This window comes from Salmo salar, chromosome ssa21 (assembly GCF_905237065.1).
Source record: "Salmo salar chromosome ssa21, Ssal_v3.1, whole genome shotgun sequence".
NCBI lineage: Eukaryota > Metazoa > Chordata > Actinopteri > Salmoniformes > Salmonidae > Salmo > Salmo salar.
The window spans coordinates 23704757-23848935 of record NC_059462.1 but is presented as its reverse complement, the minus strand read 5'-3'; the positions used below and the strand labels follow the sequence as shown (position 1 = coordinate 23848935).

The 144179-nt window shown below is 45.0% G+C and overlaps 2 protein-coding genes and 1 pseudogene across 3 annotated transcripts; 2 read left to right on the top strand and 1 right to left on the bottom strand.

Moving 5' to 3' along the window:
• Positions 1–4470: 4470 nt before the first annotated feature.
• Positions 4471–21889, bottom strand: LOC106581984 (four and a half LIM domains protein 2). Of its 2 annotated transcripts, none has more exons than XM_014164597.2 (6): positions 21745–21889; positions 10471–10655; positions 10175–10349; positions 9180–9349; positions 8626–8812; positions 4471–5505 (listed from the first exon to the last, which is right to left on the bottom strand). In XM_014164597.2, the coding sequence occupies exons 2-6, from the start codon at positions 10624–10626 to the stop codon at positions 5354–5356; spliced, it is 840 nt and encodes a 279-aa protein (XP_014020072.1). In that variant the 5' UTR covers positions 10627–10655; positions 21745–21889; the 3' UTR covers positions 4471–5353. The 2 variants fall into 2 exon arrangements, with proteins under 2 accessions (XP_014020072.1, XP_014020073.1); XM_014164598.2 differs by lacking the exon at positions 21745–21889 and adding an exon at positions 11584–11873.
• Positions 21890–65707: 43818 nt separating this feature from the next.
• On the top strand, positions 65708–117278 carry LOC106581983 (cytoplasmic protein NCK2-like). Its single transcript, XM_014164596.2, has 4 exons — positions 65708–65958; positions 102749–102993; positions 114686–115518; positions 115825–117278. Exons 2-4 carry the CDS (start codon positions 102765–102767, stop codon positions 116017–116019), a joined length of 1257 nt encoding a protein of 418 aa, XP_014020071.1. The 5' UTR covers positions 65708–65958; positions 102749–102764; the 3' UTR covers positions 116020–117278.
• Positions 117279–136816: 19538 nt separating this feature from the next.
• Positions 136817–142494, top strand: LOC123729589 (augurin-A-like; annotated as a pseudogene).
• The last annotated feature ends 1685 nt before the right edge of the window (positions 142495–144179 follow it).

Below are 144179 nucleotides of genomic sequence, written 5' to 3'. Positions count from 1 at the left end.
CATTAGCAGGAAAGCACCATTCTCAAAAGTGACCACAAATGCAATTATGCATGTAATGCTTTCATTATAAAGGTGCATTTTTATGGTGAAAATGATCTTCCCCAAACTTGAAACTCACACGCTGTGTATGCCAGTTAGGCTCTACACCCCTTGCAAAGCGGATTAATGTGCTTCATTTTAAGAAGCTATTTGGCCACTTTAGTTGTGATATAAACCTTATCAAAATATATAGGCCTATGGACTAGGCTACATGAGGTGTGCAACTAGGCTGGGCGTCATTCACAAGTGATAGGCTAATGCTGTCACCCATCACACTATTCTTGCTTTAGTCCATGGTGCTTGCCTACGGAGCTGTGAGGGGAACGGCACCTCCGTACCTTCAGGCTCTGATCAGGCCCTACACCCAAACAAGGGCACTGCGTTCATCCACCTCTGGCCTGCTCGCCTCCCTACCTCTGAGGAAGCACAGTTCCCGCTCAGCCCAGTCAAAACTGTTCGCTGCTCTGGCACCCCAATGGTGGAACAAGCTCCCTCACGACGCCAGGACAGCGGAGTCAATCACCACCTTCCGGAGACACCTGAAACCCCACCTCTTTAAGGAATACCTAGGATAGGATAAAGTAATCCTTCTAACCCCCCCCCTTAAAAGATTTAGATGCACTATTGTAAGTGGTTGTTCCACTGGATATCATAAGGTGAATCCACCAATTTGTAAGTCGCTCTGGATAAGAGCGTCTGCTAAATGACTTAAATGTAAATGTAATGTAAATGTCTTGTCTTTACATATACTAAATAATATATATGTGAAATTTGTTTTGAATTAGAATGGACCATTATCATGCACCTGTCTCGAAACAGGGGCAGGTGGAAAAAATATGCCATCTATGCACTTAAATAGCGAATGGAGGACGCTTTTCCCTTGATTAATTTTCATGTCAGCCAGGTAGGCTATACTCCTGTTGTAAAGAGAAGCAATGTGGTTAATATTAGAAAATTTGATTAATAAATATAGTAGGCCTAGCTTATAAAAAGCTGATGGGATCCTCCTCTTTTTAATAGAGGCCATCACTCTGTTTTCTCATGCAATTGCATAGCCTATAGAAATGTTGCTGCAACAAGTGCTCATGGGCCCTCATGAAGTGTTTGATTAGATTTTAGATTACATTTGCATTGATGTCAGAGTGATTAGAGGGCCGATGGAGTGCTGAGTACCAGGCAGTTAGCAAGTTTGGTAGGCTACTAATGACCATCAGCAGCATCAGATCTTGGAGAAGCCTAATTACCTTGACTAAATCGTCACCTGGAATTTGATCGCCGTCATGACTCGTGACCGCCGGTGTGGCGGTAATACAGTCACCATAACAGCCCTATTCCAGCCCAACACTAAAACAATTGATTCACACATTCAGTAGCTCTCCAACACCAGGGTTGGTTTACTGTCCTGAATAATTTTTGGGAATGTTGTTGTTATGTCAATCTGATCTGTGAATGTCTTCTGTAAATGTCACTGTCTCCTCCAAGGGGGAACGCAAATCTCCAGAGGTGAAAAAAATAATAATGAATAATGAAAAATATCAAAAAAGCGAAATGGCCCTGATCCTTGATCCTACAGACCCACCAGCCCACTATGGAGAGGAGCAGCCTCACACTGCGGGTGATTCTCTACCAGTCAGGACAGCCACACAACAATACCAACATTGGGGTGGTGACATGTGTCTTCATCTACCTACCTGTCCCCCTGGACCCTAGAACTTCTCTCTGACCCTTTACCTGACCCTTGTGTGTCCCCCAGCACCCTCCCATGGAGCTAGAGCGAACTGTGACTCTATTGACTCCTACTGCAGACATGGCACCACAATATATGTCCAGGATTACTTTCTGGAACAAGTAGGTATTTTGCGAGGAATACGCAGTTTAGCCCTCTGTGCTACTGCATGCATTATACTTCTGTGATGCTGCCACCTACCTGAAATCCTCTTACAGTAGTTGTTTCAGCGTTCAGTCTCCCAGTGCTGGTTATAGAGCTAGAGTTATGGAGGCTGATGGTACTTAAAGCATAATAGGAAAACTTAAGGTCTACAAAGCTAAATGCATATATGCCTTATCATACATCTTCATGCCTCTGTGTGTGGCCGTAGCCGTACTGTACCAAATCAAACTTTATTTGTCACGTGCTGAATACACCAGGTGTAGACCTTACCGTGAAATGCTTACTCACAAGCCCTTAACCAACAATGCAGTTCAAGAAATAGAGTTAAGAAAAGTTTTACTAAATAAACTAAAGTACAAAAAAATGTAAAGGTTACACAATAAAATAACAATAACGAGGCTATATACACAGGGTACCGGTACCCAATCCACATGTATTGCGAACACAGTGGGTCATAACAGGTTAGGGATTTTGAAGGGTTTTGATACTGATTGTTAATGTATTAGTGCTGTGACTGACACTTTAATTTGTAATGAGATGTTTAGCTAGTGTGAATTGCCTTGTGTGAAGCCTTGAGTGTGGCCATTTGAATAAAACTGAAGTCCACCACTAGATGGGGCATCAGTCCTGCATGATTTGCAAGAGCACAAGAAAGAAATTGCCCCTAATCTAGGATCAGATTAGCCAACCTTGAATCATACCCTTAACTATTAGCCCATTAAAGTATATCTGACAGTGGAGGCTCCTCAGAGAAGGAAGGGGAGGACCATCCTGCTCAGTGATTTTCACAAGAAAAAATTTGTAAATAATTTAAATTGTCCTTTTTAGATAAAACTATTATAAATATAATCACATCACCAAATAATTGATTAAAACAAACTATTTTGCAATGAAGGTCTACAGTAGCCTCAATAGCACTCTATAGGGTAGCACAATGGTGTAGCCGGAGGAAAGCTAACTTCCGTCCTCCTCTGGGTACATTCACTTCAATACAAAACCTTGGAGGCTCATGGTTCTCACCCCCTTCCATAGACTTATACAGTAATTATGACACGTAATTATGACAGAGCTCTTGTAGCATGAACTGACATATTGTCCACCCAATCAAAAGACCAGAGAATAAATCTAGTCCTGAAAGCATAAGCTACAGCTACCTAGCACTGCAGTGAATAAAATGTGGTGAGTAGCTGACTCAAAGAGAGAGAAAGACAATAGTTGAACAGGTTTTAACACATTAATTTCTTCCAAAATGAAGGAGAAGCAAGAGAGAGATAGAGATTTTGTCCTTTTTAAGAAAAAGTTCAGTGTCACTTACTTAGCTAACAAAAGCAGCTAGCTAGTTTAGCCTACTCAAACAGATTATGTTAGCTTGCTGGCTATGACTATCCAACACAACACTGGAACTCTTCCAAGTCAAGGTAAGCTTTTGGTTTTACACATTTATTTCCACTGGGCCCGCCGGTGTAACTGCTAAACTGATTACTGACTGTACACTGTAATGTTACGGCATGATTGTAGCAGGTTTACTAACACATTAGTTCTATTAGCTATGTTGACTATAACGCTACTTTAGCTAATATGGTGACAAAAATGTAGGCTGTGTGTAGAGGTTATGATATGGTTTGACTTGGAAAGGTTTTTTTGCCTGGTCACATACAGCTGATGTGTTGTGTATTGACATCCACAAGCGGCGAAGGGAAAAGATGCTAGGAGGAGACCACATAGATGAGAGAAGGAATACAACACGGCAGTTATGAAAGTGAACTGTGTTAACGCATGTTCAGGGGTGTATTCATTCTGACGATTCTGTTGAAAAATGTTTCTTAAACAGAACCTAACGGGGATAAACATACCTGAATTTGTCCAATAGAAACTCTCGTTTGCTACTGTTGGACTAATGATTACACCCTATATCAGCTAGATGCAGGCAAGAGTGTGCATTGAAAGTGTCCATGTGTCACTGTCTGTCACCTCAAATTGTTCTCTCGACCTATGTGCACCTACTTTGTAAACTTTAATTCATAGGCTAGGTTGTAGCAACCTCATGATGGGTATAGGGAAAATTTGAGTATCATGTGGTAGCCTCAACCTATCGCTGTTACATTGAACTGGGTGAAAGGAATTTTATCGGCAATCATCCAATATGCTGTAATAGAAATAAGGCCATGCTCATGAAAAAAATGTATCCTCCTCCCTCATCTTAAATATCACTGCTCCTGAGTGGCTCAGAGGTCTAAGGCACTGCATCTCAGTGCTGGAGGCGTCACTACAGACCCTGGCTGTATCACAACTGGCTGTGATTGGGAGTCCCATACGGCGGCGCACAATTGGCCCTGTGTTGTCTGGGTTGGGGAGGGTTTGGCTGTCATTGTAAAATAAGACTCTGTTCTTAATTGATTTGCCTCGTTAAATAAATAAACGGCTCTGACCCTGGACCTAATTTGGGGCTTCTACCTTCTACCAACTCCTTTAGAAAAGGATGACATTGCTGTTAACTTCTTGTCCTTTCCTTACAGTAATACAAGGTGAACAGCAACGGGTCTTTTTGTAGTTTTTTATTTGGATTTCAAACACAGACTTCTCATCGGCGCCCTTGGAAAATGAGTTATACAAACAGTGCTCTCACGTTTATAGGCACTTAGAGTCAGTGTTACCAGGCATTTCCACCAGCCTCGAATGTATACTTGCTATTTATTTGGGATGATAAATTGAGCTTATCAAACTGTCATTATTTACACTTCTGTTATTAACATTTATTATTTTTCTTTAGTTGTAGCTTTTATGTTTTATTCCCATCTTGAATAACATTAGAAACTTTGCACCAGTGTAAAAGCCCGGTAAATCTGTTCCTTTGTGTTAGTTAACATTTACTTTGGAGCTCATTTACTTAGAAACTGGTGCTCCTTCATACGCACCACAAAATAACCTTTCAAAACGTAAAGGGATAGTCCACCCAAATTACAGAATTACATATTTGTTTCCATAGACTGCAGTAATTGTGTAATTTGGGTGGACTTTCCTTTCTAAATACATAAACTCTGAATATATGAATCTTACCAGCATATAATAGATTAGGACAGCAGACATTCTTGCACAAAACCTCAAACTGATATTGGATATCAAGCCAGGGTATACAGAAAGCAATATTTGCTGTTGCACACCAAAAAAATCTAAGACCAATAACACAAAAACCTATGATTGTCAAATGTATATCTTAGAACTCAAATAGCGTATTGGGTTAGTAGCCTAATAGTATATTGTGCTATTATGATATATATATATTCAGTTGTGCTCTGATGGGTCGTTGTTGGGAATTATTGCTATGGTTCCTCGCTGATTTTTTTACTCTATTATTTTAAAACATTCTTCCTGGTTGTTTCATTGCTATCCAATCAGATTCGTCGGCCACTCGCTGCCTGCCAATCAGATGTCTTTGCCACACTCAGGGCACAGGATGTCGTCACGCTCGGTGAGGAAACCCCGGCCCACCAGAGAGACGGAGCACTTCCTACAGTTGAAGCAGTCATGGTGCCACTGACGCTCTTCAAAGGAGATGTACTTACTGCCACCCAGACCTGAGAGAGACAGAGAGAGATCAAAACATACTGTTATCCAAAGGTGAGAGAGGTCTGTACATCCTAAATCATAAATACATCCTTCATTGAAGTTGTCACAGATCAGAGTGGAGGAAACAGTAGGACAGATATACCTTGCTTTCCCTTATCAAATTACATAGATCCGTGATTGGGGAGGGAGGAAAGGAGACCTTAAGGATTCAAACAGGGCACAGTGTATGGCGTGATGTGAGTGAGTGAATAAGTGACTGACTGACTCATTAGAAGTTAGAACTGATGGAAGTGAGCATCTAATTGACTGACTGACACTCTGTTAGATACACACAGGGTGCTTTCGGGTACACACAATCTCATCGCAGGTCTGCACAGATGGTTGGATTGTGTTAGCATGTTAGTGTAGTTCCAGATACACTAAGCACTATTCCACATGTTGTAAACATCTCAAATAAAATTAAATAAAATACAATTTTATTGGTCACATACACGTGTTTAGCAGATGTTATTGCGGGTGTAGTGAAATGCTTATCTTTCTAGCACCAACAGTGCAGTAATATCTAACAAGTAATATCTAAAACATTCACAACAATGCACACAACACACACAAATCTAAGTAAAGGAATAGAATTAAGAATGTATAAATATATGGATGAGCAATGTCAGAGTGGTATAGACTAAGACACAGTAGAATACAGCATGTACATACGTAATGCAAAATATGTAAACATTATTAAAGTGACTAGTGCTCCATTTATTAAAGTGGCAGTGATTTCAAGTCTATGTATATAGGCAGCAGCCTCTAATGTGCTAGTGATGGCTATTTAACAGTCTGATGGCCTTGAGATAGAAGCTGTTTTTCAGTCTCTCGGTCCCAGCTTTGATGCACCTGTACTGACCTCGCCTTCTGGACGATAGTGGGGTGGCTCGGGTGATTGTTGTCCTTGATGATCTTTTTGGCCTTCCTGTGACATTGGGTGCTGTAGGTGTACTGAAGGGCAGGTAGTTTGCCCCCGGTGATGCGTTGGGCAGACCGCACCACCCTCTGGAGAGCACTGTGGTTGCGGGTGGTGCAGTTGCCGTACCAGGTGGTGATACAGCCCGACAGGATGCTCTCAATTGTGCATCTGTAAAAGTTTGTGATTTCTTCAGCCTCTGTTGCACCTTCTTCACCACACTGCCTGTGGCGGTAAGCAAATTGAAGTGGGTCTAGATTAGGGCTGCCCAACCCTCTTCCTGGAGATCTACCGTCCTGTGAGTTTTCAGTCCAACCCTAATTTAACACACCTGATTCTACTAATTAGCTGCTCAACAAGACCTTAACTAGCTGAATCAGATTTGCTAAATTAAGGTTGGACTGAAAACCTACAGGACAATAGATCTCCAGGAAGAGGGTTGGGCAGCCCTGGTCTAGGGTGTCAGGTCAGGTAAGGTAGAGTTGATATGATCCTTGACCAGTCTCTCAAATCACTTCATGATGGCAGAACTGAGTGCTTCGGGGCGATAGTCATTTAGTTCAGTTACCTTTGCTTTCTTGGGTACAGGAACAATGGTGGCCATCTTGAAGCATGTGGGAACAGCAGACTGGGATAGGTAGAGATTGAATATGTCTGTAAACACACCAGCCAGCTGGTCTGCGCATGCTCTGAGGATGCGGCTAGGGATGCCGCCTGGGCCGGCAGTCTTGCGAGGGTTAACACGCTTAAATGTCTTACTCACGTTGGCTACGGAGAAGGAGAGCCCTCAGTCCTTGGTAGCGGGCCACATCGTTGGCACTGTGTTATCCTCAAAGCGGGTTCACACTTTCAGTTTTGCACAACGCTGCCATCTATCCACAGTTTCTGGTTAGGGTAGGTTTTAATAGTCACAGTGGGTACAACATCTCCTATACACTTCCTGATAAACTCAGTCACTGTATCAGTATATTTGTCAATGTTATTCTCTGAGGCTACCCGGAACATATCCCAGTTTGCGTGACCAAAACAATCTTGAAGTGTGGATTCTGATTGGTTAGACCAGCGTTGAATAGTCCTTAGCATGGGTACTTCCTGTTTGAGTTTCTGCCTACAGGAAGGGAGGAGCAAAGTGGAGTCGTGATCAGATTTGCCAAAGGGAGGGGGAGGGCCTTGTAGGCATCCGGAAGTTGGAGTAACAGTGGTCGTGTTTTAGCAGTGGTCGAGTACCTCAGTCAATGTGTTGGTCGAACTTTGGTAGCATTTTACTCAAATTTGCTTTGTTAAAATCCCCAGCTACAATAAATGCGGCCTCAGGATATGTGGTTTCCAGTTTGCATAAAATCCAGTGAAGATCTTTGAGGGCTGTCGGCTTGAGGTGGAATATACACAGCTGTGACTATAACCGAAGAGAATTCTCTTGGGAGGTAATATGGTCGGCAGTTTATTGTGAGGTATTTTAGTTTGGGTGAACAAAAGGACTTGAGTTCCTGTATGTTGTCACAATCATACCATGAGTAGTTAATCATGAAACATACAACCCCGCCCTTCTTCTTCCCGGAGAGATTTATTCCTGTCTGTGCGATGAACTGAGAACCCAACTGGCTGTACGGACTCAGACAGTATATCCAGAGAGAGCCATGTTTCTGTGAAACAGAGTATGTTACAATCCCTGATGTCTCCCTGGAAGGAAATCCTCGCTCTCAGCTCGTCAACTTTATTATCCAGAGACTGAACATTAGCGAGTAATATACTTGGAAGCGGTGGGTGGTGTGTGCACCTCCTGAGTCGGACTGGAAGTCCACTCCGAGTACATCTTCTTCGCCAGTGATGTTTTGGGTCAGCCTCAGGAATCAGTTCAATTGCCCTGGGGGGTACGAACAAAGGATACGATTCTGGAAAGTTGTATTCCTGATCGTAATGCTGGTAATGCTGGTTTCCGCTGCTCTGATATCCAAAAGTTCTTCCCAGCTGTATGTAGTAACACAAAAAATGTTCTGGCCTAATAATGTAAGAAATAACACATAAAAAAACGAAATACTGCAAAGTTGACTAGGGGCTAGTTGCACCACGGCCCTCTCTATCGGTACCATTTTCTGGCCTCTGATAATCTGTGCATGACCTGAGCAGAAAACATGTATCTGTAACACAACCACATAGATAGATAGTTTACCGCTGATGGGGGTGGTGCAAGAGGCACACTTCTTAGCGTACAGGTTGCAGAAACAGTTGAGGCAGTACGCAAAGTCATCACGGGAGGTGAACCGCTGGCCTGACAGCTGCTGCTTGCAGCCGGTGCACAGGAAGCAGTCCTTATGCCAGGGCTGGTCGTGATAGGTCACCCCACCAGTAGTGATGGGCTATTTAATGGAGAGAGAAAAGGTTAGGCATACAGGCACACATTTGACCATGCACACACAGACGTGTGCACACAAGTACGCACATACACATGCGCACACGCACACACCAAGTACTGCCATCCAGATACCAGATATTCGCAGTTACAGCAATCCATTTAGTAAATTGCCACTTGTATAGATACTGATAGCATTTATATACATATAAAGTGCTAGTCAATGTTCCTATAGTCTTGCCTGCCAGACACAGCCAGACTTTCAGCAGATATCCAAAGAGCCCTGTTTTCTATGTTGTATACGTCACTTTAGAGGTCAGAACATTTTGGGAAAAAACACTACAGTATTTACACTGTCATGACCCTTGACCTACTTTCTTGCAATGCACACACTGCATGGCAAACTGCTTCTCGTAGCAGGGCACACAGAAGTTTTGGTTCTCCTTGGGGATGAAGCTCTTGGTGCCGATGGGCTGCTGGCAACGCTGGCAGGTGAAGCAGGTCTCATGCCAGCTGTTACCCTTATGCTCCATCTTCCTGGAGCCTGCATGAAGGAGATGAAGCAAGAGAGGGAGGGAAGTAAGGAGGGAGGGAGCAGGGGAGAGGGTGAGTGAATAAGAGAGGGATGGAGAGACAGAGGTAATTGGGAAAGGATAAGGGATGGAGAGTGAGAAAAGGGACACACACTACTCAGTCCTTGGGTTACACACACATTCCCTCACTCTCTAAATACTGCGTGGTGGTCTTTGTATAGAAACAGAGTGGGGAACAGAGAGGAGGTCTGGAGGTCATTTCGATCTACGTTCAGTGTTCTGCTCTGCTCTGCGGCACTCCAGACCTCAGAGTATAGTTACACTGACTGTCTGGGAGAAGCACCATTTTTTTTTTGTTATTTTATTTTATTTAATCTTTATTTAACTAGGCAAGGGCTTATGTGAATGAGGACATTCAAAGACATGTAGATTAGTTAGAATCATCCAAAAACGTTTGAGTTTAGTCCTGGCTATTCGCATACTACGACAGTGATTAATGTGTGTGTGCGTGTAATAACGATAATAATGATATTACTAATATGGATGCTGGTTCAAACAAATCAACACATTTCATGGCTGCTCTGATAAAGATGATTTCATTTTGAATATTTTTATGGAGCATTATAACGTTAAATAGATTATTATGTCATAAGGGGCTGTGTGTGTTGGTATTTTGACAGATCTAAATTGTCTGCAACCATTGAAGGTTTGTGTCATCTGTGATAGTGCAAGATTAGTCTGTGTACACGCCTGTTTGTGTGTGCATGCCCACATGTATGCATCAGATTTTGAGTGTGTCTAGTATAGATTCGATGGATCTAGGTGTAGGTTCTCACCAGGCATGATGGTCTTCTTGCACTCGTGGCACTTGGAGGAGTACTCATTGGAGTAGCACTCAGTGCAGAGCAGCTGGTCATCCTTGGTGGAGAAGGGCTTGTCCACCAGAGACCGTTTACACTGGAAGCACTGGAAACACTCCTCATGCCAGTGGCGGTCCTTGTAGGACAGGTCCTACGGTGACAACAGAGGGACAATCTGAATCTAAACATCAGACGGCACACTTTGACAATGTTCTTGGATGGATGCTAGAAAAGGAGACAGTGTTAGTAGTTTGTGCGTGTGTGTATTGTACCCTGGTGTTGCAGCCGATGGGTTTCTTGCAGTCCTCACAGGTGTTGGAGTACAGGCTCTCGTAGCATTTGACACAGTATGGGTTCTCCTCTCTCAGGACGTACTTCTTCCCGAACAGGGATTCCTTACAGTAGTGGCAGTCATAGCGCTCCGTCATCTTGGCACCGGGAATCCCACCCCGCTAACCTGAGGAGAGGGGAGGAGGATGAGTTTGGGAATGACAATTGTCTTACTGTATAAAAAAGGTTTCTTGAAGTTATGGTCAAGAACCCGGACGCATGACCTGCATACATACAGTACATTTGTAAGTAGCCTAGGTTTTTAAGAGTTCGGCTAGATAAACAGAATCCACATTGGAGGAACCAAGTCTGTCTGTTTGCCTTGTCTGTGTGCCAGTGTTTATACAGAGATATCCACTCCCTGACACTGAGTAGTAGCAGAGAGCATACATCATAATCAGTCTGTTATAGGTAATGAGAACTGGATGTAAATGGACTTGCCTGTTACTGCAATGAATAGAATATCCACAAGTGCATTTCACATTTAAGCAGAGTGGAGGGAACACAAGCACAACAACAAGTACAATAGAGAACTCTGATAAGACATTAAGGACATCGCAATAGACACCTGCCTGTCATCTTTTGAGACAGTGTTATATTGCCGACAGTTGTAGTATCAAGTTGTACTTTTGTGTACAGTATGACTCTCTCTAGGGTTTAGTCTTTGGCCTCTGTGTGTCTATCAGCATCCAGTCTTGTCTGTTGGTGTGACAGCCACCTGGTTACAGATGAGAGGGATATTAATAGCTCTATCAGGCGTGCTTCGAGAGGGACAGGGGACCTTCACTCCTGTGCATACCAACACTCACTATATCACCCTGCAGTTAGCAATCCATAACCACACCTCCAGCTGTCAGTATCACGCACCAGACCTCTACACAGCTCAGCATCCCGCAGTGTGTGTGTGTGTGTGTGTGTGTGTGTGTGTGTGTGTGTGTGTGTGTGTGTGTGTGTGTGTGTGTGTGTGTGTGTGTGTGTGTGTGTGTGTGTGTGTGTGTGTGTGTGTGTGTGTGTGTGTGTGTGTATGACGGCACACCAGAATAATGGCTACTCACGCTCTGTAGCTGTTAGCAGTTCAGCCCAGATAAGACTCCTGGTTATGCCTCTCTGTGCCTGGCCTGTCTCGCTTTGCTGACCAGTGGTTTGTGTCCGGCTGCCTCTCGTGGAAGTCCCCAGTGTCCCAAGCACACGACACTGCACACCCCTCTCTTCTACACTTCTCACCTCTTTCCCCTCTCATTCTTTCCCTCTCTCTTACTCTCGGAGTGCCGACCCACTCCCCTCTGCCCATTGATTCCACAGTCATCATTTGACCATATAAGGAGGCAAAAGAAAAGCTGGAAAACTAGAGAATGTCCCCCCTCACTCTCTTAAATTCCTTCTCTCTTCCCATCTTCTTCTCTTTAGCTTTTTCAACAACAAAACTCCTTTATCCAGCTGCCCTCATCTCTCTCTCTCTCGCTCTCCCGTCGCTCCTTCCCTCTCTCCCTGCCCCCACCCACCCACTCTCTGTCTTTCTCTCCGTTTGCTTTCCCTTGTTTTTCCAACCCAATGGGTTGTTTGCATTTCCTCATTCGGTCCCCCTTTCTCTGGACTAAACCCCCTGTAATATAACGGTATGTTCCTGATGTCATTGCATTATGTATGGTCTTTGTGCATAAGCATCTCAGATATACCACTGCTTACTCAATTGTAGGGGGGACAAGAGTGCTTAGTAAAATATCTAGAGAAAGGTCTTGGTGTACTGGTCCAAATTAGATCGAAAAAGCAAGTCAGAGGAATTTTCTGTTCTCTGTCTTTAAGTTGAAAGAGGAATGAATATATTTACTCTCCCTCTCTAACAACCCTTCACAAAGTCTCTCCATCACTCTAACTCACCTAGCTTAAAATCAGGATTCATCTTGTTCCTAAAATTAAAAAATGTACTCTACCCTAATCAAATTTTCAGCTATTTTAAAAAGGTGCGCAGCTGTTGGAGACTGGGCTTCTGTGTTCTCTTTGATGTCATCCGTCCCAGCAACACTAACGACAAGCAAATTAAAGACAGACTAATACATCTGGAGACTCAAAGGCACCAAGGGGCACCTATCAAGTCTTTTGATAACATTGTTTCCCAGCTAACAGTTCTAGGGAGGGATAACTATTTGTAATGTTACCCATAATATTCCCCAGATGTTTGTGTCCAGTTTTGGCGTTAGTTAGGAGAACATTCCCTAAATGTCAAACAAAATTTACCCAGAACATGGTTGCCATGTTCTCAGAATATCCAATATTTAATGTTCTAGACATGTTTCATTGGAACGTTCATCTAAAATTGGACACACACACACAGACAGTGCTTTTAACGTAGTGTTTTCAGCTTACAATATTACACACTTTTACATACATGATTACACTGTGCATGTTCATTTATACAGTAATTATGATTCAGCATGTCCTCACCTGCACTGTAAACGCCAAGGCATTTTTTTACTCAAATACTTCTAGTAAATTGAACTCAGAGTAAATGAAAAGTCATTATTACTTAACTGTATGTGGTACTGACTCAAAACTAAATGAGAAGTCACATCAAGTCACTTTTTTAAGTTATGATAAATTATATTTTTACCCAGCATGCTCTACTGCAGGTTGAGATCTTTGGAATAGTTTTTAATATCCGTTTTTGCATGTACATTAAGTGATAGATTTATTAATCTTATGCTACACAAAGATAAATAACACATTTTTCTAAACAAATCCAATCATTTAGTTGGATTTTTTTGCACCCATTACTGAAATGGTTGTTCCAGTTTAGATGGCTTAGGTAGTCTCCTCACACTGTTCCTGACCCTGGCAGTCATTATGAATGCAGGTTGCGGGAGAATACAAATTGCAACTGTTGGATATCCTAACTCTGGCTAGATTCTATTAGGAATTACACATCAGCTTGCAAGCCAGCATAATGGGACCTGCAGGTAGGATTGTTAAAATGTTGGTACATTTTCCAGGTTTTCCAGAAACCCCAGTTGGATTTTATTTTACTGAAGTTACTGGAATTTTGCAACCCTACTTGCTGGCCTGATGTGGCCTGTGAGTCCTTAAGTCCTTATGAGATATGTCATGTTTTGTCATAGAGTAATTAGAATGATAATATTCCCCTAGGAACTCACTTGGTGAAAATGAATGAATTCAACAACCATGTCTCTGTCACTAACAAATAGTCATGGGTGGTAACTCTACAATTCACTCAAAGGCAAGGCACACAGTGGGGGCATTACATAATTTTTTTTTCAAGCTGATATAATTCAAACCTGGACCCTCTACAGGGTCACAGTGACTCTCAGTTTGAGTAATGACTACAAAAATCACAAGTAACTGTACTCCGATATTAAGTGCAATGGATTTCCTCAAGTTGAGTAATGAGAGCACATTGGGGTTTACAGTGTAGGATTTGAACTCAACCTCTAGGTTAAAGGCATTCTGATCTTCCTACTACTCCACCATGTCATTTATCCGTTAATCAGACTATGGTCTCAATTAGTCTCCTCGGACTGTGCATTTTCGACAGTCGGACGATTTCTCTTGGGCTGTACTACCGTTAATGGAATATTGTCTTAACTGGACACAGGAATGTTCTTACAATGTTCCCATGAAACGTGTCTAGAACATTAATATTGAATATTCTGGGAACTTGGTAACCACGTTCTGGGTAAGTTCTGTTCAACGTTAAGGGAATGGTCTCTTGGATCATCCTTGTACGTCACTGTAACATTCCTATGAAAACATTCGGTCATGCCCTAATCAGGCTCTTAAGGGAACATTCTCTAAAGTTGTGGGAACATTTGTTGTTAGCTGGGGTCCCACCATAGCAAACAACAAAGATTGAGTACCTCAATATGGAGGAAAGACTTGTACTTATAATACAAATGTGCTCTGAACTCCTGAAAATTATCTGCAGTCTCATGGTTTGGTCCCTGGCTTTGACACATAATAAAGTGCTGGTTTTATCTAGTTGTTTTTGATTGGATGATTGAATCAATTGAATTGCAGGAAGCTGAGGAGACTCATAGTATCTTATACGAATAACATGTTCAATAAATAACATTATAGTTCAATTTTTCTTTTTTTATAAACAATTGAATGTTATTTAAGCAATAAGGCACAAAGAGGTGTGGTACATGGCCAATATACCATGGCTAAGGGCTCTTCTTTTGCATGACGCAACACGGAGTGCCTGAATACAGTCCTTAGCCGTGGTATATGCCATATACAACAAACCTCTTAGGTGCCTAATTGCTATTATAAACTGGTTATCAACGTAATTAGAGCAGTAGAAATACGTTTTGTCATACCCGTGGTATAAGGTCTAATATTAAGGGCTTGAACCACCCAGTTTATAATATAAAACAATTACAGTTACTATGCCATTCACACTATCACTTAGCATTAGTTAGACCAGTGATTTACAAACATGTTTCTGGAGAGCAACCATCTTGTAGGTTTTCAGTCCATCTGGTGAGCTTTATTTAGGGTTGGGTTGGATTGGTTTGAAACATATAGGATGGTAGCTCACTAGGTACAAGTTTTGAGAACCGTGGGGTTAGGTAAAACGAAGGGAAGATCCCAAATGCATACTCTTTGCGTCCTCTCTCCTTCTCAAAACATATTTGATGAGAAAGCCAGAGGCCCTGCATTTCTCAACCTGGCTTTCTCATCCAATGTGTTTTGAGAAGGAGACGAGGAGAAAGGACGCAAGGAATGTGCAATTGAGATCTTCCCACAGAAATCTACTCATTATTTCATGTGCTGGCTCACTCCTGGGAGGCTGCCCGGTACCAAAACTTCACCCGGTGCAAAACATACCTACCCGGGAGAGATTAATTGAATCCCCTCATTGAATAGAACGGGTGTTCCCATTCAAGACAATGGTGGCATAATGGGTGGACTGCCGGCCATTGTGAGTGTACCCATAGGAGCAAAGCAGGAAGTAAAAGCATAAAGTAAAAGCAGGAAATTTACCCATCAATCTGTGCTGTGATTTGTTAAATCAACTCAACTGACATTACAAAACATATATTCCATTGCATGAGCCACATCATTTAGCATCATTTGAATGAACATTTTACACTACCATGGAAATGATTGCATCACGCACGGCAAGCGGTACCGATGCTCTGAAACCAACAAGACCCTGAACAGCTTCTACCACCAAGCCATAAGACTACTAAATAGCTAACAAAATAGCTTCCTGGACTATCTGCATTGACCCTTTTATGTCTCATCACATACGCTGCTGCTACTGTTTACTATTTGTAACTTTATTCCTAGTTATAAACTCAGCAAAAAAAGAAACGTCCTCTCACTGTCAACTGCGTTTATTTTCAGCAAACTTAACATGTGTAAATATTTGTATGAATATAACAAGATTCAACAACTGAGACATAAACTGAAGAAGTTCCACAGACATGTGACTAACAGAAATGGAATAATGTGTCCCTGAACAAAGGGGGGTCAAAATCAAGTCAGTATCTGGTGTGGCCACCAGCTGCATTAAGTACTGCAGTGCATCTCCTCCTCATGAAGTGCACAAGATTTGCCAGTTCTTGCTGTGAGATGTTACCCCACTTTTCCAACAAGGCATCTGTAAGTTCCCAGACATTTCTGGGGGGAATGGCCCTAGCTCTCACCCTCCGATCCAACAGGTCCCAGACGTACTCAAGGGATTGAGATCCGGGCTCTTTGCTGGCCATGGCAGAACACTGACATTCCTGTCTTGCAGGAAATCACGCACAGAACGAGCAGTATGGCTGGTGGCATTGTCATGCTGGAGGGTCATGTTAGGATGAGCCAGCAGGAAGGGTACCACATGAGGGAGGAGGATGTCTTCCCTGTAACAAACAGCGTTGAGATTACCTGCAATGACAACAAGCTCAGTCCGATGATGCTGTGACACACCGCCCCAGACCATGACGGACCCTCCACCTCCAAATTGATCCTGCTCCAGAGAACAGGCCTCAGTGTCATGCTCATTCCTTCGACGATAAACGCGAATCCAACCATCACCCCTGGTGAGACAAAACCGCCACTCGTCAGGTAAGAGCACTTTTTGCCAGTCCTGTCTGGTCCAGCAACGGTGGGTTTGTGCCCATAGGCGACGTTGGTGCCGGTGATGTCTGGTGAGGACCTGCCTTACAACAGGCCTACAAGCCCTCAGTCCAGCCTCTCTCAGCCTATTGCGGACAGTCTGAGCACTGATGGAGGGATTGTGTGTTCCTGGTGTAACTCAGGAAGTTGTTGTTGCCATCCTGTACCTGTCCCGCAGGTGTGATGTTCAGATGTACCGATCCTGTGCAGGTGTTGTTACACGTGGTCTGCCACTGCGAGGATGATCAGCTGTCCGTCCTGTCTCTCTGTAGCGCTGTCTTAGGCGTCTCACAGTACGGACATTGCAATTTATTGCCCTGGCCACATCTGCAGTCCTCATGCCTCCTTGCAGCATACCTAAAACATGTTCACGCAGATGAGCAGGGACCTTGGGCATATTTATTTTGGTGTTTTTCAGAGTCAGTAGAAAGGCCTCTTTAGTGTCCTAAGTTTTCATAACTGTGACCTTAATTGCCTACCGTCTGTAAGTTGTTTGTGTGGTAACGACCGTTCCACAGGTGTATGTTCATTAATTGTTTATGGTTCATTGAACAAGCATGGGAAACAGTGTTTAACCCTATACAATGAAGATCTGTGAAGTTATTTGGATTTTTACGAATTATCTTTGAAAGAAAGGGTCCTGAAAAAGGGAGTTTATTTTTTTGCCGAGTTTATGTACATATCACCTCGTATCCATGCACATGGACTCGGTACTTGTACCCCTTGTATGTAGCCATGTTATTGTTACTCATTGTGTATTGATTTTTACATACTTTTCTACCATTTCTCTATTTTCTCTCTCTCTGCATTGTTGGGAAGGGCCCGTAAGAAAGCATTTCACTGTTAGTCTACACCGGTTGTTTACAAAGCATGTGACAAATAATATTTGATTTGATGACAACACCAGTGAGCCATTGCAAGTGTACCCATGAGTTGACCAGTCAACTTAGAGGTTCCAAATCTGTTCTATTCATTTTGATTTCTATGCCCACGAGTTTACAACCCTGAAGTAGAGAATGGTGCCTTTCCAGGTGGTCTACATAGCAGTCACACTGCACACAGCCACCAATGATTGCATGACATGTTATTGATGGCGTTCCACAACATCACACTGCCCTTATTAATATTTCCTTGCATCCTCCTTAAAAATTACTGGAGGAGGCATGAGTGGAGGAACATTGGGTACCCTTTCTGAAAAGGGTGTGAAAATGATAAAAAGATAGAAGTGAGAAATTGAACTGAGATAAATGCCAAGACAGTATGGTTCGTTGTCCTATCCCCATGTCTGTTCCACCAACCCTCGCCCCCCCCCAACTGAAGAATCAGGGGGGAAGGGCCTTGGTCAGGGCGGTGACCAAGAACCAAATGGTCACTCTGACAGAGCTCCAGAGTTCCTATGTGGAGATGGGTGAAACTTCAAGAAGGACAATCATCTCTGCAACACTCCACCAATCAGGCCTTTATGGTAGAGTGGCCAGACGGAAGCCACTCCTCAGTAACAGGCACTTGACAGCCCGCTTCGAGTTTGCCAGTAGGCATCCAAAGGACTCTCAGACCATGAGAAACAAGATTCTCTGGTCTGATGAAACCAAGATTGATCTCTTTGTCTTGAATGCCAAGCATCACGTCTGGATTGAACCTGGCACCATCCCTACGGTGAAGCATGGTGGTGGCAGCATCATGCTGTGGGGATGTTTTTCAGTGGGAGACCAGTCAGGATCGAGGGAAAGATGAACGGCGCAAAGTACAGAGAGATCTTTGATGAAAACCTGCTCCAGAGCTCTCAGGACCTCAGACTGGAGCAAAGGTTCACCTCCCAACAGGACAACAACCCTAAGCACACAGCCAAGACAACGCAGGAGTGGCTTTGGGACAAGTCTCTGAATGTCCTTGAGTGGCCCACCCAGAGCTTGGACATGAACCCGATCTAACATCTCTAGAGAGAGACCTGAAAATAGCTGTGCACCGATGCCCCCCATCCAACCTGCCAGAACTTGGACCTAAAAACTGTATGGGGTACTGACAAACAGCCAGGCTGTAACGGGTGTCGTAATGATCAGACCAAAACGCAGCGGGAACGTGTGTACTCATCTTCTTTTTAATGTGAAGAAGGAAAAACAAACAAATCACGCATACAAACGAACGTCACTAACAGTCCTATCAGGTGCTCAGACACTAAACAGGAGACAACTACCCACAAATACCATAGAACAAACCTCCCTCTTAAATAAGACCTTCAATTAGAAGCAATGAGGAGCAGCTGCTCCCAGTTGAAGGTCAACCCCATTTACTAAACATAGACATAGAACAACTAGAACTAACATAGCCCAAAAACCCCGGAACACTCTAAACAAACACCCCTCTTACATAATAACATAACCCAACAATCCCCGAACCACATAAAACAAACACCCCCTGCCAAGTCCTGACCAAACTACAATAACAAATAACCCCTTACTGGTCAGAACGTGACACAGGCAAGTGTTATAAATGGTCCAGAATGCATCCCCTTACAAGATTAAGTCTTCTTTTGTGTTTCATCTACATACTTTAAAGGCCCAGTGCAGTCCAAAACTGGACGTCCTTGTTTTTTTATATTTCCATACCAATAGGTTAGAATAATACTGTGAAATGGTGATAATTATGATAATGCCCTTTTTGTGTAAGAGCTGTTTGAAAAGACAGCCTGAACTTTTCAGCCTGTTTTGTTGGGATGGAGTTTTGTCCTGCCTGGTGACATCACACAAAAATGAGTTAATAGGTTGGACATTTTTCTTTTTTGTCTGTCTACCAATAACAGCTAGTTTCCCCTCTTTGCTAAGAAGTTATTTTTTTGGACCATTATAATTAAAAACAATCACATTAAGGTACTTCAATGTTACCCAGAAATGACTTGATATTGCAATAAAAATGGCTACATTGGACCTTTAACCTGTTGTTAGATTGACTTGAGATAAATTATATTTCTTTACTTAGCAAGAAAAAGACCCTACACCCCTCCCCTCTTCCCCAATTTGACAGGTACCACTGGAGTACCCACATCTGACCCCGGGGTCAGTTCCAAAGGAAAAGAGACATTTCAAATGTCATATTATGTCTATATACAGTGTTGTAACGATGTGCAAATAGTTAAAGTACAAGAAAATAAAATAAATAAACATACATATGGGTTGTATTTACAATGGTGTTTGTTCTTCACTGGCTGCCCTTTTCTTGTGACAACAGGTCACAAATCGTCCTGCTGTGATGGCACACTGTGGTATTTCACGCAATAGACATGGGAGTTTATCAAAATTTGATTTGTTTTCAAATTCTTTGTGGATCAGTGTAATCTGAGGGAAATATGTGTCTCTAATATGGTTATACATTTGGCAGGAGGTTAGGAAGTGCAGCTCAGTTTCCACCTCATTCTATGGGCAGTGTGCACATACTGTAGCCTGTCTTTTCTTGAGAGCCAGGTCTGCCTACACAGGCCTCTCTCAATAGCAAGGCTATGCTCACTGAGTCTGTACGTAGTCAAATATTTCCTTAATCTTGAGTCAGTCACAGTGGTCAGGTATTCTCTCTCTGTCAGTGCTGACAGGGGATCTATCGCACTAGGCTTGAGCCACAATGACAGAAGTGGCCCACAGTGACATGCATCTCTAATGATAGCCAGTGCCCTCCCAGAAAACTGGAATGCTTTCAAGAGCCACGACAGAGGGGTTTAGACAGGTTCAAAATAGCTCAATGTCAAACTACTACAGACATGCACAGTCCGTCACACATACACATATAGTCTTCCAGATAAGCCGAGTGGCAGGGTTTGCACTTTTGGGACTATTTCATTGGCTCCATCACGCCATGACTGCACTTAACGCTACCTCCTAGCTTAAAAGGGTGGAACTTAGTTCCCCTAAATGTACCCCCCCTTTCCCACACCACTCCCCACTTCTTCCCTAACAATAGGGTGGAGATACTTGGCACAAAGGCACAGAGAATATAACCTATCTGCCCTGTCCATCAGCACTTTATCATATTTAAGGAGCGGTCCTCCATAGGAATGAATGGAATTACACAGTAAGGACAAAATTAAATGTCTTAAGTATTTTTCTGTTGTAGTGGAGATAGTAACATTAGTACCTATACTTTAAGTAAGTACTTTAAGTTTAGATCACATAATGTAATTTAAAAGTATGCATTAAGGTGTCTGTAACAGAATAAATGAATACATTTTTACAACGGTGAGGGAGTACCAAGATGGAGGCACGGTGGCTTCAACACAGGGCCCCTGTCAGTCATCTAGTGTATATATAAATCATCGATTAGATATCACAACATAGCATAGACAGCCTTCCCCCAGCATACACACTGTCTATGTTTAAAGTTCAACACATACACACACATGCACGCACACTATGACGGACGGATCTTGGATCTGCAATGTGACAATGTTAACCTGCTGAAAGGATCACCTTGAGCATTTAAAACAAAGTCCACTAAAACCCTAATAATGTTCTCTCAGAGGCACAGTGAATGTAGGCCAATAGAGTCAGGCTTTCTGAGGGCACAAGAACAATTTTTATATCTCCTCTGATCATGTAATCTGTATCATGGGAAAATAAATGTTCCCTACCAAAGCTCAACTGATTACCTCTGATTCAAAGTGACAATTTGGTTTTAAAAATAGTAAATAATGTCAACTCAGGATGACATACAATTGATTTACCTTTATCAATCAAGCCACAGTTGAGTTAGTCAGTGGAGAAATTAGGTCACATGTCACGCTTAAATGCCCAAATTCTGTCATCGTGTGCAAGGTGATAAAAGTCTGAAGAACCATAAACAGAGAGAGAGATGTGGAGTTTTAGGAGGAGGGTGAGTGATATTGTTTGGGCTGAGTGGAGGGGGATAGAGAAGAAGAGGTAATGGGATGGACGGAGACGGGCTGAGTTGAACAGTGGAAAGAAAGAAAGAACATTATTAAGTAGAGGTAAGAGCGCAAGTGCAGAGAGAGAATGGACATGGAAGAGGATGCCAGAGAGGGAGTGCTAGAGAAGTGGAAGAGGAGTGAAGAAGGGATGGATGGATGAGTGGACAGTGCTGAGTCTTACCTTTCTGTCTGTGGAGGGTGTGTGTCTTTGAGGAGTTTGCTCAGACTGAGACGGGCGACGGAGGGCGAGCTGTAGTCACTCCTGATTGGATTACCCCACCAATAGATGACTAATTGGGGAGTGGGTGAGGAGGGGGGTAGGAGGGGACAGGGGTCTCTTTTCTTTTTCAATGGGCTATAAATACACTGGCCCTACAGAGATACACACACACACACACACACACACACACACACACACACACACACACACACACACACACACACACTTTCTCACTCATGCAGTCACTCAGCCACACCAACAGCCCTGTGGCCTTGTAAGGCATTGCATTGATGTTCACTAACCACACACACACACACACACACACACACACACACACACACACACACACACACACACACACACACACACACACACACACACACACACACACACACACACACACACACACACACACACACACGGATGAGGTCAACTGGTCAGGATATTCAGTGTCTATTGCAGGGCTCTGCAACCCTGTTCCTAGAGAACTACCCTCCTGTAGGTTTTCTCTCCAACCCCAGGTGTAACTAACCTGATTCAACTCATCAACCAGCTAATTTTTAGAATCAGGTGTGATAGATTAGGGTTGGAATGAAAACCTACAGGATGGTAGCTCTCCAGGAACCGGGTTGGAGAGCCCTGGTCTATAGTTTACTAACACCCCTGTGGTGCTGAAATGTATCACATTCACCTCTCTCCCTGCATGCCCCTCTCTCTCCCTCTATCCCTGCATCCCCCTCTCTCTCCCTCTATCCCTGCATCCCCCTCTCTCTCCCTCTATCCCTGCATCCCCCTCTCTCTCCCTCTATCCCTGCATCCCCCTCTCTCTCCCTCTATCCCTGCATCCCCCTCTCTCTCCCTCTCTCCCTGCATCCCCCTCTCTCTCCCACTCTCCCTGCATCCCCCTCTCTCTCCCTCTCTCCCTGCATCCCCCTCTCTCTCCCTCTATCCCTGCATCCCCTCTCTCTCCCTCTCTCCCTGCATCCCCCTCTCTCTCCCTCTCTCCCTGCATCCCCCTCTCTCTCCCTCTATCCCTGCATCCCCCTCTCTCTCCCTCTATCCCTGCATCCCCCTCTCTCTCCCTCTATCCCTGCATCCCCTCTCTCTCCCTCTCTCCCTGCATCCCCTTAGCTCTCCCTCTCTCCCTGCATCCCCCTCTCTCTCCCTCTATCCCTGCATCCCCTCTCTCTCCTTCTCTCCCTGCATCCCTCTCTCTCTCCCTCTATCCCTGCATCCCCCTCTCTCTCCCTCTATCCCTGCATCCCCCTCTCTCTCCCTGCATCCCCTTCACTCTCCCTCTATCCCTGCATCCCCCTCTCTCTCCCTCTATCCCTGCATGCCCCTTCGCTCTCCCTCTATCCCTGCATCCCCCTCTCTCTCCCTCTCTCCCTGCATGCCCCTCTCTCTCCCTCTATCCCTGCATCCCCCTCTCTCTCCCTCTCTCCCTGCATGCCCCTCTCTCTCCCTCTATCCCTGCATCCCCTTCGCTCTCCCTCGATCCCTGCATCCCCCTCTCTCTCCCTCTATCCCTGCAACCCCCTCTCTCTCTCTCTATCCCTGCATCCCCCTCTCTCTCCCTCTCTCCCTGCATCCCCCTCTCTCTCCCTCTATCCCTGCATCCCCCTCTCTCTCCCTCTCCCCTGCATCCCCTTCGCTCTCCCTCTCTCCCTGCATCCCCCCCTCTCCCCCTCTCTCCCTGCATGCCCCTCTCTATCCCTGCATCCCCCTCTCTCTCCCTCTCTCCCTGCATCCCCCTCTCTCTCCCTCTCTCCCTGCATGCCCCTCTCTCTCCTTCTATCCCTGCATCCCCCTCTCTCTCCCTCTCTCCCTGCATCCCCCTCTCTCCCTCTATCCCTGCATCCCCCTCTCTCTCCCTGCATCCCCTTCACTCTCCCTCTATCCCTGCATCCCCCTCTCTCTCCCTCTATCCCTGCATCCCCCTCTCTCTCCTTCTATCCCTGCATCCCCCTCTCTCTCCCTCTCTCCCTGCATCCCCCTCTCTCTCCCTCTCTCCCTGCATCCCCTTCGCTCTCCCTCTCTCCCTGCATCCCCCTCTCTCTCCCTCTATCCCTGCATCCCCCTCTCCCTCTCTCCCTGCATCCCTCTCTCTCCCTCTCTCCCTGCATGCCCCTCTCTCTCCCTCTATCCCTGCATCCCCCTCTCTCTCCCTCTCTCCCTGCATGCCCCTCTCTCTCCCTCTATCCCTGCATCCCCCTCTCTCTCCCTCTCTCCCTGCATCCCCCTCTCTCTCCCTCTATCCCAGCATCCCCTTCGCTCTCCCTCGATCCCTGCATCCCCCTCTCTCTCCCTCGATCCCTGCATCCCCCTCTCTCTCTCTCTATCCCTGCATCCCCCTCTCTCTCCCTCTATCCCTGCATCCCCTTCGCTCTCCCTCTATCCCTGCATCCCCTTCGCTCTCCCTCTATCCCTGCATCCCCCTCTCTCTTCCTCTCTCCCTGCATCCCCCTCTCTGTCCCTCTCTCCCTGCATCCCCCTCTCTCTCCCTCTCTTCCTGCATCCCCCTCTCTCTCCCTCTATCCCTGCATCCCCCTCTCTCTCCCTCTATCCCTGCATCCCCCTCTCTCCCTCTATCCATGCATCCCCCTCTCTCTCCCTCTCACCCTGCATCCCCTTCGCTCTCCCTCTCTCCCTGCATCCCCCTCTCTCTCCCTCTATCCCTGCATCCCCCTCTCCCTCTCTCCCTGCATCCCTCTCTCTCTCCCTCTCTCCCTGCATGCCCCTCTCTCTCCCTCTCTCCCTGCATCCCCCTCTCTCTCCCTCTCTCCCTGCATCCCCCTCTCTCTCCCTCTCTCCCTGCATGCCCCTCTCTCTCCTTCTATCCCTGCATCCCCCTCTCTCTCCCTCTCTCCCTGCATCCCCCTCTCTCTCCCTCTCTCCCTGCATCCACCTCTCTCTCCCTGTCTCCCTGCATCCCCCTCTCTCTCCCTCTATCCCTGCATCCCCCTCTCTCTCCCTCTATCCCTGCATCCCCTTCGCTCTCCCTCTATCCCTGCATCCCCTTCGCTCTCCCTCTCTCCCTGCATGCCCCTCTCTCTCCCTCTATCCCTGCATCCCCTTCTCTCTCCCTCTATCCCTGCATCCCCCTCTCTCTCCCTCTATCCCTGCATCCCCTTCGCTCTCCCTCGATCCCTGCATCCCCCTCTCTCCCTCGATCCCTGCATCCCCCTCTCTCTCTCTCTATCCCTGCATCCCCCTCTCTCTCCCTCTATCCCTGCATCCCCTTCGCTCTCCCTCTATCCCTGCATCCCCTTCGCTCTCCCTCTATCCCTGCATCCCCCTCTCTCTCCCTCTATCCCTGCATCCCCCTCTCTCTCCCTCTATCCCTGCATCCCCCTCTCTCTCCCTCTATCCCTGCATCCCCCTCTCTCTCCCTCTATCCCTGCATCCCCCTCTCTCTCCCTCTATCCCTGCATCCCCTTCGCTCTCCCTCGATCCCTGCATCCCCCTCTCTCTCCCTCTATCCCTGCATCCCCCTCTCTCTCCCTCTATCCCTGCATCCCCCTCTCTCTCCCTCTATCCCTGCATCCCCCTCTCTATCCCTCTATCCCTGCATCCCCTTCGCTCTACCTCGATCCCTGTATCCTTCTGCTATCAGATCCAGCCCTTCCCAGCATTCCTTCCCCTTTTCAATATTCTGATCCAGTAACCCTGCCTCATCCTAATTCTAACATCCCCCACCAACTCTGTATACCCTTTTCACAAAGAGGAAGGCCAGAAATAACAAATATCCCAGGACTGCTTCGGAATCCCAGTTCACAGACCTCCCTCCACTTACTTTGTTTTAGTGTTTGTTTTCACAGAGAACATTCCTGTCATGAGAGGTTTTTCATTAGATTTGAGCCCAGATTGCAACAGTACACTCATTTAAACAGTTTAGTCTTTTTTTCTATCCCCAAGTACATAATGCTGTGTAATATCACCAAGGCCTTGTCCTCACACACACACACACACACACACACACACACACACACACACACACACACACACACACACACACACACACACACACACACACACACACACACACACACACACACACACACACACACACACACACACACTTGTGTACTGTTGTGTACTCCATGACATTGTGGCTGTTTGATGTGAGGCTAGGATGGAAAGTATGCCATGGGTTAAATGTCATAGAGCACCCTCCTCCTCTGAGATAGCTTTCAGAGAATCTGTCTCGCTCTTGCCGTCTCTCCCTTTTCATCCCACCTCGCTCACCCTCTCTCACGTTCTCTGCCAGTATTTCTGTCTCCCCCAGGCCTGACTGGTAATGATAGCCACCCGCTTGGTTTCTACGAAAATTGTAGCGCTATGTTTCGCACCTTCACACTCTCCTGTCCACTGCATTGGACCTTTAACCTGTTGTTTGATTGACTTGAGATGAATTCTATTTGTTTACTTAGCAACACCCCTTCCCTTTTCCCCACCCTATACCTAATCTGCAATCCAAATCTGCCACCTCCCAATTTGACAGGTACCACTGGAGTACCCACATCTGACCCCGGACTCCTCTCGCTCTCTCCCCGTGATGCTAGTTGGTTTTCCTGTCCTGAAGGCCCCTGGACACTGTCCAGAAGGGAGGGAATGTGTCAGAGACCCCCTTGTGTGACTCAAGTGCTCTATTTGTAGACTACCATAAAGAGTGTGGTGCTTATAGACATGTTAATCAACAGGTGTGTGTGTGTTGAGAGTGGCCCACAGTATCACTGATTGACCATGGGAGCGTATCCTAGAGGTAACGTGGTGTGTGTGTGCTTGTGCGGAGGTTCAGCTTTGAATTTAGGGGCGGACTGGGACAAGAATTCAGCCCTGGCATTTTATCCACAACAGTGCATATCACTGCGAGCACCGCCAATTCACTTCCCCCACCATATCACCCCCACGGCAGGCTACCAGCCATACACACACACCACATCCCGCACATACACCCCTACACACTGACCCTACTTAGGCTCAGGCAGTAATGCTGACATATAACATTGGCAGTACACCACAGCGTTTCTCAACTATTGCCGTACCAGTGACTCCTCTTTTTTTACCTGTTTAAAACAAATACAATATGTAAAACCACTGGAGATACACCTCACCGCTGTAACTGTTTGCCTCCCTGTTGTGCTGTCCATTTGTCTCAGCATGTTCTCTGTTGTCACTGTGCTTCTTGTTCACTGTCTGTCTGTCTGCTTAAGCCTTATACTTTAAAGCCAAGCTAACAACTTAGGATATATTGCAAATTAGTGCCTGTCATATGTGTTCCCCTGAATCAACACCTACCATAAGTGTTAATTAGTACAGGGCTCCAGACTGACATTTTCCCCATTTTTCACTAGTGCCACAAACTATTACAGTTGGTGAGCCCATGATTTGGTCTGACTGAAATCATCAATCAATCAATCAATCAATCAGATTGATTTATAAAGCCATTTTTACATAAGCAGTTGTCACAAAGTGCTTATACAGAAACTGAGCCAAAAACGCAGAAAGCAAGCAATGCAGATGTAGAAGCATTCATTTACCATTCGGCCATCAGATTTGCCACCAATGCTCCTTATAGGACACATCACTGCACTCTATACTCCTCTGTAAACTGGTCATCTCTGTAGACCCTTTGCAAGACCCACTGGTTGATGCTTATTTATAAAACCCTCTTAGGCCTCACTCCCCCCTATCTGAGATATCTACTGCAGCCCTCATCCTCCACATACAACACCCATTCTGCCAGTCACATTCTGTTAAAGATCCCCAAAGTACACACATCCCTGGGTCGCTTCTCTTTTCAGTTCGCTGCAGCTAGCGACTGGAACGAGCTGCAACAAACACTCAAACCGGACAGTTTTATCTCAAGCTCTTCATTCAAAGACTCAATCATAAACACTCTTACTGACAGTTGTGGTTGCTTTATGTGATGTATTGTTGTCTCTACCTTCTTGCCCTTTGTGCTTCTACACCTGCTTTGCTTGCTGTTTGGGGTTTTAGGCTGGGTTTCTGTACAGCACTTTGAGATATCAGCTGATGTAAGAAGGGCTATATAAATAAATTTGATTTGATTTGTTGTCTGCGCCCAATAATGTTTGTACCATGTTTTATGCTGCTACCATGTTGGGTTGTCATGTGTTGTTGCCTTGCTATGTTGTTGTCTTAGGTCTCTCTTTATGCAGTGTTGTGTTGTCTATCTTGTTGTGATGTGTGTTTTGTCCTCACGGCACAACGCCTCTCCCCTATTTGACCTAGATACAATGTGTATGTATTGATATGTAGGCTATGTGTGCCATTTTAAATGTATGTAGTTATGTCCTTGAGCTGTTCTTGTCTATTAATGTTCTGTATTATGTAATGTTTAATGTTTTGTGTGGACCCCAGGAAGAGTAGCTGCTGCTTTCGCAACAGCTAATGGGGATCCTAATAAAATACCAAAATACCATGGGCGCCGTCCATAAGGTTTTTTTTGTTTGTGTGTGTCAATTTCGACCAGCCCACCCAACTTAAAAAATAGTCTAGGCCATCTGGCATTTGCCAGAATTGCCAGATGGCCAATCTGCCCCTGTTTGAATTAGACAACTATGCTGAGAATCAATGTTGTGTGGAAGGGAATGGGAGAGGGAAATTGAAGTCAGATGATAGTCTTTACCTCCAGTACTGTTGTCATGTTAGGAGCCACAGCTCAGTGGGGCTGGGATCTAATCTAATTCATCTGATTGTACCCAATTATCCACACATGGATCACTCAATGTACATCAATAAAGAACTATGGGTCTAGTCACACAAGCAGTAGTCAGATAAATGTGAATTAAAGTCAAACTGATTGCAATACTCACAAATAGATTTTATGGCATGTTTTATTGCTGCCAGTACCAGCATGCTTGTATTATATTAACAATTCACATGGTGTAGCTGTAACCAAACTGTTTTGGATATTGCCAGTTAATGCTCAAAGCACGAGTGTAGTATTGTGGCTCTCATTGCATGCCTACCACGTTCTCACCATCACTCCCAAATGTCAACCCTGAACTCCTAAGTCCCAGCCCTAGCCCCAGTCCTTGGCTGCCCTTACCGTAACCCCAGGTCCAGTCCACCCACCTTCCTCCCAACCCCTCAACTCCCCACCGCTCTCTTCGCTAGACCCCAGCCCAATGCATCCTCGTCCCAGCCCTCATTGCCTCCCTCGCCTTCCTCTAATCCCTATGCTACCCATCACCCATCACCCCATCCCATCGCTGGCCCACATCCCTGGGCTCCCAGCCCAGCCGATAAGCCCGGCCAGGGGCATAACGCTGCAGCTGTCTGGGCACTACCAGGGTCTACAGTGCTCTTAAAGCCTGGTGCTTACCGCCCCCACAAATACAACCAGGACAGAAAGGTCAGGTCACCCAGCCCCCGTCATCACCAGCCCACCATTAATCATTTCCCACCAACAGGCCCATGGAGCTGGACCCTCCCCGGACCCTCTACGGGTCACACCAGAGCCCAGCTGATCCTCTGGAAGGAGAAAACCTTTGAACCGGCGTCAGGTCCAGAGCTCCACCACACTGACATGGATCCTTTCCCAGAGATGGCTTTGATGGTCCTGTCGTGTCACAAGGAGGAGGGACAAAATGAGCAATCAGAGGTGATGAAGATTGAGGGACTCATTTTGGAGAACATGACCTTGAGAGGGCCAGTCTGGGTGCAGGCTTGGGGTGGGTGTGGGCCTTTGTTCCATTAAAGTTAAAGTTGAGTAGAATCAGATGTACTACTACTTGGCTGAAGCAAAAGTTTGCACCCACCCCAAGCCCTCACCTTCACCAAGCCTGTACCTACACCAGCCCTAACAGAGTAAGGTTGCCCTCCTGAATCTGTCATGCTCGTCAGTCTATAAGGCTACATGTAACAAAGGCTAAACATGTTGCATGCTAGTTACAAAACAGTCCCTCGTGATCAGGTGTATCAATGCATACTGAGCATTGTATCCACTTCTAGCTTCATGCCAAGTTAACATGGTGTTCTCTCTGTACAACCGTGTCCCTTAAAAACACAGATTACATGAAATCATCTACATCAGGCTACGGGTAACAAACACATAATGGCTTTGACATTAGATTTGTAACGATAGAAGTGGTCAAGTCAAAACAGGACAGGCTACCTCATAATATGGCCACCTCATATGACTAGCATAATTTAATGTAACTTGATTTAGTTTTTTCCGTAAGAATCTATGCCAGATATAAATAATTGAATCACCTTGTTGGAAGGGGAGCTCCTCCTACAGCCACAACACAAACAAAGTAATGTGCCAATTCATTCAGAAGTGGAACTTGGTATGAAGAAAAGTTTGATTTCTCCTCATTTTAACATTCTGTCATAAAAAGCCCATGTTCAACTTCATAAAACCTTTTCCTATCTCAAAAAACAAAAAGAAAATACTATAGTAAGTGCCTATTAAGTGCCAAATAAAGTAACAGGGTTGACGATTTCATCTGAAATCAGCTATAAATCCCCTCGTGACAGAGGGAATGGAAGCTTGTTGTGTGCAACAAGGAGAAGCAATTGAATGCAAGCTTCACAACAACAAGAAATTGCTAAAACATTTCTAGCCTGTCTATCTACGGGTAACAGGGTTGACGTGTTATTATAATAATAATAATAATAATAATAATAATACATTTAATTTGTAAAGGTGCTTTTCATTACAGAGTTATCTCAAAGCTCTTAGGAAAAAACAAACATTATATACAATAAAAGGACATGCATTTAGAATCAAGGCAGGTAAAATAGCAATAGTGGGCTAGGTGCTAAATACATTTTAGATTGGGACTAGGACTATGAAAAAGAGTCTGTTGAAGTGGGTTTTATGTCCCATTTTAAAAGTTCAGAGTGAAGGAGTGGCTCTCAGATGGTCAGGGAGAGCATTCCATAAGCGAGGGGAAAGGAAGCAGAAGGCCCGGTCCATAGTTCGGAAATGTGTCTTGGGGACTTGAATCAGTACGTAGTGGCTTGAGTGGAGAGTGCGAGGGGGCTCGCTGATTGAGATGAGGTTGCTGATGTAGGTGGGGCTTTAAATACAAGCATGAGGATTTTGAAGTTGATCCTGTAGTTGACTGGTAGCCAGTGGAGTTGGGCCAGGATGAGGGTGATGTGGTTTGACTTCTTGGTCCTGGTTAGGACCCTGGCAGCGCTGTTCTGGATTAGTTGGAGCCTCTGTTGTGATTTGGCTAGGAGGCCCCCAAACAGCGCATTGTCGTAGTCAATCCGAGAGAAGATGAAGGCGTGGATGAGTTTCTCTGTGTCATGCTGGGAGAGTGATGTTTGTAAGATGGAAAAATGTTTTACAAATTCGTTTTATTTGGGCATCGAAGGACAGAGAAGGATTAAACTTGACTCCTACGTTGGAGATTATCCACAACCCGGTCAGTTTTCCACCACAAAAAAAACTGAAACCAGCACGCCTGCTTTTACACTATGATTTGACTTTAGATGTTCAATGTTTCTTTTGAAAAAAATATTTAAAAAGGAATAGTTTCACCATATTAAAATGAGAGTTCTGCTCACGTAACAGGGTTGACCTTAAAATGAGGGACAGATGTAAATAAATCACTAATTACATTAAATAAATAACCATCTTCAGAAATGACTTAAAAATAACTAGGGCTTTACAATGATGGTGAAACGTGGAGAAATTTGGGGATTAAGTTAATCTTCCTAGAAGTGACAAAGGGTTGATGGAGGGAGATGTCCAAATGCTTAATTTTGGCACTTCAGCAAGCCTTTTTTCATATAAAAAATACGATTTATTGAATTCTCCATGTAGTCTAGTAGAGGGCACTTAATTTAATATAACAGGCTTTTAAAATTCAATATTGGTGCACAATTTCGACTTATAATATCAAAATGACGCAAAAGGCAATCTTTTTGTGGAACGACCCAGCTATGAAAGTCCCTAATAGAAATTCCCTAACTTTAGATTTGAATTAGATTCCTATTAGTGAATGGGTGTTTGTATGAATGCTTTCAGGATGCTTTCAGGTTTGAGCACAACAGAGAGGACATCAACCCTGAAACAGGGGTACCTAACAGGATACTAGCATATCATATACAGTCATGGCCAAAAGTTTTGAGAATGACACAAATATTAATTTTCACAAAGTCTGCTGCCTCAGTTTGTATGATGGCAATTTTCATATACTCCAGAATGTTATGAAGAGTGATCAGATGAATAGCAATTAATTTGCTATGCAAATGAGCTGAATCCCAAAAAAACATTTCCACTGCATTTCAGCCCTGCCACAAAAGGATCAGCTGACATCATGTCAGTGATTCTCTCGTTAACACAGGTGTGAGTGTTGACGAGGACAAGGGTGGAGATCACTCTGTCATGCTGATTGAGTTCTAATAACAGACTGGAAGATTCAAAAGGAGGGTGGTGCTTGGAATCATTGTTCTTCGTCTGTCATCCACGGTTACCTGCAAGAAAACACGTGCCGTCATCATTGCTTTGCACAAAAAGGGCTTCACAGGCAAGGATATTGCTGCCAGTAAGACTGCACCTAAATCAACCATTTATCGGATCATCAAGAACTTCAAGGTGTCATGAATCCCGCTTCCTGAGTCTGTTTTCTGCCTGAGTTGCCTGTTTTCTGTCTTGGAGTCTGTTTCCTGAGGTTCCTGAACGCACCTTGTCTGGTTGCCGGGCGACGAAGCTAGGCGGGAGATCTCTCGATTACCCGCACCTGCATCTCATCAGCTATCTGCACACCTGGTCCTGATCATCACCTCTCCACTTCATAAGCTCGGACCTGACATCCATTCCCTGCCGGATCGTTAGCAATCAACAGTATGTTGTGTCAGCGTATCAGCCTCAAGTTTACTAGAGTTAGTTTTGTTGTTCTGTACTTTTTGCATGCCGTGTATTCACCTCCGTTTACTCTGTCTACAGTCATTCTCCCGGAACATTCACCACACCCCTGCCTGGTCGTTGGTGGCTTCTGTGACATCATTGGATCTGCCTATTCACTCTCACCAACTCACCTCTGCTGCCCGATCCGTCTCCTGGATTATTCTGCTTTCACATTGATTCTGTAAATAAATACTCACCTTCGTTCAACTCACCTTGTCCTGGTCTGCTTCTGGGTTCTGCTTTAGAGAATCGTGACACAAGGAGAATGATTCAATTGTTGTGAAGAAGGCTTCAGGGTGCCCAAGAAAGTCCAGCAAGCGCCAGGACCATCTCCTAAAGTAGATTCAGCTGCGGGATCGGGGCGCCACCAGCACAGAGCTTGCTCAGGAATGGCAGCAGGCAGGTGTGAGTGCATCTGCACGCACAGTGAGGTGAAGACTTTTGGAGGATGGCCCGGTGTCAAGAAGGGCAGCAAAGAAGCCACTTCTTTCCAGGAAAAACATCATGGACAGACTGATATTCTGCAAAAGGTACAGGGATTGGACTGCTGAGGACTGGGGTAAAGTCATTTTCTCTGATGAATCCCCTTTCCGATTGTTTGGGGCATCCGGAAAAAAGCTTGTCCGGAGAAGGCAAGGTGAGCGATACCATCAGTCCTGTGTCATGCCAACAGTAAAGCATCCTGAGACCATTCAAGTGTGGGGTTGCTTCTCAGCCAAGGGAGTGGGCTCACTCACAACTTTGCCTAAGAACACAGCCATGAATAAAGAATGGTACCAACACATCCTCCGAGAGCAACTTCTCCCAACCATCCAGGAACAGTTTGGTGATGAACAATGCCTTTTCCAGTATGATGGAGCACCTTGCCATAAGGAAAAAGTGATAACTAAGTGGATCGGGGAACAAACATCGATATTTTGGGTCCATGCCCAGGAAACTCCCCAGACCTTAATCCCATTGAGAACTTGTGGTCAATCCTCAAGAGGCGGGTGGACAAACAAAAACCCAGAAAATCTGACAAACTCCAAGCATTGATTATGCAAGAATGGGCTGCCATCAGTCAGGATGTGGCCCAGAAGTTAATTGACAGCATGCCTGGGTGGATTTCAGAGGTCTTGGAAAAGAAGGGTCAACACTGCAAAAATGGACTCTTTGCATCAACTTCATGTAATTGTCAATAAAAGCCTTTGACACTTATGAAATGCTTGTAATTATACTTCAGTATTCCATAGTAACGTCTGACAAAAACGTTTGCTGTCTAAAGACACTGAAGCAGCAAACTTTGTGGAAATTCATATTTGTGTCATTCTCACTTTTGGCCACGACTGTACACACATCTCCATATCTCTTTTCTAGTCAAATGTCCTTTCTTTTTCTGTCGTTGTGATGCTGCAGTAAAGTGATGGAGGGCTATAAATGAAGGAGAAAAGCCCTGGTCATTTAACCCAGCATTGTGTTCCCTGCCTGTTAAATCCCTGGACAGATTGGTGGAATGGTTCTGCAGCTGGTTGGGTGCTTTATTTAGGAACACACAGTGCTGCCAATTACTGTAGATGCTGTTCCCTTTTACAGACACAAAGAAAAGGACCACACATATTAAGACATCTCTCTCTCTCTTCTCTGTCTCTCCCTATCTTCCTGTATCCCCTCTCTTCTCCTTTCCCCTCTTCTCCTGTCCTTCCCTCTCCCTCTCTCTATCCCTCTTCCCTGCTGCCCCAGACCCCAGTTCTCTCTCTCCCTTCCCCTAGTCTCTCTGTCTCTCCCCTGCCCCAGATCCCAGTTCTCTCTCTCCCTTCCCCTAGTCTCTCCGTCTCTCCCCTGCCCCAAATCCCAGTTCTCTCTCTCCCTTCCCCTAGTCTCTCTGTCTCTCCCCTGCCCCAGATCCCAGTCCCTAACCTTCTGTCTGGGCCATCTGACACGTCTGGTCCAGAGGGTAGCCAGGCCCCTCCGTCTCAGCCTGCGTTTATCTTACTAATTCTGTCTGCCGGGAGGCGAGGACAGCTGGGGCGGTGACACACTGGGAACAAGGTCCAACGCAGAGGACATGGATGCCCCAAAGCTATGGCAGTGGTTAGAGAAGGGGAAGAGGAGGGTAAGAAGATGGGGAGGAGAGAAGTGAGAAGAGGGGTGGATGAGAGAGAGATGCAGGGGCTGGATGGGGGGTGGAGGGCCCTCTTGTGCCTGTCATCAAACGACAAAGCGGCGGGGCCAGACAGATTACCAGGATGTGCCCATGCACAGACCAACTGGCAAGTGTCTTCACTGACATTTTGAATCTCTCCCTGACCGAGTCTGTAATACCTACATGTTTCAAGCAGACCACCATAGTCCCTGTACCCAAGGAAGCGAAGATAACTTGCCTAAATGATTACCGCCCTGTAGCACTCACGTCGGTAGCCATGAAGTGCTTTGAAAGGCTGGTCATGGCTCACATCAACAGCATCCTCCCGGATACCCTAGACCCACTCCAATTTGCATACCGCCCCAACAGATCCACATAAAACACAATCTCAATCGCACTCCACACCGCCCTTTCCCACCTAGACAAAAGGAACACCTATGTGAGAATGCTGTTCATTGATTACAGCTTAGCGTTCAACACCATAGTGCCCACAAATCTCATCACTAAGCTAAGGAGCCTGGGACTAAACACCTCCCTCTGCACCTGGATCTTGTACTTCCTGACAGGCCGCCCTCAGGGGTGAACAGGGAGTCCCCTCCTGTACTCCCTGTTCACCCACGACTGCCTGGCCAAACACAGTTTGCTGACGACACAACAGTGGTAGGCCTGATCACCGACAACGATGAGACAGCCTATAGGGAGGAGGTCAGAAACCTGGCAGTGTGGTGCCAGGACAACAACCTCTCCCTCAATGTGAGCAAGACAAAGGAGCGGATCGTGGACTACAGGAAAAGGTGGGCCGAACAGGACCCATTTACATCGACGTGGCTGTAGTGGAGCTGATTGAGAGTTTCAAGTTCCTTGGTGTCCACATCACCAACGAACTATCATGGTCCAAACACACCAAGACAGTCGTGAAGAGGGCACAACGAAACCTATTCCCCCTCAGGAGACTGAAAAGATTTCGCATGGGTCCTCAGATCCTCAAAAGGTTCTACAGCTGCACCATCGAGAGCCTCCCGACTGTTTTCATCACTGCCTGGTATGGCAACTGCTCGGCCTCCGACCACAAGACACTACAGAGGGTAGTGCGAACGGCCCAGTATATCACTGAGGCCAAGCTTCCTGCCATCCAGGACCTATATACTAGGCTGTGTCAGAGGAAAGCACAAAACATTGTCAAAGACTCCAGTCACCCAAGTCATTGACTGTTTTCTCTGTTACCGCATGGCAAGCGGTACCGGAGCGCCAAGTCTAGGACCAAAAGGCTCCTTAACAGCTTCTACCCCCAAGCCATAAGACTGCAGAACAATTAATCAAATGGCCACTGGATTATTTACATTGACACTCCCCATTTGTTTTTACACTGCTGCTACTCGCTGTTTATTATCTATGCATATTCACTTCACCCCTACCTACATGTACATATTACCTTGACTAACCTGTACCCGCACATTGACTCTGTACCGGTACCCCCTGTATATAACCTCGTTATTGTTCTTTTATTGTGTTACTATCATTTTTACCTTAATTTATTTGGTAAATATTTTCTTAACTCTATCTTGAACTGTACTGTTGGTTAAGGGCTTGTAAGCATTTCACTGTAAGGACTACACATGTTGTATTCGGCGCATGTGACAAATAAAGTTTGATTTGATTTGACTGCCGCTCTGGACCCCCTACTATTTTAGTGGAGAGTGTGGAAGAGTTGGGGTGGTTAGTGATGGAAGGATAGTTTTGGCCTTAGACCAACCCTCATCATGATAATGGGTTTGTTTGTGATCTTGTGATGTGGTATCAGTGGTATCATTGGAGACTGAAACATAAGAGCCACCATACGGTTGTTATTTCAGTCTTACCCACAAAAAATCAATGACAGAGTAGTCTGTGGTCCGAGGCGTCTGCTCCTGATCACATTGAGTCTTCCTGTCCATTGGCAGTGAAAACAACACCATAAAGGTCACCATTGATTAGGATCACCACCCTAATTATTGGTCAGTCATGAGGGGGGAGGAATGTAAAGTTCACATGCAGTAGCATAGCATTCCTTCCCCTTTAGGTCAAGTCCTTATCCTATCCCCATCCCCCTCTCACCAAACATACCCCATGCGTCTCCAATTGTACTGCTACTAGTGTGGACGCAACCTCTAGCTGCACGGCATTGATTATAGTGTTATCATTATATTACATTGACCCAGTGTAGGGGCTGTTGTGTAGTATTTATATGGGCTAAGGAGAGGGCCATCCATATAGTCTTCAGCCATGTTTCAGAACATTCAGAGGTCATTTTCACTATCTTGCTCCCCTCCTTGCTATACTGATCCAACATGATTGAAGAGTTGTAAGCAAGGATGCCAATACATAGTGTTCATGACAGTAGTTTTGGGACTCAAACCTTGGCTTCCAGAAAGTTTTTTTTTTTTTCAAGAAAATAAATTGTAGCACATTCAGCAGAGAACATCTGATTTGCAGGGAATTCCAGGGGATTTCAGACTGGACCTAATCACTATGTCACTGTTGCTCTCCTCTTCAGAACAGGGCCTTTACTGTGCAAGTGCACCTGAATACGGTTCTTTCAGGGGGCCTGTCCAAATTAATTCAAGATCTAGACAGGTTTGCTGAAAAAGAACCCTACCACCTAACACATTAGCTAATTATACTTGTTTTCTTGAAGCGAAAGCACCATCACATTTTACCAATTTGCTATCGCTTTCGAAGAAGAGGCGGCCTCAAACGCTGGTATTGAGACTGTCTTTGTTGAAGTTATGTATAGGTGTTTGTGTGTGCGTGTTGACTAGTTTATTCAATGCACTATTTATATAATGCTGTATTTGTTTGATGGTTTATTTTCTTTAATGGACAGCACTCACTAACTAAAAAGTTAGTTATCGTCTCCCATGGATGTCGATGAATGATTTCCATGAATGTCTGAATTGTGCCACTAGAAGCATAACCAAGACTGTTAAACATGACACTGCTCTTCCTAACAAACTAACTTTACCACTCAGGTGCACTCATTTCGATCTCATGCTTCAGTATGGCCACCAAGTCTGGCCTAGTCTTGAGAGTAATTTTACAAGTCTCAGGTGACTGTGTCAACTTAATCTAGGGCAATCTAATTAGTGTGCCCTACATCTAATAAACTGGACCAGGTCAAAGTACATTTACCTTGGCATGTAGTCGTGTGGTGGACAGACAAGGTTTAGACATTGAAAAGACAAACACCACCTTAACAAATGATGTAATTGAGCCAGAAGCATCAGACGCACCCACGCACATCCAGTGGGTTATATCAACGTCACTTTTATTCCGTTGGTAAATTGGCTCCAATCAGATCTTTTCGATTTGATGAATGAATTAATGAATACCTTGTTCTTTGCGGAAATATATCTTGATGTAATTAGATGCAATATTATCCATCCTTGAGGAGCAAAATTACATAAAGATAACCACCAGACTTACCTGAATGAGCGTTTAGTCTGAGCAAGCAGCTAGACTCACTACAGAGCCTCTTCCCTTGTTCTCTGGAGCCGAGCCAAACTCCTACATGCATGGTCCTATTGGAGGTTTCTCTTGTGTAGCCTATCACCAGACAGACTATCACAGCCACACCATATGGTTGTTTAACTTCTGCAACCAGAGGAGCTCACTGACACTAGAGGCCAAATTGAACTAGTATTTTCCATTTGCACAAGGCCAGCTACAGGATCTCCACCTGCCCATCCACAGAGTGGTGGAGACGGGAGGCGATAATTTGAGGCCATCCCTGGAGAGGTTATGGGACGGTGTGTGCTCCTCCATATTCATCCCCCTCTCGGTCTCGCTTTACGGATAAGTAGAGAGTGACGACAGGCCTGAGGGTAGGTAGATAAGTATGGAGTTACAGAATATATTTGTATGTGTAACTAATAGTAGATATTGTAGTCAAGGTTTAGGCTGTGCACGTAGGGCCATGCTAATGGTCCTCTCCTACCTTAGGACAGAACGAAACAATCATATAGATACACACAGTGGATTGTATGTAGGTTAAGTGCAAACTCTGTCATGTGCAGTCTTTCCCATTCCATTTCAATGACAAACTTTAACTGCTCCTAATAGAAGGGGATGAGACAAGTTGAAGAAGAACTTTTAAGCCTTGAGACAACTGAGACATGGATTGTGTATTTATGTCGTACAGAGGGTGAATGGGCAAGACAGAAATATTTATGTGCCTTTGAATGGGGTATGGTAGTAGGTGCCAGGTGCACTGTTTTGAATGTGTCAAGAATTGCAACGTTGCTGGGTTTTTCATGCTCAACCGTTTCCCATGTGTATCAACAATGTTCCACCACCCAAAGGACATCCAGCCAACTTGACATAACTGTGGGAAGCATTGGAGTCAGCATGGACCAGCATCCCTGCTTTCAACAACTTGTATACTCCATGCTCTCATGAATTGAGGCTGTTCTGAGGGCAAAAGTGGGTGCAATTCAATATTAGGAAGGTGTTCGGAATGTTTTGTACACTCAGTGTTGATTCCCACATACCGGTACGCTTAGATACACAGATAACTGAATCTCACACAAACACATGTTCATTCCTAACTCACTTTCCCTCCTCTATTGTTACTATAATGCAACAGGCCCTTTTCCTGAATAGGGCAAGTTCACAAAAGGTTCTCCAGGACAAGAATACAAAGGAAGGGGCAGATGGGGTAAAGAGGTTGACATACAGTAAGAGAGAAGGATGAGTCTCTCTTGATGATTTTGTCATGGATTCCAGAGTGCTGCTAGTTAAGTTCTGATTTCTGCTTATAGACTTTAACTTCTTACTGGACACTTTGTCATCTTTGTCAGCCCAGAGGTCTAATGTATGAGAGTGCCCTCCCCTATGCATACTGTCAAATATTCAGCCAAATAGCATTTACCATAACTGGGAACTGGAGAGGGAATCTCTTCCAGTGCACTAGATTGTATCCTATCCAGTCAGTCATTCCCATTGGGACAGGGTGTATGTCACCACCCAAAGACGTATGGGCGCCTTGGTGCCAAAGCAGGTGTCCAGCCTGGCCAAAGCATAAGTATAGCTGCAGTTATCCGCTGGACTCCCAGAAGTCACTCAGTGAGGTGATTTGGAGAAGCTGCTCAGTGTTGGATGGGTGGAGCGTTGGTATGAAATGGAAGATCTCCTACTAGGATACAGCCATGGGAGGAGGGCAGGTGTTGACATGGGCCAAATGAGTTACTTAACTATAATTAATTGGTCAATCCCTATCAGGTTCCCCAAGGGCAGAGGGGCTTGAGGTTGAGAGGGGCCACATCTATGACTGATGCACATACGGGTGAAAGCACGCATGTCACGCACACGCACGCACGCACACCCATGCATGCATGAACGCACGCACCCCAATTACACCAATGTGAATTTGATCAATCAACCAGTTATTTGCTTTAGTTGTCCATCTATTAAACTATTGCAGTAAAACGTTTTGTAATTATGCCTCATTGCCACTAGAATGTAGGAATGGCCCAATAGTAACCACAAGATCTAATCATCCTATCCTTCCTTGTTGTGATGCATCACGAGAGGGAAGAGTAAGCAGAGTAAGCTGTGCCCAATTTGGCTTTGTTAGGATTTAATAAAAAATGTTTACCCCCCTGTCAACTAAAGCAAATAATTGGACAAGTCCAGCACAAATAGAATCTCGGTTTATAGTTAGAGTATAGTGCACTCTGTAGGCATTGGTGTACATTACACAAAATATTGTAAATGCTCTGTCAGGGTGTATGTATTATTACTGTGTATTCTGCAGAGACAATACAATCATCAATATGTGTCAAAGGTGCTGAGTGAATTGCATTGAGGTGCAATGAAAACAAAGTGTTGATTTTTTTATCATTTAAATGCGGTAAAGTTTTTCTCAATCGCGTACAAGCATTTTGGGGATCTGTGTTGAAATGTATCTTCAGCAATGATCTAAATGTTCAAATACATCTACCGAACTTCTGATCATTTTCTTGCCTTTGTGCTTGAGTAGCATATCTTAGACCCCCTTTTGCTGAACTTTAAATACAAATGTCATCCATGAACAAAATAAATCACTGTTAAGTGTTTGTTCACAGAAAATTAGCACATGGTTTTCATTGGAAGAGAAATGTATGCAATTGTATTCACCCCTTTCCAGCAATCAGTAAATATTAGTGCACAAAAGTCTAAATCACCCCATCAGTGTAATACCATGTACAATATAGGGAAAGATCTAGACAATTGGGACTGTAGAATTTTTATGATATTGTTGATATGCAAAGATGCAGAGAATGAAAATGGGTTTTCTTCTAGTTAGGTTAAGTCATCATCTCCAGCACTGTGACCTTCCATTGTAGAGCTTTCCTTTGTTGTGGATTGAGGCCTATACATTCATATCAGTTGTGTTCCTCCATTGTATTCAACTTTCCTTATTTCTATTGTGGATTGGGTTTCTGTGCGCCAATGGAAAGTCTACGAAACTATGCGCAAACCAGCCTATGTATTTAATATATGGAATTTTATTGTGAAGCTACCAATGAATGAATCCTACACACAACGTGCTTTTATATTTGATCATATTTGATATGTAGGAATCTGTTTGGTGAAACATTCATAAAAAGAGAGTAATTGCCATAATTCTGCACCTTGGATAGTTGTACTTCCAATTTTGATCATCATGATTTAGTGGGGCGGCAGGTAGACTGGTGGTTAGAGCGTTGGGCCAGTAACTGAAAGGTTGCTAGATCGAATCCCCGAGCTGACAAGTTAAAAAATGTGAACAAGGCAGTTAACCAACTGTTCCTAGGCTGTCATTGTAAATAAGAATTTGTTCTTAACTGACTTGCCTAGTTAACTAAAAAATGAATTAGTGATGGCAAAGAAAATGTATTGATCTATTCCTGACTCACTTAGGAGGAATAGGCCAGAGCTCTATGTGTTGTCAACTCTGTTTTGAAAATTGACATTGTTCCAAGAAATGCATGTAAGCGATTGATAAAACGTATTCCTCCAATCATCCAGTCCCCTCTGCTGGTGTAAAGATGTACTACAACTACAATCCAGGAGTTTTCCTGATCACATGACCTGACCTAGGAAAACCGCTGAGTGTGAGTATTAAAGACAAACACATGGGGACGCTTTTGGACAAGAAACATACCAGTGTGTGAGTTGACAGGTTTGAAAACTCACCTCTTTCTCAATGTAGGCCTACTGCTGTTGTGTTATTGTATTACATGTGGTGATAATGCTGTCATTAGAATATCTTATGGAATAACTTAAAGGCGAACTGGTCCTGCTGATTTGGCCTTGTTTTCTGGCTTGCTCATCAAGAAACGCTGGCGGCCATGACACTATCTGAAAAGAAAAGGTTCCTGGAGTATCCTTTAGGGGTTCTTCAAATTGAATCTGTGGGGGGAACCCCTATAAGTTCTTCAAAGAACCCCTTTTAATGGATCCTCAAAGAACCTTTTGGGGTTCATTTTTTAACTACCCCATCCTGTTATTATTATTATTATTATTATTATTATTATGAATGATAATAATAATAATATGCATAACAACAACAACACTATATTTTAGTTCTCAGTGTTTATTATGATTTTAGTGGCAAATATGAGGTTAACTCCCAGCAGAGCCCCAAGTCCAATGGGTATATCCTCTGGTGTGGTAATGTTAATGTATTGATGTTCTCTGTATCCATAGCCAGAATGATTTTGCAGTGATGGTGATTGAACAGGTTTCCTGTTTTATTCATCAGAGGTGTAGGGAGGGTGAAGTCTGTGAATCCCAAAAATTGTCATTATACAGATGATTAACAAAATATGCACATGACAGTATTCATACCTTGGTTTTTGTGGTGAATGTGATTGAAAAAAACTGTTTTGATAATGGTTTTCGTACACATACCTTGTCCATAATGTAGAGGCCTATGGGATATTTATTGAAGAGGTAAGGTAGGAGGATGGTAAATGTGATCTGCATAACATACCAATAGACATACCTTTGTACGCCTCCTCGTCTGTATACCTGCAGACACAGACACAAAAGTGAGCAGTTCAGTCATCTGCACCCAATACAGCTAGCCTTCAACATGTTCTTATAGCCTACATATTCCTACCTCTTTGTTGATTGATATCCCCTGAACTGTGTCCATTCTCTGCTTTAGAAAAATTTGCACAACTATGAAAAGATAGATGGTATCATCATAAAACAATATCAATTTAGATCATACAAGGGACAAACCTTGCCTTAAATTGGACAGCACCTGCTGTCCTTTCAAATTCAAATGTTTCTGTTAGGCATTTAGGTTCCTGCAAGAACCCCCACCAACTAAGGAGGTTCCTCGATGAACTCCACCTCGTATGGGCTTCTTGGAAGAACCTTTTGGGGGCCATTTTAGTGCCAATAACCCTAAGGTTCTTCGAAGACCTTTGAGTATCTCAGAAAACACTTGTTGAACCTCTACTTTTTAGAGTGCAGAAGAGATGAGTTGGTGGTGTGGTTTGATGTGGGTGTTTCTTGAGTGTGTCCTTAGCAACAATAGACACACCCATCTGTCAGAACCTTGCCCGCAGCTGTTTCCCCCCACTCAATCACAACAAACAAACCTCCTACAGGTTGAGTTTAATAACTCCTTGCAGATGTATGGTGAGATGCCAGAGGAAACTTTGAATAGGTCAGTAACCTACAGAATAATATGAGAAGAACGCAATTGCTGAATTTATTGTTTTGATCACTTTCAAATGTAGTAACAGGTCAATGTAGAATAAACAACCCTTTACATAATACCAAAGAAACAGTGTTCTGCTAATATAACAATCAAATCAAATCTTATTGATCACATACACGTGATTAGCAGATGTTATTCCAGGTGTAGCGAAATGCTTGTGCTTCTAGCTCCGACAGTGCAGTAATATCTAACAAGTAATATCTAACAAATTACACAACATATACCCAATACACACAAATCTAAGTAGGAATGAATTAAGGCTGTATACAAATGGATGAGCAATGTCAGAGCGGAACAGACTAAGATACAGTAGATTAGTATAGAATACAGTACATACATATGAGATGAGTAATGCAAGATATGTAAATATTATTAAGAGATTAAGATACCATAGAATACAGTACATACATATGACATGAGTAATGCAAGATATGTAAATATTATTAAGAGATTAAGATACCATAGAATACAGTACATACATATGAGATGAGTAATGTCAGATATGTAAACATTATTAAGAGATTAAGATACCATAGAATTGTATAGAATACAGTATATACACGTGAGATGAGTAATGCCAGATATGTAAACATTATTAAAGTGACTAGTGTTCCATTCCTTAAAGTGGCCAGTGATTTCTAGTCTATGCCTATAGGCAGCAGCCTCTAATGTGCTAGTGATGGCTGTTTAACAGTCTGATGGCCTTGAGATAGAAGCTGTTTTTCAGTCTCTCGGCTTTGATGCACCTGTACTGACCTCGCCTTCTGGATGATAGCGGGGTGAACAGACAGTGGCTCGGGTGGTTGATGTCCTTGATGATCTTTTTGGCCTTCCTGTGATATCGGGTGCTGTAGGTGTCCGGGAGGGCAGGTAGTTTGCCCCCGGTAATGCAGTGGGCAGACCGCACCACCCTCTGGAGAGCCTTGCGGTTGCGAGCGGTGCAGAGCGGTGCAGAACAGGATCTGGCACCTCTCCTTTTTGGACTGTTTAGTTCCGGGACATATTTGGCCAGATCCGGTAACTCTCATGGCCTGAAAAATAATAATATGTAAATAAAATTCAAATAAAAATGATCAAAGTTAATTTGAGTTGCCTCTTCGTTAGTTATCTTCCTCAGCACCCCCCACTGCGTGCCATGGGGGATATGACACAAAACATATACTATGTTGAAGTTTGAACATGTCAGATTAAGCCAACCTAATTCTGTTCTCCCCATCGACAACCATTGGTGATCAGGCAAGAGGTGAAGCTGGAGGTAAGGTTTTTGCCAGAGCCCCATTGATGGACATATCAGTGTAGATCAGCTCCTGGCCCCTCATCAAGGATACTGGTCAGTCACACACACACACACACACACACTGATTACATTATCAATGGTGGTTATGATTAGCCTGGTGGAACCAACCTCATCGCTGTGTTCACCGTCATATTTCACTTCAGATATCATAAAAAGTTAAATAGAATGTTGAACACAGCAATCAGGTTGGTTCCACCAGACTAGGTAATGCCCTGGACATTATATGTATCTAAAATAAGCAACAAATGTCAGTTTGCATAAATTATGTTTCGCAATTGGGTTATCAAAGTAATGAAGTGGGTTACCTTCTGTATTTGTACAACTGATAAACCTGTGAAAGCTGTTGCCGCTGACAGAGGAAGGTTGCTGGCCGGATACAGTCAGCTTACATGTGGCTGACTGTTCCATTCATAGGAATGCTCACAGCAAGGGCATGTCTGCATAAAGCTGATGAGGACCCACTTGCTGGTCTTCTCTATGCTGCATGTGTACTGGACATCTCTGGAACTGCAGCAGGCCATCTTATGAGGTGGTGTTGACTGGGAGGGCCTCTGACAGCGACATACTACACTGAGTGTACAGAACATTAGGAACGCCTTCCTAATATTGAGTTGCACCCCCTTTAGCCCTCAGAACAGCCTCAATTCGTCGGGGCATGGACTCTACAAGGTGTCGAAATGTTCCACAGGGATGCTGGCCCATGTTGACTTCAATGCTTCCCACGGTTATGTCAAGTTGACTGGATGTCCTTTGGGTGGTGGACCATTCTTGATACACAAGGGAAACTTGAGCATGAAAAACCCAGCAGTGTTCATGACCAGGGGTTCAGTCTGGCAGCGTTCATGACCAGGGGTTCAGTCTGGCAGCATTCGTGACCAGGGGTTCAGTCTGGCAGCGTTCGTGACCAGGGGTTCAGTCTGGCAGCGTTCATGACCAGGGGTTCAGTCTGGCAGCGTTCGTGACCAGGGGTTCAGTCTGGCAGCGTTCATGACCAGGGGTTCAGTCTGGCAGCGTTCATGACCAGGGGTTCAGTCTGCCACCCAACTGTGCACTTTGTCTAACAGAAAAACAAGGTCAACGATTGTCATCATCCCTCAATTATAAACATAACATTATTTCTCAAGCTATCTCGTTTGGAAGCTAATTCTATGCTTTACAGATGTAGACTGACTGGCTCCAGATTGGATTAGATTCAAGCCGGTGACACGTTACACTATGCAACCAACTGTGACACGTTTTGCTCTGGCCCTGGGTTGGTTTGAATTTGTTGCTACTAGTTAGTGCCCTGTTGTAGTCAGACATGAGTTAGAAAGTACAATGGTTCTCAAACCTCTCCTAAGGGATCCCCAGCTGTTCCATGTATTTGATCTAGCTAGGTAGCTAGTTGGGGTAGCTAGCTAGCTAACTTGTCATCAGCTATGCTAGGGATGATAGTGATAATTGTAGCAATATTGATGTTACTCATATTGATGTTACACAGGAAACGGAAATTGTTACCGTCTTCATGGACTTGATGTGCTGGTTAACAACATGCATAGTAAAGTTTGCTTAACCATATATCTTTGTCTGTCATGACTACAACACAAAGCATATTGAAACATGGTAGCAGCGGTTCTCAAAAGAACCTGGATCTCATCGATGTAAATGAAGAATACATCCCAGGCAGCAGTTTGAAAAAGTGTCACGTTTACAAGCTAGTCATCGCACCGAACGTCAACGCTAGCGGGCTATCGTGAGTGACTCTATGCTAAAAAGCTAACTGGCTATTGGACACAAGCAGATTTGTGAGCAGCTACCATTCAATTTTACAAATAAAATGCCATGGAAAATGCACTGAAACCTGCAGGAAAACTAGACTGATGATTTTCATTTAGCACTGACCTGGAAAAGATAGAAAGTGGAATTCAATTTGTACATGGCTCTTACAATGGGAGAAAAATATGACGACTACAAAGTGAAGCTACTGTATTCTCTTTGGGGAAAACGGCAGAGAGATTTGTGAGACCCTCAGTGTGGGCAGTACAAAAGACAAGCTCTTTGTTGAGGAAGTAATTGCAGCACTGGATGCATTTTGTGATCCCAACAAAAATGGAAAAATTGAAAGGTATTATTTTTTCATGCGCAGTCAGGGCCAAGATGAGAGTTTAAACAAATATTTCACTGAATTGAGGACTCTAGTGGCCAACTGCAACTTTGGAGTAATCACAGACTCTCTTATCAGGGACAGGATTGTGTGTGCGCTGTGTGACACACACTTAAGAGAGCCCTTTCCTCAGAGTTACTGATCTCAGTTTAGAGAAGTGCATACAGATAGGAAGAGCTGCAGAACTGTCCAGACAGAGAGCTAAAGTCATAAATGTGTAGGGCCCTGTAGCAGTGCATGCAGTAACACAGAAAGAGAGACAGAGAGGGAGAGGAGACCATACAGAGGGACAGATCATTATACAATGCAGATACTGTGGATGGACACATGAGAGAAAAAAGGAAAAATTCCCTGCATACAGTATGCGGAAAATGTGTCAGGTGACTCAGAGAGCGGCGAGGATGTTCTGTGCATCACACTAGGGCCAAAGTCAGAGAGCATCAACGTGGTACAGGAGAAAACCACAGACCCCAATGCAGCTCTCTTTACAACCATGCTGGTCAACAAAAAGTCATTCAGATTTCAGCTAGATTGTTGTGCTAGTTGTAATGTTATCCCTGCAAACCTCATAAAAGCCAGTCACCTAGAGCCCTGCAGTCAGGTATTGGTGATAACAAGAGTACTCTGACATCACTGGGGAAGAGCACACTTAAAGTGATCAATCCACGCAATAAGAAAACCTACAGAGTTGAGTTCATCGTAGTCAACAAGAACATGCACATGTCAATTATAGGCAGTAAGGCTATCCAGGCAATGGAATTGATTACAGTGCAGCATCACAACATCCTGGCTATCGAGAAAACAACAGGATCCTGGACTAAAGAGCAAATAAACAGGATTGCACTGATGTATTCCAGGGAGACGGTTGCTTACCCGGCAAACTGAAGCTGGATGAACGAGTGGAGCCTGTCCAGCTGCCAAAGAGAAGAGTGCCAGTAGCAATATATAAACCACTCAAAGAGGAGCTCAATGGTCTAGAGAAAAGAAAGAAGATAAAAGCAGTTGAAAAAAGCACCGATTGGATTTGCAGCCTGATCGTAGTGCAGAAACCGTCTGAAAAACTACAAGTGTGTATTGATCCAAAACCTCTCAAGGTGCTCAACAGGGTTCAACAAGGGTCCCACTATTGAAGACGTGCTGCCAGACCTGAACAGAGCTTGCATGTTCTCTGTTTGTGATGTAAAAAACAGATTTTGGCATGTAGAACTGGAAGAGGAATCCAGCTATCTCACCACGTTCTCTACTCCCATGGGAATCAGTCCAACCACAGAGATCTTTCAGAGGAAGTTGAACCAGGAAATGGAAGGTCTTCCAGGAGTCAAGATCATTGCAGATGACACTGTGACAGCTAACACACAAGGACTCACTGTGGGAGTGGTCAGAGAGACATGAGCTGGCTTTCAATAAAATCAGGGATACCATTGCACAGACCCCGGTACTGAAATACTACAACCCAATAGAGCAGCTTGTACTACAATGTGATGCTTCAGAAAGTGGGTTAGGAGCAGCCTTGATGCAGGGAGGACAACCAATAGCATACGCCAGCAGAGCCCTGACAGAGACTGAAAAAGGGTATGCACAGATAGAGAAGGAGCTTCTTGGAGTGGTGTTTGGCAAGGAGAGGTTCCACCAATTCACATATGGATGAACTGTTGAAGTGCAGTCAGATCACATGACACAGCCTCTCCTCAGCTACTGCGACTACAGTGCATGCTCATGAGACTTCAAAACTATGAGCTCAGTTTCCTGGAAAACATGTGGTGCTGGCCGACACCCTGAGAAGGGCGTATCTCACAGAACAAGACAACAGAGGCCCTATAGAGGTCGAAGTGGAATCAATCAACATGGTACACTACCTGCCTGTGTCAAGCGAGAGACAAAAGGCCATCCGGTCCAGCAACTGAGCTGGACCAGGAGCTCCAGACATTGAAAAATGTGATCCTGCAGGGGTGGCCTGAAGTGAATGTACACTTGGAAGTAGCCATGTATTTTCACAACAAAGATGAGCTGAGTGTGCAAAATCTTCAGAGGTGAGCAAGTTGTCATGCATGCTGCCCTCAGGTCAGAGATAATGCAGAGAATCCATTCCTCACACATAGGAATAGAGGGATGTCTGAGAAGATCTTGTGAGTGTGTCTACTGGCCGGGCATGAATGCACAGCTGAGAACATACATAGAACAATGCAGCACCTGCACTGCATGGGGTGTGAAGCAGCAGAAAGAGACGCCAAGGCCACACAAAGCACCAACGCGTCCCTGGGAAAAAATAGGGACTGACCTGTTCCAGTTCAACGACAGAGACTACATGGTCACAGTTGATTATCTCTCAACCTTCTGGTACAGTAAGTGGACCATTTGGAGAACACACATTTGAAAACGGTCATTTGAAAACTACTTTGCACGCTATGGGATACCTAAAATTCTTTACTCAGACTGGCCCCCAGTACTCTTCTGACAAGTTCCGAAGTTTCTGCAAGCCTTGGGACTATAAACACAAAACATAGTCTCCAGGATACCCGCAAAGTAATGGGAAAGTGGAATCGGCAGTGAAAACAGCCAAAAGACTAACGGCAAAAGCAAAGAGAGCAGGTGCTGACCCATACCTTGCCATGCCAGGTGCTGGATCACAGAAATACCCCATCACAGGGAACAGACAGCAGCCCTGCAATGGCGTTCATGGGAAGACGTACAAAGACACTACTGCTAATGAGTGAAAATCTTCTGGGACCGGTGATGACAAACTGTCAGCAGGAGAAGTTCAAAGAAAGACAACAGAGACAGGCAAAGTACTACGACACCTCTGCTAAGGATCTTACAGAGTTGCCAACGAGATGACAGGTTGAGAGTTCAGCCACTCACAGGACAGAAACAGTGGTGATAGAGGGCCACAGTAGTCAGACCTTTGGAGCAATGGTCCTATGAGGTGAAGACAGAACAGGGACAGGTCTTCAGGAGGAACAGGAGACACCTGAGAAAGAGCAGAGAAATAGAGGAGGATTTCCCCACTGTTGAGGAGCCTAGACAGAGCACCAGCTGATGCCCAGAAGGGTAAGGAACACAACCTAGAGGTGGATGCTGCACCTCAACAAGAAGATCCAAACATCACAGGTCAAGCATCTCCAGATGTAATCAACACTCCTCACACAAGGTCTGGTAGGGCCATCCGAAGAAAGAAATCATCTTACACCTGAAAGACTTTGTGTGAATGTACATTTAAAAAGGTATAATGTAATGGACAGTCAGAGACATTAAACAAACATTCAGTTCATATTCAAGTTTATTGAAGACATGGACTGCAAGCCAAAGTTAGGTGGAGTCTGCCTTTGTAAAAAAACATGTAAATAAAAAGAGAACTTGTAGCAATATTGATCTTACTCATATTGATCTTACTCAGGAAACAGGAAACGGAAACCAATTGTTACTTACCGTCTTCATGTACTTAAGTGCTGGTTAACAACATGCATAGTAAAGTTTGCTAAACTACATATCTTTGTCTGTCATAACTACAAAACAAATCATATTGAAACAATAATGATTTTCAAAATATGCATAACCAGCCGTCTATGGTCTAGCTACCGGTATATTCTCCACCACTGGGGACCAACAAACTCCAACCACCTAGTGTGCATGATAGGGTCCTTTGGCAGGGCATGCAAACCAGTTGGCTGTGAACACTGCTGGAAGCATGCATTGCATGGTCAATCTGTATATGGCTTTTCAGTCTAAAAAATGGATGTGATCTTTTGAATGCGTTGGGGTATTGAAACAATGGAGCCCCTTTCAATGAAGGGAGGAGAAGTGGGCAGATGGCCCATTTGCATGTGGAGTTTGGCAAAAGGGGGCATGATTTGTTGACATCATTTTAATCCAAACCCAATCTTCATTTACTCATTGTGACAAAACTCAGTTTTAGATGAGACTTAATAAGAACACTTTGTAGTCAATGTTGACACTACAATAAATGTTTGACTGTTATTGATGGCACATAGGCCATTTTCAAAGGGATTAGGTTTTTAGGGGCAGTTGCTCTCTAAGTTTCATGTAAAGTTTCTACACTCTGCCCTACTACTACTGAAAACAAGCTAAAAACACAGGGTTCTGCCAAATGCTCAGTGCCATTACTGGGAAAACAAAAAATATAAAGGGAAGGTTTCAGTTTGAAAAGAACACAGAATGCCTCTTGAAGATCAGAGGGGTATTCTATGAAGCAGGTTTGAGGAGTTAGTGAGGTAACTTTGGTCAGCTATGAGTTCAACTCGGGATAACTGGTCATACGAAAGTAGCCCTGAGTTTGTCAGGTAAACTTCTATGACATCGAATCCTTCAGAACTAACTTTCTCAGGGGCAGGCTAACTCAGGGCTAACTCCATTAATCCTGAATGAAGTGTCTGAGCCATGAATTGTGGACCAATGAAATCAGATACCCTCCCTCTCGCAAAGATTGTGTCCTCATCCCCTTCATTTGAGGAAGATGACTTAAAATATTTTATTGATAAAAAAAGAGTGTGTAAAAAAATGGTAACGTTAAAATACTACATATTGTAACCCTAGGTGTAAAATAGTAAATGATGGCTACATATCAGAAAGTGTTCAACTTTCATGAGGAGTAAAACAAGGTTTTCCACTATCGACTGTAAAAATCAGATCTAACAATAATATCAAGGGGTTATAAATCCAGGGCTTAAAAAAAGGTGTCATTGTACGCTGATGATTCATGTTCTTTTAAATCCACGATTTGAATCCATCCACAGCCACAGAGGACCTAGATACTTTTTCTAACCTCTCTGGATTACAACCAAATTATGATAAATGTACATACACCTCAGCCAAATACATTTAAACTAAATTTTTCACAATTCCTGACATTTAATCCTAGTAAACATTCCCTGTTTTAGGTCAGTTAGGATCACCACTTTACTTTAAGAATGTGAAATGGCAGAGTAATAGTAGAGACAATAATTTATTTCAGCTTTTCTTTCTTTCATCACATTCCCAGTGGGTCAGAAGTAAGCATACACTCAATTAGTATTTGGTAGCATTGCCTTTAAATTGTTTAACTTGGGTCAAACTTTTCAGGTAGCCTTCCGCAAGCTTCCCAGAATAAGTTGGGGGAATTTTGGCCCAATCCTCCTGACAGAGCTGGTGTAACTGAGTCAGGTTTGTAGGCCTCCTTGCTCGCACACGCTTTTTCAGTTCTGCCCACAGATTTTCTATAGGATTGAGGTCAGGGCTTTGATGGCCACTCCAATACTTCGACTATGTTGTCCTTAAGCCATTTTGCCACAAATGTGGAAGTAGGCTTGGGGTCATTGTCCATTTGGAAGACCCATTTGCGACCAAGCTTTAACTTCCTGACTGATGTCTTGAGAGGTTGCTTCAATATATCCACATAAGTTTCTTTCCTCATGATGCCATCTATTTTGTGAAGTGCACCAGTTCCCCCTGTAGCAAAGCACCCCCACAACATGATGCTGCCATCCCTGTGCTTCACGGTTGGGATGGTGTTCTTCAGCCTGCAAGCCTCCCCCTTTTTCCTCCAAACATAACGATGGTCATTATGACCAAACAGCTCTATTTTTGTTTCATCAGACCAGAGGATATTTCTCCAAAAAGTACGATCTTTGTCCCCATGCGCAGTTGCAAACCGTAGTCTGGCTTTTTTATGGTGGTTTTGGAGCATTGGCTTCTTCCTTGCTGAGCGGCCTTTCAGGTTATGTCGATATAGGACTCGTTTTACTGTGGATATAGATACTTTTGTACCCGTTTTCTCCACCATCTTCACAAGGTGCTTTGCTGTTGTTCTGGGATTGATTCGCACTTTTCGCACCAAAGTACGTTCATCTCTAGGAAACAGAACACGTCTCCTTCCTGAGCCGTATGACGGCTGCGTGGTCCCATGGTGTTTATACTTGCGTACTACAGTTTGTACAAATGACCCTGGTACCTTCAGGCGTTTGGAAATTGATCCCAAGGATGAACCAGACTTGTGGAGGTCTACATTTTTTTTTCTGATGTCTTGGCTGATTTCTTTTGATTTTCCCATGATGTCAAGCAGAGGCACTGAGTTTGAAGGTAGGCCTTGAAATACATCCACAGGTACACCTCCAATTGACTCAAATGATGTCAATTAGCCTATCAGAAGCTTCAAAAGCCATGACATCATTTTCTGGAATTTTCCAAGCTGTTTAAAGGCACAGTCAACTTAGTGTATGTAAACTTCTGACCCACTGGAATTGTGATACAGTGAATTATAAGTGAAATAATAATCCCATTGAGTTCCCATTGAAATAATCTGTCTGTAAACAAATGGTGATGTGGACATACTCAGGATACATTTCCCAAAATAAAACAATTATCTCACTACAATAATTTATTTATAGAAAGCTAACAAAGATAGATAAGATCTTGCTACCATGGAAAGGAAAATACCGGTATATTTGTGGAAAAATCACCTTGATTAACTCTTTAATCATATCCCAGTTTACCAATTTTCTCATGGCCTTGCCTACACCTAGCGACTTGTTTTTTAAATTATATGAGAAAAAACATATTACATTTAATTTGGAATGGCAATTAAATGGTCCTATTTATAAAATGAATATGAATTTGGAGGGTAGAAATGATTAAATATTAAAGCATTAGACCTCTCACGAAATGTGTCAGTCATACAAAAATTATACTTAAATCCGAACTGGTTCTCTAACAGATTAATAAGAATGTCTCGCCCCGTGTTCATGAATGGCCTTTTTCCATTTATTTAGGTTACAACCTCTCACTTTCTGTTATTTGAAATTTAAATAATCTCCAAAATATCTCTATTTTTAAAACAAGCCATAGAAAGTAGGTTACAATTTCAGTTTAATCCTCCAGAGAAAACAGCACAAATAATACAACAAATATTGTGGCTAAACTCATATACTACTTATACTCATATACAAACATTTTTTTTTTAAAAGGTAATCTTTGTAAATGATATCATACATAGGACTGGTGGAGTTATGTCACACATGCAAGTATAAAAAATATTTTGAAATGTCTGCTCAACTCAAAATGACTTCCAACTAATTGCGGCATTACTGCAAAAATGGCAAGTGGAAGGGGAGAAAGTCAAAAACGTATCTGTCAGCCCTGCATTAAAGACCAAAATTGGCTAAAGAAAATTGTGATAAATAAAAAAGTGTACCAGTTTCATTTAAGGACTTAAAAACGTCAAAAAATTAATAGCTGTGCCATAGATATTGCTAAATATTTGGGAAGAGATTTTCAATGTGCCGATTCCACGGCATATGGTTTATGAACTGATACACAAAATAGCGCTGGATTCAAAACTTTTTTCAATTTAAATTATTACTCAAAATACTTGCAACCAATAGAATATTATATATATGGGTGATACAACCATCCCAGCTCTGCAAACTAACATTCAAGACTCTTGCTGTGAAGAGACAGAATCATTAGATAATTAGATCATTTGTGTTGGTACTGTGCATATGTAGCTTGTTTTTGGTCGCAGGTTCAGGAATGGCTGAAGAATTGCAACATTTACCTAGAACTAACACTGCAAATAGCACTGCTGGGTGATTTAAAAAGTCATAGTCAATCGATCAATAATATAATAATACTCTTAGCAAATTTTTGTAATTTAATTTACAATATGTAGAATCTATGAGAATACAAAGGTTCAGAACTTTTGTGAAACATCACAGCACAGTTTAAAAATATATGGCAAATAGAAATCAAAACTGGTATTTAGAGATAGATGGCAGGCGTTGAGTGGAGCTGAAGGATGGAATATTGACAAAATAAAATATGGGGGATTGGAAATGATGCAGACAATTACGTTGATGGAAGCCACAATCTATTTGCAATATAAATAATAATACCTATCACATGACACATTTAATGACAACATTTTTTTCCCAAACTATGTTTTTTGCACAATTGGTATTTTGAAATTTGCAAAAGACAAATGACAGCGGCAATCAACCATAAACATAGATTATGTGTCACGACTTCCGCCGAAGTCGGCTCCTCTCCTTGTTCGGGCGGCGTTTCGGTGGTCGACGTCACCGGCTTTCTAGCCATCGCCGCTCCATTTTTCATTTATCCATTTGTTTTGTCTTGTTCCCTGCACACCTGGTTTTCATTCCCCAATCACACCACATGTATTTATTCCTCTGTTCCCCCTCATGTCTTTGTGTGCGATTGTTTCGTGTTACGTGTCATTTTTGACGCGCTATTTCTGGTGTGCGTTTATTCCGTGTTTTATTATCACGAGGTATGTTTATTTGTTTGTACTTTATTATTGTGACTGTTTGCGCGTTTTTGCACTTTGGCATATTGAATGGAGGTTTTGACGCAGTGGCGTCCGTCTGTTGGTTTCTCCTGCCTAAATAAAGTGTGCGCCTGTTCACACCTCTCTGCTCTCCTGCACCTGACTCCGCTCCCAGTATGCACACCATTGACATTATGGAAGGCAGTCGGAAGGAGGCAAGATCAGGTGGGACCATTCTAGCTAATGAGATACTAGTTATTACAGCTACAAAGTCAAAATTGGTTATCATAAGAATGTGCTTTTTGGTCTTAATTTAGAGTTGCAGTATGCAGAAATTGTTCCACCATTTCCTGGTTGCTAAAACTCTAATAGTTTGCGTAATTTCAGTTTATGTGACAAAATAAGATAGTATAGTGTAAAGAATCATTGTACCATCCTTGTATACGATAACTGCTAGAAATAATAGAACACCATGAAACATCTAAGAAGCCAGGCCTGGTATTTATAGCCTTCGATAAAGTAAGACCACATTTTATTTATAAATGCCTGGATTGTTTCAATTTCAGTGACTCTCTTATTAAATGGGTAAAAGTAATGTATAGCAACCCCAGGTGTAAAATAGTAATAGCGACTACTGCTCAGAGTTTTGAATTGTCAAGAGGAGTTAAACAAGGGTGTCTGCTGTCACCATATCTATTCGTTATGGCCATCGAAATGCAAGCCATCAAATAACAACAAAGGATTAGAAATCCAAGACTTAAAAACAAAGGTGTATGCCGATGACTCAAGTTTGACTCAAGTTTTATATTAAGTCTGCATGCTAGATCCCTGAAATGTCTCATTGAAGATCTAGATAACTTGTCTGGACTCCCTGGACTAAAACCTCATTATGATAAGTGTAAAATATTATGTATTGGATCTTTAAAAAATACAACTTTAACATTACCCTGCAGTTTACCTATAAAATGGGCTGACGGGGAAGTAGACATACTTGGTATTCATATCACAAAAGATATAAATAAGCTCCCCACATTCAATTTCAATAGAAAATGTGTAAAAATAGACAAGATCCTGCAACCATGGAGAGGTAAATACCTGTCTATTTATGGAAAAATTGCCCTGATTAACTCCTTAGTCATATCCCAGTTTACTCACTTACTTATGGAACTGCCTACTCCTGATGATTAGTTTTTCAAATCAAATGAGCAACAAATATTTTGCTTTCTCTGGGATGCTAAACCAGACAAGATAAAGTGTGCCTATCTATATAATTAATATGAACTGGGTTGGTTGAGATTAAGCACTAAACCTCTCTCTAAAAACTTCACTTATCCAAAAGTTTTACTTGAACCCTAAATGGTTCTCAACTAGATTACTAAGAAAAGCTGTTGTTTAAAAATGTCCTTTTTATCTCTCTTTTTCAAACAAATATTGCAGAGCTGGCTACAATTTCAATTTCCTCCCCCTGAATGTCACGACTTCCACCGAAGGTGGCTCCTCTCCCTGTTCGGGGGGCGCTCGGCGGTCGTCGTCACCGGTCTACTAGCTGCCACTGATCCTTTTTTTCCTTTTCGTTTGGTTTTGTCTGTCTTGTGTCACCTGTGTCTAGTTTAGGTCATTAGTGGGGTATTTATTCTCGCCCTACCTGTTTGTTGTCGTGCGGGATTGTTTGTTATCTGTCGTTGGTTTGGGTTGCGTTTATTTTTGTTCAGTTAAGTCTTACGTATTTTTTGGACTGTGTTCCAGAACATTTCGTTGGGCTACTATTGGTCCTGTGCCCATTCTATGGTTGGACTCGTGAATAAACGCCTTATCTATATTTTTACTCTCCTGCGCCTGACTTCACACCCACCTCTCCTAGGGAGCTCTTGACAGAATCCCGCACCAAAAATTTCATGGAGTCAGCAGGAGCGGACGTGCCCTCCCCGTCCATGGAGGAGCGGGTCCTACAGCATACAGCCGTCCTACGCCGTCTGAGGACGGCTATGGATCAAGTGTTGGCGAGAATGGAGAGATGGGAGAGGAGCAGTCTCCCTACCCCGTCTTCAGCCACTCTCCAGCCGGCATCACCACCTTCTCCGACGGCATCCAGCCCCAGCGGGATTCGGCTCGCGCTCCCGAGGGAGTACGACGGAATGGCTGCCGGGTGCAAGCGGTTGGATCTTTACCTGGCGACCGTTCACCCGACTCCCTCGGGAGAGGAGAGTGTTAACGTCCTCGTCTCCTGCCTTTCGGGTAAATCCCTGGAGTGGGCCAACGCGGTCTGGGTGGGCCCAGACTCGGCGAGGGATCATTACCCAGAGTTCACCTGATGAACGTCTGTTTCATCTGAGGCAGGAGACGAGGAGCGCGCAGGACTTCGCGCTGGAGTTCCGGACCCTGGCTGCCGGCGCTGGGTGGAATGACAGGGCCCTGATGGACCATTATAGGTGCAGCCTACGAGAGGACGTCCGCAGGGAGCTAGTTTGTCGAGACACCACCCTCACTCTAGACCAATTGATAGACATATCCATCAGACTGGACAACTTGCTGGCTGCTCATGGGTGTCCTGATCGGGTCCTGTTCGTTCCACCTCCCAGCGCTCCTGCTCCAATGCCCATGGAGTTGGGCGGTGCTGCTGCTAGGTCGACTGGAGGAGGAGTCTCCTCCTGCACCAGTTGTGGTCGGAGAGGGCACACTGCTGACCGGTGCTGGAGGAGCTCGTCTGGGAGTCGAGAGGGCAGGCAGAGCACTGCTCGGACACCTCAGGTGAGTCCGCACCAGGCTCACCCAGAGCTCCCTGTCGGCCATATGTATGTGTTGGTGTCTTTTCCTGAGTTTTCCCTTCATTCCCAGCATAAGGTGCTAGTTGATTCAGGCGCAGCTGGGAATTTTATGGACCGCGGGTTTGCGAGTAAGTTAGGGATTCCCGTGGTTCAGTTGGACCAACCGTTCCCCGTGCACGCCCAAGATAGTCGACCACTTGGGTCAGGGCTGGTCAGGGAAGCCACGGTTCCACTGGACATGGTGATGCGGGGGGGTCATGAGGAGCGGATTAGTCTCTTCCTCATTGATTCTCCTGCGTTTCCAGTGGTGCTGGGGATTCCCTGGTTGGCTTATCACAATCCCAAAATTTTGTGGAGACAGGGGGCTCTTAAGGGGTGGTCAGAGGAGTGCTTAGGTAGGTGTGTGAGTTTCCATCGGTGCAACGACGGTGGAGAGTCCGGACCATGTTTCCACCATGCGCATTCCCCCCCGAATATGCCAATTTGGCTATTGCTTTCTGTAAAAATAGGGCGACCCAATTACCACCTCATCGACGAGGGGATTGTGCAATAAACCTCCAGATTAACGCTGCACTTCCCAGGAGTCACGTGTATCCCCTGTCACAGGAGGAGACGGTGGCTATGGAGACATATGTCACCGAATCTCTGAGACAGGGATACATTCGGCCATCCACGTCACCCGCATCCTCGAGTTTCTTTTTTGTGAAGGAGGGAGGTCTACGTCCGTGCATTGACTATAGAGGTCTAAATTCCATAACAGTGGGGTTCAGTTAACCGCTACCTCTCATCGCCACGGCGGTGGAGTCATTTCATGAAGCACGCTTCTTCACAAAACTGGATCTCAGGAGCGCGTATAACTTGGTGCGTATCCGGGAGGGAGATGAGTGGAAGACTGCGATTAGTACCACATCTGGCCATTATGAGTACCTCGTCATGCCGCATGGGTTGAAGAATGCTCCAGGCGTTTTCCAAATCTTTGTAGACGAGATTCTCAGGGACCTGCATGGGCAGGGTGTGGTGGTGTACATCGATGACATACTGATCTATTCCGCCACACGCGCCACGCATGTGTCTCTGGTGCGCAGGGTACTTGGGCAACTGTTGGAGTATGACCTGTACATCAAGGCTGAGAAATGTGTGTTCTCCAAGCCAGCCGTCTCTTTCCTGGGGTATCGCATCTCCACATCTGGGGTGGTGATGGAGTGTGATCGCAGGTGCAGCGGTTTTTAGGGTTTGCCAATTACTACCGGAGGTTTATCCGGGGTTTTGGGCAGGTGGCTGCTCCCATTAATGCACTGCTGAAGGGGGGGCCGGTGTGTTTGAGGTGGTCGGCGGAGGCGGACAGAGCTTTTGGTCGTCTGAAGGCTCTGTTTACCGATGCTCCCGTGTTGGCGCATCCGGACCCCTCTCTGCCATTCATAGTGGAGGTGGACGTGTCCGAGGCTGGTGTTGGAGCTGTGCTATCACAGCGCTCGGGCACGCCCCGAAGCTTCGCCCCGAAGCTTTCTTTTCAAAGAAGCTCAGTCCGGCGGAGCGAAACTATGATGTGGGGGACAGGGAGTTGCTGGCTGTGGTAAAAGCTATGAAGGTGTGGAGACATTGGCTTGAGGGGGCACAACACTCTTTTCTCATCTGGACTGACCACCGTAATCTGGAGTACATCCGGGCAGCGAGGAGACTGAATCCTCGTCAGGCAAGGTGGGCAATGTTTTTCACCAGATTTCGTTTCACCATCTCATATATACAGGGCTCCCGTAACGCTATGGCCGACGCACTGTCCCGTCTCTATGATGCCGAGGAGTGGTCCATCGATCCCACCCCCATACTTCCGGCCTCTTGTCTGGTGGCACCGGTGGTATGGGAGGTGGACGCGGACATCGAGCGGGGCGTCACGGTTAGAACCTATCCCACCACAGTGTCCAGCTGGTCGGAGGTACGTCCCACTTGGTGTTCACAATAGATTGATCAGGTGGGCTCACACATTACCCTCCTCTGGTCATCCGGGTATTGATGGTACGGTGCGGGGTCTTCGAGGGAAGTATTGGTGGCCCAAGGGACGAGAAGGTTTATGTCTCCTCCTGTTCGGTGTGCGCCCAGTGTAAGGCTCCTAGACACCTGCCTAGAGGGAAGTTACAGCCCCTCCCCGTTCCACAGCGGCCTTGGTCCCACCTGTCGGTGGACTTCCTCACCGATCTTCCTCCGTCACAGGGGAACACCACGATCCTGGTCGTTGTGGATCAGTTTTCTAAGTCCTGCCGTCTCCTCCCTTTGCCCGGTCTTTCTTCGGCCCTACAGACCGCGGAGGCCCTGTTTACACACGTCTTCCGGCACTATGGGGTGCCTGAGGACATAGTTTCTGATCGGGGTCCCCAGTTCACGTCCCGGGTTTGGAGGGCGTTTATGGAGCGTCTGGGGGTCTCGATCAGCCTGACCTCGGGTTTTCACCCCGAGAGTAATGGGCAGGTGGAGAGAGTGAATCAGGATGTAGGCAGGTTTCTGCGGTCATATTGCCAGTGGGCGAGGTTTGTTCCATGGGCCGAGATGGCTCAAAATTCACTCCGCCACTCCTCCAGGAACCTGTCACCGTTTCAGTGCGTGTTGGGCTATCAGCCGGGTCCTGGTACCGTGGCATCAGAGCCAGACCGAGGCTCCTGCGGTGGAGGAATGGGTGCAGTGCTCAAAGGAGACCTGGAGAGCCGTCCAGGAATCTCTTAAACGGGCCGGTGGGCGGCAGAAGGTGAGCGCTGACCGCCACCGCATTGAGGCTCCCGTGTTCGCGCCGGGGGACCGGGTCTGGCTCTCGACCCGAAACCTGCCCCTCCGCCTGCCCTGCCGGAAGCTGGGCCCGCGGTTTGTGGGGCCATTTAAAGTCCTGAGGAGAATAAACGAGGTGTGTTATAGGTTACAGCTTCCCTCTTACTATCGTATTAACCCCTCATTTCATGTGTCTCTCCTCAGGCTGGTGGTAGCTAGTCCACTGCAGGACGCTGAGGTGCGGGAGGTCCCTCCTCCCCCCCTGGACATCGAGGGGGCCCCGGCGTACACAGTACGTTCCATCCTGGACTCTAGGCGTCGGGTGGGGGGCCTGCAGTACCTCGTGGATTGGGAGGGGTACGGTCCGGAGGAGAGGTGCTGGGTACCGGTGGGGGACATCTTGGACCCATCCCTGCTGAGTGAGTTCCACAGACTCCATTCGGATCGCCCTGCGCCTCGCCCTCCGGGTCGTCCTCGAGGCTGGCGTCGGCGCGCTGTGGGAGCAGCGTGTCGGGGGGGTACTATCACGACTTCCACCAAAGGTAGCTCCTCTCCCTGTTCGGGCGGTGCTCGGCAGTCGTCGTCGCCGGTCTACTAGCTGCTGCCGATCCTTTTATTCCTTTTCGTTAGGTTTTGTCTGTCTTGTCTGTCACCTGTGTCTAGTTTAGGTCATTAGTGGGGTATTTATTTTCGCCCTACCTGTTTGTTGTCGTGCGGGATTGTTTGTTATCTGTCGTTGGTTTGGGTTGCGATTATTTTTTGTTCAGTTAAGTCTTACGTATTTTTCTGGACTGTGTTCCAGAACATTTCGTTGGGCTACTGTTGTCCTATGCCCATTCTATGGTTGGACTCGTGAATAAACGCCTTATCTATATTTTTACTCTCCTGCACCTGACTTTACACCCACCTCTCCTAGGGAGCTCTTGACACTGAAAAGATAGAACAAATATTATAGCTAAACTCAAATGTGTTGGTTGATAAAATACCTGTATTTATGGAAAATAGTATTCTTTGTTTGAAAAGGGTATTTTGTTTTTAAATTATATTTTAAATTGGAATGGTAGAGTTATGTCTTTCATGGAGTTATCAGAATTGTAAAGGAAGGACTGCTCAATCCAAGATTACAACCAATTGATAACAGCGTTACCCCAAAAATGGAGGAGACAGGTGGCAGCGGGAGGAGGTTGGGAACTGGTCTGTCTGCCCAATATAAAGGATCAAAACTGGTCCCATGGAGGAATAAAAATAGCATAAATAGGAAAGTATACCAGTTTCGTTTGAGGACCAGGATGTTGACAGCTGTGCCGTACAGATTGCAAAATAGTTGGGAAGAGATTTTTGATGTACCGATTCCATGGTACAGGGTGATTGAGTTGATATATAAAATGACGCAAGATTCAAGACTTCGTGCTTTTCAGCTAAAATTATTATACAGAATTCTTGCCACCAACAAAATGTTGAATATTTGGGGCATACAATTATCGCTGCTCTGCAGATTTTGTTGTGGGGATACCGAATCATTAGACCATTTTGTTTTGGTATTGCTCTCAGGTAGCCTGTTTCTGGTCTCAGGTTCAGGAATGGCTGAAAATGACATTGATAACAGTCAAATTGCTAGGTTTAGAGGTTCCAAAACCCTTCTATGGATTATATGTCTATGGGCACAACACAACAAGCTGTTCCACAGATATAAGGAGTGATAGGAGTGGGTAAAAAGGTTATTGTGCATTGGTGAGCACACCAAAGACGGCATTAACGATAAGTAAAAAAATTAAGACGGCACTTCTAAAAGCCTATTTCACATCATCGCCAGGTTTCATGCCATCGTCTCTCCTACAGCAGCACTCTGGAGAGGCGCGCTGGGAATGGACAAGATAAATATTTTGCACCCCTGCCTTTGAAAAAGTGTGAATTGCTTATCATAGGGCGGCAACAGCGTTCACATAAAAAGCCCATATGCCACTGGTTGTCATTGTTTTTGGCCAGAATTATGTGAGATTTGTGTTGTTGGATGTACGTCTTGGTCAATTTAGCTCAGAAAATGACGCCCTCTTCAAACCGCCTAATCCTGCCTAATGAGCGGGTCAGCCTTGCCTGTATTAGCGGACCAATTGCGGTCTTCTACTGGATTGACACAGCTTTCTGCAGCCTGGGGGAAAATTGTTTTTCTCCCATAACCCCCCCCACGCAAAATATTCACAGCACCCCCACACAACTTCCCACAGCTATGCCAGTCGATCCAGTTACCATCATAGAGCGTTCTTCCATCTGTTGGGGATGGTAACAGTAATAACGAAGTCTGCAGCGCTCTCCAAATGTAATGGTCTCCTCAGTCATTCTTCAAATCACTGATTATCTGTTGGCCCTATGTTGCCACAGTAGGGACCACTCATTAAGGAGAGAGCCGATTCACTCTAATTGAACCCATTACCCAATTAATTGTTCTCCTGTTTTGCAATGACTGCATTCAAATTGTCTCCATTAGAGGAATTCACATTGTCTCCTTCCTTGCATTGTATAGTTGTCATGTTTGTTTACACTATGCTATTAAATGGAGCATGTAATGCAATTATTTACTTCTAAAGAACCAAAGCCAAACCAGACCAGACCAGGGAGAGAAATGGAAGTGCAACAGAGAGATTAGTTCTAGTAGTTTGTTGTTCTTTAGCCTCGTCGAGAACCAGGCTTACCTATAAGGAGGAGGGACAACGACCTAATTTTGTAGGTCTGGCTACACCAGACTAGTTGTCTGTAATTACACAGACAGCAAGGTTTCCTTACTGGAAGTAAGAGCTGGTCAAAGGCAGGGTTGGCCCTCTTCTTCTTTGATGAGGTTTAACGGTGGTTGGCATCCAGTAAATGTTGCATTGCCGCCACCAACTAGACTGGGGTATAAATTCTTTATACTTTGATTGGGGAAAGGGAAAAAATAACAAATATATTTAAAAAATACCCTGCCATCTAACCCTGCACTCATAAAAAAAAAACACCCTATTCCACTATTTAAACCTATCTGGTCCTAGCCCAGGCCAAAGGCCTGGGAGGACGTGATTCAACCACTCAACACACCCTGTAACTCTTCTGACATCAAATCTCGTACACTCAAATTCTTCTCTGCAGCTGCCACCGCACGACCTCTATTTTCTGCAACTTACATTCCATCCCTGTGATACAGTTGATAAATATTGCTATGAACGTTATAAAGTAAATCTTACTGAAGCATATAATCACTCAAGGTCCTATCCCTCTGTGCTGGCACAGATCTTTTTTATTTTTTTCACCTTTATTTAACCAGGTAGGTCAGTTGAGAACAAGTTCTCATTTACAACTTTCTTCACTGCCTCATCATATGACACCCTCTGCACTACTCTAACACTGGTAACCTCAAACTGCCTCTTTCATACCGCACACTTCTGATCCCCAACCCCATGGGCACCCCTACAATTAACACATACCACTTCTTTCCCCAATACTACACATTCCTGTCTCATGCCCTTCTGCACACTTCTTACACCTAGGAACCTCCCTCCTACACACTGCTGCCACATGCCCATAAGCTTGACACCTGTAACAACGTAATGGATTCGGCACAAAAGCTCGTATGGGATAACAGAAAAACTCTTACGGGATAACGGGCAAAGACTCAACATCAACTCAAAAGAACAGACAATGACTCTTCTGGTTCACCACTCACGCCACCCTGTCTGTGTCGCACCAAACAATGAGATTCACAAATACCTGGAATCTTCCCCTTCAGTTGGTCCACTTTTACATGTACAGCTACCCCAGTATTCACTCCTTTCAATGGCACCCTTTTCTTGAGAGCTAAACAAGTCACAGCTCTTGACCCCATTCGTGTGGCGCGGAGCGCCTGGTCCCTCTGACCGGCAGAAACACAAACAATTATCACAAGACCACTTCGTATTGCCTTCACCGATTTCACAGCACCCAACTCCATTTTCACCCACCCTGAAACCACATGGGATCAGCCAAAAGGCAAGGGTCCACTTTCTCCAAAAATATGACTCATTTTTTTCCTCCATCTTCAACCGATTCAAGCTCACCCTCTACCTCCCTCACCCTCTACCTCCCTCACATTGCAAGTACACGTCTCCTAATATGATAACATTGCACTTCTCCTAACTTACATCTAGCTTTGGCCCTCCACAGTGATGTTTCTTTTTATTTCCTGAGACATGGGTCGCGTTCAGTAGTGACACAAATGTTTTGAAACGGGGTGAAACAGGAAATTCTGTACAAAAAGAATACTGAACATCACAGTGGGTTGCATTCAGTGGTCACAAACTCCATTGAATTGGTTTGTTTGGTTAAAGTCATACTTTCTCAAAATAACAATTGATAATTGTTTGGGCTCCCGAGTGGCGCAATGGTCTAAGGCACTGAGTCTCAGTGCTACAGACCCTGGTTGGATTCGAGGCTGTATCACAACCGGCCATGATTGGGAGTCCCATAGGTCCAGCGTTGTCCGGATTAGGGTTTGACTGGGGTAGGCCGTCATTGTAAATAAGAATTTGTTCTTAACTGACTTGCCTAGTTAAATAAAGGCAAAATAAAAATAATGTTTTCATGAGGAAACAGTGCTGCAGAATAAACATTGAACAAAGGTCAGATTGGAGTGTTTGTCCTGGCTTCCAGTCCAAGGCAGCAACTTGCCCTTTACACATCAACCTGGAAACTCAACATGTCACGCAAATGCAAATAAAAACAGAATAAAGCTGATTACTTGTTATATCACTGTGTAAATTGAGGTGAATACCTTTAAAGTAGGTTATTTGAATTTCCTCCTTGATTATGAAAGCAACTTCCGAATGCAAAATAACCAGTCATTCAACAACGTATATTGTATAGTTAGTAGAAGTTAATCAATCTCCATGTCATACCACGCATTGTCCCTCGTCTCCCCCCTCGGCGGTGACGTCACTAGTCGGACGAGTGGATGGTGGTGGAGGCAGCTTGTGCCAGAGGGGGAGAGAACTAGCAAGCAGCGAGTGGAATAGCTGTGCCAGAGGAAGGAATCGTTCTGAGAAACCGAACAAAATACGTGAACTTAGTTTTGTTGCGCTTTTGATCGCGACTCGGTTGGTTTGTGAAAAGGTTTTCTGTTTCTTCCCCAGTGTGTGTGGCTCTCCAGTCCCCGTTGCCCGTTCTCGTTGGAGTGAACACCAAGGTAAGGACAATTTTAAACTGAGCGTAAAGTTGGTGTGGTCGCCCGGGCTTGATGTTTGTGGCGTGAACTATAGGCTATAGCAGCTGTGATTTCTTTACACAAATGTAGTAATGCAAACTATGACACGTCAGTGGGTACAAACATACAAAGTAGCCTATCTATTGTTTGGTACAAGGCCTAGACAATATCCATGGACCATGTTGTCCGTTCACTAGAGTAGACCGTCACTTTGTGATTCTTTAGGGCACTGTCTTTGTGTCCACACTCCACACGGTGCAGTTGATAGGCTATATGTGCGTTATTACAGGCTTCCAGTAAAATATGGTTAACATACAAATGTAATGTTTCCCTTTTACATTAAGGAATGCACTTATTATATTAAGTATGCTCGAATATGTTATTACGCTACAATATACCGAGTAGCCTAACCTTCGACTCATTCATTAACATCTCTTGTGCTTCCACTGTTTGAAACCGTCGTGTTTGGTTTACATCGTAGGCTATCTGTTTTCTTTAAATCATTCTAATTGCTTCCCAGTTTTTCCCTTTGTTTCAATTTGTTTTGCGCTTTAATCAATTGGGGAATTGCTAAATGCTATCCCATAGCCTATTGGCTTGTTCCACAATGGGTCTACAATCCAAAGATCAAATTCCCACACACTTGTCATATTCGTTGGTATGAGTATTGTTAGCCTATTGTATCGCTGCTTGTTTCACTGTTGCTTTAACAGCTGCGCTTAGATGGACATTTAAACACTCTTCATAGCACGCTTTTTTTTTCACACATTGCAGAAAGTGATGTTTTTTTGCCAGAATAAAAGAGCTTCACATTGTAGTCTACTGTAGCCAACAGGGTTTACATACAGTAGCCTGTTTTGCAGTCTGGCAGAGTAGTTCATTAACTGCTCTCACCCACAGCCCAGACAAAAGAGCAATGACAGCAATGTGTAAGTAAATCCCATTAGAATCCACCATGGTGTGTCCACTCTTTTGTCGACTACAGTTTAAAAACTGTCATTCAGCCCAAGGCCGATTTGTGATATTTATGCTAATTAATGTGCGGTTTCATAGCCTGAAATACACATGGTTTTGAGTAGGCTAATGTAGCTTCCAGTTTTTAATCCACTCCCTTTGCAACACCTACACCCCACAGTTCTCTTATGTTATTCCTTCCGTTAGGCTTCCGGATGTGTGAAGAGGTTCCAGCTGAGAGATACTATACTTTACAGTCAGGCCCTAATCCTATTTTACTCACATTATACTGCAAATGTGGCAAAAATGCCAGAACTAACACATTTCGCTCCTAGATGTGGACAATAGCATGAACATGTCCTAGTGATTAAGAGACCTGTATGGAAACTGAGCTTATCAGTGTTCTTCTCCTTATCAGATAGTTTTATGTGATGCCGGATTAAGGTACTGTAGGCTATCTGGGACAGTCAGACAGTACGGACGCTCAGGGGTAAGGTGTAGTTTCAGGCCGCACCTACAGTGCCGCCACACCCCTGTGTTAAGGTAGGTCACCATGGCAACCCCGTTTTTATGGTACACAGTTTGCTGCCGTTGTTGCAATGACAGGTATGTATGTGGAATGCAGGGTTTGGCGTTCTCTGTAGTCCTGTTGTTAAATTTGGGAGGGGACCAGTTTGATTTTGGCATTATGTAAACTACTGTTTGCTGACTGAGGAAGGGCAAGCCTTTCTGCTGCTCTGTGTGGCCTGCACTTGTGTTTTTGGTTGGGGTGAAACGTGGCCTAAAGGACAGAAGTCAGAAACTACCACAGAGTCTTCTCAGCACACAACCATTACCCTCAATCCACGCCTAAAATGATCAACGAATCACCAAGCTCTTGATTATCTGAAGGGGCGTGTTAGCGCCGGGTTAAAGGGAGACTTTGGGATTTTGTCAATGAGGGCCTTTTATCTACTTCCCCAGAGTCAGATGAACTCGTGGACACCATTTCTATTTCTTTGTGTCCAGTATGAAAGAAGTTCTAGGTAGTTTCGCGAGTCAATGTTAACTAGTGTTAGCTCAGTGACTGGACGTTTACGGGTGTCTGCTAGCGTGCATGTGAAATCACCTTTTCTTTCATACTGGACACAGAGACAAAAATGGTATCCACCAGTTCACCTGACCTCTGGGGAAGTAGATAAAGGGCCTCATTGACAAAATCCCGAAGTCTCCCATTAAAACTTACAATACAGAAACAGATTGAGCAACACTGCTGTACAACCTGATTGGAAATCAAGGTGCTAAATCATTTAGTGCTGACAGTAGAAATCATTAGTTTGTTAGCGAGACCGAACAGTAGCCTAGCCCAGTTTGGTTTTCTATGCCTGACTCAACTGTTTAAGAAAGACCGACACCAGTCTTAAACGCAATCACGTCAGGTCTGATAAAGGAAAGGGGGATACCTAGTCAGTTGTACAACTGAATGTATTCAACTGAAATGTGTCTTCCCGCATTTAACCCAACCCCTCTGAATCAGAGATGTGGGGGCTTCCTTAATCGACGTCCACGTCATTTGCGTCCGGTGAAACGAAAGACTTTCTGGATAAAGTCGTCCGCATGCTTCCCAGACGAAACAGTTCGTTAGAGTTCATGCATATATTATGACGTTTTGTGACGTTTTTGTTCAGACTTTGGTGAGGGTTTTTTCGGCTTTTTGGGAACATGTATTTTTTTCTGGAGATAGACTTCGGGCTTTGAACTTTAGTTTACGCCCCTTCATCGGTGATTGGTCAACAGTAGGGATTCTTCAATGAAGTATTTTTCATTCAACCCAGAGACGACTCGTTTTCATGCACATTTTTCAAAAAGAAATAGATATAAAATTGTGCAACTAAGATCTCATCAGCAAAAACTTAACTCAAATCTGTCATTAATTATCTTAGATTAATTCAGACTATTTTGAGGAAGTCTATACTGGCTACGGTGTCTCAAAATGGACAAACAGCACTATTGCCCCCTTTTTTAGTTTTTCAAGGGAATGTCTTTTAAGGGAGTATGTGAGCACACTCGTTTGGGTTCGGCTGGGCGTCAGCCAAACTGAAGCATGCTGACGCCTTAAACCTGCTTTGTAATATCACACCAACGATGGGACAGTGTTCTTTCTTAAATAGCCAGAACATTTAGGCCAAATGCTATCACAACCCACCATCCTACTGAGCACTGGAATTTGTTGTGTACACACTGTGCCCATTCAGTGCCATGATCTGATTTTACACAAAAGAGCTGTATGGAGCTCCCACTTGCTCTGTGTGTTTGTAGAGAGGGTGTATTGACCCCACTGTGAGAGAGAAACCACTATTTGTCCCTTGACGACATGGGCTCTTTCAGGCTTCTAGACATATAAACCTCTAATGCAGAGGTCTCCAAGTCTGAGCTACCGGATTCTTACATTGTTCACAACTGTATTTTTTTAAAATTGCATTTAGTCAAATCGGGGGCTTGTTGGCAGTGCGCTTCTAAATATAGGCTACATGCAATGGTAAAGAAACCTCATCGGTTGTGCTTGTTAGAGAGAAAATCAACGAGCTCCACATCAGAAGCCATGCTGGAAAACCACTGCATCACAACACAACTGATTTGGTAGCAAAGTAGCCGATGCTGAAAGTATCTTTCTGTGACCTCTTTCCCCCACTGCAACATGTTCATCTTCTCAAAAGAGGAGGACTAGATAGGCACAGACCCAGATGAATGGATCATCGGCGGACATGGAGAGAGAGAGAGTGATGGGAGCCCAAGGGTTCTCATTGTTATTCTCCCTCTAGACATTGTGGTAATCTGGAGCATGGCAGTCAGGGCAGGGCAGCCGTTAACCGTGGAAGCAGTTACAGTAATAATGGAACTCAACACACTGTGACCCAGGAAGTGAAAGAGGATTTGCTGTGCCATTGAGAAGACAAGACACAGTGACGGCAATCAACAGAGGTGTTAGTGTGTTTTGTTCTGTATGCCATATCGATCTGTGCACACACACACATTGCAAGCCTAATGATAACATAGGGAGAGCAAATGTTGAAGAGATTCATGTCATTATAGGCTCCCAATACATGATCTCATAAGAAACCTTATGCTTTTTAAGAGTTCTCCGGACACAGACAGTTCCAGGAGTCTTTGGCCTTTGGCTGAACCTTCTAATTCTGCCCTCACATCAATTATGGTTTCACAGCCTTCACCTTTCCTCAATTTCATTACACAGTGTACCAGCTCTCCCTCTTAATCTCTCTTTGTTGCTCACTCACTCTCCCTGGTTCGCTCTCTCACTCATTCTCCCATTAATGATTTTAAGCTGTTTATCTCACTTTTGTCTCAACGCTCCCTCTTCCATCCTTCCCTCCCTCTTTGCCCTCACTCTGCTCAGGCCCCCACTGCTCGAGTCCACCTGAACCGCCAATGGCCTTGTGTCACCACTGGGCAATAAGCCTAATCCTGTTCTGGGACGCATATATGGACAGAGAGGGGGACAGATAGAGGGAATGGGATTGATATAGGGAGGGAGAGATGGTACTGTTATGTCTCTCTCACTACCCATCCACAACCCCTGCCCCCAGCCCCTTAAAATAGGCCCTTAAAAAGACCGACCTCTCCCATGGATGCTGGAGGACAGGGAAAAGAAATTGAGCATGCTTGGGAGTCACTGAAAAATATCTGTTAACTTGGTGCATCATGAAGACATTACATACAGAGACAGTATACAGACTGTCAGTGTGCAAGTCCAGGAGCTTTAGAAACTCCACAGGGGTGGGAGGGGGGGGGGGGAACACCACCACCACTCTCCCAATTTGTCCCCCTCGAACTGATGTCACCACCTCCTCTCCACCCCCTGACAGACAAGAGGCCATTCATTCATAAACACCCTCAGAAGTGCTCGTTAAAGAGTAATTAAGGGTCGAAGGCACTCCCGTGCCCTCTCCCAGTTTGCATGGCTGGCTTCGAATTACCTCAGTGAAAATTGCCACTTTGGGCCGTGGAGCAAGACGGAGCGAGCAGCGAAACCCAACACTCCCTGAGAGAAAGAAAGAAAGAAAGAGAGAGATACAGTCCTCAGTTCAGGACCTCTACACACACACACAGTTAGGTAATCGCTGCATCAAGGTCTGGATTTACTTGGCTTGCTATCTAGTCACAGGAAATACAGTGGGTGGCGGGATTCTGTGTGTGTGCCCTTGCCTTTGCCTGCCACCCTAGGTGCAGCCTGATTTGTAGGGCTCCTGAGTGGCGCAGCGGTCTAAGGGACTGCATCTCCGTGCTTGAGGCGTCACTACAGACACCCTGGTTCGAATCCACGCTGTATCACAACCGGCGGTGATTGGGAGTCCCATAGGGCAGCGCATAATTGGCCCAGCGTCGTCCCGGTTTGGTCGGTGTAGGCTGTCATTATAAATAAGAATTTGTTCTTAACCGACTTGCCTAGTTAAATAAAGGTTAAAAAAAAAACATGTGAGCCGAAACTGAAATACAAACACAACATAATTTATTTCCGTGCAACTTGTGCACTCTCCCTGACAGCTCGTGCCAGTGCCGTTCTGTGAAAGTTGTGAAAAACATCCTTTCAACTTGAACACTGGGGTACTAGTGTGACTCCCCCAGAGGCAGCAGTCATATGCTGCTGCCAGTTTAAAGCAGCCAGTCACAAAGAGAAGGCAGGTTGCCAGAAGTAGCATGGAGCTTTAGTTTCCCCCCTCTGCCTCCTGGCTTCAGTCATGTTCAGATAACAACCCAGATCCCCCGTGTGTTCTGAGGAGAGGTGAAACCTTCAAGGAGCTGGACCGCCATTACGGAGAGAGGAGGAAGACCGAGTGAAGGGTAAAGAGATGGGGGGTGAGAGAGGCAGTGGAAAGATGATGGAGGGTACAAGGAATGGAAAAGGTCAGGCTAAAGGAGGGTGGATAGAGGACAAGGTCCTTGAAATGTAAATAGCGAGGGAAGGTAGGGACAGTCCTATGAACACACAGCAGTAACTGGTAGAAGAGGAATGTTTGTCAATTTGTTTTAGTTAGTAGATATGTTGGTAGGCCCTTCATGCTCTAAGTGGACACTGCAATCCTCTCTCTCTCTCTCTCACACACACACACACACACACACACACACACACACACACACACACACACACACACACACACACACACACGTGTTGTGATATTTTAATGGATTTGCTGCAGGACATCAGTTTGGCTCAGTCCCAAAATGATGGAGAATGCTTTCATGAGTGGCTCACACCTGCCCAACTGCCTCTCTGTCTCTGCGGGTATAAATGGCATTTCTCCTCTCATGAAAAGGGAGAGTTTTTTTTCACTCCATCTCCTCTTCTTACCTCCCCATTACTGTGTTGAATGTGATCCTCTGTCCCGCTGGCTGTGTATGGATCACATAGCCATATCCCTGATGATGAGACAGCTGTCAGGGTTAGACGTGGCTGCTATACCCTATCCCTGACCCTTACCCCTCTCCAGTAAGACTGGTAGAACTACCCTATACCACTAGAATACACAGTATTCAAATACTTAAAAAAAAAAATAGAGGCCCTAATGATTTCCACCAACAGGAACTGGACTTCTTACAGGTTCAAATGACTCCCTCACGTCATTGCATGCTCTGCAGCTTAGGGCTGATGGGTAATGTTTGGAGGAAGTCGTGACCGAACTACCCGACCACCCATCACAACATCACTCTATCTACACAGCATGCCTGGATCTGTGATGGGTTATTTAAGTAAAGGTAGACTCAGCGACAGGATGTAGATGCAGAAAGTAAATGGCGCAGTGGACACACAAATACACAGTGGACACACAGATGCTTGTTGAATGTGGCTGTTCAGTGTTTTGTGTGACAGGGTTTTTGTGGAAGGAGACATCACCATTCTGCCTGGTAATACAAAAAATAGGAACACTTCTGTTGTCAAGAGCTGGGTTGTTTAGCATGCCATTTTCAGGGGGAAAATCTATTTCGTGGGGTGTTATTCTGTGACGACTTGTTATAGTGTAATGCCAGAAGTTTGTCCTGACCAAAAAATGTCTAGTTCGACACACACACACACACACGCACACGCACATGCACACGCACACGCACACGCACACACACAGGTTGATGCAGCAAGTCGTGACATTTATTTATTTGGTCCTGGGCCAGAGATGTTCCACCACACACAGACTGCTTCCGTCTCTCTCTCTCTGATTGTGCGTCAGACTTACTCCCTGGGTCTGAGGGCATTGTCACAACGTCAGAGCAGGGCTTGGGAATATATAACACACACACGCTTGGGCAAGGCAAGCAGGACAGCAGTGACTCACCCCCAGCATATACCCGCTGCTCATCAGGCCAAAGGCTATGACAGTCACTCACTCACTCACTCACTCACTCACTCACTCACTCACTCACTCACTCACTCACTCACTCACTCACTCACTCACTCACTCACTCACTCACTCACTCACTCACTCACTCACTCACACTGAGAGATCTCTTCAATCAAATCAAAAATAAATCCAATTTTATTTGTCACATGCGCTGAATACAACAGATGTAGACCTTACACTGAAATGCTTATTTACAACCAACGATGCTTTAAGAAGTAAAAAAAATAAAAGTTAAGTAAAAAATAGAAAATAAAATAAACAAATAATTAACCTCTCTGGGCTAGGCAAAAACCTCTCTGGGCTAGGCAAAATCGTCCCGCCTACGCAACAGCCAGTAGAATCCCGTGGCGCGATTTTCAAATACCTTAGAAATACTATTACTTCAATTTCTCAAACATATGACTATTTTACAGCATTTTAAAGACAAGACTCTCGTTAATCTAACCACACTGTCCGATTTCAAAAAGGCTTTACAACGAAAGCAAAACATTAGATTATGTCAGCAGAGTACCAAGCCAGAAATAATCAGACACCCATTTTTCAAGCTAGCATATAATGTCACAAAAACCCAAACCACAGCTAAATGCAGCACTAACCTTTGATGATCTTCATCAGATGACAACCCTAGGACATTATGTTATACAATACATGCATGTTTTGTTCAATCAAGTTCATATTTATATCAAAAACCAGCTTTTTACATTAGCATGTGACGTTCAGAACTAGCATACTTCCGGGGAATTTACTAACAATTTACTAAATTACTCACGATAAACGTTCACAAAAAGCATAACAATTATTTTAACCTGTTATGGCTAGGGGGCAGTATTTTCACGGACGGATAAAAAACGTCCCCGATTTAATCTGATTAGTACTCCTGCCCAGAAACTAGAATATGCATATAATTATTGGCTTTGGATAGAAAACACCCTAAAGTTTCTAAAACTGTTTGAATGGTGTCTGTGAGTATAACAGAACTCATATGGCAGGCAAAAACCTGAGAAGATTTCATGCAGGAAGTGGCCTGTCTGACAAGGTGTCGTTCTTTTTGTCTCTGTTTATTGAAGAGTGAGGATCTTAGCTGTCCCGTGACACTTCCTACGGCTGCCATAGGTTCTCAGAAGGCGGCAAAACGCTGAATCGTGGCTTTGCAGGCTCTGGCTGAAAAAAAGTAGCACGTTTGGGTAGTGGCTGGTTACAGTACTGTGAGACTCAGGCTCGTGCCCGCGTCGACCGAAAGCTTTGTTTACTTTCCTCTGTTTAGCTAAACGGAGATTCCCGGTCGGAATATTATCGCTTTTTTACGAGAAAAATGGCATAAAAATGGATTTTAAACAGCGGTTGACATGCTTCGAAGTACGGTAATGGAATATTTAGATTTTTTTTGTCACGAATTGCGCCATGCTCGCGACCCTGATTTACCATTTCGGATAGTGTCTGGAACGCACGAACAAAACGCCGCTATTCGGATATAACGATGGATTATTTTGGACCAAACCAACATTTGTTATTGAAGTAGCAGTCCTGGGAGTGCATTCTGACGAAGACAACAAAAGGTAATCAAACTTTTGTAATAGTAAATCTGATATTGGTGAGTGCTAAACTTGCCGGGTGTCTAAATAGCTAGCCCGTGATGGCTGGGCTATGTACTTAGAATATTGCAAAATGTGCTTTCACCAAAAAGCTATTTTAAAATCGGACATATCGAGTGCATAGAGGAGTTCTGTATCTATAATTCTTAAAATAATTGTTATGCTTTTTGTGAACGTTTATCGTGAGTAATTTAGTAAATTGTTAGTGAATTCGCCGGAAGTTTGCGGGGGGTATGCTAGTTCTGAACGTCACATGCTAATGTAAAAGCTGGTTTTTGATATAAATATGAACTTGATTGGACAAAACATGCATGTATTGTATAACATAATGTCCTAGGGTTGTCATCTGATGAAGATCATCAAAGGTTAGTGCTGCATTTAGCTGTCTTCTGGGTTTTTGTGACATTATATGCTAGCTTGAAAAATGGGTGTCTGATTATTTCTGGCTTGGTACTCTGCTGACATAATCTAATGTTTTGCTTTCGTTGTAAAGCCTTTTTGAAATCGGACAGTGTGGTTAGATTAACGAGAGTCTTGTCTTTAAATAGCTGTAAAATAGTCATATGTTTGAGAAATTGAAGTAATAGCATTTCAAAGGTTTTGAAAATCGCGCCACAGGATTCAACTGGCTGTTACGTAGGTGGGACGAATTCGTCCCGCCTGCCCCAGAGAGGTTAACATGCTGGTAGAAATGAGGTAAAACGGATTTAAGTTTCCCTGCATTAAAGTCCCTGGCTACTAGAAGCGCCGCCTCTGCATGAGCGTTTTCCTGTTTGCTTATGGCTGTATACAGCTCATTGAGTGCAGTCTTAGTGCCAGCATCGGTTTGTGGTGGCAAATAGACAGCTACGAAGAATATAGATGAAAACTCTCTTGGTAAATAGTGTGGTCTACAGCTTATCATGAGATACTCTACCTCAGGCAAGCAAAACATAGAGACTTCCTTCAATCCCTATGTTTCTTCACCCATCAGTTAGTTCTGGTGAACCACTGTGTATTTAAGAAGTTGTGTACCAAGTTAGTTTTCCGTCATAAGTAATCATCTTGCCCTGAGTTCTTGGCTTTAGCTCAGTGAGCTAACACTGTCTTGTGGTATGCCAACAACCAGCAAGCAGTGGATGGTAGTGTAATGAAGGTTCATACAGTAAACATACACTCGTCACTCCAAATTGTTCTCTTCACATTCTCTCGTTACCACTCTCTCTCTGTCAATCCCCCTGTACTCTCACTCTGTTCACTCTGTGGGGCACTGGGTTGTGCTTAATAATTCTGCTATTCAGAGCAGTTGTAGAGTAGAGGGGGATGGAGAGGAGAAGAGCAGGAGGTACAAAGAAGGTGAAGCACATGCTGGGAGAGAATCAACAGCACTTTAATGGAGGGAGGTAGAGCAAGAGATACTTGTTACTTTTTATTATGGAGTGTGACTTTATATTCAGTATGTAGCAGTACGACTATTATAACCTTTCTTGTCTCAGCGAGACAACTCAAAGGGAAATCCATTAACGCCAAGATAATGGAATTCATTTCCCTTCATTTCTGTCGTGGATGATGTTGGCTTTCGCCGACTGGTCGAGCCATGGGACACACTATTCTTCTGATGTTGCCCTACCGGAGTTACACAGTATTGTTGAAACGTACGTCTATGAGCTACTTGCTATGGGCGTCACTACTATTAGCTTCACGACTGACATTTGGACCAGTGATGTCAGCCCCATGAGCATGCTGAGTCTGACAGTATAGTGGGTCAACGAGGATTTTGTACTGAGGAAAGCTGTATTGCATGCTCAAGAATGTGCTGGTTCTCATACCGTTGCTGCCATTTCAATGGCATTTGAGAACATGTTTGAAACTTGGAAACATGAACACACTAGCTAGCTCCATTCAAACGACTGGAGAAATAAGCTCATCAACTGTGTCTGCAGTAGACGTGATACCCTCGGTCATGGCATTGAGACGCCTGCTCAACAAAACTGCTGACATACCGTGGGGTTAACTTACAAAAGTACTTGAGGCTGTGAACAAGCTATTCGGTGGCATTCCCCCTGAGCCTCTACTGTTTTGCCACCATGCTTGATGCTAGGTACAAGGACCGCTACTTCGATGCAGACAAGAAACAGGGTTTACGTGAAATGTTACATGCACAGCTGGACAAGATGGAAACGGACACAGTGACCGTGCGCACCGAGGAAGAGAAGCCACGGACAGACAGCTGAAACTTCACTGCTTGACATGTATGATGAAATCCTGGTTGAGAATGAAATGACTGAACAAATGAACCGCGAAACAGCACAGCAAATAAGTGAAAGAAATAGGTTTTGATTATGATTTACTGGTAATGGGGACATAAGTAAATGCCAACAAAATAACTTTTTGGTCAGTGTGTGTATGTGTGTGTTTAACCTTAACTAGGCAAGTCAGTTAAGAACAAATTCTTATTTACAATGACGGCCTACCCCAGCCAAACCTGGACGACGCTGGGCCAATTGTGCACCGCCCTATGGGACTCCTAATCACAGCCGAATGTGATACAGCCTGGATTCGAACCAGGGACTGTAGTGACGCCTCTTGCACTGACATGCAGTGCCTTAGACCGCTGCGTCCTTGTGTGTGTTAACTATTTAATTGTACTAGAATGCTTAAAAGGGCGCTAAATATTATATGTGTCGTTTTTATTGCCAAGGAAAATATCGGATGTCGGAATCGGACAACAATGTAATATCGGTGCATCCCTACCTACTGTATTATTGTTGAAAACAAGTCTATGATGGAACTGTTGCTGTTAAAATACAAGTAATCATTTTTATTCTGAACTGGAATAAAATGATTGAAGCAAGATGCTTTTTGAGGCAAACACTCATACAGTTCTGGGTTGCTCATGTACAGCAGGAAGTGGTCTCCTGCCTGACTGAGAAAGCAGTAGATGTTCTGATCCAGTCTGGCACCACATACCTATCCGAGTCAGGGTTCTCAACTCTGACATACTTAAAAAAACAAGTACAGAAACAGACTAAAAAACGAAGCCCAGAATAGACCTGCTTGTTGAAAACTTCAACCAGCCACACATCTCTCATTAGGAGTGTGTTTGTGTTCTGGTCTACATCTGTGTGATGTGATCAGTTTATTCTAGTTCAGAATAACAATGATGTATTGTATTTCAACAGTCACAGTTCCAACAATCATTTCTACAGTAAGATGTACAGTAGGCCTGACCATTTTCATCTGTACTGTTACTTAGGGTTGCACGATCAAACTGAGCCTGTGTGTGTTCTGTTAGATATCTGTGTGATGCGATCAATCAGCTTCTTCCTGTTCAGAATGAAAATGACTTATTGTATTTTAACAGCAACAGTTCCAACCTAGACAAATATGTAAGAGTGTTTTTAATGGGGAACAATAAACATCAATAGCTATTCATATGGGTTTGTAATTTCATTGTTATTGTCTATATTGTTTTAGGCATAAGGGCAATGTAATGTACCCATATTTACGTACAGTTGCATGTTTTCCTAAGCTTGGGTCCCGTGCTGAAAAAGTTGAAGAACCCCTGGGCTATTAGCATCGTGCAGTAATGTCATCTTCCTCAGGGCTTGAAGTACAGTTGCAAAGGGTACACGACTGCCTTGTGTAGTCAGACGGAGGGCTGGGAGATATATCGAATTCATGTTTTTGCACGATATTCCAAATGCCTGTATCACAAGAATCAAGTTTTCTTTTGTATTCGTTTTTATGTGCGTTTCTTGTCCGCTTGTTCTCATGTCGTCTTTTTAGTCTCGTCTCCTTCTTCTGTGCTGTGTGCACCTTCCCATTTACACCAGAAATCTGCATATAATGACGAGATGCTCATGTCTCCACCGTAACAATGGGAGTCATTGTCTCAAAGGCGGGAAGACGGGCGACAAGCTTAGGTCCAAAATAAGCCCATAGAATCGCATTGGGCTTCTTTTGGATCGATTTTGGCGAAACCTCTCTCTTCACCTCTTCCTCTCTGTTTATACACACACACCAAGCCCCTCCCCCTGCCACTCACACCAATTAAAGTTGAGAGATCACTTCTTCCTCTCTGACATTTGCATTTGAGGTTTTGCCCAACAGAATCGGTCATATAGACACCGAACCAAACACATTGAGACATTATTTTACTGTAATAGAGGTAGGGCTGTCCACAACTAAAAAATAACTTGGTCGAACGAAAGTCGCATCTTCTTTCGACCAATCGAATGGTCTAAATGATAAAACTTGTATTTTTTCATAGACACACCCTATGTGTTTTAATAAAATCAATTATATATGCATTGAGCTTGTCTGATGCAGGAAGCCTGATGGTTAGAGCGTTGGGCCAGTAACCGAAAGGTTGCTGGATCGAATCCCCGAGCTGACAAGGTAAAAATCTTTCGTTCTGCCCCTGAGTAACAAGTTAACCCACTGTTCCCCGGTAGGCTTTCATTGTAAATAAGAATTTGTTCTTAACTGACTTGCCTAGTTAACTAAAGGTTCAATAAAAATAAAGATATACAATTTAAGGGCACTGTTTGATGAAATCAGACACAAATGACTGGAGGGAGCCAGAGATCAAGATAAGCAGGAATTATAACCCCCTACCCTCCTACTGGTTATTGCAGATTCTGCCGTTACTCTCCTGAAGTTGCCGGTAAAAGGCTACATGAGGACTCTCCAACCTTTCTCATGTGGAATGTCAATTTATCTGACCATTTCTACCTATCTGCGTTGCGTGCCAGTTATGGTTTTCAGATGCATATTTTAGCGGAACATTTTCATTTCATTTCAAATTTTTGGTCTCAACTAATCCAATTGCGCGCAGAGCAGACACTACTAAAACAAGAATATCGATGGACATTGATTTTGGAAAATGCATGCTCAGTTTGTCTCGCGGCATTGCATGTACTGCTAGCAGCATTTTAGCCAAAGTCTGTTATACTAGCTGTCTAGTCTGTTTTATAAATGGGCAATAATCATAACACACAATTATATAAGGAATTGGCAACTCGTTGTCATTCTGAGAAATAAGGTAGACCACTTGATTACAACATCTGAACGAAGTGGACAGTCTGGCATGCTATTCAAACAGTTGGAAACGGACAGAAGGGTTTGTTCATAACAATTCAAATGTTCTACCTTGTTCGCTAGTAAATAGATCAAATTTGGCTTAACTTGAAATATAAAGATTAGCTGGCTACTCACTAGCATGTGGGCTTCTGCTTGAGAGATGATGAGATCTGTGTTAATTTTCTATAATGCCTGCTACAAGAAGTTAGTCATTATTAGTGAAGGTGCAGTATGCATAGTTGTGGGTAAATTTGTAACAAAAAGGGAAGAAAACTGTTTTCATACAGACTTCAATGCCAGATCAGTGCTTATTTTTGATAAAATGATTAGTGGGGCTTATATTTAGTCTAATTTCACACATCCTGAATTCATTCAACTATTGCTGACGGTTTGAAATGCTGTTTATTTGACCTTTTTTAAATTGTACAACAAAGCTTATTTAGAGAGAACATTTGAAATATGTAGATTTTTAGGCCATGCTGCCCAGCCCTAGTCAGATGTACAGAGATGGACTCTGTTACACATCCTGATCTGAACTCCCTGAAGGCAGGCTGCGCGTGAAGCCTGCGAGATACAGCCGAGACATACAGCCTGCGAGATATAGCCGAGACATACAGCCTGCGAGATACAGCCGAGACATACAGCCTGCGAGATACAGCCGAGACATACAGCCGAGACATAGCCGAGACATACAGCCGAGACATACAGCCGAGACATACAGCATGCGAGATACAGCCGAGACATACAGCCGAGACATACAGCCGAGACATACAGCCGAGACATACAGCCTGCGAGATACAGCCGAGACATACAGCCGAGACATACAGCCGAGACATACAGCCTGCGAGATACAGCCGAGACATACAGCCTGCGAGATACAGCCGAGACATACAGCCGAGACATACAGCCGAGACAATCTCAACCACATGTTATGCTCTGCTTCTTGAATCCACACACATTATCACACCTAATGCTGCCCACAGTGACTGCACCGCACCCTGTATGTGTACACCAAGCTGTCGATCTCGCTCACACACATTGCATGTAGTTTATGTAGTAGAGAATAGTCATCCTTCCCAGGTTAGCTGCCTTCCATTGCCTTGGAGGGATCACACCAGTATTATCGTGCATTTATACGGAAAACAAAAATATAAACGCAACATGCAATTTCAAAGATTTTACCGAGTTACAATTCATATAATGAAATCGGTCAATTGAAATTAATTCATTAGGCCATAATCTATGGATTTCACATGACTGGGCAAGGGTGCAGAAATGGGTGGGCCTGGTTTTGGCATAGGCCCACCCTCTTGGGAGCCAGCATAATTTGTTTTTCCCCACAAAGGAGCTTAATTACAGGCAGAAATACTCGTCAGTTTCATCAGCTGTCCGGGTGGCTGGTCTCAGATGATCCCGCAGGTGAAGAAGCCGGATGTGGAGGTCCTGGGCTGGTGTGGTTACACGTGGTCTGTGGTTGTGAGGCCAGTTCTTCATGGCGTATGGAGCATTTCTGGGATCTTTTATTTCAGCTCATGAAACATGGGACCAACACGTTTTTTTTGTTCAGTATATAATTACACATGTACATAAACACATCATTACATTAATGATGGGTGAAGGTGTCTGATGTTTGAACCCATTGTAGTACCAGGCCCTGAGACCTCTTCAACCCCCCCGTTAGGCTTCTACATTTCTGAACTCAAACTCCTAACATGAACCCCCACGTGCACACTGGTCTGCTGCGTCTGGTCTCCCAGGTAGGCACGGCACCGGTACTAAGGAGCAAAACAGGAACAGTTCACTAACAAGAGTAGCTTGGAGGTTCGCGTGTGTGTTTCTGTTCACTTTGTGAACAGCGAACGAGAGAGTTTGTGGCATCTGAAGCTAAATCTTCCCCCACATTGATTCTGAAGTTCAGACAATGTTTTCCCCTATACGTGTTTGCTGTGTGTGTGTGTGTGTGTGTGTGTGTGTGTGTGTGTGTGTGTGTGTGTGTGTTCAATTCAGCTGGCATAGTGGTCTCCATTGCGTTGAGTGACAGTTAGGTGGAGCTCTACCACTAAATCACAGAACACATGCATCATGTTTTTGTTTTGACAGGTGTTTTAGCAGCCAATCACAGTGAAAAGGACATGGTAGGGTAAACAGTAGTGGGAGACTAACCTGCAGGTAACTGGACACTAGTGGCATCACATTTCCTCTGTGTGCTGAGTGTGTATAAGCTACAGCCAGCTGAGTTTACCCTTTGAGCTAACTGTATTGTTTACACCAGCAGATCTGTGTTCTGCTCCGCTGTTTCTTACTCTTTCCTACATACCTGAGGGTTGTGCAGCGTGGAGGGGTTGTGCAGCGTGGAGGGGTTGTGCAGCGTGGAGGGTTCTGGAGGGTTGTGGAGGGTTCTGGAGGGGTTGTGCAGCGTGGAGGGGTTGTGCAGCGTGGAGGGTTTGTGGAGGGGTTGTGCAGCGTGGAGGGGTTGTGGAGGGGTTGTGCAGCGTGGAGGGGTTGTGGAGGGGTTGTGCAGCGTGGAGGGTTCTGGAGGGTTGTGCAGCGTGGAGGGGTTGTGGAGGGGTTGTGCAGCGTGGAGGGTTCTGGAGGGTTGTGCAGCGTGGAGGGGTTGTGCAGCGTGGAGGGGTTGTGGAGGGTTGTGCAGCGTGGAGGGTTTGTGGAGGGTTTGTGCAGCGTGGAGGGTTCTGGAGGGGTTGTGGAGGGGTTGTGCAGCGTGGAGGGTTTGTGGAGGGTTGTGCAGCGTGGAGGGGTTGTGGAGGGGTTGTGCAGCGTGGAGGGTTCTGGAGGGGTTGTGCAGCGTGGAGGGTTTGTGGAGGGTTGTGCAGCGTGGAGGGTTGTGGAGGGTTGTGCAGCGTGGAGGGTTCTGGAGGGGTTGTGCAGCGTGGAGGGGTTGTGCAGCGTGGAGGGGTTGTGGAGGGGTTGTGCAGCGTGGAGGGTTCTGGAGGGTTGTGCAGCGTGGAGGGGTTGTGGAGGGGTTGTGCAGCGTGGAGGGGTTGTGGAGGGGTTGTGCAGCGTGGAGGGTTCTGGAGGGTTGTGCAGCGTGGAGGGGTTGTGCAGCGTTGAGGGTTTGTGGAGGGTTGTGCATCCTGGAGGGGTTGTGCAGCCTGGAGGAGTCGTGCGGCGTGGAGGGGTTGTGCGGCGTGGAGGGGTTCTGGAGGGTCGTGCAGCGTGGAGGGGTCGTGCAGCGTGGAGGGGTTGTGCAGCGTGGAGGGGTTGTGGAGGGTTGTGCAGCGTGGAGGGTTGTGCAGCGTGGAGGGGTTGTGCAGCGTGGAGGGGTTGTGCAGTGTGGAGGGTTGTTGAGAGTTGTGCAGCGTGGAGGGGTTGTGCAGTGTGGAGGGGTTGTTGAGAGTTGTGCAGCGTGGAGGGTTGTGAAGCATGGAGGGGTTGTGGAGCGTGGAGGGTTGTGCAGCGTGAAGGGGTTGTGGAGCGTGGAGGGTTGTGGAGGGTTGTGCAGCGTGGAGGGGTTGTGGAGCATGGAGGGTTTGTGGAGGGTTGTGCATCCTGGAGGGGTTGTGCAGCCTGGAGGAGTCGTGCGGCGTGGAGGGGTTGTGCGGCGTGGAGGGGTTCTGGAGGGTCGTGCAGCGTGGAGGGGTCGTGCAGCGTGGAGGGGTCGTGCAGCGTGGAGGGGTTGTGGAGGGTTGTGCAGCGTGGAGGGTTGTGCAGCGTGGAGGGGTTGTGCAGCGTGGAGGGGTTGTGCAGTGTGGAGGGTTGTTGAGAGTTGTGCAGCGTGGAGGGGTTGTGCAGTGTGGAGGGTTGTTGAGAGTTGTGCAGCGTGGAGGGGTTGTGGATGGGTTGTGCAGCGTGGAGGGTTGTGAAGCATGGAGGGGTTGTGGAGCGTGGAGGGTTGTGCAGCGTGAAGGGGTTGTGGAGCGTGGAGGGTTGTGGAGGGTTGTGCAGCGTGGAGGGGTTGTGGAGCATGGAGGGTTGTGCGGAGTGGAGGGGTTGTGGAGCGTGGAGGGGTTGTGCACTGTGGAGGGGTTGTGCAGCGTGAAGGGTTGTGGAGCGTGGAGGGTTGTGGAGTGTGGAGGGTTGTATAGGGTTGTGGATCGTGGAGGGTTGTGGAGGGTTGTGCAGCGTGGAGGTTTGTGGAGGGTTGTGCAGCGTGGAGGTGTTGTGTAGCGTAGAGGGTTTTGGAGGGTTCTGGAGGGTTGTGCAGTGTGGAGGGTTGTGCAGTGTGGAGGGTTGTGCAGTGTGGAGGGTTGTGCAGTGTGGAGGGTTGTGGAGGGTTGTGCATTGTGGATGTTTGTGGAGGGTTGTGCAACGTGGAGGGTTGTGGAGCGTGGAGGGTTGTGGAGCGTGGAGGGTTCTGGAGGGTTGTGCAGCGTGGAGGGTTGTGGAGCGTGGAGGGGTTGTGGAGCGTGGAGTGTTGTGCAGCGTGAATTGGTTGTGCAGCGTGGAGGGTTGTGGAGGGGTTGTGCAGCGTGGAGGGGTTGTGGAGGGTTGTGCAGCGTGGAGGGTTGTGGAGGGTTGTGCAGCGTGGAGGGTTGTGCAGCGTGGAGGGTTGTGGAGGGTTGTGCAGCGTGGAGGGTTGTGCAGCGTGGAGGGGTTGTGATGGGTTGTGCAGTGTGGAGGGTTGTGCAGCGTGGAGGGTTGTGCAGCGTGGAGGGGTTGTGGAGCATGGAGGGTTGTGCAGCGTGGAGGGGTTGTGGAGCATGGAGGGTTGTGCAGCGTGGAGGGGTTGTGCAGTGTGGAGGGTTGTATAGGGTTGTGCATCGTGGAGGGTTGTGGAGGGTTGTGCAGCATGGAGGGTTGTGGAGGGTTGTGCAGCGTGGAGGGTTGTGCAGCGTGGAGGGTTGTGGAGGGTTGTGCAGCATGGAGGGTTGTGGAGGGTTGTGCAGCGTGGAGGGTTGTGGAGGGTTGTGCAGCGTGGAGGGTTGTGTGTGATCATCAGAGCCAGTAATCTTGTTGATATTTCAGGGGATGGGTTTTTACATAAGGCATGATTTCCTCCTGTGCTTTAATCATTCTGCTTCTCTGGTTGTGTTTCAGTCTTTAACTCAAGGCATCTAATCAGTCTAAATTCCAGCGGTAATAATGAGATAGCATAGTACCTTAAACAACCTAAGGACATGGGCATCTGGTGTGTAGCAGTGGCAGATGGGCTCTTCCCAACTGAAATACAACATTCTGTCTATATCGCACTGCCGTTACATAGTAATGTTACCTATCCCAACCCAGTCCTTGAGGACCTCCACATTCCATGTCTTTGTTCTATCCGAACATTAGCACACTTGATTTGACAAGTCAACTAATTGCTGTCATCAGAGAAATATGATACGTATCTGGCCCTGTATCAGTTCTTAGGCTGGGGAAAGTCTAGCTACTCTGTCATTCCTGTCCTTGCTGTTCCACCGAAAGGGAAAGTAATCAAGTCATGTTAAATCATACAGCTAACCCACAGGATGTCAGTGGAGGGGCTGGCCTTATGTGTTTCAGACGAGAAACATGATCTGTCTCTAAGCCTCATTAGCCAGCTGGGTTGGTGCGCTCCCTCTCTCTTTGCAGACTGACTAGCCTAATTTGTTGTTCCTCTACTGGCGGGCTGGACGACAAACGCCATCATCTTTGCCTCGTTTCTTTGTTCATGTTTATGAGATTGCGGTACACGTCCAGACTCCTAACAGCGTTCAGGCTGTAAAATCGCTAGACTATTACACTAATGATAATGGATTGCGAGTCTCAAAGTGCTTCACATTGTGTCTAACACTATTTGCACCTAGCTGGACAATTCAGATGCCCCAGGAGTCATATTTGCTCCAGGTGGTTGTGCCACAGAACCCCTTCCTGTACAGTCACTCACACCAACCTGAAGGAGTTTGCATAAGTAAAGTGATTGTGAATGAGGATTGTGTTGGAGTGTGCTGGGGAGAGAGCGTAGTACTATAATCAATGATGATGTTCAATACAGTGCAGTGGTTTTAGCCCACATACATTTCTGTTGTATTTTCCCCTTTGGTTGACCCTATGGCTGATTACATTGGCCCTGTGGCATACACACACACACACAGGCATTTAACCACACTCACAAACCACAGCGTTACTCCTCCAGACAGGACTAAACAAACAGATCTGTACATCAGAGCTGTTCTTTTCAGTCCATTGCCTGTCATTTGCTTTGTATTGTGTGCTTTGTGATGCTGTGCCCAGGGACATGGAGCAAGCGACCAGACTGTCACCTCTCCGGGAGTAAAAATAGAGAGAACATGATTAACACTGTAGTCGGGTGCACTTCCATTGAAGCGGTAAGAAATTAACAAAGAAGGGGAGAAAAACATGCCAGGAACTAAACAATGGTCATACAATAGAAGCCTGTGTCACGGTTGTCATATGAACGAGACCAAGGCGCGGCGTGCGTATCGTACCACATCTTTATTTCTATGTGAAACTATGCAAGACATACAAGAAACTATTAAAAAAAATGTTTAAAAAAACGTGACGAAGAGGTACAACATGCACTAACTCAAAATAATCTCCCACAAACACTAGTGGGAAAAACAACTACTTAAATATGATCCCCAATTAGAGACAACGATGACCAGCTGCCTCTAATTGGGAATCATACGACAACCCCAACCTAGAAAAAAGAACCTAGAACACAACATAGAAAATTAAACTAGACAAAAACCCCAACATAGAAAAAAGAAACTAGAACCAAACATAGAAATAAATACACTAGACAAAACCCCCCAGTCACACCCTGACCTACTCTACCATAGAAAATACGAGCTCTCTATGGTCAGGACGTGACAGCCTGAGGTAGTGAGTCATGAAAAGGAAAGGGAGGGGTTGAGACTAGTTGTGTAAATAAATAGTAAACTTGCTCCAGCACCTATACCTTTATTGGTTGACAACATTTTTTAATTCAGATTTCAATCCAACTCCGATCTGAATACTTTTGAGTGTACAGGCATAGCTTTATTACAAATATTTTTGTCCCAGCACCCCAATATAAGTCATTTTTGTTTGATCTCCTACGTCATCGTTTCCCGAACTCGGTCCTTGGGACCCCAAGCTGTGCATGTTTTGGTTTTTGACCTAACGTTACACAGCTGATTGAAATGATGAAAGCTTTATGATTAGTTGATCATTTGAATCAGCTGTGTAGTGCTAGGACAAAAACCTGAGTTTGGGGAAACCCTGTCCTACGTAGATGGTGGGACACAAGGATGCAGGGAGGTTATGTTTATAAATGTATGTAGAGTAATGGAATTCAAGGGTCAAATTATCTTTATGATGGACATATTTATGATGGATGAACAGGAGAGGTGGAAAAGGGGGGGGGGAGTAAGAGATGGTAGCGTGGGAGGTAATGAGAGGAAGGAAAACTCAGGAGATGTAGGAGCCATTAAATGGAGAAGAATAAGTATGGAAAGAATGAACAGAGAGCGAGAATAGAAGAGTAGCAGAGGAAAGAAAGGATGATTTCAGGGGGGGGGGGGACCAGTCGCAGTCTGACCAGTCTGATATAGGACCAACTGGAACCATGGAAACTCACCAAACAATGTCTCTCCCACTCAGGGGGAGGGAAAGAAATGACAGAAAACGAGTGATGTGAGAAATTGCTTGAAAACTGGGAGTGAATGGAGGAAAGAAGTAGGGGGAGGACAGCGATAAAGGGAGCAATCCACCATTTCTGTAGTCAGCCGTTTAATGAAGATGGGCATAAGTGTGAAAGCGCTGTCCAAACGCTGTCCAAGGCTGCTGACAAATATGTGGGTGGACAGAAGAACCCATGCTACTATTTTCTCTGTGCAGAGGAGAAAGATGGAGTGATACTGTCAGAAAAGAATCACATCGCTGCTTTCTGAAGCACTAACTGGGTGGGAAAGTATTCACAGAAAGTAGACTATATCCTGATTTAGAAACTGTGTACACTGTACAGAATATCTAGCAAATGTATTCGTTTAGCTTTTGATGTGTAACTTTTGTAGAAACGATGAGGAAGAGAAGAGAATCTGGCTATTTCAGTCTAACACTTACACTCTCAATCCAATCCACTTTGCCAAACCGGGTTTTGTCAGTGATATGGTTTAAACAGAGTTGCTTTGATCAGGACTTGCAAGAGCTTCGTTTGATAAGTCCCTCTTCCTCCTGTATGATATCACCATGAAGTGGCTGGCTAAGTGACTGCAGGCGTGGGTCTCGTTCTGTGGTCAGAGCATTCTGTCAGTAGCTCATCTCCCAAGGGTTTATTTTGAGTAGGCAGTTGAAAGGACGGCATGATGTCGTCTGCCTTTTGGACCTCCCTGAGCCATCAAAACATTCGGCCTGACATTTTTCACTCTGTCTTCTTTGATGACATCAAACATGATAGTGATTTTCCACCGCTCAAACTGAAGAGGAGCTCATACCAACCCTGTCAGAGAGATGGGCCTAGCCAACTGCATTGCATACCAGGGCAGGTGTGGAAAGAATGCTCTGGCATGACAGTGGCACTGGACTCACTATAAAACAGATCATTAACATTGACAGTGTTCCAATTCATTTGGCCCCGATGACGAGGGCTTTGACCTGTTTTCAGCAGCCATTCACAACCAGCCAAAGCAGTCTGTTGTGGGTGCTTGTGTTAGGCCTTTTCAGATCACAGTGAACCGATTGGTCTATGGGAGTACCAGGAGCCGTTTCCGTATGCTGCAGTGTATTTATTCAGGATGGTCCAAATGCATATTAACCAGCTTCCTACTCTGAGAAACAACTCAAAGCAAACAGCATCAAACAAATGAGAGTACTGGGAAAAGAAGGGAAGGAGAACAGTTTGTTCCATTGGTTTTTCCTCTTACTGTGTTTTTGACCTGAATGCCAAACAGAGAACTGTGCCAGTCTTTTTCTCTTTAAAAAAAAAAACTTTTATTTTCTTTAATCCTCTTTTACTATCCCTTTCTCTTTGTGTTGTGCTGAAAAGGCCTGGGAGATTTTTTTCTCTCCCCCTCAATGAGGAGCTGTGAAGTCCAGGAGGAATTCAACTCAGCATTCTGTCATTATTCTCTCCTTTTAACTCTCTCAATAGAGGGATGGGGGAGCAGAGACTCCCTCTTTTTCACCCCTTTATTCTCCCGCTACCCCCTTTTGTATTTTACATTTGTTTACCTCAATGTCTCCCTTCCTCGGTTTCTCCCCGATTTATCCTTTAAAGACAACATTCGACAATAGCAGGCATGGCACATGGCAATGCAGCTAATGCTAGATGGCTGTAGGGAAAGAGACTCAGTAATTGAATTAAGAGAGTTACACACTACAGCTCTGCCTGGAGACCAGAAGTGTGAGCTGTAACACATCTCGCACACAACTGAGGTAAGCTGGTAGTGTGTGACCGATGGTGTGTTTGCCGCCTGTTGACGTGTGTGTGAGCGCCCAGCGAGGAGGATTGATGTGATTCTGAGTGGCATCCCCATCACTCTCCCTAATGAGCACGGTCATTGGGGAGACTGAATAATCATGGTGGATACGGAGGGAAGCAGGGCCATCACTCTGAGGGAGAATGAGTCAGTATTAGAATGCTGATAAATGGGGCAATAGGGAGAACGAGAGGGGAGGGATACAGGTGGTTTATTGGAATACTCTTTTTGCCTGTCAGATCCTTGTAATCTCGATACCAGACACTTCCGCCCCATTATCGCCTGGGGACAGAATTGGTGTGTAACTGTGACATACAGCTGTTCTGTAAGCCACATCGGTTATACCTCACCTGACTAACTCACCCTTCTACATTCCTCCCAGGGCAAGGATAGACTCACAGGCAAGATTTGACCTGTTCCTCTCAAAGTCCCTCCTCCTACCTTCTCTCCTCCTCTACCTCCTCCCTTCCTTCCCAGGCCTGTGAGGGAATCCTGTTAGGTAGCTTGAGTGTGTGCAAGCAGGGTCACATTCACTGTATTTCAATGCTACACAAATGCTTGTACTCTTGCCAGACTCTTTCCACTACAGAGGCTGTGACAAGAGTCTAGTGTGACAGTAGGAGGTCTGATATACTATACATTTTATTTATATTTTACCTTTATTTAACTAGGCAAGTCAGTTAAGAACATATTCTTATCTTCAATGACGGCCTTCAGGGGCAGAACGGCGGATTTTTACCTTGTCAGCTCGGGGATTCGATCTTGCAACCAAGTCCAACGCTCTAACCACTAGGCTACCTGCCGCCCCAAATGACCCACACATTTAGCTAAAACACCCGTAGACACTGCATTAAGAGATGAGCCTGTCCTGGATAGCATTCATATGGGATAGTTGTGTAGAATTTCTTCAGTCTCTGTTCAGCCTCTCTGTGGATCTGGCCTTATTGAAGAAGAGTTTAATATCCTGTGTTAAACGCCCTAGTCTCGGAGTAATCCATTTGCATTTCTGAAATACAGTGGTCTATATCTGAAGATATAAATCTTTCCAGCGGTAATGGGATCTTTTATGTGGTGTAATTGTGTGACTACTCTTCTCGTGAGTTATACGGTCCTTTGTGGCGGAGCTTCATCTGTGAATTGCCCTCATTAAAGAATAAAGTGTAGAAGACGATATGAGAAAGGAAATGTGTGATCCCTAGTGTGTCTCTCTTGTGGGACTGGATGTTTTATCATTTATCGCTGTGTGCGTGCCTGCCTGCCTGCCTGCCTGCCTTCCTTCCTTCCTTCCTTGAACACTCAACTCCAGTTTTTTGACACACACCCACACTATAGCAGCATTCTGTTTTTCCCACTGGGTTGTTCCACCTCAAAAAGCACAAGAAAAAGGATTTTGACACCCAACAATGCAAAGCTGTCACCAAGGCAAAAGGTGGCTACTTTGAAGAATATAAAATCTAAAATATATTTGGATTTGTTTAACAATTTGTTTTGGTTAGTAAATGATTCCATTAGTGTTATTTCATAGTTTTGAGGTCTTCACTATTATTCTACAATGTAGAAAATAGTCAAAATAAAGACTGGAATGAGTAGGTGTCAAAACTTTTGATTGGTACTGTATTTCTCTATTAACATGCTGATTTGCTGGTGCTTTTAGTTGAAAAAAAATATAGGCCTATTGTAATAAAAAAGGTTTGTCTAAAATAAAATGATCTATGTGACATTGCTACATACATGGCTAAACCATGATATTAGAATTTTTTTGTTATTCAACTGTTTGAATGTAGCGCGCCCCATTAAAAAAGACATATCAGTAGCCTACTCATGTAGGTATCTAGTTATTGTGGGTCAATCAAAGCAACACTACTGTCAGAGGCTCCATGTGTGGCGAGTGAAGTGGGAGATTTCCAATCAATGCAAAATGGAATTACAATTACTTTTTATTTTATTTTTTTATTTTATTTTATTTTACCTTTATTTAACCAGGTAGGCAAGTTGAGAACAAGTTCTCATTTACAATTGCGACCTGGCCAAGATAAAGCAAAGCAGTTCGACACATACAACAACACAGAGTTACACATGGAGTAAAACAAACATACAGTCAATAATACAGTAGAAAAATAAGTCTATATACAATGTGAGCAAATGAGGTGAGATAAGGGAGGTAAAGGCAAAAAAGGCCATGGTGGCAAAGTAAATACAATATAGCAAGTAAAACACTGGAATGGTAGATTTGTAGTGGAAGAAAGTGCAAAGTAGAAATAATGGGGTGCAAAGGAGCAAAATAAATAAATAAATACAGTAGGGGAAGAGGTAGTTGTTTGGGCTAAATTATAGATGGGCTATGTACAGGTGCAGTAATCTGTGAGCTGCTCTGAAAGCTGGTGCTTAAAGCTAGTGAGGGAGATAAGTGTTTCCAGTTTTAGAGATTTTTGTAGTTTGTTCCAGTCATTGGCAGCAGAGAACTGGAAGGAGAGACGGCCAAAGGAGGAATTGGCTTTGGGGGTGACCAGAGAGATATACTTGCTGGAGCGCGTGCTACAGGTGGGTGCTGCTATGGTGACCAGTGAGCTGAGATAAAGGGGGACTTTACCTAGCAGGGTCTTGTAGATGACTTGGAGCCAGTGGGTTTGGCGACGAGTATGAAGCGAGGGCCAGCCAACGAGAGCGTACAGGTCGCAGTGGTGGGTAGTATATGGGGCTTTGGTGACAAAACGGATGGCACTGTGATAGACTGCATCCAGTTTATTGAGTAGGGTATTGGAGGCTATTTTGTAAATGACATCGCCGAAGTCGAGGATCGGTAGGATGGTCAGTTTTACGAGGGTATGTTTGGCAGCATGTGTGAAGGATGCTTTGTTGCGAAATAGGAAGCCAATTCTAGATTTAACTTTGGATTGGAGATGTTTGATGTGAGTCTGGAAGGAGAGCTTACAGTCTAACCAGACACCTAGGTATTTGTAGTTGTCCACATATTCTAAGTAAGAACCGTCCAGAGTAGTGATGCTGGACGGGCGGGCAGGTACGTGCAGCGATCGGTTGAAGAGCATGCATTTAGTTTTCCTAGTATTTAAGAGCAGTTGGAGGCCACGGAAGGAGAGTTGTATGGCATTGAAGCTCGTCTGGAGGATAGTTAACACAGTGTCCAAAGAAGGGCCAGAAGTATACAGAATGTTGTCATCTGCGTAGAGGTGGATCAGAGACTCACCAGCAGCAAGAGCGACATCATTGATGTATACAGAGAAAAGAGTTGGCCCAAGAATTGAACCCTGTGGCACCCCCATAGAGACTACCAGAGGCCCGGACAACAGGCCATCTTATTTGACACATTGAACTCTATCAGAGAAGTAGTTGGTGAACCAGGCAAGTCAATCATTTGAGAAACCAAGGCTATTGAGTCTGCCGATGAGGATGTGGTGATTGACAGAGTCGAAAGCCTTGGCCAGGTCAATGAATACGGCAGCACGGCATTGTTTCTTATCGATGGCGGTTACGATATCGTTTAGGACCTTAGCGTGGCTGAGGTGCACCCATGACCAGTTCTGAAACCAGATTGCATAGCGGAGAAGGTGCGTTGGGATTCGAAATGGTCGGTAATCGGTTTGTTGACTTGGCTTTCGAAGACCTTTAGAAAGGCAGGGTAGGATAGATATAGGTCTGTAGCAGTTTGGGTCAAGAGTGTCCCCTCCTCTGAAGAGGGGGATGACAGCAGCTGCTTTCCAATCTTTTGGAATCTCAGACAACACGAAAGAGAGGTTGAACAGGCTAGTAATAGGGGTTGCAACAATTTCGGCAGATAATTTTAGAAAGAAAGGGTCCAGATTGTCTAGCCCGGCTGATTTGTAGGGGTCCAGATTTTGCCGCTCTTTCAGAACATCAGCTGACTGGATTTGGGAGAAGGAGAAATGGGGAAGGCTTGGGCGAGTAGCTGTGGGGGTGCAGTGCTGTTGACCGCGGTAAGGGGTAGCCAGGTGGAAAGCATGGCCAGCCGTAGAAAAATGATTCTTGAAATTCTCAATTATAGTGAATTTATCGGAGGTGACAGAGTGGGTAGCTGGGAGGAGGTGGGTAGCTGGGAGGAGGTGTCCTTATTCTCCATGGACTTTAGTGTCCCAGAACTTTTTTGAGTTTGTGTTGCAGGAAGCGAATTTCTGCTTGAAAAAGTTAGCCTTGGCTTTTCTAACTGCCTGTGTATATTGGTTTCTAACTTCCCTGAAAAGTTGCGTATCACGGGGGCTGTTCGATGCTAATGCAGAACGCCACAGGATGTTTTTGTGTTGGTTAAGGGAAGTCAGGTCTGGAGAGAACCAAGGGCTATATCTGTTCCTGGTTCTAAATTTCTTGAATGGGGCATGCTTATTTAAGATGGTGGGGAAGGCATTTAAAAAAAATAACCAGGCATCCTCTACTGACGGGATGAGGTCAATATCCTTCCAGGATACCCGGGCCAGGTCGATTAGAAAGGCTTGCTCGCTGAAATGTTTCAGGGAGCGTTTGACAGTGAAGAGTGGAGGTCGTTTGACCGCTGACCCATTACGGATGCAGGCAATGAGGCAGTGATCGCTGAGATCTTGGTTGAAAACAGCAGAGGTGTATTTAGAGGGCAAGTTGGTTAGGATGATATCTATGAGGGTGCTCGTGTTTAAGGCTTTGGGGTGGTACCTGGTAGGTTCATTGATAATTTGTGTGAGATTGAGGGCATCAAGCTTAGATTGTAGGATGGCTGGGGTGTTAAGCATGTCCCAGTTTAGGTCACGTAGCAGCACAAGCTCTGAAGATAGATGGGGGGCAATCAGTTCACATATGGTGTCCAGAGCACAGCTGGGGGCAGAGGGTGGTCTAGAGCAGGCGGCAATGGTGAGAGACTTGTTTTTAGAGAGATGGATTTTTAAAAGCAGAAGTTCAAATTGTTTGGGTACAGACCTGGATAGTAGGACAGAACTCTGCAGGCTATCTCTGCAGTAGATTGCAACACCGCCCCCTTTGGCCGTTCTATCTTGTCTGAATATGTTGTCGTTAGGGATGAAGATTTCAGAGTTTTTGGTGGACTTCCTAAGCCAGGATTCAGACACGGCTAGGACATCCGGGTTGGCAGAGTGTGCTAAAGCAGTGAATAAAACAAACTTAGGGAGAAGGCTTCTAATGTTAACATGCATGAAACCAAGGCTATTACGGTTACAGAAGTCATCAAAAGAGAGCGCCTGGTGAATAGGAGTGGAGATAGGCACTGCAGGGCTGGATTCACCTCTACATCACCAGAGGAACAGAGGAGGGATAGGGTAAGGGTACGGCTAAAAGCTATGAGAATTGGTCGTCTATGACGCCCAGAATAGAGAGTTAAAGGAGCAGGTTTCTGGGGGCGATAAAATAGCTTCAAGGTATAATGTACAGACAATGGTATGGTAGGATGTGAATACAGTGGAGGTAAACCTAGGCATTGAGTGATGATGAGAGAGATATTGTCTCTAGAAACATCATTGAAACCAGAAGATGTCATAGCATGTGTGGGTGGTGGAACTGAATGGTTGGATAAGGTATAATGAGCAGGGCTAGAGGCTCTACAGTGAAATAAGCCAATAAACACTAACCAGAACAGCGACGGACAAGGCATATTGACATTAAGGAGAGGCATGCTTAGCCGAGTGATCATAAGGGTCCCGTGGGATTCAGACAGCTAGCCGGGCCATAGGTAGAAAGCTGGCAGAAGATGGAGGGAGGTCTGTTTTTAGCCACCTCGTGTGTTTCCGTCTGTAGATTAGTGGGGTTCCGTGTGGTAGGGGGGACCAGTCCAATTGGCAAAATAGTTATAGTGGCCCAAGAAAATTGTCCGATAGACCTATTCAGATAGCAGCCGATAAGACAGCTAACGATTAGCGGCCCACAGATGGGTGTTCAGGTTACGTAGCGACGGAGGGTCCAGTTGGATAACTCCCTCGGGCAGATAACGTCGGTAGTCCAGTCCTGAAGGCCTGATCATGCTCCGCATCGGCAGTAAAACGGGTCCGCATAGGTGATTGTAGCCCAGGAGTGGCTGATGGAACTCTTCAACTGGCTAGCTCCGGAATAATTGGTGTTAGCTCCGGGACCAACGTTAGCCAATAGTCACTCGGGTAGCAGCTAGCTAGCTGCAAGATCCAGGTGTAAATGTCCAGAGCCTGCAGTACAAATCCGGGGATATGGAGAGAAAATAGGTCCGGTATGCTCTGGTCTGAGTCGCGCTGTACAAAACTGCCGATAGCTTTTCGAGCTAAGGGATAGGTGATGACCGCCAACCATGACTAGCTGAACTCCAACGTTAGCCTCTTGGCCAGCCTCTTGGCCAGCCTCTGGCTAGCTTCTGTTGTGGATTTCAGATTTCAGATGAGGTAAATAATGCTTTTTTTTTTATTGGTGAGGCGGGTTGCAGGAGAGTGTTTTGAGGTTGAGTTGTTAGAAAAATATATAAAAAGATATGCGAAGAAAAGATGTAAATATATATATATACATGGGACACGACAAGATGAAGGACAAAGATGTCTGACTGCTACGCCATCTTGGATTATTGATAATTACGATAATAAATTGGCTAAATGAGAAGGGGTTGGCTACAAGGATCAACCAACAGATAGGCTGTTTAATATGAATGGAGTTGTTGCAGACGAGAATGCGGTGAGAGCAGCAAAATAGACTCCATTAGTCTCGCTAGCTGGCTAACTAATTTAGCTAGATAGTGTAGATCAGGGGTGTCAAACTCATTTTAGCTCAGGGGCCACATGGAGGAAAATCTATTCCCAAGTGGGCCGGGCCGGTAAAATCATGGTATATATATAACTTAAAAACAACAACTTCAGATTGTTTTCTTTGTTTTAATACGATCAACATAAAACATAAAGCTGGAGCCTGAGGACAGTGTGTCCACAATAGTACAAGCACAACATCACTATTAATCATAAAACACCTCAAGTTTATTGGAAAATTCTAAAGAAAAAGAACACACAAACACACAATGCCTCAGTGATTCACAGAAGTATATCACAGATCACAGAACTATATCAGGGTGTCTCATGCAGCACTTTAAGTGGGGTTGCATAGTTTATTTGACTCCTGATACCTGGCATCTTTTAGCTTTCACCAGCGCATCAATATCAGGCGTCACATCCTGAGTGGCAGCCAACTTCAGGATGTGATTCAAGTGCTTCTGCGTGAGCCTTGAGCGCAGCTTTGTTTTATTTATGCTCATTACAGAGAAAACTTGCTCACAAAGATATGTGGTTCCAAACATGCACAACAGTTTTGCAGCAAGGGCTGTCAAGTTGGGGTAACCTGGCAAGAGATTCTGATAAAATGTCTCCATGCCAGCTGCGTCAAATTTGCCCTTCATATCCGAGTCACACTGCAAGTCTATTATTTCAAGTTGGATGCTGACGGGCAGATCAGAGGGATTCACGGTGAATGGCGAGCAAAAAAAAAGTCTTTCTCCAGTTCACCAAAAATCTGAAAGCGTTGCTCAAACTCCCGTAACAGTCCCGTTATTTTATCTTTGAACCGCTTCATGTCTGCCACATGTTGGGTCGCGCACACATTTTTCAGACAGGGGAAGTGAGCTGCATCACCACCGGCGAGTTGCATCTCCCACAATGACAGCTTCAACTTGAAAGAACGTATGCTGTCATAATACTGCGTGATGACTTTGTTGCGCCCTTGCAGCTGTTTGTTCAAGTTATTCAGGTGCTCTGTAACATCCACCATAAATGCAAGGTCCTGCATCCATTCTGCGGAATGAAATTCTAACACTGGTTTGCCCTTTTCTTCCATGAACTGTTCAATTTCTTCTCGTAAATCAAAGAAACGCCTAAGCACAGCACCTCGGCTTAACCATCTTACCTCAGTGTGGTATGGCAGGCCATAGATGTGGTCTTTCTCTCTGAGAAGGCTGTCAAACTGACGGTGATTCAGGCTTCTGGATCGGATGAAATTAACAGTTTGGATGACCACCTTCATGACGTTATCCATCTTTAATGACTAGCAACACAAAGCCTCCTGGTGCAAAATACAGTGAAAAGTCCAAAAATCACGTCCTCCATTTGCAGATTGCACTTTCTCTCTGAACTTTGTCACAACGCCTGCTTTTTTCCCGATCATTGAGGGCGCACCATCTGTAGCCAGGCTGACAGCGCGGGACCAGTCCACTCCGACCCTGTCCAGCGCGCCGACGAGTGCGGTGAAAATATCAGCTGCTGTCGTTGTATCTGTCATCGGCACCAACTCCACGAACTCCTCGGTGACGGTCAATGTGTCATCAACTCCGCGGATGAAAATGGCCAGTTGTGCAACATCTGTAATGTCCGTGCTTTCATCAATTGCAACTGAAAACCCAATAAATGACTTTACTTTTTGCTTCAACTGGCTGTCCAAATCCACTGAAAGATCGGAAAATCCTGTCTGCAACTGTGTTTCTTGTCAGGCTGATATTTGCAAAAGCCTGGCGCTTTTCAGGGCACACAATCTCCGCTGCCTTCATCATGCATGTTTTTACAAATTCACCCTCACTATAAATGGTTTTGAAGCCACTGCGATTTCATTAGCAATGAGGTAGCTAGCTTTCACTGCAGCGTCACTGATGTCTCGGCTGTGAGTAAACACAGACTGCTGTTTCTTCAGACCCGCCAACAGTTCATTCACCTCTCTTCTCCTCTGTCCTTGAAAGTTGTCATATTTGTCGGCATGAAGACTCACATAGTGGCGACGAAGGTTATACTCTTTCAGCACTGCAACATGCTGTGAACACACCAAACATACAGCTTTCCCATTCAATTCCGTGAATAAATAGGAGGATGACAATTTTTCTTGGAACACTCTGCACTCTGCGTCCACTTTTCTCTTTTTTGACAGAGACATATTGGGGCAATGAGGGCGCCAAAGCACATAATGTTAAAAGTAGAAGCCGTAATAAATATCGCGGGCAAAACAAAGTAGCTCATCCGGACTGGCTGCACTTGCTTGACCTACTTGCTCTGCTCCGGTATAAACAGTTTGCTTGCTTAACACAATTGCTATTGCGCCATCCAGTGGACGCAATTGGAACAGCAGTTTCTTTTATTGAAAAATTGCAGCTCATTTTTAGACTTTACAAAATCATCTCGCGGGCCGGATTAAACCCCTTTGCGGGCCTGATCCGGCCCGCGGGCCGGACGTTTGACACCCCTGGTGTAGATAGCCTGGATTCTGTACATCGATTTCATGCAGTCAAGACAGACACTATCAGATGACATGATAATCTATTGCAGCAACAAGTTTGTCTATCTAACATGAGCAAGTTGGTTTGGCTACTTTCTCTCTCTCTATACCCTCAGTGTGAGACACACCTGCACCTGCTTCTCTTGTGCCCCTCCCCTACCGATCTGTACTGAAACAACAAGCAGAGTGCCTCTCCTGAGTCACGCAAGTAAGTCCCAATTGAAGTGCAAAGATAAAAATATATATATATATATATAAATATATATACAGTGGGGAGAACAAGTATTTGATACACTGCCGATTTTGCAGGTTTTCCTACTTACAAAGCATGTAGAGGTCTGTAATTTTTATCATAGGTACACTTCAACTGTGAGAGACGGAATCTAAAACAAAAATCCAGAAAATCACATTGTATGATTTTTAAGTAAATAATTTGCATTTTATATATACAAAAATACTCACCATAAACGTTGATAAAATATTAAACTGTTATTCAAAGAATTATAGATAAACATCTCCTTTATGCAAACGCTGTGACAGATTTCAAAAAAGCTTCACGAGGAAAGCACACTTTGCAATAATCTGAGTACTGCGCTCAGAAAAATACACTAGGCAATACAGATACCCGCCATTTTGGAGTCATCTACAATCATAAATAGCATTAGAAATATTCACTTACCTTTGAAGATCTTCATCAGAAGGCACTTCCAGGAATCCCAGGTCCACAATAAATGTTGTTTTGTTCGATAAAGTCCATCATTTATGTCCAAATAGCCCCTTGTTGTTAGCGCGTTCAGTTAGCTACTCCAAATGTAGGAAGCGCGCGAAAATGTCACGACGAAAGTAAAAAAAGTTATATTTACGTTCGTTCAAACATGTCAAACATTGTATAGCATCAATCTTTAGGGCCTTTATCACTTAGAACTTCAATAATATTCCAACCGGACGATTCCAATTTCTTGAAAAACGTTTTGGAACACAGCTAACTCTCATGTGAACGCGCGCCAATGAACGCCAGTACCGTCCTGAGTCAACAACTTCCAACTTCCACTGTTCGCTCTCTGTTCATCATAGACGCCTCAAACAACTTTCTAAAGACTGTTGACATCTAGTGGAAGCCTTAGGAAGTGCAAAATGAACCCTAAGTCACTGTGTTCGATAGGCAATGACTTGAAAGGACTACAAGCACCAGAATTCTCACTTCCTGGTTAGATTTTTCTCAGCTTTTTGCCTGCCATATGAGTTCTGTTATACTCACAAACAGTTTTAGAAATATTTTCTATCGAAATCTACTAATAAAATGCATATTCTAGTTCCTGGGCGCGAGTAGTAGGCCGTTTAATTTGGGTACGTTTTTCATCCGGCAGTGAAAATACTGCCCCCTACCCTAGAGAGGTTAACAGTTGGACAATGTTGACTATTGGAGAACATTCATGCTCTCTTCCTCTTAGTGATCATCGCGGTGTCATGTTAACAAGGCAACGCTTCCTTAATCAATTTGAATGTTCAGTTTTCCATCTGCAGTAGTTGAACTTTGGCGTACACTATCGTTCAAAAGTTTGGGGTCACTTAGAAATGTCCTTTTTAATAGAAAAGAAAAGCAAATTTTTTGTCAATTTTAAATAATATCAAATTGATCAGAAATACAGTATATATATTGTTAATGTTGTAAATGACTATTGTCGCTGGAAACGGCAGATAAAAAGAAAATGGAATATCTACATACGCATACAGAGGCCCATTATCAGCAACCATCACTCCTGTGTTCCAATGGCACGTTGTGTTAGCTCATCCAAGTTTATCATTTTAAAAGGCTAACATTAGAACGTACACTAACATAGACACTGGATTGTAAGGATGCTTTTCATTCCACTGGCACTGTGGGACCCAGAGAATATCATTAGGCTGTCAGAGGGCTTGACGGGACAGAACTGTTAGACTGAGCACATCCAGCCTGAGATTGTGCTGCATTCACAATGATTTATGTTGTTTTTGGTGCTTTTTATTACTATACAGATAATATAGTGCTCATCGCATGCACACAGTCACTCACACATACAGCCACTCTCACATACAGGCACAAATACAGTGCATTCGGAAAGTATTCAGACCCCTTGACTTCCACATTTTGTTACGTTACAAATAAATTGTTGAGATAAAACAAAATCCTCATCAATCTACACACAATACCCCATAATGACAAAGTGAAAGCAGGGTTTTAGAAAGTTTAGCAAATTTATTTAAAATAGAAAACACCTTATTTACATAAGTATTCAGACATTTTGTTATGAGACTTCAAAATTGAGCTCAGGTGCATCCTGTTTCCATTGATAATCCTTGATGTTTCTACAACTTGATTGGAGTCCATAGAGCTCAGAGACAGGATTGTGTCGAGGCACTGATCTGGGGAAGGGTACCAAGAAGTTTCTGCAGCATTGAAGGTTCCCAAGGACACAGTGTCATTTTTTACATTTTACATTTACATTTTAGTCATTTAGCAGACGCTCTTATCCAGAGCGACTTACAGAAGTGAATGCATACATTTCATAACAAAATTTCCGTACTGGTCCCCCGTGTCCTCCATCATTCTTAAATGGAAGAAGTTTGGACCACCAAGACTCTTCCTAGAGCTGGCTGCCCGGCCAAACTGAGCAATCAGGGGAGAAGAGCCTTGGTCAGAGAGGTGACCAAGAACCTGATGGTCACTCTAACAGAGTTCGAGAGTTCCTCTGTGGAGATGGGAGAACCTTCCAGAAGGAAAACCATCTCTGCAGCACTCCACCAATCAGGCCTTTATGGTAGAGTGGCCAGACGGGAGCCACTCCTCAGTAAAAGGCACATGACTGCCACTTGGAGTTCGCCAAAAGGCACCTAAAGGACTCTTATACCATGAGAAACACGATTCTCTGGTCTGATGAAACCAAGATTGAACACTTTGGCCTGATTTCCAAGCGTCACGTATGGAGAAGTATGGTAGTGGCAGCATCATGCTGTGGGGAGGTTTTTTAGCAGCAGGTGCTGGGAGACTAGTCAGGATCGAGGGAAAGATGAACGAGCAAAGTACAGAAAGATCCTTGATGTAACCTGCTCCAGAGCGCTTAGGACCTCAGACTGGGGTGAAGGTTCACCTTCCAACAGGACAACAACCCTAAGCACACAGCCAAGACAACACACCAGTGGCTTCGGGACAAGTCTCTGAATGTCCTTTAGTGGCCCAGCCAGAGCCCGGACTTGAACCCGATCAAACATCTCTGGAGAGACCTGAAAACCACTGTGCAGCGACGCTGCCAATGCAACACGACAGAGCTTGAGAGGATCTGCAGAGAAGAATGGGAGAAACTCCCCAATTACAGGTGTGCGAAGCTTGTAGCATCATACCCAAGAAGACTCATGGCTGTAATCGCTGCCAAAGGTGCTGAAGGGTCTGCATACTTATGTAAATGTGATATTTCAGTTTTTATTTGTAATATATTAGCAAACCTTTCTAAAAACCTGTTCTTGCTTCGTCATTATGGGGTATTGTGTGTAGATTGAGGAGAAAAAAACAATTTCATCCATTTTAGAATAAGGCTGTAACATAAAAATGTGGAAAAGGTGAACGGGTCTGAATACTTTACGAATGCACTGTACGTACATGTACGGATGCGCGCATACATGCACGCACACTTTCATTTACATTCTCGTGCTAACACAGAGTAGCTAAGGTGGTGCTGTAAAGCTGTGTGTTCACCTGACTCCCCTCCTGCACTGTGAAATAGAGCATGCTTAATCCCTGTCTCTCAAACACACACACACACACACACACACACACACACACACACACACACACACACACACACACACACACACACACACAGACACAGTGCCCTCATACCTGCGGTGTAATTTGATAGCTGTAATGTAATAGTTGGGTGGCGTAGTAGGGATTATCTTGTCTGACGTCATAATTCTGCCGTGTGAAATGGAGAGAGGATTACATTAGTCCGATTCTATGCATTCGCCTGCTTTTCTGCTTTCTTTTTCAATCTCTCACACACTTAACATTTCCCCCATTACCACAATTGTCTCATCGTTGATTTACTTCTAGCATTAAGATCAGTTCATCAGACATTCCTGTGATAATAGGTTAGACAACCCTCTGTCTTTCTGTCTCTCGTCTAATTTGGGGTCTATGTGTAACTTACCATCTCTCCCTCTCCTTTCCACCCCGCCCCGCCAGGGGGACTCCATGAAAAATGATGGAGGAGGTGACAGTTGTAGCCAAGTGGGACTACACGGCCCAGCAGGACCAGGAACTTGACATCAGGAAGAATGAGCGGCTCACCCTGCTGGACGACAGCAAGACGTGGTGGAGGGTGAGGAACGCCTCCACCCAGACCGGCTACGTCCCCTCCAACTACGTGGAGCGCAAGAACAGCCTGGTGAAGAAGGCCTCGCTGGTCAAGAACCTCAAAGACACACTGGGTAAGAGGGGTGGGGCTGGGTAAGAGGGGTGGGGCTGGGTAAGAAGGGTGGGGCTGGGTAAGAGGGGTGGAGCTGGGTAAGAGGGGTGGGGCTGGGTAAGAAGGGTGGCGGTGGGCAGGGTTAGAGGGGTGGGGCTGGGTAAGAGGGGTGGGGCTGGGTAAGAAGGGTGACGGTGGGCAGGGTTAGAGGGGTGGGGCTGGGTAAGAGGGGTGGGGCTGGGTAAGAAGGGTGACGGTGGGCAGGGTTAGAGGGGTGGGGCTGGGTAAGAAGGGTGGCGGTGGGCAGGGTTAGAGGGGTGGGGCTGGGTAAGAAGGTGGCGGTGGGCAGGGTTAGAGGGGTGGGGCTGGGTAAGAAGGGTGGCGGTGGGCAGGGTTAGAGGGGTGGGGGTGGGCAGGGTTAGAGGAGTGGGCAGGGTTAGAGGGGTGGGGGTGGGCAGGGTTAGAGGGGTGGGCAGGGTTAGAGGGGTGGGGGTGGGCAGGGTTAGAGGGGTGGGAGTGGGCAGGGTTAGAGGGGTGGGGGTGGGTAAGAAGGGTGGCGGTGGGCAGGGTTAGAGGGGTGGCGGTGGGCAGGGTTAGAGGGGTGGGCAGGGTTAGAGGGGTGGGAGTGGGCAGGGTTAGAGGGGTGGGGCTGGGTAAGAAGGGTAGCGGTGGGCAGGGTTAGAGGGGTGGCGGTGGGCAGGGTTAGAGGGGTGGGCAGGGTTAGAGGGGTGGGAGTGGGCAGGGTTAGAGGGGTGGGGCTGGGTAAGAAGGGTAGCGGTGGGCAGGGTTAGAGGGGTGGGAGTGGGCAGGGTTAGAGGGGTGGCGGTGGGCAGGGTTGGAGGGGTGGGAGTGGGCAGGGTTAGAGGGGTGGGGCCGGGTAAGAAGGGTAGCGGTGGGCAGGGTTAGAGGGGTGGGAGTGGGCAGGGTTAGAGGGGTGGGGCCGGGTAAGAAGGGTAGCGGTGGGCAGGGTTAGAGGGGTGGGAGTGGGCAGGGTTAGAGGGGTGGGGGTGGGCAGGGTTAGAGGGGTGGCGGTGGGCTGGGTTAGAGGGGTGGGAGTGGGCAGGGTTAGAGGGGTGGCGGTGGGCAGGGTTAGAGGGGTGGCGGTGGGCTGGGTTAGAGGGGTGGCGGTGGGCAGGGTTAGAGGGGTGGGGGTGGGCTGGGTTAGAGGGGTGGCGGTGGGCTGGGTTAGAGGGGTGGGAGTGGGCAGGGTTAGAGGGGTGGCGGTGGGCAGGGTTAGAGGGGTGGCGGTGGGCTGGGTTAGAGGGGTGGCGGTGGGCAGGGTTAGAGGGGTGGGAGTGGGCAGGGTTAGAGGGGTGGCGGTGGGCAGGGTTAGAGGGGTGGCGGTGGGCAGGGTTAGAGGGGTGGCGGTGGGCTGGGTTAGAGGGGTGGCGGTGGGCAGGGTTAGAGGGGTAGGGGTGGGCAGGGTTAGAGGGGTAGGGGTGGGCTGGAGATGGAGAGGTCATAGAGTATGTTGTTGGTAGTTTATCAGCAGAGAAGAGTGGAGCGTCCCTTGACTCCCTCCGCCTCTATTTTTTCATCCTCCTCTAAACTCCAGCTAGAAACGGATGAATTCATTATTTGCATCTCTCCTGAATTGTGTGTGTGTGTCTCATCCTGCCCTCACTCAGTCTCTGTCTGACAGGGTCTGGTACTGGGGTTGTGTGCGTGTGTGTGTGTGTGTGTGTGTGTGTGTGTGTGTGTGTGTGTGTGTGTGTGTGTGTGTGTGTGTGTGTGTGTGTGTGTGTGTGTGTGTGTGTGTGTGTGTGTGTGTGTGTGTTAGGGTTATCAAATGGCTGGTGGAGACTGGAGAGAAACTCTTCCATGTTCCGTCTCTCTGTCTCCTTATTTCACTGATCTTATTTTTCAGTAACTGTTTTTATACTTTCTTATACATACATTTTCTGAACTGCAAGTTTCAGGAATCAGTCAATATTTGTTGTCTGCTCCAAAGAGAGAAACATATGAAGCTGAGCACACATGCCTTATTCTTCCTGTCAGTTGTGACTAATTCAATTCATTCTTGTTTGCAAACTGTCAACAGACATTACGGGAGTTTGTAAACCGCTGGGTTTTAATATCTTCTGCTGAGAGAGAGAGAGAGTGTGAAGTTTACAAAGAGAGAGACAGAGACAAACATACAGAGAGAGTCTGTGAGGGGAGAGCAGGGCAGAGTGAGGGGAGGGAGAGCGGGGCAGAGTGAGGGGAGGGGAGAGCAGGGCAGAGTGAGGGGAGGGGAGAGCGGGGCAGAGTGAGGGGAGGGGAGAGCAGGGCAGAGTGAGGGGGAGGGGAGAGCGGGGCAGAGTGAGGGGAGGGGAGAGCGGGGCAGAGTGAGGGGAGGGAAGAGCGGGGCAGAGTGAGGGGAGGGGAGAGCGGGGCAGAGTGAGGGGAGGGGAGAGCGGGGCAGAGTGAGGGGAGGGGAGAGCGGGGCAGAGTGAGGGGAGGGGAGAGCGGGGCAGAGTGAGGGGAGGGGAGAGCGGGGCAGAGTGAGGGGAGGGGAGAGCGGGGCAGAGTGAGGGGAGGGGAGAGCGGGGCAGAGTGAGGGGAGGGGAGAGCGGGGCAGAGTGAGGGGAGGGGAGAGCGGGGCAGAGTGAGGGGAGGGGAGAGCGGGGCAGAGTGAGGGGAGGGGAGAGCGGGGCAGAGTGAGGGGAGGGGAGAGCGGGGCAGAGTGAGGGGAGGGGAGAGCGGGGCAGAGTGAGGGGAGGGGAGAGCGGGGCAGAGTGAGGGAAGAGGAGTGAGGGGAGGGGAGAGCGGGGCAGAGGGAGGGGAGTGGAGGCTATGCGAGGGGATGGGTAGAGTCTGTTACTGACAGAGGGATTCCTCTCTGCTCCGTTGACCTCTGCCCCCAAAAGGAGCTCCATGAGACTGTGTGAGCCAACACTGCACAGCCTGTCACTTTCGTTCACCAGCAGCACATTGTATGTTTGTGGTTGTGCCATCTTTAATCTCTATCAAAAAGAACATTTCACATAATCCTAGAGCAGGGATGGGCAACTTTGAACTTTTGAATCATGAGGGGCCGCATTTGCTTGCGGGTCAGCGTACCCACATCAACCCACACACACACACACATTACGAGCAAAATATTTTAGTGGCCTTTCTCTTGACAGCAGAGATTTTTTGTTTGTTTTAGAGTTAATTTCATGCAATTCTACACATTTTGCCATGGGGTGTAGAGACAACGTTGCAGTTTTAAAGAATATTTGCTACAATTCTACACATTTTGCCATGGGGTGTAGAGACAACGTTGCAGTTTTAAAGAATATTTGCTACAATTCTACACATTTTGCCATGGGTCGGAGAGAAGATTTAGCAAGATTTAACACATTTCATGCAATTGTATACATTTTGCCATAGGTTGGAGAGAAATGTTTGCAGTTTTTCATATGATATGAGTGAGACTAACAAAATCAATGGGGCCATCCCGGGTGGTAATTCGACCCTGATAACAAGTTTAGATAACTGGCCGCTAAACAAACTTGGCAATCTAAAATAAAATGTAGCTGACATGGGCTAACAGACTGACAGTGACTGACATAACAAGACAACTGCTGATACACAACCACATATAGAAATTGCACCTTTAGTATTCCACTATTCAACTCGCAACAGGAAGTTGAGACCCCGACTGAGTTCTCCCCTAACCCCACCTCCAAACAAATGTGTTTTATCCGAGGGCCAGTTACCCATCCCTGTCCTAGAGGCCCTGAGCCATCACTCAACAAACATTCTAGTCTTACTCTGTTATCCCCTGTACACTCTGTCATTCTGACACCACTATGAGTGTATCCATAATTAAAGGGAAGTGTGTCTGTATATTCCATTAAAGGATGAGTCATTAAAGTCCTGTGTGCAGGCCAGTGAAGCTAACCAGGGTTGTAGTGTGGTCCCCTAACACAGCCATGCTGTTCCCCACCCATCCATTAGAGCATTGAACAGTGCTCCACTCACCAGCCTAATGGTGTTACAGCCTGTGGCGAAACCATGGAACAACGAACCATCCCCATCTGTTATTGAGTTATACATTATGCCCAGGTTCCTATCCAACCCCTAGCATTTCAATATGTTGTATTTGATCATGAATCTGTACTCGGATAGTTAAGATTCTGGCTTGGCAGTAACTTCTAATGTCTTATTTTGAATCAGGTGTGTGTGTGTGTGTGTGTGTGTGTGTGTGTGTGTGTGTGTGTGTGTGTGTGTGTGTGTGTGTGTGTGTGTGTGTGTGTGTGTGTGTGTGTGTGTGTGTGTGTGTGTGTGTGTGTGTGTGTGTGTGTGTGTGTGTGTGTGTGTGTGTGAACTCTTCTTGAATGGAATAGAAGCCCAGCAGCACTGACTCAAAATGGCTGTGCCGTTGACAGACTCTGCAGGGCAATACAGGGTAACCACCTCCTCAGTGATCCAAAATGGCTGTGCTCACTCATCCAGTGACACCTACTGCAGGCCAATACAGGGAAACCAATGATCTCCAGACTGAATCAAAATGGCTCCCTTGGCTTCAGTCCATCTGACAGCTTTACAGGGTTCATAGTACACACTGTCACCGTGCCAACGCTGCCTGCCCATAATGTTTGTGAAGACATAAACAGCTGGATGTTTATGGACTGTTTTATAGACTGAGTGCTGAGCTACAGTGGCGCTTTGTGTTAATAGCACCCTGCTAACATAATGTTATGACAGGCGGTAACCTTACAGTGAAGGAAATGGAAAATATATGAACTTTGTGCTTGTTAACTGTTAATAGCTTCTCATTTGTAGTGGCATGCAAACTAGAATGATGATGATTTATGGGTTGGATGTATAGTGTTTCTCCAAGTGCTAACTTACCTCATCCACTACCTCTCAAAACACCTGTGTATTTACTATATTAACTCCTGACTGCCCTGGGTTTCATGGTACCGCTCCCTGTGACTCCATCAGGTGGTGCTGGGTATTTACTATATTAACTCCTGACTCCCCTGGGTTTCATGGTACCGCTCCCTGTGACTCCGTCAGGTGGTGCTGGGTATTTACTATATTAACTCCTGACTGCCCTGGGTTTCATGGTACCGCTCCCTGTGACTCCGTCAGGTGGTGCTGTGTATTTACTATATTAACTCCTGACTGCCCCTGGGTTTCATGGTACCGCTCCCTGTGACTCCGTCAGGTGGTGCTGGGTATTTACTATATTAACTCCTGACTGCCCTGGGTTTCATGGTACCGCTCCCTGTGACTCCGTCAGGTGGTCCTGTGTATTTACTATATTAACTCCTGACTGCCCTGGGTTTCATGGTACCGCTCCCTGTGACTCCGTCAGGTGGTGCTGGGTATTTACTATATTAACTCCTGACTGCCCTGGGTTTCATGGTACCGCTCCCTGTGACTCCGTCAGGTGGTGCTGGGTATTTACTATATTAACTCCTGACTCCCCTGGGTTTCATGGTACCGCTCCCTGTGACTCCATCAGGTGGTGCTGGGTATTTACTATATTAACTCCTGACTGCCCTGGGTTTCATGGTACCGCTCCCTGTGACTCCGTCAGGTGGTGCTGGGTATTTACTATATTAACTCCTGACTGCCCTGGGTTTCATGGTACCGCTCCCTGTGACTCCGTCAGGTGGTGCTGGGTATTTACTATATTAACTCCTGACTGCCCTGGGTTTCATGGTACCGCTCCCTGTGACTCCATCAGGTGGTGCTGTGTATTTACTATATTAACTCCTGACTCCCCTGGGTTTCATGGTACCGCTCCCTGTGACTCCATCAGGTGGTGCTGGGTATTTACTATATTAACTCCTGACTGCCCTGGGTTTCATGGTACCGCTCCCTGTGACTCCGTCAGGTGGTCCTGTGTATTTACTATATTAACTCCTGACTCCCCTGGGTTTCATGGTACCGCTCCCTGTGACTCCATCAGGTGGTGCTGGGTATTTACTATATTAACTCCTGACTGCCCTGGGTTTCATGGTACCGCTCCCTGTGACTCCATCAGGTGGTGCTGGGTATTTACTATATTAACTCCTGACTGCCCTGGGTTTCATGGTACCGCTCCCTGTGACTCCGTCAGGTGGTGCTGGGTATTTACTATATTAACTCCTGACTCCCCTGGGTTTCATGGTACCGCTCCCTGTGACTCCGTCAGGTGGTCCTGTGTATTTACTATATTAACTCCTGACTGCCCTGGGTTTCATGGTACCGCTCCCTGTGACTCCATCAGGTGGTCCTGTGTATTTACTATATTAACTCCTGACTGCCCTGGGTTTCATGGTACCGCTCCCTGTGACTCCATCAGGTGGTCCTGTGTATTTACTATATTAACTCCTGACTCCCCTGGGTTTCATGGTACCGCTCCCTGTGACTCCGTCAGGTGGTGCTGGGTATTTACTATATTAACTCCTGACTGCCCTGGGTTTCATGGTACCGCTCCCTGTGACTCCATCAGGTGGTGCTGTGTATTTACTATATTAACTCCTGACTCCCCTGGGTTTCATGGTACCGCTCCCTGTGACTCCATCAGGTGGTCCTGTGTATTTACTATATTAACTCCTGACTGCCCTGGGTTTCATGGTACCGCTCCCTGTGACTCCGTCAGGTGGTGCTGGGTATTTACTATATTAACTCCTGACTCCCCTGGGTTTCATGGTACCGCTCCCTGTGACTCGGTCAGGTGGTGCTGGGTATTTACTATATTAACTCCTGACTCCCCTGGGTTTCATGGTACCGCTCCCTATGACTCCGTCAGGTGGTCCTGTGTATTTACTATATTAACTCCTGACTGCCCTGGGTTTCATGGTACCGCTCCCTGTGACTCCGTCAGGTGGTGCTGGGTATTTACTATATTAACTCCTGACTCCCCTGGGTTTCATGGTACCGCTCCCTGTGACTCCATCAGGTGGTGCTGGGTATTTACTATATTAACTCCTGACTCCCCTGGGTTTCATGGTACCGCTCCCTGTGACTCCGTCAGGTGGTGCTGGGTATTTACTATATTAACTCCTGACTCCCCTGGGTTTCATGGTACCGCTCCCTGTGACTCCATCAGGTGGTGCTGTGTATTTACTATATTAACTCCTGACTCCCCTGGGTTTCATGGTACCGCTCCCTGTGACTCCATCAGGTGGTCCTGTGTATTTACTATATTAACTCCTGACTGCCCTGGGTTTCATGGTACCGCTCCCTGTGACTCCGTCAGGTGGTGCTGGGTATTTACTATATTAACTCCTGACTGCCCTGGGTTTCATGGTACCGCTCCCTGTGACTCCATCAGGTGGTGCTGGGTATTTACTATATTAACTCCTGACTGCCCTGGGTTTCATGGTACCGCTCCCTGTGACTCCGTCAGGTGGTGCTGGGTATTTACTATATTAACTCCTGACTCCCCTGGGTTTCATGGTACCGCTCCCTGTGACTCCGTCAGGTGGTCCTGTGTATTTACTATATTAACTCCTGACTCCCCTGGGTTTCATGGTACCGCTCCCTGTGACTCCGTCAGGTGGTGCTGGGTATTTACTATATTAACTCCTGACTGCCCTGGGTTTCATGGTACCGCTCCCTGTGACTCCGTCAGGTGGTGCTGGGTATTGGTATGCCGACCTCTGATGTCCCTCTGGGTTCTTATAAAGACATGCTGAGGTAGGAGTCTCCTGGGTCAGGCTCCAGTGCTGAAGGAGGTCTCTGTGTCCAGGGCGGTGAAAGATTGGAGGGATGGAAGGAGAGAGAGAGGGAGTGTGGGAGGAGTGAATGGAGACTGTTCCCCTGCCAACCAGCAGGCCAGAGCCTTGAAGTGGAAATGAGGGAGAGCAAAAGAAAGTTTGTGTGTGCGTGCGTGCGTGTGTGCGATTCAGCTGGGCTGCATGAGTCTCAGGGGAGTTTTATGTCTGCTGTTCCCTGCATATCTCTGCTCTCTACCCTGTAACAGTCGACAGCAGAGTCTCTCCACGGGATGGCTTGAAGTAGGCCCCGGAGGAGAGCATTCAAGTTGGCTCACATCAAGTGGGGCAACACACACACACACACACACACACACACACACACACACACACACACACACACACACACACACACACACACACACACACACAGTGCATTTGGAAAGTATTCCGACCCCTTCCCTTTTTCCACATTTGGTTACGTTACAGCATTATTCAAAATGTATAAATACATTTCCTCAATCTACACACAATACCCAATAATGACAAAATGAAAACAGCTTTCTTGCAAAAATGTTTGCAAAACAAAAAGAAATAACAGATCCTTTGCTATGAGACTCGAAATTGAGCTCAGGTGTATCCTATATCCATGGAGTCCACCTGTGGTAAATTCAACTGATTGGACATGATTTGGAAAGGTACACACCTGTCTATATAAGGTCCCACAGTTGACAGTGCATGTCAGAGAAAACAATCAAGCCATGAGGTCGAAGGAATTGTCCGTAGAGCTCCGAAACAGGATTGTATCGAGGCACAGATCTGGGAAAGGTACCAAAACATTTCTGCAGCAGTGAAGGTCCCCAAGAACACAGTGGCCTCCATCATTCTTAAATGGAAGAAGTTTGGCCGCCTGGCCAAAACTGAGCAGGGCCTTGGTCACTCTGACAGAGCTCCAGTTCCTCTGTGGAGATGGGAGAACCTTTCAAAGGCCAGCCATCTCTGCAGCACTCCACCAATCAGGCCTTTATGATAGAGTGGCCAGACTGAAGCCACTCCTCAGTAAAAGGCACATGACAGCCCGCTTGGAGTTTGCCAAAAGGCACGTAAAGGACTCTGACCATGAGAAACAAGATTCTCTGTTCTGACGAAAACAAGATTAAACTATTTGACCTAAATGCCAAGCGTCACATCTGGAGGAAACCTGGCACCATCCCTACGGTGAAGCGTGGTGGTGGTGGTGGCAGCATGCTGTGGGCAGGGACTGGGAGACTAGTCAGGATCGAGGAAAAGATGAACGGAGCAAAGTACAGAGAGATCATTGATGAAAACCTGCTCCAGGGTGCTCGGGACCTCCAACTGGGTCGAAGGTTCACCTTCCAACAGGACAACAACCCTAACCACACAGCCTCTGAATGTCCTTGAGTGGCCCAGCCAGAGCCCGGACTTGAACCCGATCGAACATCTCTGGAGAGACCTGAAAATAGCTGTGCTGCGACACTCCTCATCCAACCTGACCGAGCTTGAGAGGATCTGCAGAGAAGAACGGGAGAAACTCCCCAAATACAGGTGTGCCAAGCCTGTAGCATCATACCCAAGAAGACTCGAGGCTGTAAGCACTGCCAAAGGTGCTTCAACAAAGTACTGAGTAAAGGGTCTGAATACTTATGTAAATGTTTTTTTTTATACATTTGCAAAACATTGTCATTATGGGGAATTGTGTGTAGATTGATGAGGGGAAAAAACCATTTAATCAATTTTAGAATAAGGCTGTAACGTAACTAAATGTGGAAAAAGTCAAGGGGTCTGAATACTTTCCGAATGCACTTTATACACACACACACACACACACACACACACACACACACACACACACACACACACACACACACACACACACACACACACACACACACACGAAGATGGGTTTTTCATTCTTAAGTGTCTGTATCAAGAATGGTACACCACCCAAAGAACATCCAGCCAACTTGACAACTGTGGGAAGCATTGGAGTCAACATGGGCCAGCATCCCTATGGAACACATTCGACACCTTGTAGAGTCCATGCCCCGACGAATTGAGGCTGCTCTGAGGCTAAAAGTGAGAGCAACTCAATATTAGGAAGGTGTTTTGTATACTCCATGTGTGATGTATGTTTGTGGTGTCTTATGTCTCCTTCACTGTCGTCACTTCTCAGGCGCTCTGAAAAACACGCCTCTTACATAACCCTTGTTTTACATGGACCTTGACTATTCTATTAAACATTATGGTCTGTTCAATATTTCTGTCTTGTTTGCATTTGCCCATCCCTTTGTCTGTCTTTTTCATTCTCTCTTTCTGTCAGCTCTGCCCTGTGATGTCTGGTCTTCTGTGTTTTATTAACAGCTGCCAAGGGACTCCTCTCCTGCTCCCATCTCCTCTCCTGCTCCCATCTCCTCACCTGCTCCCATCTCCTCACCTGCTCCCATCTCCTCACCTGCTCCCATCTCCTCTCCTGCTCCCATCTCCTCACCTGCTCCCATCTCCTCTCCTGCTCCCATCTCCTCTCCTGCTCCCATCTCCTCTCCTGCTCCTATCTCCTCACCTGCTCCTCTCTCACACAACAAAACAGCAGGAAAGTTTAGTGCCACTCTGTGTGAACCCAATAACTTCCTGAGTTAATTCACACAGTCATCTAAACAGATGTGACCTAGCTCTGTCTACACTGCAACACACACACACACACACTTGTCACTTTTCCCTGTGTTGTGACTAAACAAATGCCAGCATTGGGAATATTTGTGTGCAGTGGGATGTAATTGTGCTTACTTTAGTTCTGCAGTATGTTTGGTTCCATTTGTATTAGTCAGATGTAATTGGTTTGTACAGTAAGAGCTGCCCGGATGTAGATCTGTCTGATGTTATGTTCCAAGCAACCACCATTCAACCACCTGAGCCATGAGACATCTGTATGCCAGTCATCTGTCTCCCTGGGTTCGGCAGCTGAACGCATCAGAACAACTCTTAGTTGGCCCCGGCTAGCGCTCCCACGCGGGTTACGACGGGTAAACAAGCAGCATGGAGGAGACGAGCGCTTTGTTGTTGCTGCCTGCTGTCTTTGTTGTGCAGAAAGAGGCAAGGAGACAGGTAGGAGGAGAGGAACCTTTGATCCCCTGCCTGCCTTGTCAGTCAGTACCACAGCAGAGCCACGCACCAGACACCCTGTCTGCTCCACTTTCCTCCCTAGCCCGCACGCACTAGTTTCAGCCTTTTGATTAGTGGAGACGCAGGTAGCTGAGTGGTGCTGAACACCTGGTTTAATGAGGAGCTGTGAGTTGTGACGAACACACTAACAGTTGTGACCGAGGGAGTGTGTATGTGTCTGTCACTTGGGTGCATTTACTGTATGTGGGTAGAGAGAATTTCTGTGTATGTAGTGTCTGATCTTGTACTGTATCTATGTGATTCAACTATAGTATGTGTGTGCTTGCCCTCTCAGATCTCTGAGGATGAGGTCCTCTATCTTCTATTTTAAGTGTTGACATCTCCACTGGGCCTAGAGTGCAGCCTGCCTGGTCTCCCACTGGAGCCTGCCCTGCCCACACACACAAATCCACTTCGTCTCCTGCTGCCTCATTGACTCAAAGCTTTCTCGGTACCACTGGATTAATGACTTATCAAAGGACTCAAGTGTCTTGGGTTGTAGATATGCGGCAGGGGTGGCAGAGCATTGGGCCAGTAACTGAAAGGAATCCCCGAGCCGACAAGGTGAAAAATCTGTCTGTGCCCTTGAGCAAGGCACTTAACCCGACTTGCTCCTGTCAGCAGCTCTGGATATGAGTGTCTGCTAAATTACAAACATGTAGATGTGAAAGATGTATGTTTAGTGTCTGGCTATACAAGTGTCGTAGTACCAGTTCCTGCCACCTGCGAGACGAAACCTGAAATGCTTTTGATTCAATCCACTGTCAACAACAGACTGTTGTCTTCCACTGGCTGTCTGAAATGAAATAAAATGTCAGGTCATGTTAGCTTAACTTTCTGATGTAGTGATTCTCTTCCTTTCTCCCCATCTCTCTCTCCTCTCTCTCCTCTCTCCTCTCTCCTCTCTCTCAGGACTGGGTAAGGGCAGAAGGAAGCAGAGTGCCCGTGATGCCTCTCCCACACCCAGCACGGATGCAGAGTACCCTTCCAATGGGAGTGGGGGAGGAGGAGGAGGAGGAGGAGGAGGTGGAGGCGGTGCCGAACGCATCTACGACCTCACCATCCTGGCCGTTGTCAAGTTCTCGTACATGGCGGAGCGCGAGGATGAGCTGACCCTAGCCAAGGGGTCCCGGGTCACGGTGATGGAGAAGTGCAGTGACGGCTGGTGGCGGGGCAGCCAGGGAGGTCGCGTGGGCTGGTTCCCCTCCAACTACGTCCTGGAGGACCCCGCAGAGAGAGAGGGTGAGGGGGGTGGAGGAGGAAGGGACTCCCCAGGTTATCCAGGGCAGGGCAGGGGGGCCACGATGACCAACGGGCGGGCGGGAGGTGGTGGCGGCCGGGATGGAGAAGGAAGTGGTGCGCTCCATCTGGTCCAGACTATTTACCCGTTCAACTCAGTGACGGAGGAAGAGCTGAACTTTGAGAAGGGAGAGGTGATGGAGGTTGTGGAGAAACCAGAGAATGACCCAGAGTGGTGGCGCTGCAGGAACGCCCAAGGCCTGGTGGGCCTAGTGCCTAAGAACTACGTGCTGGTGCTGAATGACGCTGACGGGCCTCCCGGGCTCCCCGCCCTGCCACAGTCACCCCCTGGCTCCTCACAGATCCGCTACGTGGGGCCGGCGATCGTGGGCAAGTTTGCAGGCAGGGACTGGTACTACGGAGGGGTGACCAGACACCAGGCAGAGCTGGTCCTCAACGAGAGGGGGAAGGAGGGGGACTTCCTCATACGGGACAGCGAGTCATCGGTGAGTGGGGGAAGAGAGGATGAAGGGCTGATTGAGGATAGTTGGAGTGGAGGGGGAGAGGAAGAGATTGAGGACAGTGGGAGGAAAGGAGTGTTAAGGGAGCAGAATGGAGGGAAGAATATAATAATATGTTGAAGAATAGGAGAGATCTGCACACATGAACAGCAGAAATATTGCCTGTGGTTTATAAATTAAGCCATGGTGCCCCCTGCTGGTGGATAGTGAGTAGCGGTAGTAAAGTAAAGCATGTTTGTTGGAGACAAATTGGTGAGTAAATGAACTGACTTTCCCTTTTTCTCCCTCTAGCCCAGTGATTTCTCTGTCTCTCTGAAGGCGCCTGGGAAGAACAAGCACTTCAAGGTGCAGTGTTCAGAGGAGGTGTACTGTATCGGCCAGCGCAGGTTCAGCTCCATTGATGAACTGGTGGAACACTACAAGAAAGCCCCCATCTTCACCAGCCAACACGGAGACAAGCTCTACCTGGTCAAACCGCTGCTGTGACACACATACATATACACACATAGGCACTCAGACATGCATATACACACACATACGCACTCCACCAAATGCCCATATCCCAGCAGTCCTCAACATGCTGAACTTGGGGAGATAACTTAGTCTGTTTTAGCCTAGTCACATAGCTGGTCTTGGTTCTGTTTCCTTTCTTTGGTTTTGGGTTTTCTCTGTTTGTTTGGAATTCACACATTTTTGTATCTAATTTAAAACCCTCTCCAGAGGTTCCGATGATTTCTAAAGGAAATAATGACTTCACTAAGTGACCATTGTAAACACCCTCTTTTGCCTTTTCTCCTCTTCTCCACCTTCATCCTCCTCAGAACTGTAGTCATTTTCTTCCACCTCTATCTCCTCTTCATCCCTCTATCATTGAGGAGAAGTAGGAGAGAGAGAATTGAAAAGAGTGGAGAATTTGAATGTCTGTCAATGTACAACACTTACTCTTCTATTCTCTCCAGCTCTACACTACACTTATGGCACATTTCCAGTCAGGATTCACCCGTGTTTTACCCACAAGGCTCAGACTTTTCTGTTTCCCTCAACTCAGGCCGGCACCCGTGTCTTTCTGGGCCATGGCTCCGGCGGACCTGCTCTCATTTGGGGCCAATAACAGGCCACAGGTACTTTTCAGCTGGCATTTACATAAATGGCTAACTGAACTTTAGCACCTTCTGACAAAGCAACTGTTTTGATTATGCAGAGGTTGTTTATTCTGTTCGTCACAAATCTTCATTGTCAGCCCTAGCTATGGAAACATAATTTCCCTAGTATAACATTAGTCTGTATACACTATCTAGTGTAACGCTGGTGTTACAGTCCAAAAGCAGCATTACTGTTTTGCTAGTCTATTGGCTCCAGCTCTACACTACACTTACTGTTCTGATGTTCTATTGGCTCCAGCTCTACACTACTTCTATTTGAGTGTCTCCAGCTCTACACTACACTTACTGTACTTACTCACTCACTTTACTCCCCGGCCCTAGTGCTGTTTTTACCAATGAAGATCAGGTCTTCAGGCGTTTTACTCTCAAAGTTATATACAGTGCATTCGGAAAGTATTCAGACCCCTTGAATTTTCCACATTTTGTTACGTTACAGTATTATTCTAAAATGTATTAAATAATTTTTTCCCCTCATCAATCTACACACAATACCCCCATAATGACAAAGCAAAAACAGGGTTGTAGAAATTGTTGTAAATGTATTAAATATAAAAAACTGAAATCACATTTACATAAGTATTCAGACCCTTTACTCAGTACTTTGTTGAAGCACCTTTGGCAGCGATTACAGCCTTGAGTCTTCTTGGGTATGATGCTACAAGCTTGGCACAGCTGTATTTGGGCAGTTTCTCCCGTTCTTCTCTGCAGATCCTCTCAAGCTCTGTCAGGTTGGATGGGGAGTGTTGCTGCATAGCTATTTTCAGGTCTCTCCAGAGATGTTTGATCGGGTTCAAATCCGGGCTCTGGGTGGGCCACTCAAGGACATTCAGAGACTTGTCCCAAAACCACTCCTGCATTGTCTTGGCTGTGTGCTTAGGGGTCGTTGTCCTGTTGGAAGGTGAACCTTCGCCCCAGTCTGAGGTCCTGATCGCTCTGGAGCAGGTTTTCATCAAGGATCTCTCAGTACTTTGCTCTGTTCATCTTTCCCTTGATGATGACTAGTCTCCCAGTCCCTGCCGCTGAAAAACATCCTCACAGCATGATGCTGCCACCACCATGCTTCACCGTAGGGGTGGTGCCAGGTTTCCTCCAGACATGATGCTTGGAATTCAGGCTAAAGAGTTCAATCTTGGTTTAATCGGACCAGAGAATCTTGTTTCTCATGGTCTGAGAGTCTTTAGGTGCCTTTTGGCAAACTCCAAGCTGGCTGTCATGTGCCTTTTTACTGAGGGGCTTCCATCTGGCCTCTACCATAAAGGCCTGATTGGTGGAGTGCTGCATGGTTCTCCTTCGGGAAGGTTGTCCAATCTCCACAGGAACTCTGGAGCTTTGTCAGAGGGACCATCGGGTCCTTGGTCTCTCCACGACAAATGCTTTTCTCCCCGATTGCTCAGTTTGGCCGGGCGGCCAGCTCTAGGAAGAGTCTGTGGTCCCAAACTTCTTCTATTTAAGAATGATAGAGGCCACTGTGTTCTTGGGGACAATCAATGCTGCAGTAATTTTTTGGTACCCTTCCCCAGATCTGTGCCTCGACACAACCCTGTCTTGGAGCTCTACGGAAAATTCCTTTGACCTCATGGCTTTTTTTTTCCCTCTGACATGCACTGTCAACTGTGGGACCTTATATAGACAGGTGTGTGCCTTTCCAAATCATGTCCAATCAATTGAATTTACCACAGGTGGACTCCAATCAAGTTGTAGAAACATCAAGGATGATCAATGGAAACAGGATGCATCTGAGCTCAATTTTGAGTCTTATAGCAAGGGTCTGAATACTTATGCAATAATGTATTTCTGTTTTTTTATTTGTATTACATTTGCAAACTTTTCTAAAAACCTGTTTTCGCTTTGTCATTATGGGGTATTGTGTGTAGATTGAGGATTTATATATTTGATCAATTTTAGAATAAGGCTGTAACTGAACAAAATGTGAAAGAAGTCAAGGGGTCTGAATACTTTCTGAATGCACTGTATGTGTTTATGTAGCTGATGGCAGGCACTAATTCAAGAGTACTTAGACTGTTTTTATTTACTTTTTGTTCTCTGCGTCTGTTTACCAATGTATCGATCATGGGGTTCTCAGCTTTTATGAGTTGATATATCTGAATGTTATTGAGCATTGTTATTTCATTCTTGTTCCCACTGTATGTATATATTCAGAAGAAGATGAGGTACGTAATATGAATCATTTCGATCCAACCTACGGGACTGTGCCGCTAATGACGCGGTGAGAATTATAATACTTTTGTTCAATAAAAGTTTTTGCAGAATAACTCAAATCATGGGCTGTGTGGCAGCGTCTACGCTTTCTGTCTCAGATGTTGTACTGTGTGACAAGTGGTGATTGCTGCTGGTCTCTGGGAGTGGATGGATACAACATGTTATTATTGTCCCCTGTAGTTACCATCAGAGCCATGTATTTACCTAGTTGGGCCTATAGAGATCCTATTAAATTCCTAATTCTATGGTTGGGCCATTGAGGTTTCTGCATTATGATGCATTTACACGACACTATTACGTTCTATTTCAACCATGTTGGCGCCCCATTAACATTACATGGGAAATATTTAAATCATGCTATGTAACTGCCACTAAGCATTAGGCGATGTATTTTTTTGTCTTGTCTGGACCGCTGGTCTTTTTTTTGGTGCTGTCCGGACTGGCCTTGATTTGTCGTCTATATTTGGCCTTGATTTGACCCAAAAAGACATCTGTGATTGGTTCGGATTGGCCTTGATTTGGCCCAAGTATAGATGTGTATGATTGGTCCAGTATGGTGTTTGCCTTTCATGCCACGACCTGGGTTTGTCTGTCGCTACATTGGTGTCAGAAATGGGTTGGCAGCTATGACCTTGAAACATCATGACTGGTAGCCTAAGCAATATGGTGAAATCTCCTACTAGCCCAGAATTCCACGGATCCTCCTTTTAGATTTGTGGGGAGTACTGTAGTGAACAAGTATAGGCCTACACTTCCCACTTACCGATAGCGATGTCTTTTGCCCATATTTTTTGGGATCATATTTTTTTGGTGCAGTCTGGACCAGCTTTCATTTCATTGTCCAAGGACGTTGATTCTTGGTCCGGACCAAATTGGAACTAATCATAGACATCTGTTTGGTTCAGATTTGGTCCGGTCTGGACTGGCCTTGATTTCAATGTCCATTGTCCACTGTACAGTAAAGACAAGTAGAGTACAGTATTGTATTGTACCCTACTTGACTCTAATGTACTTTACTGAACTAAACTGTACTATACTGTTCTTTACTGTACTGTGTACTGTACTGTAATGTACTCTACTGAATTAAACTGTACTCTACTGTAATCTACTCTACTGAATAAAACTTGACTGTCCTGTACCATACTGTACTGTGCTCTACTGTACTAAACTGCTGTACTGTAATGTGAAGTTCAACCTTGTGAAACAGCCCAGGCATCTATGAATTGTTCAGATTTGGATCTGGTCCGCACCGACCATATTTGTACTTGTATGTGTCGGAGTTCATTTGAATAATACCAGTATGCTTTAGAAGTGTTTGTTTTTACGTTTACATTTTGGTCATTCAGCAGACACTCTAATCCAGAGCGACTGACAGTCATAGCGTTCAACCAAGGTATATAAACATATCACAGTCATAGCAAGAAAAAATACAAATGTGTAACCATTACTGAGAATGTTATTGTAGGTGAAGTGGCCTGATGGTTTATTCTGTAGGTTGGACTACTTTGAACATCATCGCTGACAGTTTTAAAGCTTTTGAAAATGCTAACGTAAGTCCATGTGACAGATGGGAGCAATAATAAATATTCTGTTGCACTCTTCAGTTGGCTCTTCTATATTATTGTCATGTGACGCTTCCTTCATTGAGAATGCATGTGCAGTCAATTTCTCCATAGAATCATGACTGAAAAATACAAACTTCAGCAATAAAAAAAAAACGTCCCTTTTTCAGGACCCTGTCTTTCAAAGATAATTCGTAAAAATCCAAATAACTTCACAGATCTTCATTGTATAGGGTTAAACACTGTTTCCCATGCTTGTTCAATGCACCATAAACAATTAATGAACACACACCTGTGGAACGGTCGTTAAGACACAAACAGCTTACAGACGGTAGGCAATTAAGGTCACAATTATGAAAACTTAGGACACTAAAGAGGCCTTTCTACTGACTCTGAAAAACACCAAAAGAAATATGCCCAAGGTCCCTGCTCATCTGCGTGAACATGCTTTAGGTATGCTGCAAGGAGGCATGAGGGCTGCAGATGTGGCCAGGGCAATAAATTGCAATGTCTGTACTGTGAGATGCCTAAGACAGGGAGACAGGACGGACAGCTGATCGTCCTCGCAGTGGCAGACCACGTGTAACAACACCTGCACAGGATCGGTACATCCGAACATCACACTTGTGGGACAGGTACAAGATGGCAACAACAACTTCCTGAGTTACACCAGGAACGCACAATCCCATCAGTGCTCAGACTGTCCGCAATAGGCTGAGAGAGGCTGGACTGCGGGCTTGTAGGCCTGTTGTAAGGTAGGTCCTCACCAGACATCACCGGCAACAATGTCGCCTATGGACACATTCACATGTCTGTTAAACTTGTTCAGTTTATGTCTCAGTTGTTGAATCTTATGTTCATAGAAATATTTACACACGTTAAGTATTTACACACAACATCCAGAAAATTACTGATTTTGCTTACTGGTGAATCAGATTATAGCAATATAAAAAAGGATAGGTTGGCTGAACTCTAAATACATGGCTCTGGTTATCATCATAGATCTGTCTGGCTGTTTAAATGCAGTCTGGCTGGCTGCCGATTGACTCAGGCCAATCGATAATGGACTGACACTGTCTGCCACGGATCAACATGCAGCTTGACTGATTGATTGGACTCGCTTTGCCTCAGTCTGATCAGAGTATATGACTAATACTGTAGCTCCCTCACAGACACGGTGTCAGCCCCCATCATCAGTACAAATTATGTTGATGATTGTGAAAGGGTAAATGAACAGACTAGACAACCTTTTTCTACACTGACACCCACAACCTTGTCAGACATGGATTAAGGGTTTGCTAGTTGTCAACATGGGGTGAAATTGAAGCTTCCTTTCAAAAACAAAACGTTACTGTAACAACAGCAGGTACTCTCACTACAGCAGGTAAATCCCCACATTAAGAGAAAGTGGGGGAGAGGATGGTGGAAGGAGGAGGGGGAGGAGAGGAGAGGATGGTGGAAGGAGAGAAGGATAGAGGATGGTGGAAGGGAAGGAGAGGATGGTGGGAGGAGGGAAGGAGAGAGGATGGTGGGAGGAGAGAAGGAGAGGATGGTGGACGGGGAGAAGGATAGAGGATGGTGGGAGGAGAGAAGGAGAGGATGGTGGATGGGGGAGAGAGGATGGTGGAAGGAGGAGAGGGGAAGGAGAATGAGAGGATGGTGGAAGGAGGAGAGGAAGGAGAGAAAGAGAGGATGGTGGAAGGGAGTGGAGGAGCGAAGGAGAGGATGGTGGAAGGAGGAGGAGAGGATAGGAGGAGAGGATGGGGAGGGGAGGAGAAAGGATGGTGGAAGGAGAAGGGGGAGGAGAGGATGAGTGAGACGGAGGGGATGTGAGAAGGCAAGGGATGAAAGAAGAGGATGAACGACGAGGAGAAGAGAGAAGAGGATTGTGGATCAGAAAACGGTAGAAGGCAGGAAATAAGAGGACGTAATGTTCCCTACCCCTGAATCTCCCATAGAGGGCACTGGTCCTTTATCTGAAAGAGATTTCTTCCTATGGAAAAGCTCTAAAATGTCTAAAGTTTCCTATTAACTTACTTTATTAACTTCCATGTCATACTGATCTATAAACACATGATCCATACATTAGATTAGAGGGTGCTGGTGAAGGGTAAAGCAAAAAGGACATTCATTACAGAAAGTCCAGTACACTGGTCTCTGAGACAGCCAAACTTTGTTAATCCTGATGAATACATGATCCATTGGTAATGACCTGTCTAATGGAGTTAAGGACAGACGTGAATTGAATTTTATTTCATTCAGGTTTGCTATGAGAGGTGGAGAGGTGATTGGCAGTCTAGTGTTATTGCTGCAGTGTGGAACAGGAGTATCTGCTGAGTAAGGGAGTGTGTTGTGTTAGTCCTTGCAGCTTGATCTCTAGGGGAAAGGCTTGGCCAGACAGACTGTTCACATTACACTGAGCAAATCCTTCACCAGCAAAACATCACACAGTGGCTGTCTGGTGAGGAGGAGTGGGTGAAACAAACACACAAATGATACAGGCCCTGAGTTGTGTGAATGTGTGTAACGGTGGCGGTTGATGCTGTTTAAGATGAGGGAGGATGATCATCTTTTTTGTGAGCATGGCCTTATTTCTATTACAGCATATTGGATGACTGTCATTCATATTCCATTCACCCAGTTAAATGTAACAGCGATAGGTTTAGGCTACTACATGATATAAACATTTTCCCTATAGCCATCATGAGGTTGCTACAACAGGTTGAGAGAGAAATTTGAGTAATCAAGGTGACAGAGTGACACATTCAATACCACCTTGCACACTCTTGCCTGCATCTAGCTGATCTAAGTTTTAATTATTAGTCCGACAGTTACAAATTAGAGTTTATATTGGACAAATTCAGGTACGTTTATCCCCGTTTTGTTCCGTTTTCTCTGTTTAAGAAACTTTTTTCCACAGAACTGGTGGAATGAATACACCCTTGATCACACGCAAATACAGAGTTAGCAGCCACATACAAACAGCATGATCATCTTGCTTGTTGTATATATAGCTAATTCCTTCTCGCATCTACACTCTCTACTCCTCTCAACTTTCTAGAGTTTTCCCCCTTAGTTAACACTATCAACGTTTCCCTTTACTGTGGCAATTATGATCGAATCAATGCAATATTAGCCACTTTCAGTGCAACATACCGAAACAAAACAAACTATGCAAGACTTATTATGCAAAACAAACTACTCAAGAGATTTTATTGAAGGCAGAGCGCATCGGAGTAGTATTCTATTGCGGCATAACCAATCAGAGCTGCAGTAGGCTTATATGCAAATAGGTCATTGCTATATATGGATCTGTTCCATTTACTCTGAACTGGACTGTTTACAGCATAAGCGGTCTTGAGTAGATGCGCTTGTTTTGAGATCAAAGCGAGATCTGCATGTAGCCATGTGTGCACATTTTGTTAATAGTTTTGTTAGTGAGTTATTAGCCCAGTTATAGATCATTTGTATTCAACAATAAGGCAGTGTTTGCTTCCTATAAGAGTACAAAACGTGTACATTTCTAGACTTCTTTGAAAAGAAAGTCAGATAAAGATGTTTTTTTTTGTCTTAAAGGGGCAGTGTTTTATTTTGAGACAGGCTTGAATAAGCTAAGTAGCAAATAGGCAGGGGGTAGCATAATTTGTCTGATTCTCTGTAATAATGGTATGGGAATAATAATGCATTTTATTTGTATTTATTACGTGGTTTCTTGCATCAAACAACAAAACAAAATGTTCAGTTACCTCGTCTGAAGGACAAGTGGATAAACAGGTTAATGTCAAGCCCTGCGTGTTGTTTTTTTCAAAAGTCTAATGGAATGTGGGCTACATTGAACACCACACATTGGCTGCTACTGTAGGCTGAATGATAGAACTGTTATTTCCATGTTAAAATGTTATGGGATGCATTTTCTCCATTGTTTTTGATGGTAGAGAACTCAGATAGGCATACATTAGGATCAAATAGCCACAGTAGCCTACTTGGCCACTATTAAAACTGTTACTTAAAGAGGGTACAGCCTCAGTGTACACAGTAATCGTGTGCTGGATGTTGCACAGAATTTTCACAACGTTCAAGTTTGTGCTGAGCCGACCAGAAATTTGCTCAGTGCGGAAGAAAATTAGAGGGAACATTGGTGAGCGGCCTCAATTTTTATTTTTAAGAGACTGGGTCTTTGTATTGCCCCCCTGACTCCTGCTTCAGAATTAGAGATCAGTCCCTCTTTTTGTGTGTCTGACAGTTTGACATTTATACATGAGTAATTAAAACATGATACTAATGGATATTTCAGTAGTTCATATAAAGTTTGATATATCTTTATTAAAATGCTATCAAAACCAGGAATTTTCCCCATCTGAAAAGAATAAATTGCCAGCCATAGTTTGTCATGTGTAATTAGGACATCACAAAAATAATTGGGTGTCGCAAATGGTTTAACATGATTTTTGGGGAGAAGGATGTCACAAAACTTATCGTCAAGTGAGTTTGAAAGAACTTGACGAGAACATTTGTTTAAAATGTTTTACTTCCTCATTGAAAATCTCTGTTGGTGAGAAGGATATCTCCATTGTTTGTAACAATTTTTTGTAGGTTATTTTTGGTCACGTTTCTATATTGAAGATTTAGGAAAAACGTGGTGAATTTTTTGCCGTTCTTCATCGGATTTGCTCTGTTTTTTCGATAAATGAAACCCGATCTTTTATGAATAAGTTCCTCAAACTCCTTTTTTTTGTGTCTAGTTTATCCACTGCTTCTGTAGTACATTTATCTACACCATTGATGTGTAATGTTAGATATCCTATTTCTACTGTGTCTTTTCTCTGTTGACCGTTTTTGTTTTTGGGATGAAATTGAATTGAATGGCCTCCAAAGGCACACTTACAGGCATCCAATATGATAAGTGGGTCCGCTGAACCTGTATTGTGCAAGAAAAGTCTTATGAATTCCTTAGATTTTATTTAGTGTCAGTCAATAAATCCTGGTCAAATATCCCCGCCCTCGTGGAATGTCTGTCATACTTACATGGAGGGCTATAAGCTGTTGTTCTGATAGCATTCGATCCTCAATCCATACTCTTTTCACTTTTGGCACCATAGAAAAGGATACCAGAAAATAATCAATTTGACTAGCTTGATTAAGCCTCCTGAAAATGTATCTTTAGAGACATAGGTTTTTAAGCCTCCAAATATCCATCGATTCCAAATGTCCTTAATATTCGTAATCTCTGAGCACCAGAGGGTGATAGTTGGTAGTATGATTGCCTTTACGTTCCATTGACGTACTTCAAATTGTATTGTAGTCCCCAATCATTATAATAGAGTTATTTGTATCTTGGAGACCAATTGTATTATTATAAATGTTTTTGAAGAATCATCAGCTGTGTATTCAGCTCCCATACCCATCCCAACCACTGCGGAGTGAATGTCAGTACTATGTGTCCATACTCTGTGCAGTCAACTACTATAATTAGTGTTTGTGAAGTAAATATAGTATTTCTTATTAAAGTGTCCTGTCTAGGGCTGGTTCTGAGACAGATGAAACACTTCTAAAGTATAGGCCTATATTGATCATTTGTCCTGGCCAGCGTGATAGGCCTACCTCTTGTTTTCTTTTTTTTGCAGAAGGAAAGGAAGAAGTTAGCCCTCTCAGGGTCAATAATGTAGTGGGGTAATATTTGATATGTAAGATATTATATATACCTCACATGTGACTCGTAATAACACTAAGCAATTAGTACATTACATGAATCATCTTTATCTGACTCCATTTAACATTATACAAGGCATACGTTTAAGCTACAAAACATTAACAAGCATTACAAGGCATTATTCTAAGCATGGTCAGAGAGAGATGGAGACAAAGAAACCATGGCTTGAGCCATAGCTCATATGAGAGAGAGAGAGAGAGAGAGAGAGAGAGAGAGAGAGAGAGAGAGAATTAAAGAAAGAAAGAGTATCTCTCACCACAGCAGTTCAGGAACAAAAAAGAGAGAGAGGCAATGAAGACCGTTTTATAACATCTAAGTTGTAAGGGATTCAAAATCTGAGTTGTTGACCAATCGCATTACTGTAAAGTTAACCTCCAATCAAATATCAGATATACAGACCTGTAAAGACAACAGGTGTGACAGTGGAGGTTGTATAGCAACACAGAGAATGCTGAATACCTAAGACAAGATTTCTGTTGACATCGTTGGATATTTTCTTCATCTGCTTAGACAGTTTCTTATTGCCAGTGCAAATTGTCTCTAAACTCACGTTAGTCGAGTCAGCAGCTACTTGGTCTATGGCCACGTTGTTTTGTTATTTTTGTTTCTCTATTTCTTGATCTAGTATTTGCCATAACATGCAGTTGCCAACATAACGTTTCAGTTATTTCTTAACTTTAGAGTCAAGTTCTTTCCTATTTAAGAGGCATATTTTAGTAAAGAGAGGGAATGCTAAACGGATCACCTTCACCTGACTATCTCATGGTCGCCACTCGCCATCTCTGTACAAATGCTTCTTGCAATGTGTCCAAAAGCCTAATAAAACAGTTCAATGAATCATTAAAGAGTTATTTAACACCAATTTAAATACCAGCCAAGCACTCAAAGCCTTGAATGAAGACTATGATTCATTGATTAGTATCATCAGGCAGGCTACTGCTTGGCTGGAGTTAAAGACTGCAGCCCACCAGCCCTGGCAGGGTTAGTTTGAGCAACGTTGGTCTGAACTTCTAAACAATGGCTCTGTCTAAGTCTCAGGCTGACATCCTGGTGCCAGCCTCTCCTAAAGGCAGTAAACAGTCTTCTGACAGACCAGATAGAAGAGAGAAATGGCAGGATGCTTAGTTTCCTATCTATTCTCTCATGATCCGTGCCAGTCTCTGTGTGTATGTCTGGTCTCTGTGTCTCACCCAGTCTGTTGGCTCTTTCTCTTTCCCCACAAAGTAAATAAACAGATTCATAAATCTGTTGAATCTTCCAATACTGCAGTCGGCTGGTGTCAAAGGCCCGTCTGGATACAAAGTGTGAAGAGTTCTGGACTGGCTGTGTATGTCACGCCCTGATCCGTTTCACCTGTCCTTGGGCTTGTCTCCACCGCCCATTTTCTCCATTACCCCCTGGGTACTTATACCTGTGTTCTGTGTTTGTCTGTTGCCAGTTCGTTTTGTTCCGTCAAGCCTACCAGCGTTTTTCCCTCTGTTCCTGTCTATTGATTCTTCCTGTTTTTCCCGGTTTTGACCTTTTCTGCCTGACCTGACCCTGAGCCTGCCTGCAGTCCTGTACCTTTGCCCCACTACTCTGGATTACCGATCTCTGCCTGACCTGACCCTGAGCCTGCCTGTCGTCCTGTACCATTGCCCCACTACTGTGGATTACCGATCTCTGCCTGACCTGACCCTGAGCCTGCCTGTCGTCCTGTACCATTGCCCCACTACTGTGGATTACCGATCTCTGCCTGACCTGACCCTGAGCCTGCCTGTCGTCCTGTACCATTGCCCCACTACTCTGGATTATCAACCCCTGCCTGCCTTTGATCTGTCGTTTGCCTGCCCCTGTTGCTGTAATAAACATAGTTACTTCAACACAGTCTGCATTTAGGTCTTACCTGAAATGTGATAGTGTACTCTCTCTCTCTTTGACACACTCACAGTCTATTGTCTTTCTCTCTCTGTCTCAAATTCAGATTGCTTTATTGGCATGACATACAATTTGTAGATATTGCCAAAGCAGTATAGTGGTACAGCAATTCAGTAAATACAGTACAATGCAATGAGGATAATGAAATACAGTTATTTTCAGTAGCAATAATAATAGTACATATAATCATCATCATCAATTCAAAACAAAAAGGAGATGATTGTGGACTACAGGAAAAAGAGGACCGAGCACGCCCCCATTCTCATCTACGGGGCTGTAGTGGAGCAGGTTGAGAGCTTCAAGTTCCTTAGTGTCCACATCACCAACAAACTAACATGGTACAAACACACCAAGACAGTCATGAAGAGGGCACAACAAAACCTATTCCCCCTCAGGAGACTGAAAAGATTTGGCATGGGTCCTCAGTTCCTCAAAAGGTTCTACAGCTGCACTATCGAGGGCATCCTGACTGTTTTCATCACTGCCTGGTATGGCAACTGCTCGGCCTCCGACCACAAGGCACTACAGAGGGTAGTGCGAATGGCCCAGTACATCACTGGGGCTAAGCTTCCTGCCATCCAGGACATCTATATCAGGCAGTGTCAGAGGAAGGCCCTAAAAATTGTCAAAGACTCCAGCCACCCCAGTCATAGACTGTTCTCTCTGCTATCGCACGGCAAGCGGTACCGGAGCACCAAGTCTAGGTCCAAGAGTCTTCTAAACAGCTTCTACCCCCAAGCCATAAGACTCCTGAACATCTAGTCAAATGGCTACCCAGACTATTTGCAGTGCCGCCTCTCTCCTCCCCTCTCCACACCACTGCCACTCTCTGTTGTCATCTATGCATGGTCACTTTAATAACTATACCTACATGTACATACTACCTCAACTAACCGGTGCCCCCGCACATTGACTCTGTATCGGTACCCCCCTGTATATAGTCTAGCTATTGTTATTTTACTGCTGCACTTTAATTAATTGTTACTTTTATCTCTTATTCTTATCCATATTATTTTGAAACTGCACTGTTGGTTGGGGGCTTGTAAGTAAGCATGTCACTGTAAGGTCTATATACCTGTTGTATTCAGCGCATGTGACAAATACAATTTGATAGGATTTGATTTGAATCATGTATACAATCTTCGGTCATTAATTAAATAGAAATATGATTATAAAAAGAAAAAGAAAGAATGGTTAATAAATAAACAACAAAATGTACATGGATGATGGCTACACTATGTATTACTTGTAAGTTATATACAATGTAAATACTTCAGGGAATTAATGGTTATGGGATATCCCTCAGGCTATGGCAATCATATACATATCTGGCAGTAATATTTGCTTTGCAGGCTTTTTCTTTTCAGTGCATTCACTCCCTCTCCCTTCTGTCTTTCTTCTCTCTCTCTCTCCCACTCTCTGACACACTCACTGTCTATTGTCTCTATTTTCTCTCTCTCTCCCTCTCTCTCTCAATTCAATTTGCTTTATTGGAATGACATAACAGTGTAACAAGCTTACTTTGGAGATTTACAATATTACCATAATAATGGGATGTCAATGGGACAACAGTAACAACAATAATCAAGGGTCAAAATAACCACATGTTGAACAATAAGCATAGAGGACATGTGCAGGTTGGTTGGTCTGTCAGACACTGTCCCTCATCTTATGGCAGGCAGGAATGTAGTGCGCTGCCAAGCCACAGCTCTCTGCGTCCTCCCTCAACAGGACGGGTAGCCTATTCTCATCAGAGAGGTCTTGAAACCTTGAATAATCATTTACATGTTTGACATTTTGTCAGGAAATGTTCTCTCTCTCTCTCTCTCTCTCTCCCCCCTATCTCTCGTCCAGTCATATGGCTGCAAAGAAAGACCTAGTTAAGCTGCAGCTGGCCCAGAACAGAGCGGTGCATCTTGTTCCTCATTTTAATCAGAGGGCTTTTTTTTTTTTGAGGAAAGACTGACTGCATCACTTCTTGTTTTTATAAGAAACATGAATGTGTTGGAAATTCAAAATTGTTTGCATAGTCAACTTACACACAGCACTGACACACACACTTACCCCACCAGACATGCCAGCAAGGGTCTTTTCACAGTCCCCAGGTCGGGAACAAATTCAAGAAAACATACAGTGTTATACAGAGCCATGATTGCAGGGAACTCCCTTCCATATCAAAAAACACATAAAGCCACACCTCCAGACACAAGGCCTCTCCCCCATATGACCTACTTGTTGTGTGTTGTGTGTATGTACTGACATGTATGTGGAACTGATAGACACACACACACACACACACACACACACACACACACACACACACACACACACACACACACACACACACACACACACTACATGTTAATGTTTTTAAATATACAGTGCAATCGAAAAGTATTCAGACCCTTTGACTTTTTCCATTTCGTTACATTACAGTCTTGTTCTAAAATTGATTTTTCATCAATCTACACACAATACCCCACAAGGACAAAGCAAAAACCGTTTTTTTTTAAACATTTCTGCAAATTTATATAAAAACAACTCCAGATTTACATAAGTATTTAGACCCTTTACTCAGTACAGTGTTGAAGCACCTTTGGCAGCTATTACAGCATCGAGTCTTGGGTATGACACTACCAGCTTGGCACACCTGTATTTTGGGAGTTTCTCCCATTCTTCTCTGCAGATCCTCTCAAGCTCTGTCAGGTTGGATGGGGAGCGTCGCTGCACAGCTATTTTCAGATCTCTCCAGAGATCTTCAGTTAGGATGAAGTCCGGGCTCTGGCTGGGCCACTAAAGAACATTCAGAGACTTGTCCCGAAGCTACTCCTGTTGGAAGGTGAACCTTTGCCCCAGTCTGAGGTCCTGAGCGCTCTGGAGTAGGTTTTCATCAAGGACCTCTCTGTACTTTGCTCTGTTTATCTTTCCATCGAACCTGACTAGTCTCCCAGTCCCTGCCTTTGAAAAACATTCCCACAGCATGATGCTGCCACCACCATGCTTCAACGTAGGGATGGTGCCAGGTTTCCTCCAGACGTGACACTTGGCATTCAGCCCAAAGAGAATTAATCATGTTTTATTCAGACCAGAGAATCTTGTTTCTCATGGTCTGAGAGTCTTTACATGTCTTTTGGCAAACTCCAAGCAGGCTGTCATTTGTCTTTTACTGAGGAGTGGCTTCAGTCTGGCCACTTTACCATAAAGGTCTGATTGGTAGAGTGCTGCAGAGATTGTTGTCCTTCTGGAAGGTTGTCCCATCTCCACATAGGAACTCTGGGACTCTGTCAGCGTGACCATCGGGTTCTTGGTCACCTTCATGACCAAGGCCCTTCCGATTACTCAGTTTGGCCAGGTGGCCAGCTCTAGGAAGAGTCTTGGTGGTTCCAAACTTCTTCCATTTAAAAATTATGGAGGCCACTGTGTTCTTCCTCTCTCTGAGGAGGTACACTGTATTTGATGCATCATAAACAAAGACAAAAATAAATCCTATAGATTCAGCCTCGTCTGTGTGTCTCAATGTTGGTCTGCTTCACACTCCTGGGATTCCTCAGTTTCACAGGTAGGCGAACGCCTCTGAGTCTCCCGCTCATAGAGTGTCCTTTTGATAGAACAACACTGAACTTTGACTTCCGTTTGACTCTTTCCGTTTCCCATCTCTCTCTCTTAACCAGGAGCAGAAGAGATGGTGAGTGCCACAGAGGAAGGCAAAGGTGAACCAAGAAAGAATCAGCAAAGAGAGAAAATGAAGATGATGGATGGATATGTTTGATTGATTTGTTGATTGCTTGCTTGCTAGACTGATTGATACATTTTTCCCCAGGCAGGGCGAAATGTGAAATGCCCAACTTAACAGGCTGGATGCAGGAGCTGACGGCCCAGGCCGGTTACGACCGGATCCAGGACCTGGCCAGAACCTACTGGGCCCACTTATAGCCAGCAACCTGGGTTACCACAGCCCAGACCAAGACACAGCAGAATCTGCAAAATAAAGTTTGGGTCAAACAAAATCCTTAGAGAATATTTCAAATCACCACCTTTTCACCATTGTCTGACCATTGCATTGATAAAACTATACCCTGGGAATGTTTAGGATCAAGCATGCATGAACACACAGTTGATGCTATAAATCTTGTTAAAACAAATTGATGTTTGATAAAAAAATTCTTTGTTATTTAGTCAAAGCAGAAAAGTTTGCAAAGTAATTATCTTTGAACAGTTTGATTCTCATACATTCAGATTTGTACATCAGAAACCTGACTTTTTGATGTAAAAAGTCTGATCATGGCATGGCTTTGATGAAGTCTAATTTCACAGTGTTGATTGAGTTGGTTAGAGAGTAATACTGGTGGACAGCAGGGGGGAGACAGGTGCTGCTGTGTCCCTCTAGGCTTCTGAGAGGAACGGAGAACTGAAATACAGTTTGTTGGACATCTGCCACCTATATCCTATCTTGGCCCAGCCTTGCAGAGTTACAGAGATGGAAGGAGAGACAGAAGGAGATGGAGTTGGACCGGGCTAAAGCCGAATCATTCAAACTTAATGTCATCCTTAACCTCCCCCCATCTGCCTTGAAGTAATCACTGCTCCAACACACTAGATCAGTAGTTCAAGTGAAAAAAGTAAAGAAGTGAAGTGCTCAGTGAATGTAATTGGAACAGGGCCCTATTCTGTGGACAATGACAAACTTGACCTCTGTAAAACAATAAAGAAATCCCTTTAATCGCCCTGCTCCAGACAAAACACATTTGTTTTGGTTGTGTTGATGAATGATGATGAAAGCACACAGCAGATACAGGAGATTTGAATACTGATTTGAAGTAGTCATTTTTGCCCCTGCACAGATATGAAAATGGTTTGATTTGCATGTCATTCATGTATATAATCCAACCTCGATACATCACACCTGTGATCGCTGACCTTCCAGTGACCCCTCCTTCCCAAGTCATTTTCTGAAGTTATTCCCAACTGTTCCCAGTGTTATTCCAGAATGCACAGGCCCTGGGTCCATATACAACAGAGCTCCTCATCAGAAGACTACTTTCCCAACTCTGTTGTGATACGGTACTACAGCAGAAATCCTCTCTGCTCCTCTGCCACAACACTGAATCTCATTTCATGGTGCAGTGTACTGGGAACGGAGCGGAGTTCTCACCCCCCCGGAGCGAAGCTGCTGTGTCCCCCAAGCTTTACTGTTCTTCGGGAGGCAAGTGCTGTGGTTGGACGGAGACTTGAGGCAAATCCAATGTCAGGTTGAGGTTTGATGTGAAGAAAGGAGCGGCGTTTAATGAAACGCCATCCTCCGCTCCTTTCATTTACTTTTCTTTGTCATCTGTGCAGCCCTTTCTCCTCCTCCTGTAATCCTTTTATCTGTTCTCTAGATGTGCCATAGATATGCTGTACTACTGTATCACACAGCTTATGGGAGGTGATCTATCGTGTGTGCGTGGGTTTGTGCAGGCCTATGTGTGTGTGTAATTCAAACCAAACGTTTCCAATCTCACTACAGTAATAAATGAAAAGGAAAAAAATATTAGGTATTTTATCGCACAAATCCAGGGTCATCTGTTTTCCCTCAGGTGGATTTGTTCCATCTGCATAGAAATATGTGCCTGGAGATTCACATGATCTGTTAGCGCAACCCCTAGGAGAGGAGCTCATGCTTTTAGTTTAGGAATAACAAAGGTAACTACAGGGGGATTTCAGAATACTAAGCAGATCTTTAGTAAAGCTGTTTACTCACTAGCACACATCCACACACATGACTGTGCCTTCTCTCTGCAGGGTAGTGGGGCTGCATTGGAAGGGGGTTGGTAAACCAGCAGAAAGGAACAGTGCAGCAGGGGGAATGGTCTAAAACTTCTGGTTGCACATCCTTCTTTTGTTGACTATTTGTTTTGAGAATGTGTGTGGGAACAGGGAGGGAGTGCAGCTCTAGTCAGGCAGATTATTGTTGTGTTACTGTGTATGATGGGTTTATGTCTGGCTCAGACCATTGTTGTAAAGAGGGCGAGCACTTAATAAAGCTGCATCTGAAAAAGAAACAACAAAAACTGGGATATGACTCTGACACTTCTCGTTCCTCTGTCTAGCTCTCTGCCCTCTGTCGATTTCATTCCTTCTATCTCTTTCTATCTCTTTCTACAGTCCCTTTATCTTCTCTCTCCACTTCTCGTTCCTCTGTCTAGCTCTCTGCCCTCTGTCGATTTCATTCCTTCTATCTCTTTCTATCTCTTTCTACAGTCCCTTTATCTTCTCTCTCCACTTCTCGTTCCTCTGTCTAGCTCTCTGCCCTCTGTCGATGTCATTCCTTCTTTCTATCTCTTTCTACAGTCCCTTTATCTTCTCTCTCCACTTCTCGTTCCTCTGTCTAGCTCTCTGCCCTCTGTCGATGTCATTCCTTCTTTCTATCTCTTTCTACAGTCCCTTTATCTTCTCTCTCCACTTCCGTCCCTCTGGCTTTCTCCCTCGTCTCTTTGTGTCTCTCTACCTTCTCCCCCACTGTCTCCATCCCTCATCCTGTAGCACTTTTCTGAATGCTTTAGCCCTGTGCCAGTTTCCTGTGTCCCTGTCCAGCCATAGCAAGACAAGGAGCTGCTGTTTGCTGCTCCCAAACCAGTGGTGTAGAGTACTTAAGTAGAAATACTTTAAAGTACTACTTAAGTCATATTTTGGGGTACCTGCACTTTACTTTACTATTTATATTTTTGACCGTAAGTTAACAAAACATATATATATAATTGTGCTGGCTGGTTTGCCTAATATAAGCAATTTAACATGATTTCTACTTTTGATACTCAAGTATGACAATTGGGTACTTTTTACCCCCCCCCCCATTTTCTGCATCTCTGATACTCCATTCTAGACAGGTCAGTGCCCTATTATTAACATTAGTCGTAGCAGACAGTCTGGTGTGTTTGCATCTGCAATGCTTGCTGTCTATTGACTGATTGAGTATCAGTTAGGCCTACCACAGTTGACTGGGACTCGTGCTGGTTTAATTAGCATTCAGTGGCTGTGATGTTGTCGTTCTCTGTCTCACCTTTGAAAAGTTGGGAAGGATTTTTAGAATGAAAGGAGTTATTTAATAGAAAAGATAAAAGGGATATTCACAGGGGTCTTCACAAACCGATGCCTCATTTCTGCTGGCAAATGTTTTTGTGAAGGTGTGTGTATAATGACAAGAACAGAGACAGGAATGGAAAGATACATATTTATGACGAGAGAGAGAGAGAGAGAGAGAGAGAGAGAGAGGGCAACAAGAGGACATAGGCTTCTGAACTAAAGCAGACAATGGAACCTTCTCCTCTGGTATTTGTTTGAATCATTTTAAGAGACAAAGAAAGAGATTGAGCTAAAAGATATTGAATTTTACATAACAGCCACGTCTTTGGAGTGTAGTAGACCCACATTATGAAATGTAAAGGTCCATATGAATTACATAACTTGACAGATGTCTTGCAAAGGTCACATCAGTATCACACTAAACTCTGACCTAAAGTTTCTCACTGAGGCCTAAAGGTGACCTACAGTTGTTGAACCTCATCAGTGGTGTAAAGTACTTAAGTAGTACAATAAAGTATTTTACCTAAGTCGTTTTTTGGAGGAGCTGTACTTTACTATATATAATTGGATAACCTTTACTCCACTACATTCCTAAAGAAAATAATGTATTTTCTACTCCATACATTTTCCCTGACACCCAAAAGTACTCTTTACATTTTGAATGCTTATCAGGACAGGAAACTGGTCCAATTCACACACTTATCAAGAGAACAGCCCTGGTCATCCCTATTGCATCTGATCTGGCGGACTCACTAAACACAAATGCTTAGTTTGTAAATTATACCTGAGTGTTGGAATGTGCCCCTGGCTATCTGTACATTTTAAAAACAAAACCATTGTGCTGTCTGGTTTGCTTATTATAAGGAATTTTATATGATTTATACTGTTACTTTTGATACCTAAGTATATTTTAGCAGTTACATTTACTTTTGATACATAAGTATATTTAAAACCAAATACTTTTAGACTTACTCAAGTAGTATTTTACTGGGTGACTTTCACTTGAGTCATTTCCTATTAATAAAGGTACTATTCTTTACTTTTACTCTAGTATAAACATTGGGTACTTTTTCCACCATTGACCCCTCGTTCAGCTTCCCCAGGTAGGCTACCCATCAATACAACCCTAGAGGCTGGATTCAATCTGCAGCGCAGAAGATCTGCATTGTAGAATGGTATAAATCACACTATAACACTGATCATCCACGCTACTGATTGATTTCAGCCCTAATAGTCAGACTCACTTCCACAGTGCAGTTCCCTCACTCATTCCACCACTACAGTCTCAATTTTAACTCAGCTATCACCTGCCAGTTCTGTCAAATCACTGGACTGTTCTTAGTGATGGGGATATGAAACGTCCCCAGCCATATGGCTGAAATCAATTTACCATGTGCCACACATCAAGGATCAGAGGTTTATCAACTGGCTCAGGATTGAAAGTTCACCTTTGGTATAAACTGTGTTGGGAGGACAACAGTTACAGTTAAGATTCCTCTCTCTCACTGCTGCTACTGTACTTACTGGATGGAAAAGTACACCAGGCACACATGAACATTCGATTGAGAGAAAAAAAAACTACTTCAGACAGGCCCGTTTCTGTGGGTTGGATTTTCGGGTAAACGACATTCGACCGCGAAGGGGACATCATGGCTTCTCAGCGGCTTTATCGGAGGCTGGTGGAGCTCACTGCTCTGCTCACACTCCTGGCCCTCACAGGTGAGATAACTCTTTCTCTCTTTTTTTGTCTCCCTCTCGCTCTCTTCTTATTCAAGTCTTTTCTTTCAACTATCCTTCTGTCTCGCTCTGTCCCCCCACACCTTCTACTCCACTAGATAATGCATACAGAAGGGAACAGAACATAGATGAACACAACCTCTGCAGTAACATCTGCTACACTGAAGTGTTAATTCATATAGTGAAGAACCTCACGTTTGAAGGTTGATATGTTTTAGGAAGTTTTATCAGGTATCTGGGTCACTTAAGGAAAGTGATTAATTATTTCACATAATGCTTGAATGCATAAGGAGTTTCTTTCTCTTGTGTGAGAAAGGGACGAGCATGGCAGACAGCTGAAAACAGACTTGGGAGATAAGTGAAATGTAGATTCTACTGTATATGTCATGTGTTACTGAATAACTAGCCATGGTGATTCTTCCCTTTCACCTCAAAAGTATTTTCTAGTTCTCTATACCACCATTTTGCGAGAAGGGTTGCAGTGGGAGGGAAGAAGAGAGAAAGAGGGGGAAGTGTCAGAGAGAGGTAGGGAAAGAAAGAGTGAGAGGGAGGAAGAAACAGGAGGGAAAATGAGATAGCAGACCAGGCAGATCTCTCACCTTCACATTTAACAATGAGTCAGACAACCATCTGACTCATTGTTAAATGTGAAAGAACTGCTGGGCTGATGAGAAAAGTTCAGCGGGGAAATTGCTCTGCTGATGTTCAGTGCTCATTAGTAACTTAGATTGGTGCAAAACACCTGAAAATCATTTCCTATAACCTCAACCATGTGCCCCATCTCTGGCTGTTTGTGCGTGTGTGTTAAGCCTCTACTGAATGGGTTGTGCTTTATCAAACCACAAACGAACTCAATAATCACAATGGGCTTACAGTATAGTACAGTCTCCTCTCCTTGCTAAAGGGATTCAGGCTATTCAATAAGCCCACTAAGTGTTCTAATTTTTTAAATGTAACCTTTATTTAACTAGGCAAGTCAGTTAAGAACAAATTCGTATTTACAATGTCAGCCTAGGAACAGTTGGTTAACTGCCTTGTTCAGGGGCAGAACGACAGATTTTTACCTTGTCAGCTCGGGGATTTGATCTTGCAACCTTTCAGTTACTGGCCCAACACTCTAACCACTAGGCTACCTGCCGCTAATGACTAGCTTTATCAGATGTTTTCAGTGAGAGCAGCACAAGATCCTGAAGAAAATAAATGGTCATATTCACAGAAAGCTTTTACGTACACACATTATACACTGTGCATACTTTACATTCTACTCCCTTTCCATGTCTCCTCTCCGCCTCTCCCCAGTGGTGGGTAACAGTAGCACTCCCTCTAAGTCTGGAGTGGCAGTCGCTCCCGCCAAGGCCAAAGAGTTCCTGGCCAAGCTACGAAGGCCCAAGAGGAACATCTGGGACCGCAGCAGGCCAGACGTGTAGCAGTGGATCATGCAGTTCATGTACATGGGCTTTGATGAGACGGTGAGTGGGGACAGGAGGGTTGGATGGGGTAGGGCCCTGAGTTTATCCTGTCCCTGGGACCTGACTAGGAAAAACTATAGGCCCTACTATGGGCCATTGTCATAGGCTATAGCCATGAAAGGGAGTTTATCCTGGTCAGGTCTCAAGGTTGGAAAAAATCCTGGCGCTAGATAAAGTATGGGACAGGGTAAAACAAATCATTTAGCATGATTGTACATTATAATAACATCGATAGATAGAGGAAGGGAGGAAGGGATAATGTCCAGCCTAATTTATAATCGTTATCAGACTAGATAAGAGTAGAAGGATGATCCTGTCACAGCAGGACCCAGAGACTCTTTTCAAAGGAGAGATAATTATCCTCCAATACTATGGACATCACTGGGCCTGAAACACTTGGAATACACACACATGCACGTGCATACACACGCAAACACTCTCAAGCTTTCTCTTCTCTCTAGCTATGTTTCTTCCAGATCAATGGTTTCGATGGAGATTTTAAGAAACGCCAGGACCAAGGAGAAAAGCTTTGGCAAAAACAAGTCAGAGAAAAAGACAGAGAGGGGGAAATGAGAGAGCATAATTCAATATTCAATATGGGGGCCCTAAGCGATATTCAGTTGGGGGCCCCCCCTCCACTCTGCAAAACATTTTAGTGGCCCCCCTCTTGATGACAGAGAGAATTTTTGTTGTTTTGAAGTAAATTTCCTGCAATTCCATACATTTTGCCATGGGTGTAGACAGGCCCGGCGCCAGGATAAAGTGACTAAGGGGGCAGTTTACATTTTTGGGGGGTTCTTGCATTGGAATTATATTGAACATAGTTAAAATGCAGAGACTCCAAGGCCATTGAGTGCCTTTGAAGTGACAGGTTGGCGCGGAATATGTAGCCTATCTCCACTGCACTGTATCAGCACAATGGACAGTGCCCTACACACTAAAGCATGGCCATTTTGGTAATGAATATAGGATTCAAGATAGGATGTTTGTAATAGATGAATTACCCTATGTGAATGCTTCCGTACACACAGCCATCTTACCAAAATAATGCAAACTAAATGCTGAAAGTGGTAGCCTAGTTATTCATGCATGCAAACAAAAATGCTGAGTAGTAGTTTGGCTTAGAATACTGACAACTGCGAATGCGAACAAATGAATGAGAACAGAACAAAACAGCGGTACCAAGTAGGCCTAGTAGACTAAATAGATCGATAAAGGCATGACACAATCTATACTTAGGCTAGTTACATTAACAATAAACAGACGCAGTAAACAAAAGGCGAATGGAGATCCAAATAACCAAAACAGACTACAGCCTGCTACAGTGAGATGCAGCCATGCACAGCTATCTTGCCATATAAACAAGCCTATGGGCCTGCTTCAAGCATGGAAAACCATGCTGCTCAGCAACACCTTGTGATATGGCACAATACACTTCTGTGGATCAAATTTGAACCACGTAATTAATGAAGCAATTCCAGCCTACCATAATCACGTTTCCAATGCGTACAGTTCCATTAACAACCACGAAAACCAATAGCCTACCAAGAAAACCATAATAGAATGTATCTATTTCTATGATGAAACATACCGATATGTACCTATACCCAGGGGCATCATTTGGGTTCTTGCATTGGAATTATATTGAATTCTGCTTATATCACGCTATACCACACTAAACATAAAAGTTTGAATGCTGAGACCATTGAGTGTTTTAGACCAAGAAGTGACAGGCTGGCGCAAAATCTCTGCTGCAATCACAACTCCAACACCATCATTAAGTTTGCCGACAACACAATGGTCATTCTTCTCTGCAGATCCTCTCAAGCTCTGTCAGATTGGATGGGGAGCGTCGCTGCTCAGCTATTTTCAGGTCTCTCCAGAGATGTTCGATTGGGTTCTTCCACGATCCTTACTAGTCTCCCAGTCCCTGCCTCTGAAGAACATTGCCACAGCATGATGCTGCCAACACCATGCTTCACCGTAGGGATGGTGCCAGGTTTCCTCCAGACGTGACGCTTGGCATTCAGGCCAAAGAGTTCAATCTTGGTTTCATCAGACCAGAGAATCTTGTTTCTCATGGTCTGAGTCCTTTAGGTGCCTTTTGGCAAACTCCAAGTGGGCTGTCATGTGTCATTCTGGCTACACTACCATAAAGGCCTGATTGGTGGAGTGCTGCAGAGATGGTTGTCCTTCTGGAAGGTTCTCCCATCTCTACAGAGGAACTCTGGAGCTCTGTCAGAGGCCCTTCTCCCACGATTGCTCAGTTTGGCTGGGTGGCTAGCTCTAGGAAGAGTCTTCGTGCTCCAAATTTCTTCTATTTAAGAATGATGGAGGCCACTGTGTTCTTGGGGACCTTCAATGCTGCAGAAATGTTTTGGTATCCTTCCCCAGATCTGTGCCTCGACACAATCCTGTCTCGGAGCTCTACTGAAAGTTTCTTCGACCTCATGGCTTTGATTTTTGCTCTGACATGCACTGTCAACTGTGGGACCTTACATAGACAGGTGCGTGCCTTTCCAAATCATGTCTAATCAATTGAATTTACCATAAGTGGACTCCAAGTTATATAAACATCTCAAGGATGATCAATGGAAACAGGATGCCTGAGCTCAATTTCGAGTCTCATAGCAAAAGGTCTGAATACTTATGTAAATAAGGTGTTTCTTTTTTTTTTGCAAAACAATTCTAAAAACCTGTTTTCATTTTGTTATTATGGGGTATTGTGTGTAGATTGATGAGGATTATAAAAAAAAAAAAAACATTTTAGAATAAGGCTGTAACATAACAAAATGTGGAAAAAGGGAAGGGGTCTGAATACTTTCCGAATGGGGGGTCTGAGGCTGGCTCTGAGAGAGGTAGGAATTGAGAAAAAGATGTTAGGATTAAAGTAATAAATGAAGGAGAAAGTTGTGTTTCCTCCTCAGTTCTGTAGACAGTAGACAGCACTGAGAAGACTGGAGTAACATCACATGCACACTAGCACTCAGTGCGCACAGGGAGCAGCGACGACATCATCACGTCATCCAAAAACATAGCAGACATGTTTAATATAAAGTGGTTATATCTTCGGCTGTGAGTGATGAAAAAAAAATCTGCCTCAGTGACAATCATTTGAATAATTCAATGGATGTTTTGTGCACAAAGGTGATGACTATAGTATCTTATTAGGAATTTTCAAATCTGACTTCTCTATGTGACTGTGTATAGAAATTGTCTTTCTGGGCCAGGCGTCAGTTAACTGCAGTTTCGAAACCGTGCCTGGCCCCTTGGTTTAAAACTCCTGTAAGTCAGTTGGTAGGATTGCTTTAATTACTTCCTGTGTATGTGTCATTTCCTGTTCCCTGGACCTGCCTCTCTGGCTGTTGGCTCCGACAGCCTTGGCAATTTAAACAATGTTGTCCTATACATACTGTGCCAGCCATCCCCTTCGAGTCATCTCCTCAACATCTGCTGAATCCCAAATCCACCCCATATTGTCTTACCCACTAAGCACTCTAGTAGATCTGAAAGGATCTGATGGGTATGAGAAACAAGTTAATTGCTTAACCCTTCCCTCTAAAATAGTATTTTCACCATATTACTGGCGCCTTTCCAATGTTTAAGATCATTTGAGTTGAGCTGAGGTTGCGTTCTAAATACAGTTGAAGTCAGAAGTTTACATGCACCTCAGCCAAATACTTTTAAACTCAGCTTTTCACAATTCCTGACATTTAATCACAGTAAAAAGTCCCCGTCTTAGGTCAGTTAGGATCACCACTTTATTTTAAGAATGTGAAATGTCAGAATAAGAGTAGAGAGAATGATTTATTTCAGCTTTAATTTCTTTCATCATATTCCTAGTCAGAAATTTTCATACACTCAATTAGCATTTGGTAACATTGCCTTTAACAAGAAATTTGTGGAGTGGTTAAAAAACTAGTTTTAATGACTCCAACCTAAGTGTATGTAAACTTCCGACCTCAACTGTATGTCGTTGTGTTCTTTCCCTCCCCAGAAAGTCCTACTGGATGGACCATGCACGGTCCAACGATCAGGGTCGTCAGCACCATTATGACGAGAACTCGTCAACTATGACCACTACTAACTCCACAGGCTCGCAATCTTACTCCCCAAACTGAACTTCTCTCTTTATATCTCCCCTACTTCTAACAGCAACCTCTACCTTACACCTACTACCATAACCCCAATCAACCTCTCTCTCCTCCTCTACTAACCCCAATGAACCTCCTTCTCCTCCTCTACTAACCCAAATGAACCTCCCTCCCCTCTACTAACCCCAATGAACCTCCCTCTCCTCCTCTACTAACTGCAATGAACCTCCCTCTCCTCCTTTACTAACCCCAATGAACCTCCCTCCCTCCCCTCTACTAACCCCAATGAACCTCCCTCTCCTCCTCTACTAACCCCAATGAACCTCCCTCTCCTCCTCTACTAACCCCAATGAACCTCCCTCTCCTCCTCTACTAACCCCAATGAACCTCCCTCTCCTCCTCTACTAACACCAATGAACCTCCCTCTCCTCCTTTACTAACCCCAATGAACCTCCCTCCCTCCCCTCTACTAACCCCAATGAATCTCCCTCTCCTCCTCTACTAACCCCAATGAACCTCCCTCTCCTCCTCTACTAACCCCAATGAACCTCCCTCTCCTCCTCTACTAACCCCAATGAACCTCCCTCTCCTCCTCTACTAACCCCAATGAACCTCCCTCTCCTCCTCTACTAACCCCAATGAACCTCCCTCTCTTCCTCTACTAACCCCAATGAACCTCCCTCTCTTCCTCTACTAACCCCAATGAACCTCCCTCTCTTCCTCTACTAACCCCAATGAACCTCCCTCTCCTCCTCTACTAACCCCAATGAACCTCCCTCTCCTCCGCTACTAACCCCAATGAACCTCCCTCCCCTCTACTAACCCCAATGAACCTCGCTCTCCTCCTCTACTAACCCCAATGAACCTCCCTCTCCTCCTTTACTAACCCCAATGAACCTCCCTCCCTCCCCTCTACTAACCCCAATGAACCTCCCTCTCCTCCTCTACTAACCCCAATGAACCTCCCTCTCCTCCTCTACTAACCCCAATGAACCTCCCTCTCCTCCTCTACTAACCCCAATGGACCTCCCTCTCCTCCTCTACTAACCCCAATGAACCTCCCTCTCCTCCTCTACTAACCCCAATGAACCTCCCTCCCTCCCCTCTACTAACCCCAATGAACCTCCCTCTCCTCCTATACTAACCCCAATGAACCTCCCTCTCCTCCTTTACTAACCCCAATGAACCTCCCTCCCTCCCCTCTACTAACCCCAATGAAACTCCCTCTCCTCCTCTACTAACCCCAATGAACCTCCCTCTCCTCCTCTACTAACCCCAATGAACCTCCCTCTCCTCCTCTACTAACCCCAATGAACCTCCCTCTCCTCCTCTACTAACCCCAATGAACCTCCCTCTCTTCCTCTACTAACCCCAATGAACCTCCCTCTCTTCCTCTACTAACCCCAATGAACCTCCCTCTCCTCCTCTACTAACCCCAATGAACCTCCCTCTCCTCCTCTACTAACCCCAATGAACCTCCCTCTCTTCCTCTACTAACCCCAATGAACCTCCCTCTCCTCCTCTACTAACCCCAATGAACCTCCCTCTCCTCCTCTACTAACCCCAATGAACCTCCCTCCCCTATACTAACCCCAATGAACCTCCCTCTCCTCCTCTACTAACACCAATGAACCTCCCTCTCCTCCTTTACTAACCCCAATGAACCTCCCTCCCTCCCCTCTACTAACCCCAATGAACCTCCCTATCCTCCT

Coding starts and splice junctions, on each gene's coding strand:
- LOC106581984 (XM_014164597.2), bottom strand. CDS start 10,626: ATGACGGAGCGCTATGACTGCCACTACTGTAAGGAATCCCTGTTCGGG. Junction 9,350..10,174: donor CAAGAAGACCATCATGCCTG/GTGAGAACCTAC, acceptor TCCTTCATGCAG/GCTCCAGGAAGATGGAGCAT. Junction 5,506..8,625: donor TTGCACCACCCCCATCAGCG/GTAAACTATCTA, acceptor TGTCTCTCTCAG/GTCTGGGTGGCAGTAAGTAC.
- LOC106581983 (XM_014164596.2), top strand. CDS start 102,765: ATGATGGAGGAGGTGACAGTTGTAGCCAAGTGGGACTACACGGCCCAG. Junction 102,994..114,685: donor GAACCTCAAAGACACACTGG/GTAAGAGGGGTG, acceptor CCTCTCTCTCAG/GACTGGGTAAGGGCAGAAGG. Junction 115,519..115,824: donor TACGGGACAGCGAGTCATCG/GTGAGTGGGGGA, acceptor TTCTCCCTCTAG/CCCAGTGATTTCTCTGTCTC.